At 32.4% G+C, this 101,501-nt stretch overlaps 7 protein-coding genes, 1 long non-coding RNA gene and 1 pseudogene across 25 annotated transcripts; 6 read left to right on the plus strand and 3 right to left on the minus strand.

Annotated features, from left to right (window-relative positions):
• The first annotated feature begins 7,313 nt into the window (after positions 1–7,313).
• LOC105198885 (serine protease filzig) lies at positions 7,314–28,715 on the plus strand. Of its 2 annotated transcripts, none has more exons than XM_011165731.3 (8): positions 7,314–7,883; positions 15,988–16,075; positions 21,602–23,967; positions 24,723–25,167; positions 25,384–25,573; positions 25,917–26,182; positions 26,457–26,611; positions 27,127–28,714. In XM_011165731.3, exons 1-8 carry the CDS (start codon positions 7,872–7,874, stop codon positions 27,286–27,288), a joined length of 3,684 nt encoding a protein of 1,227 aa, XP_011164033.2. In that variant the 5' UTR covers positions 7,314–7,871; the 3' UTR covers positions 27,289–28,714. The 2 variants fall into 2 exon arrangements, with proteins under 2 accessions (XP_011164033.2, XP_039309255.1); XM_039453321.1 differs by lacking the exon at positions 7,314–7,883 and adding an exon at positions 14,244–14,473 and having other exon boundaries at positions 27,127–28,715.
• A 3,489-nt stretch (positions 28,716–32,204) lies between these two features.
• On the plus strand, positions 32,205–42,284 carry LOC105198886 (ITG-like peptide). 4 transcript variants are annotated; one of them, XM_011165733.3, is made up of 6 exons: positions 32,205–32,367; positions 35,567–35,758; positions 37,504–37,636; positions 38,519–38,668; positions 39,290–39,378; positions 39,596–42,284. In XM_011165733.3, exons 2-6 carry the CDS (start codon positions 35,597–35,599, stop codon positions 39,737–39,739), a joined length of 678 nt encoding a protein of 225 aa, XP_011164035.1. In that variant the 5' UTR covers positions 32,205–32,367; positions 35,567–35,596; the 3' UTR covers positions 39,740–42,284. The 4 variants fall into 4 exon arrangements, with proteins under 4 accessions (XP_011164035.1, XP_025994676.1, XP_011164036.1 ...); XM_026138891.2 differs by having other exon boundaries at positions 38,522–38,668; XM_011165734.3 differs by having other exon boundaries at positions 37,507–37,636.
• On the minus strand, positions 34,374–47,989 carry LOC120358729. The gene is made up of 5 exons (XR_005575624.1): positions 46,812–47,989; positions 46,323–46,377; positions 45,113–45,150; positions 34,923–35,001; positions 34,374–34,653 (listed from the first exon to the last, which is right to left on the minus strand). It is a non-coding gene; the product is annotated as an uncharacterized LOC120358729 (long non-coding RNA).
• A 961-nt stretch (positions 47,990–48,950) lies between these two features.
• On the plus strand, positions 48,951–54,009 carry LOC105198887 (zinc finger protein 107). Its single transcript, XM_011165736.3, has 4 exons — positions 48,951–49,229; positions 50,493–51,624; positions 52,043–52,608; positions 52,966–54,009. The coding sequence occupies exons 1-4, from the start codon at positions 49,200–49,202 to the stop codon at positions 53,557–53,559; spliced, it is 2,322 nt and encodes a 773-aa protein (XP_011164038.1). The 5' UTR covers positions 48,951–49,199; the 3' UTR covers positions 53,560–54,009.
• A 377-nt stretch (positions 54,010–54,386) lies between these two features.
• LOC105198888 (peptidyl-prolyl cis-trans isomerase FKBP8) lies at positions 54,387–61,865 on the minus strand. 4 transcript variants are annotated; one of them, XM_039453960.1, is made up of 5 exons: positions 61,460–61,865; positions 58,411–58,740; positions 57,261–57,457; positions 56,260–56,561; positions 54,387–55,855 (listed from the first exon to the last, which is right to left on the minus strand). In XM_039453960.1, exons 2-5 carry the CDS (start codon positions 58,738–58,740, stop codon positions 55,545–55,547), a joined length of 1,140 nt encoding a protein of 379 aa, XP_039309894.1. In that variant the 5' UTR covers positions 61,460–61,865; the 3' UTR covers positions 54,387–55,544. The 4 variants fall into 4 exon arrangements, with proteins under 4 accessions (XP_039309894.1, XP_039309893.1, XP_039309891.1 ...); XM_039453959.1 differs by lacking the exon at positions 61,460–61,865 and adding an exon at positions 60,892–60,916; XM_039453957.1 differs by lacking the exon at positions 61,460–61,865 and adding an exon at positions 60,544–60,878.
• On the plus strand, positions 60,885–64,926 carry LOC105198890 (annotated as a pseudogene).
• Positions 64,927–66,399: 1,473 nt separating this feature from the next.
• Positions 66,400–69,484, plus strand: LOC105198891 (peptidyl-prolyl cis-trans isomerase B). Its single transcript, XM_011165741.2, has 4 exons — positions 66,400–66,651; positions 66,894–67,101; positions 67,181–67,365; positions 68,990–69,484. Exons 1-4 carry the CDS (start codon positions 66,580–66,582, stop codon positions 69,122–69,124), a joined length of 600 nt encoding a protein of 199 aa, XP_011164043.1. The 5' UTR covers positions 66,400–66,579; the 3' UTR covers positions 69,125–69,484.
• Positions 69,485–70,784: 1,300 nt separating this feature from the next.
• On the plus strand, positions 70,785–76,442 carry LOC105198892 (glutamyl-tRNA(Gln) amidotransferase subunit B, mitochondrial). Of its 3 annotated transcripts, XM_026138895.2 has the most exons (11): positions 70,785–70,987; positions 71,021–71,167; positions 71,525–71,672; positions 71,791–71,904; positions 71,975–72,147; positions 74,527–74,675; positions 74,758–74,990; positions 75,437–75,625; positions 75,698–75,834; positions 75,905–76,028; positions 76,120–76,442. In XM_026138895.2, exons 2-11 carry the CDS (start codon positions 71,052–71,054, stop codon positions 76,336–76,338), a joined length of 1,602 nt encoding a protein of 533 aa, XP_025994680.1. In that variant the 5' UTR covers positions 70,785–70,987; positions 71,021–71,051; the 3' UTR covers positions 76,339–76,442. The 3 variants fall into 3 exon arrangements, with proteins under 3 accessions (XP_025994680.1, XP_039309170.1, XP_025994681.1); XM_039453236.1 differs by having other exon boundaries at positions 70,980–71,167; XM_026138896.2 differs by lacking the exons at positions 70,785–70,987; positions 71,021–71,167 and having other exon boundaries at positions 71,774–71,904.
• Positions 76,443–76,670: 228 nt separating this feature from the next.
• On the minus strand, positions 76,671–101,227 carry LOC105198893 (protein phosphatase 1 regulatory subunit 12A). Of its 9 annotated transcripts, XM_011165744.3 has the most exons (22): positions 100,387–101,225; positions 95,655–95,785; positions 94,902–95,020; positions 94,107–94,266; positions 93,705–93,849; positions 93,102–93,235; positions 92,871–93,016; positions 92,457–92,588; positions 92,179–92,261; positions 91,983–92,109; positions 91,800–91,908; positions 91,360–91,494; positions 88,451–88,633; positions 87,794–87,925; positions 86,757–86,940; positions 86,247–86,399; positions 85,861–86,044; positions 85,223–85,332; positions 84,946–85,017; positions 81,083–81,406; positions 80,398–80,490; positions 76,671–78,008 (listed from the first exon to the last, which is right to left on the minus strand). In XM_011165744.3, the coding sequence occupies exons 1-21, from the start codon at positions 100,633–100,635 to the stop codon at positions 80,398–80,400; spliced, it is 3,105 nt and encodes a 1,034-aa protein (XP_011164046.1). In that variant the 5' UTR covers positions 100,636–101,225; the 3' UTR covers positions 76,671–78,008. The 9 variants fall into 9 exon arrangements, with proteins under 9 accessions (XP_011164046.1, XP_039309168.1, XP_011164049.1 ...); XM_039453234.1 differs by lacking the exon at positions 86,247–86,399 and having other exon boundaries at positions 100,387–101,227; XM_011165747.3 differs by lacking the exon at positions 92,457–92,588.
• Positions 101,228–101,501: the final 274 nt, after the last annotated feature.

Here is a 101,501-nt window from a genome sequence, read left to right on the forward strand (position 1 = left end):
TTCACTAGCCGACGGATCAACTGCACGCAAATTGCGTTAATAACTCGCGTTAGTACATTTAATGCGTAACGCTAAGCATCAAAGATTAATCGTGTGAGTCTGGGCAAACCCGGCTAACCTACGTAGTTAGGCTAATTAATGTATATTTACTATGTGCGTTAATACTAGCATCGACGGTCGAGGAAATGAAAAACCACACGCCCGATAATTTATCGTGTAGCTTACGCAGATAAAACATGCGGTAACGAGACGCTCGTATGGCGCACCTGTACCTGTGAAATAAATGAGATTCCATTCAGTGGTGGACGGCACCGTGCGCCAAAAGATACAGGTCCTGACCTACTTTGAACCAGTCACGTTCACGATCAAGGACTGAACCTCTCGTACTCTCTAAGAAGGCGTATTCTCAAGGCGGAAGCTGATTTCAACGATAATGATTATTCGTTTGGGATCTCCGCTCCGTGATGGTCTTCGAGATTAATTCCATATGCATGAAGAGGAACGCTAGATGAGATGTCATCTCTTTGGAATTCTCTCACAGTCGAAAGTTACCGAGTGAGACTAAAGTACCGTATGGACCTAGCACACACCCGGGAACGTTGCGTGTTCGTAAATGTATGTTCCCCGAATCGCTCCTTGATTGAAAAAAAATGTTGACCGTGCCGTCGCTCACACATGCGAAGTATTGTTATTTTCATAATCAAGATTAATCCTCTGTCCACACATTATTTTTAAGCATTTTATGCGTACACAACTGAGTCATTTGCGTTAGAATTAATTTACTTCTACAAGTATAAAAAAAATTTTTCAGCGATTTTTACAGAGACTGTAATGTCTCTGGAAAGTATTTATATGACTATTAATTTAAAAAAAAAATATATATATACATAAATATTATAACTAATTAGAGCCGACAAAATCAGATAAATGCACACTTTCATATAAAAATTTATAATTTTAAGACAAAAATAATTTAAGAAAAAATATTTTTATACCTTAAAATTGACATTTCAAACATAGTTAGGTGTAATCTTTACATTTCTTTAGCATACTAATTTTAACACGCACCTATTTTCAAAGACACTAATGTAATGCTCCTTCTATCACAATTAACGGGGCATCTGTACTCAATTGTACTTAGAGTAACAATGCAACTGCATGTATAGCGTACAGTATAATTATGAATATCTCTTCCCAGTAATATAACTTCAAATAATATTACAAATTCCTACTTAATAATATAATTGGTACGTATAACATATGTTATATTACAGTTACATTGTTGAGTATAATTATATAATTAAAGTACATCACTGTTAATTGATGTTTGCTAGATAGTTGCGTGCACTATAGTTTTAACAGTTTAGTGTACGCAACATTCGCGCAAGTACACAGTGATTGATAAGCTCATGGTCAGGGTATTCCATAATTTTGGTCGCTATCATCGCTTCACAAGACGCGTTAAAATTAGGGAAATTCTACTATATATTGCATTTACATGTTCAACAACGCATTTTATTATTAAAATACAAAACTTAAAATTAATTTCAAAAAATATCTGTTAATTAAAGTCGGGGAAAGTTGCGAGTTGGGGGAAAAAGCCACTTCAATTATAATTTTTCCATAAATTAGCGATTAACTAATTTGATCGTGCACTAGATTGTTGGAAAACTAGGAAGGGGCATTCCGATTCTAATAAAAAGCGGCAAAGATTTGTAAGAATAGTAAAAGAATTTGTGTAAAAAAGTAAGTCATAATATATGCTCTTTACATTAAATTTAATAACGCAATAACAAAGTTCTGTTCGATGTTTAAAACCAGGTAACTGTTACACAGTTTTGAGCCATATTTTATGACAGTCGTATGACTAGTATAAATTACACTTCAATCATTGTATGTGTACAAGCTGCCGTGACATCTAACACTCTGGGATAAAATGCCAGTTTATATAAAACATAATTATTCGAACTTGACACCTTTATTAAAATGATTTTATTAAAATTTTGAATGCTTTATATAATTTATAAACATTTTAAATTCCTGAAATGCTGTTTAAACCTGAGAAAATATATGGAGGCATAAGAACTGCCTGACAAATTACTCACTTGGGTTTTATTACTTATTTTTGTTTTTTTATAATTCAAACTTGATTGTCTATTGTAGATAAGCAAACTATGCAAGTTTAATTAATATTTAAATAATTGTTTGTTTATTTGTTTATAAAGAACATTATATATTTTTAAATTAATTATTTCAATAATTATTTTTAAATACGCAATTTTCTTCTTCCTTCTTTCCTGAACAATTTTATATTTCTGACTTGTGTCACTTTTCTCGCGAGGATGCAGTACGCACATATGTATAACATTTTACTCCTTTTAACCTTGTGCGATAAGGTCTTTGAACCGAATAAAAGCCCGGCATTAAACAAGACTCACTTTTAAATTTATCACTTAAAAACGTTTAAAGTAGATGCTTAGAAGATGTATCATAAGAAGTACGTAAAGAGAAAAATTAGAACTGATAGCAACGTGTCTGTTTAGTGCAACAAAAACTTGTAATGGAATGACTGTTTTTATAATAAACCGTTTTTATAAAAATTCACTGCAGTTTATTAAATATACATTATTTTATGGTTTATTATAACATATTGTAATATTATTCAACTTCCTAACTATAAAAAATTATATATATTTTTTAAATTGAATACATTTTTTCAGGAACAATATATTTATTAAATAAGTCTCATTTTAATAAATAGCGTTATTATTTATTTGGAATATATAGTATATATGGAAGATATATTTTATTTTGTGTGAGTATAATTGAAATAAAAATTTTAGTGTCTTATTCAGTATCCTCATAAAAAATTTTTTAAAAATAAAATCAATTAAGCGGGCCTTCAGCTCAAGTACCTTACATAATACACGTTTCCAAAATTTCAGTTATCTGCAAAGTTGTCTGAAAAATTATGAAGACATCAGAAATCACGACTCCCTTAGCATCGAACAAAAATAGGTTCCGAATAAACCGAACGACAATATTAGAAGTTAGGTTTCGCGATATTATTCGAATGCATGGTCGAGCATTAATACAAAACAGTACCTGAAGTGAAAGAGCTATGAGAACCGAGACCGTTATCAATTACGCATTCCTGCGTTGCAAGGCTACGTTTGAGAGAGCCATACATGGATTCTTCGAGACCCGTCATAATTTCACCATGATTATACGGGAAGCAAATGATTTCGTGGTTTCACCATCTCGTACGAATTACAGGATACAATCGTCAATTATTGATGCACATTCACGATGACGGCGCGTTGTCGTTGCTTTGGAACAAAATTGTTGATTTCTATGAATTATGTTTCCTGTAGTGAACCCTAATCAAATTCTATTAGCAACTAGCTATAACTATCATCTGATATCAGGACTGTAATGTTGATAACAGCGTTCAATTATATTAAAGATAAAGTCTTCGAAAAAAGTGTAAATGAATTTATAAATGTGATTATTGTTGTGGTAATATGTGTTTTTCACCTTAGATGTGTACTCATATTTCTATTACATTAACATTACTCTAAATAAAAATTCAGAATTCTTTTTACATTTTTTATACCTCTTTTATATAGGTTACAAAGTATTATAATAGCTGAATTACTAATTTAATGTAGACGAAATATTAAATGTTATTTTCAGCTATTAAAATTTTTATAATAAAAACTGTATTTGAATTAGCACTTCGGTGAAAATTCACAATAGCACTCCAGGACAAAAAAAATTATTAAAAATTTAGATATTAATTTTATTAAAATTTAGATATTAAATATTACAGTATCAGTGAATAACACACAAATATAATTTACACTCAATTATTAATAATTACTAAATCTTAAATGTTAAATATTAGCAGAATACTTTTCAAATAGCTATTCAATTTATTAATCATTATTGTAATTAATATTCTCACTCTGTCATTATCATAAATTATATAACTATATAAATAAATAATATAATCGTGAATATGTAAAAAAATTAGTTCCGACGTACGTATTAATCACGTAAAATCGACACGGTCACGATGATCTGATTCTGAAATGAAGTGAAATTCAACTACACCATGCTAATTAAAATTCCTGGTAGCGAATTGCTATCCGCGAAAGCTGTGGCGTACCTTGTCGAACGTTTCGTCTCGCTCCGATTACACAAATAGGATTACGAGTAACCTGTTTCCTTTGTGAACGGAATATTTCAATGAACAGCAGGACAATAATACGTACAATTAAAAATAATTTAAAAATTTTGAAAAATGGTCTCTGATACACGAGATAATTAATTAATTAATCCGATATAGAAATTTACCTATATAGAACTGTGTGTTAATTATCTATTCTTATGCATTAAAAGCACTGTTTGTTAGCGCTCTGAATGCTCGAAATAATTAATTAATACAATAGTAAGTTCCAAAATATCTGTAAATGTAATTTATATATATTATACATTGCAATATATGATGTAAAATTAATAGCCATTTTTCTGCAATACGTGCACATATGGAAGAGCTTAATACAAACAACAAATAACAAAATATAATATATATATATATATATATATATGAGATTTACGTAATAATAATATGTATTATTAAAATGGTAAAGTAAAAAGATATAATTAAAGGTTATTACAATATCTATTCTCTCTTCCTTCTCCGCCCTCCCAGGTTTACTCGATAAATATTTAATGACACAAAACACGGCTTTAGCAATGCAAATTTGCTGGCATTGTTATCTCAGCACATTATGTCGTCGGCTTTTCGCACACATGCGGTGTATGCGCACGTTGAAAGCTCGAAAGTAATCGGAATCAGGCAATATTGCAATTTCCGTGTGCAGCTCGCGGTATCATTATCACGATAACAAGGATATACGTGAGTTTCGTGCTCTTTTTCCTGTATTGCGCGTGTTATAAAAAGGCACTTCAGACTACTCTCTCGTGGTTAAATGAAGTCATATTTTCTCTCTTCTCCCCCCGCGTACTTGCAAAAGTTACTTTGATTAAAAACGCATATTAGAAATCATATGAGAAATATGATTTCTAATATGCGAGATAAATAATGCGTTAATTAATAATCATTTCAACCGCGATGAAATATGTACGTACGATGTACTATATGAACGAAAGTACGTGCATGCGTATTCACGATTTTCATCCAATAATCCGCATTCCGTTAAGTGTATGTCATTAACGGTAATGAGATAATATCATTAGTGGGACAAATCTTTATATCAAGCAGACGACAGACGTGCTATGCGAATTGTGTTTATCTCGTAATACGACTCGTTACAGCACTCTATTGTAATTATCCTCTTGTATCTGGAAGTAGAAACACTTACTAGCCAAGAGAAACCAAAGACGCGCAGACACCGGAAATTGGACGTTTATTATTAGCCACTGATGAGATCTCTGTGCGGACGCACAAAGAGAAAAATTACGGGGATATTATTAAATACTATTCGTTGCAAGAAGACTGAAAATTAATTGCTACACTTTCAAGATGAATTGTAGACGAAGAGTATACCAAAAGTTCATTTTTCTGCCAGAAACTTAAATTAAAAAATAGCTTTTTTTATTTAAATTTTTCTTACTTCAGAAATAATATTTTTTACGCAATTTAAAACACGATCATTAAAAATCGTAGTATACGATTTTTATAGATTCTTGAAATTGATTAAAGATAAAATATGCAATGGAAAGAACGGTTTAACTAAAGCATCTAAAAATTTAGCTGGATACAAATCTAAAAATAAGTTTATTAGACTATCAAAATAATTATGAAGAACGCTCAAACTGATTACTGAAATGTCAAAATTTTTTGCGGCACTGTTCATCATGATTGAATGTCTTTCATAATTATTTGGCGATCAAACAACATTATTTTCTAGATCTGCATCCGGCTAAATTTTTTTTATATTTTAGCAAAACCCTTTCTTCCGTGCATTAAAAGGATTTCGCGTTAACATGTAACAAAATAATATTTTTATAACTATTAATAATGTATTATAAATGCGTTCGATTACCTTACTATGTTAACTAGTCGAAACAGCTAGTAATATTGTGATACGCCAGAAAACTTGTGCTTATATTACTGGGCTTGCTTTTCCGCTCTATATCTTCTTAATAAAGAAAATTTATTAATTTCTGTAAGTTACGACGAACACGAAGTGCTCTGGAATTTTTTTTAACGTAATAAACGGAACCCATTCGACTCTTTCGGAACGCTCTCAAAGAGGCATCATTACTCCCTTTTTCTAATTAAGATAAGTGAAATCCCTTTTACCGATACATATTATTACAAAAATGTCAGACAGACAATTACTTATTATAAAAACTGTCGTTCATAATTTTCATTAAAAAGTAATTGGATGGAACGAGACACGGGAAGTCTGGAACATTTTGTATAAGCGACATCATCGTTTCGCAAGAGACAGGAATAAATGTTGCAACTGGAATTCTATCTCCGACATCGGAAATGTATTTTCTACAAAATGAAACTCTAAAGACATGAAACTTATTTAACTGTTTCCGCAAGCAAACACTCACTTGCGGAATAGATTTTCACGCACAATATCGAATCGAGCGATATTACGTAACTATCTTTGTAGTTATATTTATCAGTGATCTTCATTTAAAAACGGTAGTGTATCGACGTCAATCTAAATAGTTCAATTTGCAGCCTGTGTTATTAAATGTTATTTTTTTCAAGAGTCAAAGATAGTACAAATGTTAACGCGGCACAGAATCGCGCGGCTGATGAACTGCACAGCCTTTATCAGCTGACTTATATGCTGTCATCGCGCTTGTCGAGCGTTTCTTATTTGGCTTTTCCATCGGAGGTTTCCTTCTCTTCTCCGGGAAGAGTAGCGTCGAAGCAGGATCACATCTCATTTTCACGATGATATCGCGAAGCGCTTCCTGAATGGGCAGACAGAACCTGGAGCGGGCAAGAGCGGCCGGTGGATGAGTAGGACAGTGTGTCGCCGTCCTGCACGTTGGGCCCCGTTCTTCTCCACGTGACCTGGCCACTGACCCACTTTGGTTTCTCCTGGTTCCCTCTCTCTCTCTATCTTTCTCCCCGACGGTCCTCTCTCCCGACCCCCAACTCGCATTCGACGGCTTCTGTCCTCCGTGAAACGGTCCCCCCCCCCCTTCTTCAACGAACCGGGCTTCCGTCGAACGTTGCATTGCCACCACCATAAACGACTTCCACCATCGGGGACCGGCCACCACCACCACCGATCTGCGTCGAAGGCGCCGCTTATGACTTAGCCATGCGACTCCAGCAACACATGCCGTGGCACAAGGTACGACGGCCAGACAGGTACCATCCCGTTTGCTAGCCGGATGGACGATCGCGCGGTACAGATCGGTGCGAGCGCGTAAGAGAAGTCACAGGGAAGATTTCTAAGTGCGATCGGTTTCGGCAGCTAGTCCCGGCGAGGGCGAATCTTAGTATCGCTGATGCCGCCTATAGGCTGACGAGTGTAAAAACGCGCGCGACATAAAAGATCGAGGCACGTGAGGTCGGTGCACCGGTTCGAAATTCGATCTCGCGAGCGTAGCGCGCGATTCATGCCGGCGACTCGACTGACAAGACGAGAGCAAGTTCAGTGAAGAAGTGCGGAGGGGATCAGTGATCTCTCGAAGAGGAGAAGCCACGCGGAAGGAATCCAAGGGCAAGGTCGCGTTTCCTCTCTCTCTCTCTCTCTTTCTCTCTCACGCGGAAGCAGACCGGACGAACGGACCTGTCGTTTGTCGGAATCAAAACGACGTTATGAGACGCGCTTAACGTGCCCTCTCGGTTGCATCCAAGGTTAATGCGCTGCACGGTAAGTGGCCTCGGCCCTTAAGGGGTTGTTTGATCGATAGTGCGACTGGTGGAACGAGCGAGAGATAATTTCCCTTGTGTGCTAATTCGAGAAACTGCTCCATCTTCATGATGCATTACATTCTCATCTAGGGAGCTTTTAACGAATTTAGCAGAATGTGTGAATTGAGTATTTCTAATGAAAACACATAAATTAAAAAAAAAAAGAAGAGATATGAGTCTCTCAACTAAAGAAATAAACAAGTAAACAATCATCTTGGATTCTTTTCAAACATCTAAATCATTAAGTTTTTATAAATAAAATTTGAATTCATTAAATTTCTTGGCAGAATGATTTATATTTTCCTTTCGTATATCTACCGTGCAATAAATATGTAATGAACCTTTAGACTTTCTCAAATTATTTTTTGATTGTCACAATTCTTTTATTTAATTGTAACAAAATTTTTAACTGCATCATCTACATTGTAATATGTAGAATTCATTTAGATAAGTTTCTATATGATAATAATTGATTATTGCAAAACACAATCAGTTTTACCAAATAAAGAAATCTATTTTATTTAATATTGTTAACGATATAACAATTGGGGTGCTTCGTTAATAAACTAATTTATACTAAAATTTAAATGTAACATAAATGCGTCGCAAATTCAGCTATTTAAAAATTTAAATGCGACATAAATGTGTCGTAAAGTGTCACTCACAAAAATAAATCAATAGATTTCATTGAAATTTATAGAAACGGTATATATAGAAGAACCGTGATTCTACAGTTTGTGGTAAATTTGTTTTCGCGAGAGAAAGTTCAAGCGAGGTAATCGGCATAAAATTCGATATCGACGTCAGGGATCGAACTGTCTACGAAAATCAGGATTGAAACTTGGAAGTCAGCGTGGATAGCAATTTGACCGTGGAAACGGGAGAAAGCCACGACAGTTAAAACGCATTCCGATACACGGATAGAAAAGCAACCTTTCGGTGTGCCCCGTTGCACCTCCTGGTATTTCGATCTCTCGTTGCGTGGCATTTTTTCTCCCCTCGTATATCCCTCGTCCACGCGTCATTAAACGAGAGCGCGGTCGAGCGCGGTCGACCCGACGCGTCTGCCCGAGCTAGACGCCGAAAGTTGCCAGGAAGATCTGCGGCACACAAATCGATGACGCAAGTAACAGGTATCGGCGACCTGGCACGCCGCGCGCGCGGACCTGCCCTCGTTCGCCGGCAGACGAGACGCGTGGCGAGATGGATGCACCGACCGTGAAGCTCGCCGCGCACACCTGAGTCACGAGAAGTCGGCATCGCGCGAATTACGCTTCCAGTTTTACGCTGCCAGTTTTGTGCGTGCACGCAGCAGCAGTCACGCATAAAGCTGGCGAATCTTGAGCGTGGCGTAAATACAGTTATGCGGCAAATGTTATTAAGTCAATACGAAAATAAAGTAAAGGTCGTCGGCGCTCTTCCGCGCTAGTTTTTACTATTACTTTTTATTCTTCATTTTATCAAGGACTCCATTCGCGAAGAAGAGAGATCCTGAAGAAATTAAAGCTTAGCTTTTGTAAAATTAAATCGAGGTATTTTCACTTTTAAAGGGTTCTACGATTTCCTCGCGTACTCGACGAGATACTCTGAACGAGCGAAAGATCTCCCACATTGACCCCTAGCACCTCCTAACGCTCACATCCTTTACGCACGTGCACGTCCCATGTGTACCTAAGTCGGGTATGTGCTGGCGGGTCGTAACGGTTGTCGAGGCTTCGACAGTTCGTTGTCACTCTTTCCAATCATGTGAACTCATTCGCGCACTTAACGCTTCTGCGCCTTTAACGGGTTAATCCGCAAAAAAAGATTTGCATTTGTAACGCATGGCGTCTTTCAACGTTCATTTATACGTAAACAGAAATTCGTTTCGAAATAATCGACGGATTTCATGCGAAAAAAAAAAAAGAATTGGATTTTAACCGATCAAATTTTCTTTTAAATATATAAATCACAATTTTCTCGTCAATATATCAATATATCAATTTCTCTTCATAGCTTTCCTATACAAAATACTTTAAACTCTTTGATTTTAATAGACTTTTTAAATAACACAAAAATTAATGTTGTAGATCTGTTAAAAAAAAAAACTAAATTTGTAAAATTATACAAATAAACAAATGAACCAATTTTAATCTGTAAAATCATGGAAATTTGAATATATAACAATTCTGTGAAAAACCGGATTTCCGTGTTGGCTGAAAAGATCTCTTTGTAAGAAAATTGCACTGATAAACCGCAAATGATTACGCGGCTTTTCGTGCCGTCGACACTGGCACGTTAACGTGCAATACCGTGCTATCACTTTCGATACTTCGTACGAGGCGGTCAGATATTAAGTCTTCCGTGTTGAAACGAGCACAGGAGGAATCGATCGGTTTTGCACGAACGATCGCGCTCGAAATGTTCTTAAACGATCGAGTGAAAGCAGCGGCCGTCTGCATCTTCGTCCTAGGACTAGTTTCGCGCGGTCATTTCGCGGACTTCTGTGTTCCATTCGAATGGCACGGGTTCCCTACTTTCTCAGATTATTTCGCTAATCACCATCGTCTCGATAATTGACGCTCGTGCTTGCATTCGCGGAGAGAAAATGGAGGCCAAAGATATTCCGACCCTGTTGGATTAATTCAAATCGTGCTTCTCCGCGAAAAGCGAATCGCGGAAACGAGGCTGAATCGTGTGAAAATCTTTCTTCTTTGCACGTGAGAAAAAAAAGCCTTCCTTCACTCGTAAAATTATTTTCGAGGCAAGAATTCGAAAACGCTCTAACGGCATTATAAGAATCTCCAATTATATTAACAAAGCAATAACGGGCTGAAGTAAGGCTCGTTGGTCTCCGTCCGTAACCTGCAGCGTTAAATTAACGCTTCGATGGACATTCCGGCGTCATCAATCACCCACGCACATGTGATCGATTAACAGTAGCATCAATCGTTGAAGAGCTCTTCACGACAGGTTGTCGAGGACGAGGAAGCCCGCGTTGAGGCAATCGGGTCACCCAGATCCAATAATCAAGATCCAATCACGTCGAATTGAGCTTTCTCCGAGGTTCCGTACGTGTGTATAATGTGCCCGTCTGTGCGTTGCATGTGCATGTAGCGCCGTACGCACGCTTTGCATCTAGCTCGGCATTGACGGACGGCCAATGAATGCGGAAGAATTTTAGATTCTGTTGATTCGCGCCTCGCCGCCCGGAGGTCGAGGGCGGCGAAGGTTCCTCTCGACGGAGGGATCCCCCGTGTGACGTGTGCGTGCAGATCCTCGCGCGGCAAACGTGGGATCCCGCCGTGTTTTCCAGGGAGCATTTTTCTCGAAAGAGAGATCGCCGGCAGAATTCTCATACAACACCTTCTCTGTCGGCGGTAAGGCACGCCGAGGGAGAGAGGATTCGTTTACCATTGATCGCCGCGGCAGATAGCCCGGAAAGTAATGTTCGCGGGAATGCAATGCGGTTTTGCGCTGTCGACGATCAATAAGCGTAGCGACGAAAGCGCGAAGCGTATGTTGTAGACGAGACAAGAAATTGTATGTAAATAATTCAACGTAAATAATAAAAACATTCAACTAATCGCCATGTATAACTAATCGTAACTCACGGTATAAAAAAACAAAGGATTAAACGTGCTTAAAAGTGAAACGGAGGAAAATGGGGGTAAATACGTTGAATTCTCGAGTTGATTGGTATAATCGCCGACAACGAGCGGAAAATGTTACGCGAAAACGAAACACCTACAACGAAAGTGACTTCCGCGTATTCGCGGAGCCGTACGTAGGGCATAGGAAAGGATCGCACTCGTGTTAACAACGTAATATGCGGTATAACGTTCTCACGATGCAAGCCGCGTACAACTATTACGCGATACACCGGCGTTATCATAATTCAATCGACCCTGAATTGAATCAAGGTAGCTGTGCATAATGAAGTGTGTATGTTTAACCTTACGCTTAACATTATAGCTAAATGGAGTGTTTCATAATTATGGATTATATATTAATACAGCTGAGCACTTATATATTACGTACTTATTATAATCTACTACGATCATTTTTGCGTTGTAAAAGTTCTTGCAAAAGAACATAATCAAATGTATAGTTTTAAAAGCACGGAAAAACTTGTTTTTTTCAATTTTTCCATGGATTTTCTCAGATGTAGGTGAATTATTTCAAAAATTTATTAGACAAAATTGGAGCTTTTCAAATTTTTCGCGAGTTTTTTCGGCTCTCAAGAGAGGCAAAATTTACTGGAAAAATTCATCTCGTGGTCGAAAAAAAAAATTAAAAAACTCCAATTTTTTCTGAGCTTTTAAAACTATAATAAAATCAGATTTTAATTAACTTTTGACATTAAAATATAAACAAAAGTATGACACGTAAAATAAAACGTTAATAGGACACAATATTTTTTTTTATAAGCTTCTTCATACGTTATAAAAACTATATCGAAAAAATCGATTATTTTCTTTCAAAATACTAAAACAACAGATAAAAGTTTTTTTAAATCAAAATTAAATATTTTCAAAATTATTATTATAAAATACTTTTGAAACCATTCATTAACTTTGATTTAAACATTTCGTTTATCATTTATAATTTCAACGATGTTTACTCTGAAAGAAGATAAGAAATTTCTTTCAAAGGGGTATTTCACCTGCTTAACGTACGAGAAAGCACTTACAAAAAATAAGTGCCTCTTTCGTCTATAAACTTTAAGATAATTTATTAATTGATCAGAAAGGAACTTAGTTACGTTCTCTATTGGTACGTACGTAAAAATAAAATAAATTTATTAATATAAATATTCATTATCTTTCTTTAGTATATATAGATATTATTTATTATTTTTTATCGTTCACATAAATTTATTCTCGATTACTAAAACTATGAAATATTTCAATAAATATTTTTTAACGCAACAAATTGGTTCAAAATATTTATTTTAAAAAGGTATACTTTTACTGAAGCGAATAAAGCAAAATTTAAAATGCGAATGCGACTAGCATAATATAATTCCGGTACATTTAATGTTTAATGTAATTAACGTAATCATCCAGTGTTTAAGGAAATTAGCATAATCATGGTACATTTAATCGACATCGTAAATATCGACCGGATGTTGCGTAGTTTTTTAGGTTAACAGGCGAGAGTATTAATAGTCATATCAACTCTCATGTCTGTATCTGTGTGGAACAACAGTTCGCTTTAACGGATCGCATTAAAAATCAGAGCGGCACGAACGGGCCATATGTAAACGAAATCATTATCATAGCTCACGTCAAAATCATCATTTGGTAACCGAGCAATCGCTATGTACGTTTAAATTCCATAGCTATCCCAATCGTTATAATTTATCTCCACTGAGCTTAATAAAAATCGTTTTTGCTATCGTATCTTCTCGATCCATGAACTATTTTTTTATAAAGTTTGAAATATATCGTTTATTTCTTATAACAACAATTTGTTGCAATAAATTAAAGAAAAAACAAAGTTTTCCAAACAATAAATGTTAACGTCTTAAATCATTAAAACTTTAAATTACAATATAAAAATCATTAAATTATTTTTAAATATCACTTTTAAATACAATAGCGTAATATTTGATTGTAGAAGAATAAAAGTATCATTAGTTCATTATTTAGTGTACAAAGCGTTCTATCAATTAAAATAAATCTTTAAAGACAATCCTTCTACTATATTCCTGCTGCAAAATTTTCTTCTTTTATTTTTCTTTTCAACTTTAAAAGTTTAAATCGTATTAAGTGGAGAACTTTAGAAGTTCAGTTATGTTGCTCTATCAGCAATAAGAACTGCAAAGACCCGTTCTTTTCTCGCAAATAACTAAAAAAAGTGATCATTTTTTGTTATGTCATTATTGTATTATAGCAAATGAGAATATAAAATTTAAAAAATTCCAAAATATCACTCAGAATCTTGAAAGCAGACGCACATTTTCACTGTCAAGTTGATTCAAATAAATGACAATGTTAGCTCACATGGCACGGTGGACTTTATGGATTAATAAAGCCGCAGTGGGAATAAGACAGAACGTCGACAAATTGGTAACTGGGTCACCAGTGTCTTGATGAACCTGCTAAAGCAACCAGCAGCTTGCCCGACGTTCATTCTTGTATCCTTGCTTCTCATCGTCTCTCCGTCTCTTCTCCTCCTCGTCGCGCTCATCAAGGCTCTTATTCCACCGCCGAAGATCTCCGGCGACTTTATCTGCAGGTTTCTCCGATACCTCCATTCCCGTTCCTCCGCCTCGTCCGCGGCTATCGGACCTGTGTGACTGACTGTAACGGGATTCCGCGGATACACGCATGCAGCCCCGCCGTCCCGCACGTACGCGCGCGCCCGTATTTGCTTGTGTGAGCGTGAATCTCTCCGAGAGGAAGAAGAGATACATAGGTCCAAGGCGATGTTTGCTCCTCATACATTTTGACGATGCGCGTGTGAAAGGTGCGTGTAACCCATCTCATGAAATTTCGAGGGATCTCCGAATATGAACTTGGGCAAAAGCGAGGAAGCAAAGATACACTTCGTTCCAGCTTAACAGTACGATTTACCATTCTCTCTTAGTGTCGATTTAATTCTATTTTTATCTCCGTATTGTTCCTAGACTAAATTAGCTACGAATTTATATTTTTATAAACTATAATGACACTCGTAAATCTTTTTTGACCTTTTGCTCCTGGCAAAATTATTAATAGAGCTACTCACGGTTATACACTACTTGCGCTTTGTGTGTGTGTGTGTGTGTGTGTGTGTGTATGCGAGCATACACCTACGCGATATAGAGGAGCATTGATCCATGTTTATGAAATATTGGTTAACCCTTTGAATATTCATCCATTGTAAGCATTACATTATCAGCCATTGCATTCGCCTGTTCGAAGCAATAACTGTAATTTAATTCGAAATGGCATGCTATGTAAACCGAGCATAAACCCTTTTATCTTTCTCCATTTTATATTGCAATAAAAATATTTGTCAGAAAAATCGATGAATGAATATAAAATTAACTACGTGATATTTAAAATATTTTTTGATATATTCATTAAATGAAATTTAATATCATTCTAATTTAAAATTCCCTCTGATGTAATATCGCATACATCATTATCTTCATTTAATACCGTAATCAATATCAATTTTAGATGAGTGAACATTATCTACGCTATCTATATTATACCATTCAGCTTTTTAATTAATTTTTGGAAATAGATTACTATAGTTGGTCCAATTCAGTTTTAAGTAATAATAAATGTTACTTAATGCATATAAATTATAAAATTAACTATTTCGTGAGATAAAATTAATTCAGATTCAGCGAATACACGATGGGAATCGTTTTACGATTCCCAGTTTTTCTGGCATACGTGCGAAAGGTTGATACTCTTGTACCGTTACGAGGGACAAATATGTATACCGATATGTAGATCTGGCAATCAGATCTAAAAAATTGTCGCTGCTAAACTATTATGCAAAAGATGAACTAAAAAAAAAAAAAAACAGACGCGATCTCTATTCAGCGTCAATCAACACAGATGTTGTTTTCATAAATTGCTTACTTGAAAAGAGATACTTGAAAAGAGAGAAGTGATATAAATGATTAAATAAATATCTTCTAAAAATGCGAATGCTATCTCTCGCTTATTTTATACTTGAATTCATTTATGTCATTACATGAGAGTGGAGAAACTTTCTGGGTGAAACATAATGCACATTTAATGGATAGAATAAGCAAGTTTGTATCTGCAAGGAAAACTTATATCCACTTTTTCTCGTGGATACAAGCGCATATCTTTTGCGTCACATTTTATGTTTCAAAGTCAGGTTTAAAACTAAAGGGTACTTTAAGATCGTCGTTGAGCCGGTGCCAAGGGCCGTCTTTATAAATATATTAACGTTGACTTAAAGCAGAGCTACCTTTAAGTTTGATAAGAATTTTTTAATTTTTTTAATCTGCTTAATCTTTTAATGCAGCTAACATAATAAAACATTCAAAATAAATGTGCGCGTCCTTTCTTAATAAATATATTTTCTTAAAATATACTTTTTCATTACAGATGGTTACTGGGAAAGGTGTCTGTCTGCTGTTCATCTTCCTTACTCTGACGTGCGTCTTTTCTCACCCCTGGACGCCTCAAAATGAAGGTAATTACAACAGTCAATACCATCTGCGTTTCGTGTATTTATTTTAACAAACGTAGCTAAATATATCTAAACATTTTCTAACTCGTCAGATAAATATTATTAATGTTTTCTTATTTCTATCCATTTCCTATGTATTAAAAAAAAAACATTTAAAAAACTTGTTTAAGAATTCAAAGTTACTTGAAGCAAAAATAAGATAACCCATCCATTATCGAAACATCTTTTTCCGCATGGAAAATCTTCCTTCCTCGCCGCGTTAAAAGATAATGAATAACGCGGAAACGAGGCAAACTCGGATTTCTACTTTTACAAATTGTTCTCGCATATGCATTCTCATTAACATGCATGCCAGTGTCCGTGGCTCGTATACAAAATGATACGTTAAAGTCGGCGGTCATTACTGACACCAAATTCTACTTTCCGTCTTTCTTTGAGCAAAATCAACAACAAGAGAGGTGGAGCCGTGAAGGAAGCTTTTCGCCATATGCCATTTATTCCGGTCGCGCGTTGAGCGTACAGACGAGGTGAAATTCGATTTTCTGCCGAGCTGCGCGAATATCGATGTCTCACGTACGCCGCTTTCGGTCCCTTCCGGCGAGCGTGAGAGGAAGGTCAAGGGTCGCCGGAGAAAAGCCGCGCGTCAGTGTTTCAGCGTTTTAACACATCGCGTTTTTACAAATTTTTGACACGGCAAATATTGACACTGTATTCTACTTAGATTCTCACGCGTTCCCTCGAAAGTCTCAAGAAAGATGTTTTTGCGAGTCTGTGTAAAATATGTGAAAATTTTAAGAGATACGGTATTCAAGATGAAAGTGGCAAACATCGTCGGAGCAATATCGTTCCAGATATATAGACGCCATATTCGTATACTCAATTATACATGTTGACATATTTATGGGTAATAAACTTCAGAACGTGACAATCATTTTAACGACAATTATACCGAATTATTAAACGTAATTACATAATGTAATAGTCACTGCGTTAGTCAATAAACGAATAAGAAGTTAAGTCAGTCAATGAACAAACAACTTAATATAATTACATCCTCAAATAGAAAATGATATATTAATCAAATCTATATAAAAATAAGATATAAAAATCAATTAATTTACAATTTTAATATTTTTCTTAAATCATGCACTAATGATTGTTCAGCGAGTGATACAGGTGACTGATATGATAAACGATTTAAGCGATTTCAAACTCAAAGATACAAACAAATAACAATCTCCTTTAAATTAACGTAACTAAAATAATAAAAAAAAAAAAAATTAAAATTTAAAACAATTTTAATTAAAAATATCAGAAAGTAAATTATAATTTAAATATTAATATATTTAATGATAGGAATTAAAAAGTGACGATAATTCTATAAAAGGCTGCTGCAAAAAAAAGATTGATTTCAAATTTCTTTTAAACGCAGCTGAACGACAATTCTAGGACACTCTTCTTTATTGACAGCGAATTTTGGAATGTCATCTATCAAATACGTTTTCCACGTGAAGTTTTCAAAATTATTCTTATAAGCCTGTGCATATCAACGTGTAACTGCATTTTAATGCTCATTAGCATATGTGCGACAACTTTGCCCTATATATCAGAAATTCACCTTTCTCCACTTTCGCGCGTTGATTTGTGTCAAGAGAGTTTGTGGCTCGTGCGACATTCGCAATGACATTTACAGCTCTATGATAGTTTACGATGACACTTCTCACAGTGTGCAAAATTCTTTCTCGCGATACTTTCGATCTATTTGCTATATATAATCTATATGGAATCTATATGGAATCCATCGACCGCTTTCCTATTGAGCGTATACGTTAAATAAAGCTTGTAAAATTTTATAAGCAAAAATCAAGATGCTAATTTATAAGAATGATAAACTTAATGATAAATATAAAAACTGAAATAAAAATATAATAATAAGAATCTTCGTGAATTATTTATCGATAAATGTATAAAATGAACGTAGTACGGAAATACTAGATACCTATTTATTTATTTACAACATTTATAATAGATTATTAAACTATTTTGTCAATTATTGATAATTACTATCAGACTTTTCAGAGCATGATAAAAACTTTATGTGTAGGTTGAAAAAAAATGATACAAAATGTAAAATAACAAATCCTTTTAGTATCAACTTTTCTGTATTAATTATACCTCTATTATATGACTACTATTACCTTATCTGTTTCGAAATGCGTGTTGTACTCCGTCGACGTGGAAATACACGTGGCAAATGCATACGGGAGCGAAAAGTTTAACCGTAACAGGTTAATTACTACTACTATTTGTTCCCAACATATATTTTGTCCTCAACATATATTTTATCGTTGTAGTCTGCTATACGATAGAATAAATCTTCTACTTAGACGCATCTCACAGGAAATTGTGTATCATCATCTTTATTGCGATACTCGTTTAACACCTTAATAAGTATTTTCTAAGGTGCTCATTTTCTCGCGATCCGGTTATTGATTGAGATCAATAAACTACTGTGACTGTATCTCTTCTTCTCTCTATAGAAAATATATATGTAACGCGTAATCTATATAATCCATATAGATATAATCCATGTAAACCTACATAAAGCAGTATAGATCTCGAGAAACTTTCGAGCAACAACGTGATGCGTTCGATTTAATTCGTATAAATAATTCACAAAACTCGCTGAGAAATTTCTGGATATCGTGCATATTTAATGCAAAGTTCTCCCCTTTTAAGCACATTTCTATTATATATAATATCGATTCTATTATACATAATATCGACACAACAGACGTTTAATGCTAACCATCACATTACACATTTCGCGATGATTAACCAAGCGTGTTATGCTAATATAGAAAGTGTCCACTAACTAGCCACATACGCCAAACTGAGCATAATTTTGTTTCTGTAACTTATGTCAACCCATTTCTCGCAAAACTGTGTGCAATCCCGCGGACGATCTAAATTGCAAATTACTCTCTCTTCTTTTCCGTGTCGCATAGAAAAGAAAGTTGAGTGGCCCGCGACGCCACGGACACCGCAAAAAAAAAAAAAATATGCAAATTTTGCGTGAGAACATATTTGCGTACCATAGTCCTTAGCACATAGAAATAATGAATTCTTCAAGTTCCTAATCCATTAAAAACTCAAACTTTTATAAACTTCTACCGTACACATTACCGTACAAATACCGTTACACATTACTTTCGTCTACCTTGTTTAGCAATAAAGAGCTCAAAACGCAAATTTTTATTTCCCTGCAAAAAAATGTAATAAAATTTAATAAAAATTTAATATGAAATTAATATAATTTTTAACATACGTTTTATTAAAACGTATGTTAAACTTAATGAAGTACTAATATTTTAAAAAAGGTTTCTATTTTATTAAAGATTTAAATTAAACCCCATAAAGAATCAAATTAAGTATATAGTAATTAATAACTCATTAAATGTCTCTTATAGATTGAACCAAACATTCATATTGAATTATGTAATGAATAACTTTATAAGAAATTTTTTAAGTCTACTTATATTTAGTCTTAATAAGTTTTTATCTCAATGTGATCACATAACAAAATATTGTTTAAACAATGTATTAGAAAGTTTCGCATAAAAACTGTGACTTAATAAATAATTTTGTCATATCAGTATAACTTAATTACTTTTCTTTTTCCTGAATGTGTATGCAGGAAAATTTTTATCTAACCCTCATTAAGGAGCCTTATTAAGACTATATTAAATCTTCATCTCATATTAAAAATGTATTAAGATTTAATTAAATTATATAAAATGGGCTTAATAAATTTCAATAAAATCTGAACATGGATCTTATATAAATTTATAAGACTTTTATAAGCTCTTTATATTTATCATATTAATATTTATTTTATAAATTTTTCTTACAAAAAATGCATACTATAAATTACTTGATGAATGACTTAAATGAATAAATTACTACAACTACTTTGAATATATTTTGAATAAATTTAATGAATTTATGATTGCGTACGTATAAACTTATTAAATATTTAAAATAAATATTTATTTCCAACATTTAATAAATTCGTATATGTATACATTTTAAATTATAATAATTTATCACTTCAATGAAAAATATTAATTAATTCAAACTTCGATTTGCTTTTTAACGATTTTTCTTTAATAAAATTTTCTAAAATTTTTTGAAAGAGTATAAATTCTGTCTTTGAATACATGATAAAGAGTTTTTGTAAAGGAGTTGTAAAGAGTATATTTTTTTAAAAAAGATCAAGAGAAAATATTCTTTATAAAGATAAGTTACTTAAAAGAAAAAAGTAAATTGAGTGATCGCTTTTCGTAGCAATAGAATTGATATTTTACTGTGTATACGATAATACAAGAATCCGAAAAATGTTTAAAACATTCAAAAAATGTGGAACGTCTTTCAGACGACCTTACAGCGAGTTTTAAGCATTTGTGTACTCTGAGTACGTGCTATTTGAAAACGACGAGCGAATGCAGCATACCGAGACTGATAAACATGAGGTGGATCGGTAAGACGCGAGAGTTCGCGCATAGCAAAAATCTGGAACACTAGCCGCGAGTATCCAGACAAGCATCGCGGACGGATCGCGGAGTAGGTCATCATATATCGGCAGTGTGCAAGCGTGTAGAAGGCACGTGCGACGGAGCCTACATGCCTGCTCGTCTATGCTTTGGTCAGCTAAGCATAACCGGAAAAGATAACCACATATGTGCAAACACATAACATACGCGCAAGCAGGCGTGCATCTCGTAACCGACGTTTTCTCGCAGTATCCCGATATTAACTCAATATTGATGCTGATTCATATTTTCTCTCGCGTGCTCTGGAGAGAAACAAATAAGAGGAAAGATATTATCGTCTGAATCTATATACATCATGTGAATTAATGAAGGAGCGCAGACAATTTTTTAATGAAATAAACCTTCCTTTCGTTCTCCTTTCTTAAACGAATCAATGTCTACGAGATGTCTATTTATAATGTTCTTGCTTCGTTCGTTCTGTTGCAACATCGATGGCTAAAACGGAAACGTTACAAGATAAACGACGTATTCGTGTATTTTTGGCCCACGCGAAAACGGTTATTTAACATTTCTCCACTACATATCGCAATCAATAAATCCTCCGATCCGATATTCGATTTCTCTTCAAGGGTAAACCGAAATTTGGGGCAGTGTCTCGAGCTACGTGAACACAGTACTCTTCCACAACCCAAATACCAAACGGAGCGGACTTTGGATGCCTCCTCTTCAACCTCGATAATTTTATGGAAACCGCTTTTTTTACCGCTTCTTCAAAAATTGCGAAAATTCTCTAATATTATATACATGCACGCATGTAGAAATTAATTTACGGTTAAATATAAAAGTATCATGTAAGTTTCTTTTTACATGAATTACATTTTTCAATTTTCTTACAAATTTCAAATAACTTCTGTACGAAACAAAAAGGAAAATCGTGAATCCTAGGATTGATCTTTCACTTTATCTTATCTTTCAGGCAGAAAGTTGTTCGGCGGCTACACGATAGTGCCGAAGGCGTGCCGACCGTCATTACCGTCGCGCATCAAGTCGAGCGAGCCGCCGATATGCATGTTTAATTACGAATGCACACGGCGTAACGGCGAGGTCGTCGGCGCCTGCATGGATGGCTTCCTCTTCGGTGCCTGCTGCCAATTACCGCCGAAGAGCTCGATGAATGGAAACGACGATCCGCCCGGCACCGAGGAGATAGTTCACGGTATGCATCCGATCGACCATGTACCCGATATACCAATCCTGCTGAATCCAGACGGCACACCGGTCGGCATGTCAGTGTCACAGAGCGATGACACTACGGAGATGAACAAACCGAATGTCGCAAGCGGTGACGAGACGCTATATACGAAAATTTCTAGTTCGAATCAAGCCTCTTTGCCGACACTATCGCCATTCGATACGACAAACAATGCTGAAAAAACACAGTTGCCTCAACAACAGTTGCCTCAACAGGCGGACGTAAGTCACTTAGCCGACGATTTCCCGGTTCTTCTGGGTCAACAAGACATCATCGATGATCTAAGATTGCCAGGACTGTTGACGCATTCAGATAAAGATAACGACATTCAGAATCACCATGATTCGTCGGCGGCAAATCGTCCGATCACTACGTTGCTAAATGCCGATCAGATTCTGCAGATAGCGGACCCGGTCGATCAGCTTCCGGCATTGTTCTCGCATGGATTTGGCACGAATAATCACAGCGATCCAGAGACGATATTATTAAATGAAAATGGTACGATGCTCGAAGAGACCAACAATCCGGATGAGATCTTCCAACCTTCTACTGAAACGTCGATCGATAAGGTCACGCAAGCAGGAAGCACGTGGATCAAATTCTCGGAGCAGCCTGCATCTTCCACTATAGAATTAACGTCCACGTCGATAGCTCCTAAATCGACATCCATGATAACGAATATACCAGTGGCGACTCAAATGTACACCAACGTGCAAAAACTTACAAGCGATCTGCCTAGCACACCAATGACGACTACAACAAGCACGTTCGAAAAAATGAGCACAGTCGAGAAGAAGATATCTACGAAAATGACATCGGATTCAATAAAGATCGAAGCTACCACGCCCATGACTTCCTCTAGCATCAAGGATGACCTGGTGAAGGTACCGACCATTATATACGATTTGCCGTCGGGCAACAAGAAGAAAGATGACGTTCTCGACAAAGAGGAGATCGCCATTAATCACATTATCTCTATCCTAAATGACACCACGCCGAATTCGGACGTATCGGTGACTCTGCCGGTTCCCAATTCCTCGCCGGTTCAAGCCTGGGTGAGTATCGACGAGACCTCGAAACCCACCCACGTCAAAGTCGGCTCTTCGAATTACCCCACGACGCCAGCATCCTCGACTTTCCCGTATAGTTTCTACAAACCAGGTTCTCTACAACCTAAACCTTCCTCGGCGTACTACAACTACGAGCTCGTACCCACCCAGACTTACACGTCGCATTATCCGACCTCGAACGGGCCATACGGCTCACGGCCATCCACGCATACCTACTCCGGCGCCACCAGCAGCAGTTTCATCAACAACCGACCTACGACGAACCCTCCGGCGCCGACGGTGATAGTCCTTGGTCCGCTTGGAACAAGCTTTACCACGCAAACTACTCAGAAACCTGTCACAAGAAAGCCTTCCGGCACAACTATCAGGCCTGCTTCAGTTTCGATTAAAACAACTCCCGTTAGACCTATTACGTTAATCACCAAAAAGCCCGGAGTGACTACTACCATAACTCACAACATCAGCACCGTCATCTCCAACCTTGCCAATAACAACGTAGTCTCTACTAGCTACATCAGCGTCAATTTAAAAGACGGAACCACTGCGAGGCCGGTAGTCAGCACTCAGGCGATCGCGACGCAAACCACGAAGAATCGGCCGAGCACGAAAAAGCCCGTGATCTGGACCACAGTCTCTTCGTGGTCGGGCAAGCCGACATTCAATCTGAGACCGTCGACCGGCGACAACTGGTCAAGCAATTTAACGCCGGTTAATAATGTTATATTCAAAGATACGGTGAAGACCACCACCGCTGAACCTTGCGACGATGAGACTGCGGCACCGGACGATCTCATCAACTTCCCGCCAGTGCGAAATCCGAATCTCAACATCTCCATGCCGATTTCACAGCAGGAGAAGCCAACGATCGTCGAAACGTACAATAATACCGGCTATCCAGACATCGAGCTGATCAGCGAACACGATATCCCGACGCCCACGTTCGTTGAGGATGATGTGCTAACAAACAAAGTAGATGCTTTTGTTAACAAGCTCGTCGAGTCGCTGCAGGGTAACTTCCAGGTAACTAGATAATTTGTTCTTACCAACGAGAGTTTTACACTCTGACAAAGTTTTAAATTACTTGGAGTTTTGCGTAGACGTAGTCTACTTTCAGTACTTACGAGCGGATAAACACAGTTTACATTAACGTCTCATTACTTTTATAATCCACTAGAAACGTTGAAAGCTGGTTAGCTTTGAAAATGCTTTATATTTTCTCTCTTGATTTAAAAAATTTTTACACAATTGTTTTCTTACGCTCAAGTAAAATACAAAAAACAACAATTCAAAATAAATATCTTGTTATAAGCAAAATTTACAAATTAAATCAAAGATGAGACGAGCAAAATATGAATGAACTAATCATAAATAACGTTAATCGAATATTTAGCTTAAAAACGCAATTTACATGGACATGTTTGGAATTTACTTATCCTTCTTCAGCATGTCACAAAAGTCAATTAATCTACATGTGATGTCCGGATATACAATTAAAATAAACAGTCAAATTATGTATAAGCCATGTATCGTTTACTCTGCACTGATAGTCAAAGCGATGTGAATGAAAGTGTACGGATTTTAAAATCTTATCTTTTTTCAATGCTGAATGGGAAGGCACGCAACAATTATATAAACCCTTTCTTTAGAAATGTCTCTTGTCTCGATACTATTAACATTTTTCCGACCTAATTTGTAAATTTTGCTTTTGTTAAATGTTTCTAATAAGGAGCACTGAGGTTCGTGTAACGCGTCTTTCTTCCTGATCATTTATTTAGAATCTACAAGAAATAGTCTACACTCGAAATGGCACCGAAGAGACTTCAACAACATCTTCTACCGTAACGAGAAGACCGACCAGTGGAAGTACCACGACAAGAAAACCTACTCGAAAGCCCACAACTAAACCATCGTCGACATCGTCGGCGACGACGAAGAGGCCATCCGCGACAACGAAGAGGCCTACTCGTCCTACCCAGAGACCGTTGTCGTCCGAGAAACCGACGCGTCCTAAAGCAACTACTACTCCGAGACCTAAACCGAGCACATTACAGAACGTCACGACAAAAAGGCCCCAAGGGACGACGACAAAGCGTCCGAAACCGACGAAGAAAGTTACGACTACGCCATCCAGCAGCACGGAGGCGATTCTAGAAGACCAGAGTGTGAACACGACTGAAAGCAGCGTTGCAGAAACGGATGCCGAGCCAGACTTTCGGACTCGTAAGTGAGCAGTCGACAAGTTTGCAAAGTTTTTGTATAAAAAGTTCTATAAATAAAAGATGTCCGAAATCTAAATCGGAATCATGTTTTCTTTCTACTTTTTCACTAAACCTTATTGTAACTCTGTTTCAAATCCTTTTTATGAAAATGTGTTTTATTAATCGCAATCGTCACGACTGTTATTACGGTCAACATAATGACTTATTGCGATAACAGAATGCGGCGTGAGACCATTGGTCTCAAGATCGGGAAAAATAGTCGGCGGAAAGGGCGCGCAGTTCGGAGAATGGCCATGGCAGGTCTTGGTTCGCGAGGCGACCTGGCTCGGCTTATTTACGAAGAACAAATGCGGAGGTGTACTTATCACTGATAAATATGTGATAACGGCAGCCCATTGTCAACCAGGGTAAGTTATACAAATTTACTTTAAGCTTCAAAAATTGGTAATTAAACATAAATAATTTATCTATGTATATGTGTGTCAACCATATTATTAATTCTGTGTAAATTTCTCTCTTACTTTCTCTTTCTCTTTTTCTCTATCTAGAAAATAACAATTTTTAACTCCCATTATTATTTTGCTTCAAATCAAATATAAAAATATGAGGACTTAATATCTAAATTTATGACTTCAATTTTTATCACTCTGTTAACTGGAGCAGTAAAGAGTAACTAACAAAATTTTTTTCTGTATATACTAATGTCAAATAAAAAAAAATGCAAAAATCGCATTATTCTACTGTTTGCAGCTTTCTGGCTTCTTTGGTCGCGGTGTTCGGCGAATATGATATTTCGGGCGAGTTGGAGTCAAAGCGCAGTGTAACGAAAAACGTTCGCCGCGTCATCGTGAACCATGGCTACGATCCGGCGACATTCGAGAATGACTTGGCGCTTCTGGAGTTAGAGTCACCAGTGAAATTTGACGAACATATCGTGCCGATTTGCATGCCGGAGGACGGCATCGACTTCACCGGCCGATTCGCGACGGTCACGGGTTGGGGTCGACTTAAATACAGTGAGTATCGATTTTCGTTCACCTAATTTATAAATTGTGAGCGACTTCGTACACACGAACTCGTGCGGCAAATTTCCTGCAAGACTAGAAAGTATAAAATGGAACAGGTTACCGTGACGAGAGCAGAGTAACAACTTTCACGATGACTCTCCTCGATGACTCGTGTAGCCTCCTACGCACCCGAATTTTATTCGCGGTTCTATTGTAACTTATTTTTTTCGTGCGTCAATTCGCGCCGTCAAGGTTCCACTAACGGTATCGCTACATTCGACAGATGGTGGTGTGCCGTCGGTGCTGCAGGAGGTCCAGGTACCCATAATGGAGAATTCGGTTTGCCAGGAGATGTTCCAAACCGCCGATCATGTAAAAAGAATTGTGGATAGCTTTCTCTGCGCTGGATACGCTAATGGCCAGAAGGATTCTTGTGAGGTAATCAGACGAGTTCCTCCTCCCCGCCGTATTCCATTAGCTTTATTAACTGTTACAGCTGTTAGCGGTGGCTCTTTGATCTTATGGCAAATAATATGATTACTCTGTCGACAGCACGTGCGAAGTTTCATTATCATTCATAATCCATTTATTCGTGTACTACGGGTCTTATTTTTTATCCCGAAGAAACATGTCAAACGCATTTATTGTTAGCTTTTATCAGCATTACTTTTTCCTACGCTAAGTAACGCAATTAATCTAGCGATTATGCGGACAGAAAAGTCATATTTAACGTTTCTAATAATATTTATTATTTAAGTTTTATTTATTTTTGTAATAATTTTGTTTGTACGGAATATTACTTTTTCTTCAGATCTTCAGTATTTTGGCAATTAATTCTTGGCTCTTCAGCTTGTTTGCTACGGACGCTGCAATAAATAACTGTCTCGCGACGTTAACGCCGAAAATAGGTCTTGCACAAATAATTATAGACAATGGTTAACGATTTTCCTCAGGGTGACAGTGGTGGCCCGCTAGTAATGGAACGACCGGACGGCAGATGGTTCCTAGTCGGGACCGTTTCTCACGGCATTAAATGTGCGGCTCCGTATCTACCGGGTGTGTACATGAGGACGACTTTCTTCAAGCCCTGGCTCCACAGCATCACCGGTGTCTGAGAAGCTGGGCCACAATCGTCATCTCACGTTCTCGCGTAATTACACGCGAGCGGCACCGGATGCCATTCTGTATAAATGTACAAAGGAAGCCTAATTTATTTTCCCCCTCGAGATAGACCGTATGAAACTCAATTAAGTAACACAATCGCAGATATAACCGGACTTGAATGTCAGAGGGCTTTCTCGATTTCTGAATAATAACGAGACGTCCCGTTTTCTTACGCATCCGTTATTTCGTGTTTTCCATTAGTGCAACGGAAGTAACACTTGCATAAGCAGCAACTTATACCAAGCAAACTTTACTGTAAAAGCAGAGAAAGAGAAAGAAAGAAGAGAAAGAGGATAGAGAGACAAGTACGTCAACTTGGGTCTCAAGTTATTTAAATTTCGAAATAGAATTCTATGGAAATTCTTTGTCTGCGGCAAAATACTGCTTCTCGGCGCACAACCAGTGCCCGATGTTGCATTTATGCGTATCAATGTTTAAACTCGTCCTTATGCGTGTGTATACGTATTCGCAGAGTCATCATTGAAGTGGATTCAGAGTATCAGAAACTCTTGTTATTACTCCTGAACAACAAACTCCTATCGTTTCCTCCACACCATCTCACGATCGAAGAAACAGCAATGCAAATAATTCACAATTTACGTCACTGCTCTATATAAAGAGCTCCTTTTAGCTAATTTAAAATCGAATTTTTTTAACAAAATTCTTTAACGAAAGTTTTATTGTTAAAAGTAATTCATATTTTTAACAAATATTTTACATAACTTCGAAATAATTCAAACATAAATATGAGACGGCCTATATCGATCATAACGGATCTCAGTGCTAAATAATAATTTTTACAATCTCCGACTTATGCGATATGTGCCACATATTCGTCAGACTTGAAACACAGTTATCTTTAGAAATAATTGGCTCTTAAACAGTTTTATTAAAAAAAAGCCGACTCCAAATTAATGATATTTCGGCATTGATAACAATTTGATCAAAGGCACGTGAGCAAATTTTGAATTATTGCGCGTATGTGCGAGTGAATTTCGAAAACCGCAAATATTTTTCCTCACATTTTCTGTCTCTGCCTACTCCATGAATATTCGCGTCGGCTCTGCGATATACACAAAGTGCATAAAGACGAGCTATAAGCCCTATTTATTTATTTGTTAGATGTTATTTATTAAATACATTTTTATACGATAACAACATGTGGCTATTTTATTCACCACCTCCACGCACGGAAATATAATAAGACATCAACGACTTCATTTGACGTCACATCGCTGTGCATATTACGCGCTACAATCCTCGAGGTAATATTCCTATTAAAAATAGCGACAAATGTTCTCCAAATCGATCGAACTTTTAATATACTTATCATCATTACATATGAACAACGTCATCGCGCTTCATAACGTCGTTGCTTCCGGTGCTTCCCATCTTTCTCGTCGTTCGTTCGACACGTGTTTGAACTAAAAGGTCATGGTACCGATAAAAATCTTCGAACGTTAGCAGATAAACCAGAAGGCACTTGTCTATGGCACTAATTCTAATAATGTTCATATTCTTACGGTAAAAAACGGAAATCACTGCAAAGTTCAAATATCAATACGTTGCCAGCGGGTCTCAATAATTTTCCAGAGGACAAAACACCAATACTTACATTTCATTTGTTACACAGAAAGAATAATTTTATAAACTAAACTATCTAAAAGTATAACTGGATTCGGATATGAAAATAATTTTATTGGACCAGCGAATTAATTATGAGAAACGTTCAAAAACATGATGAGCAATGTTACAAAAAGTATTGACATTTTAGCAACCAGCTTGAAAGATCAACAAATTATTTTGATGGTCCAATAACATTATTTTTAATCTGAAATAAAATTATATCCAGTTAAACTTTCAGAGATACCTCAGCGAAATCGTTCTTACTGTATATAAATAAAATAAAATATCTAGAGCTATATCTATATAGCTCACTTATAATGAATTTCTAAAATGTATCTTTAGGTTAATCTTAGAACACCCCCCGCCCCCTTGCAATTTCATTACACTGTAATCATTAATTCTGTGCGTCTGTGTGATGGGGAGATAAAGCAAAGCGAGCAACTTGTGTAATAGGGGGAACAAAATGTCGTGCTCCCGATTAGGGTCTTCGTGAATATGCATTCTTTTGTTATATTAGTCACGTGTAAAGTACGTACGGTTATTCTATTCAGAATGGAAAACGGTTATAGGCCGGTATTCATAGTTGATTTTCATTTCAAGACTATCTTAGATGCTAATACGGCTCTCTGATTGGTTGATGACATCTTAAGATGGTACTTAAGATAGTCTTAAGTATAAGAATCGACTATGAATATCAGTCAGAGTTAATATTGCATTACAACTGATACTAGTCCTCCTCGGGAAATACGGTTATCATTATTAGTATTGCAACTTTAGTATTACAACTGATATTAGCTCGCCGCGGAAGTACGGTTATCGTTAGTAGTATTGCATTACAACTGATATTAGAGATTTCTCAAAAAATCTCGCGACATAAGAAATTACGAAATCACGCATGTCAATCGCAAAAATTAAACTGCGTTTCTTGATTGTGTATCAAAACATCACTACGCAAAACGCCAACATTAGATTCATGAATATTTCAATACAAGATAACATTTAAAATTAATAAGATTTAAAAAATAAAAAATAATAATTAACATTTACAATGTAAAAGTTTTTCAGATAGAAATTAATGTTAAATTACGTTTAAAAATATTGGAAATTAAATAAATAAAAGCAAAATTTATACGGATACAATATAAGGTCATTTGATGCGTGGAATTGGTTAAATCGCTTTTAAGCGAAAATTCTGTACATATGAAAATACGAATGGTCAGCGTTATGTTATTCAGTTTAATAGAGAAAAGGCATAGCAAAGGATCGTCGAATGGCCCATCGACTGACCTAAGCGCAAAATAAATGTCACGTAAGCGATTGGGCTCACCAAACGAGTATTCATCATACAAAGCCATCTATGCGCGTGCTCATATGACGCGAGACAATACGCATTTATATTCCGTCATGGTGAACACGAAGTTTCTCGGAAGTCTGGGGCCTGTTATCCGCGACACGCAAGGCCAAAGTAACGTTCGAAGTTACGCCGCGAAACGTCAAAGCGGAAAGAAGTGAGACGATTTAATGGTACGTACGTACCGTACGTATATATACACATATGCGGCGCGACCTGGTGCACTCGCGAGGCCCATGCACGCACCTCATACGCTCGCCTGCGTACTCTGGCATTTCGTTGCACAGGTGGTTGCATCGTAGACGGTACGGTAAGCGTATTTGCAACCTGTCGCTGGAAAGATTTACGCGCGTCTAACGACTCGTTCTCCTCCTCCGCGAAAATATTCACTGAGTGCCCTTTTCAGGAAAAAGGAAGAATAATGCCGCAATTAGAATTCAAGGTCAATCGTTACTAAGAAAGATTAAAGTTGAAGGAGTAGAGAATACTGTACAACTATTAAAGTTATTGATTATAAAGTTATAATTATTTTTAAATGACACAAGTTGAAAACTTATTTTATAAAATTTATAAGAACAATGGGTACACAATAAAATCATTGTAGTTACATTAACTAAATGAATGAACTTTCCTTAAATTCGTCAAAGTAAAAAAGAAAAAAAAAAACGTTATCAGTAAGAATTTTAAACAATAAAAATCACTTCAATTTTTTTAAACCCAATTAATTCTGAGAAAAAAAATCAGCAATCATACAAAAACAGCTCATGTGTGAAAAATTCAGATTTCTTGATAAGCTCTAAAGTATAGAACAATGGCGAGACTATCACGATTTCTGCTTCGTGACCATCCAGTATATGAAAGAGCAGGCGGGGATTCATGTGCGGGTATATGGAGCAGGAGCAACCGCCCGGCGGGCGCATCAGGACACCTTGGATCAATACGGCCAAGAGAGAACGAAACTAGTAGCGATGTAAGGAGTGCGAGGAAGAGTGAGCTAAAGTGAGCAAGCTAAATCCGCTGAACGGCGAAAACGTGTCCTGGCACATAAGGATGAAATACTCGATTGTCGTGATCGTCAGAGATACGGTTCGAGATAAAACCCAAGGAAGATGGAAAAGTCAAAATGTATATGTTAATTCAACGTCATATTGATTAAATTATGACCAAAAGGTAACGTAAATTTGACATCGAATTGGCATTATTTACACTTTCCCGTTCTCCTTGGGATATAACGGCGGACATTAAGAATCAGAAAAAATCCACGACGTACAAAGAACCTCCCCACACGAAGTCGGGTTCCCCCCCACGAACAGCGAGCGAGATTACTTCGTTATCTCTGACCTTTCGCAGAACGGAGCACCGCTCGTTCCTCCGGATGTTACAGATATCGCGATTCCTAAAACGTGTTTGCCGACGGCAACCAGTATCCCAAAGGATTCACGATTACATTTTGCAAAAGGAATAAATGTGCACGCGAGCTTGTTTATCGCGAGACTACAAAACAACGTAAAATTGTAAATTTTTTTTTCCTTTCGCACAAGCAGCAAAAAGGGTATGACATTAACTGGATTTTCCATCAAGTACCAGCAACAATTTGTTTTTAATAAAAAGTCAATGGTTCATTATACCATTGTCTCGCTCGACCACGTCATTGTTGTTGACGCTGCATGCGTCGTCTGTCAATACAAATATCCTCGAATTATTAATTTGTTCGAGTAGCTCCTTCGGCCAACTATCTCGCTCGATAGGAAGCAGAAGATCTGAATGAACAAAATGTCACATAGGTCGCGATAGGGTGGTCGCGAAAAGAAAAAAGAAGACGGATTGGCGACGGGTGGCGCATGCGTCACCGTGTATATGCGCCCGTGTGACGGTAACCGGAACGACGTAGAAGTATAGATTGCCGAAGCGAGCGCAGCACGGACTCAGTCCTCCAACAAACTCCACCGAGGACTTGTTGAGCTTGTGTGAATCTATCGAGGAGTAGCTAATCCTGCCCGGCCGAGGTGTGAAGGCGTTCCAGGCAACCTGAGCCAGGGCGCAAGAACGTTTCGTAAGTGAATCATGGCTTAAACTCGATAACAGAAGGAGTGCTTCAGATGTTCACAGTATCATGATGCTGTAGGCATCGTGGGTGTTTTAGAACGAGATACCAGAATATACTGCATGTTACATTTTTCGAAGCTTGTCCTTGAGACATTTTCACCGTGTCTTTTGTAGACAGCGGTTAACGTTAAAGTGTTAAAATGCAATCAAAATAAGAAACTAATTGATTTATGATTGATTTCATGTTAAAATAGAACAGAATTTAGATATTTTTCTGACCCAATTAGTTTGCTCGTTAAAATATAATTTGAGCTGAGGAAACCGAAATTAAATTTAATTGAAATTTATATTAAACTCATTAATTAACGTTTTCACAACTCATTTACATATAAATGCATGCTAAATATTGAAATAAATTTTACCGCAGATAAAAAGAAACAAGAAGAAGATTGATGAAATAAGAATTATTGATTATGTACTCGAGGTTATTGCTGGTTACCTAATGTAATTCATATTATATGCTAACGTAAATTGCTTTCAATCCTTGAGTAGAATATGAATGTAGCTACATTTTTCGATCTTTTATAAACAACTTGATGTTGACATATGTAATCTTTTATTACGATAAAACATAAAATAATTCTCTCTAAATGCCTACTCTATCATGATAATAATTTCGAATATACAAGTTAAATAAATATAAATTGATTCTAAGCCTCTTTCAATATTAATTGCTTAAGTAAGCTTTAATTAAAGCTATGACAGATTATCATGCAACATCTGAGCCGCAGCAAAACATATTAACAATAAGTAATAACAAATCTTACAGCAAATTTGGTTGGCTTTAATGAGCACACGCGCTAGTGTGCGCTGGTGTGCTCATTAAAGTCGTTGTACACAAATCCATGTGTGTTTAATGTAAATAAATAAACGGATTAAAACGTGAACTTTACAATGTTTAGTGTGCCGTTTGATAAAGTACACATTGGGCAATTTATCGTTCAAAATATTACCTTTAACTTTAACCAACACTCAAATAAAATCGGTATACAATGGTTTTAATATGCACTAGGTCGCACAAGTGTCTAACCGCACGGAAAGAACGGTTTTGTCAAAAAAAAACCTGAAAATTTAGTTGGATACAAATCTGAAAATAATTTTGTTAGACCATTAAAATAATTATGTATAATAGGATGCTCGAGTTGATTGCTGGAGTGTCAAAATTTTTTACAGTGCCCACCATGTTTGAAAATCCTACATAATTATTTTTATTGATCCAACAAATTTATTTTCAGCTCTGTAGCCAGCTAAATTTTTAGATATTTTAGATACTTCAACAAAATCATTCTTTCCGGGCGGATTCACTATTAGTGAGCTTTAGTAAACTTCACTAATGATAATGCGACGTAAGAAATAAAATTAAAGAAAGAAATAAGTAATAATGACATCGATGACTTGTGTGAAGAACTTTTACGCTCTTATTGCTTTTGCATTATGAAACTGTATTGGCATCTGTGAAAAGATCACTTTGAGAAAAATAGTAAAAGCATTACATCACCGGTATCTGATATGATAAGCCTTCGTGTAAAACGGGTTTGATGCTAACGGCTAACTGCGTCTTACGGATCGCTGCTTGCAACAAAAACAGTCAGGATAAACAACACGGAAATAAAATATACTCGCGAGAGATACGAGAGAGAAAAAATCGAGTGAAATTCATTCTAAACGGTAACACATTCCTCCCAAGTCCTGTTTTGCAATTTAAATTCTGTTTTCATCTTTATCTCCATGAACTGCATCGTAATTTACTTTTACATAGAGTTTTTTTAAACAAATCTAATTCTAATACATTACTGTCGACCATATTTCCGAAATAAAAGAATTAATAAAGAATTTAATATAAAAAAAATTAAATTAGACCTTTTAAATTTTGTAGCGAACAAAATTTCCGAGTGCTTAGAAATATTTTGTTAAACCGATCAAATAAATTCCATGCACTTGAAAAATGTCCTTTCTAAAAAAAAAGATATTTAAAGAATATATCCGAGTTATTGTTGTCGCTTTTCCGCGATGCCGATTGGTTCTTTCGCTGCTAACTTCGTAAGCGGCTATCATCACGGAGATAGCGTATTTTAATTATGTGTATTGAGGAGTTAATAGTAACAGTGTAATTTTTTTTAATCCTACGCAGATTATTTAGAAAGCATTAAAATACAATACAAAAATTAATTTCTAACTCACCGATCCGATGCGCAACGAGCGGAGTTAATCAGCCACGAAGCTACGGTGATTACTGTAACACACAAACACACAATTTAAAAATTAAAACAGCGCTCAAAATGATCAGTATTTCAAAAATTAATTCTAACAGACACATCAAACTTTTAAAATTTAACTTTCAATTAGATATTCAGTAATTTAATCATATCCAAAAAATACCTTCACAAAATTTAATTTTTATCCAGTTGTGTATGATTCCTCTTTTTTCAAGTATTTTTTTAATTTATTAAGAAAAAATCAAATAAAAAAAAATTTAATTTTATATAAATAAAAAATATTTACCCCAAGGTTGCTCCGCCGGGGCCAGATGCCTCTCCCAGGCCTCCTCCTCCTCTCAGATCTTGTAAATCTGCGAGTAAATCTGTAACATACAAGTGTAAGATAAGTTATAGTAGCGCTCAAAATGTTTAATATTTTGAAAAATAATTATGTGGCTTGTTGAATTTTTTTATTCATACTTTAAATAAATATTAATAAAATATAATTATAATTTTTTAAAATCTTTTTATACAAGTCTTTATTTAAATTCGATTGGACATTTAAAATCCTTTCTAATCCTTTTGCCGCGATGCTGATTGATTCTCTCGCTGCGCTAATTTCCTGAGCGACGGTCATCGCGGAGATCGTGTATTTCGACTATGCACATTGAGTGGTTAATAGTGTAATATTAAATTTGTAATTTGTAATATTAAAAGCTTTGTAGCGCGCGTCTGTTCTGTCTGCTATTTTAATAAATTCTCTTTAATAAATTCAGACTCTCCCGATTATTTTGGAATAACGCACGCCGTATTTGTACAAATATTTGCGCAATAATATGTAACAACGTTCACTTTTCAAGAATGTGCGGTTACGTGCCAAGCCTCTTCGAGAAATTTAAATCAATTTTAGCACGGTATGAAAATCCTTTCTCCCTCGGATGATTACAGAGCGCCGAAGATCAGTACATCTCCAGCGGCATGAAGGCGTGTGCGGTAATAACGCTGGTGCTTGTAGCAAACACGGCTTATATCGGTGTCGAGGCATGGGGTGGTCTCTTCAACCGCTTTAGTCCCGAAATGTTATCTAATCTCGGCTACGGCGGTCACGGAGGTTACATGAACCGTCCTGGATTACTACAGGTATTGAACAATGCAACCTTGTCCTTGAAAAAGTCACGTTTCTGTGTTCCCGCGATCATTATACTTTATCTTAAAAATGCTGCAAAGACGTGCAAAATACATTCCGAAACGTCCTTCACAAATATTTTAGACATCACAGAGAGAAGCTTTAATAAAAAAAATATCTTTCAAGGAATCTTTAAATTATCCTTGACATCCAGTTCATAAGTTCAAAAACTCTCTTAATCTTTTAGATATCCTTCAAACTTTTCTTGTGATTTGTGAGAGGACCAAACAAAAGTTCAAAAACTGCTTTACTCTTTTACAGTTGTCCACAATAATGTAATATATTTCAGATATAGATTGATGAAAGTTTATAGCATCCTCCATTTCGCTTAAATGCCCTTTTATGAGTTTTTATAGTCGCCGTTTGAACTTTTTATTATTTGATTTAATTAGAAACATCCCGTGTCGCAATACGGGTCACGCACGATCGATACTTCATTTTCGAGCTGCGTGCACTTGCACTTGCACTGCGAGAAGAATTCTCCGGTGATTTCTTTTATTTATTTCTCTTTTCTTCGGCCGCGAATTAACTACGAGATTGCGATCCGGAGACTGAGCAGAATCGTCCCTGCAGCGCGATATTTGCAAAGTTACAGCTACTATAGAAACTTTTATTGCGTTTTAACTGTAGGTGAGCTATAACCTCCGGGTTACTCAAACCCGATAATATCCTCGAACATTTCAATTTGCAATTCTATTTACTTCAGATTAAGTGCAGATAATTCTCTTCGTCACGTGTACAATTAAATCATGTGAAATTTCGTTTATTATCGTATAGAAAGCTAGACAGCAATATTTTCTTATTTGTACATGGAAAGAAATGGTTTTGTTAAAGCATCTAAAAATTTAGTTAGATACAAATCTCAAAATAACATTTGTGTTATACGTGCAGTTTATAAAAACATAAAATGTATTTACAATTTACATATAAAATAATATTAGGCTCCACGATCTAGCCTAGACAGTTGACGCTTCTTTGTTTATTTGTGTGATCACATTTAAGCGGTTTAATTCAAATAATTGTAATTTTTTTTGTAAAACCATAAAATAATTATGAACGGCACTCAAGCATAATAAGCAATGCTGCAAAAAGTTTTGATATTCTAATAACCAGCTTCAACGTCGCTAATTGTTTCATAATTTAACTTAAATTTAATTTAAATTATTTTCAAATCTGTATCTAACTGTAAATTTTTAGAAATTAGCATATTATCTTTTCGTATATACTTTTTTATATTACATATTTCTATAGTCGCATTATTTTTTTTTTGCTTATATTTATTTAAAATTGTAAAATAGTTCAAACAAAATTATATAAATAAACCTAATCTAACGAAAGGGCATCAAACGCATTATCATTCAACTCACACTTGATCTCTCTATGAAAAAAATCGCATCACGCGATACACTGATAACGTTGATTCAGCGAAATTACGGATGTGATTAAGATAGAAATCGATGAGAAATCGATGTAAATAAACTGAAATTAATAGAGAAAAAAATAGATCACTATTTCCTACAAATTATGAAGTAACAATTTTATTCTATTTAATTATTAATGAAAAGAAAACAGCAATTCTTTTTACAATCCCGTTTCCAATTTTTCCTTCCACATTATTTCGCGATTTCAAAATCCGTAGTTATATGTAAGTGATCCTAAATGATGTATTTAGGATCTTAATTGTATATTTTAAACAAAGCAGTCGGAACTTCAGGAAGGATATGGTGGTATGTATGAAGGAGTCGAATCGACAGAAGAACCTTGCTATGAGAGGAAATGCGTATACAATGACCACTGTTGCCCGGGTTCCATTTGTGTGAATCTCGATGGAGGTAAATAAAAAAAAGAAAAATATCTCAACTGAAAGCTTATTCTTATTAATTAAGGAGACTGAAAAATCAAAAATTGATTACTCGAAATTCTTTGATAATTGTTTTGCGACGAACTAAATAAATGTATGAAAGTAAATTCAGTTTTAAGGACATTCATACAATATGTAAAGAATAAAAAAATATATTTTTTATATTAACAAATATTTATATGAATAATATATAAATATCTGAAGTACTGTTTGTATTACGACGTCAGCATGATTTTTCAGTTCTCGGTAGTCTAGATCATGGCAATTTTTACCTAAAAATTTTTTAGAAAGTTTATAGCTATTGGAAGCACTTGATTAAAATGGATGGAAAAAAAATTAACAAAATGGCCATTATTAATAAAAAACCACAATTATTTTCATTAAAAAAATTAAGTTTAAAGCTGCCATTTTGTAAAATTTTATTCAATCTATTTTGTAGTTCACCCAATAATTGGAAACTTTTGAAAATTTCTAACGAAAAATCACCACAATCAAACTATCAAAAACTAAGATATTGTAAAAAAAAAATGGAGTTTCTTTAGCTATATGTATATCGCATATTTATAAGAGCATACTCTTTTTTATACTCTTTTATACGTTTTTATACTCTTAATTGTAAAAATAATTATTGTCTAATATCTTTCAAAATTCCAATTTCATGTATTTACGTAATTGGCTATAAAAACTGTCAAAAACAAATACGATTTTTCGAGCAATCTGATCTTTAAATTCCTTTAATTAACACCTTTCAATTAATGAAGATCTTCTATTTCTCATCCTTTTCGATTGAGAAACAGAAGACATTTAAAAGATCGATAAAAAAAAGCAATCGTACATGAATGTTATGTTACAGTAGTTGGAACATGCATTTTCGACTTTGGCATGAAGCAAGGCGAGCTTTGCAGGCGAGATAGCGATTGCGAAACTGGCTTAATGTGTGCCGAGATGCCTGGACGCGAAACAAAATCGTGTCAACCGCCAACCACTTCGAACAAGTTATACAGTGCGTATATTTTGGTTTCTTAAAATATAAAACACAAGAGCCATGTTCCAATATGTATGTACTATCAGTACTAAAAATCTATAGTTTATGTTACATATATTATAAATTTTCGGTACTGATAATATATATTGATATCATGGTTATATACACGGAAAATGATATTTTCGCTGCCATGGCTAATCATTTGCTAAAACTATATCTGCTATCGTAACTATAAATTTATAAACTACAGCAAAACAGTTTGCTGTAATTTATAAATTCTAATGCATAAATAAAATAGCAAAACATGCATATCTGTTAGGATCACATCGTGTAGCAACATAAAAGTAATTATCAAAACTGATATTATAATCAGATATATAGTCAGTCAATACACTTCGTTAATTAATGTAACTACCTTGAATACACTTTTAACTACATCGCTACATGATATATTTTGCATCAGGTAATTAAACTCTTTCACCTAAAGGTAAACTCTTTCAACTATAAGTAAAATATTAACTGTTCATATATTACAGCTGTAATTTAAGTTATCATACGCAGTTTTTAGCTACGGCAGCTACTTTTTTTCATATTATATGTTCTATAAGATCATATCATACAAATGTGACGTGTTTACAGATGAGGAGTGCACTATGTCAAGCGAGTGTGACATTAGCCGTGGTCTATGCTGCCAATTGCAAAGGCGACATCGGCAAACTCCCAGAAAGGTAACGATATGTATATATTATTAGAATTGTAAAGCGTAATTGCATCTAAATTCCTTAAAAAAGGTATTTAAAAAATTCTATTTCTCTGACGACGTGCATAAAAGAAATTTCTTAGCATCTTGATCCACAAACTCAAGTTCTTTTTTCTATGTTAAGTAGACTCGCTAAGTAGAACAATAGTTTAATAATTGTAATAATTATGGAAATATTTTGGCAGGTTTGCTCGTACTTCAAGGACCCCTTAGTTTGCATCGGACCGGTGGCAACGGATCAGATAAAGTCCGTGATCCAATATACTTCCGGCGAGAAACGAATCACCGGACAGGGCAACCGCCTGTTCAAGCGGATGCCGTACGCCTAAACGCTCGCTCGTCGTCACGACGAATGGGAAGTATACAGTATAAGATAAGCTACGAGAAAATCAAATCCTCCTTTAGTCGTTGTGAAGATACTTAGGTCTAAGTATGTCGATTTGACATTATCTCGATCTCCTTCCTAGTCCTAACTCTACTCTATGCCACGATACACCGGGAAGTATGATGCGTGCGATAAAACAGTTGAATTAAATGTTACTCGGAAAGATGTTACTCGGAAAGATGTTACTTCGAAGATGTTTCTTCTTCGAATATAGCGCGACTGAAAAACCTATAACACATATCATAGTAAGCCGTCTAATAGGTCTCTAGGATTAAGGGACATGCTAGTGTAGTCGTGATAAGGAAGAGTGCGCTGGTGATTTAAGAGCGCCGTTCGACAAAGATGTTTCTTAATGATATAGAGGTAAGAATGCTATGTGAGAGGAAATGCATGCACAATGACCACTGTTGCCCGGATTCCATTTGTACGAATCTCGATGGAAGCAAAGCAAAAGAGAAAACATATCCTAATTGAAAGTTTTATCCGTATTAATTAATTAAAACTCTTCAATTTATAAAAAGTAATAAAGATCACCTAAAGATCTCCTTTTCTTATAAACAATTATCAGTTTTGAAAGAAGGTTCATCTACCGATAGAGCTTTTCTTTCGAATAATAGAGATTAGTGGAGCAGTTAATTGCTCGCGATAAGTCATGGTTATAGAAATAAGATATAGTAAATGAGAGAGAGGCGTGCACAAAGAGAGAAATGGAGTCTTTCTTATCGTCGCAGTGTCAACATTGACAATTTTATCTTATTAATCAATTTTATCCTGTTAGTCTCGTCATGCTGATCTGTAAGATATTTCGATTGACAAAGTCTACCTTTTGAGAATTCCCGAAGCAATAGAACAATAAATCACGACTGCTGACATAACAATGTCGTCTCCCTTAACGACGCGAGAAATTTCAATGTCGATACCGTGAACGATTGTGTCATTCAAATTGCCGAAGATTGTGCTTTTCAGCTGCAATTTCATTGCGTATTATAAAGCGTCATAAAATTTATTTCAAAATTTCAAAATTAACATATAAAATGCAAGAGGTGCTTTTTTAAACATTAAAATAAGCATTGAAATAAAAACCAAATCAAGATCCAAAAGAATAGTCAAATAATTCTAAAAGAGACATCATAAATTTGAGATGTCTTTAAGGAATTCTTTCCTCAAAGTTTTCAAACTTTAAACTTCCATATCGTTTATGAAATATATATTTCGTAATTTTGACAAAATAACAAAATGAAGAAAGCGCAGCTGAAAGGAACAGAGTTATCGTCAATGCACTGACTTAAATGAGTCTGAGGGGATGCCAGCGGGACATGATGAAAAAAATCGTCTACAATGGCGGATTTAAGGCCCAAATAAAATAAGTGAAATAACATTTCTAACGCAGAGCCAAATGATATTTTCAATATTATGACGTTTTGCACTTTATTGCAAAAATGTGAACATTTTAAGCACAAACAGTCATAAATCAGCCAAACGCTTTGGGAAAGCTGTCAGTAATGGAGGCCCCTAATGGGGCTCCAAGAAACCGGTTATCCGTAAGTCCGCCATTGCACATCCCGTTGATTATTCAAACGCACAGATCGAAGTATTTATTTTTCTTTCTCACGCTTTATGAACGGTCGTTCGGCGGACGTCGCAAGAAATGCGAAGTGTCATTCAGACGGTTTTACTGGCAGAAAAGTATTTTCTACTGAGGGAAAAGGAGCTAAAAGAGGCACAAGTACCTTATAATCCGATCGATGTTTCGAGTTTACCCTTAGGAATCGTACACTTAGACGTTTAACTTCGACTCTAACGTCGAATACATTTATTCCTACCCTTCTCCAAAAAGAACTTTGCACACTGTCGGTGTGTATATTGTACTCGTAATGTAAGTCACATCGTGAAGTTGAAAAACGACACATTTTAGAATGTAGGAGGATTAATACGCTGTAAACGATACATATCAAAGAGGGAAAAGTTTTTCTCCGCTACCTTACATTCAAAGACATAGCGTTATATATAAATATACATATATACGATGAAAGACGACGGGAACAGAGGAGACACTTTAACTCTTAGTGGCAAATATAGATGTGCGTATTATTCGTTAAAAAAATAAAAAAAAAGTAAAATTTCAAGCAAGTACCAAGAAGAGGAAGTTATTAAAAAATCGCGGAAATCGCTCTGTAAAACATTAATCACAGAAATCTCTCTCTGTCGAGTAATAATATCGCGGAAATCGCTCTATTAGAAGTACTAACGCTAATGAAATCGTAATACTAAATACACGATGCATATTGTCTGTGGCTATTGTTATGTGAAATATTACTCTGTGGAAAAAATTCATTATGATATTAATCGTTACTGTCATCAAAGAAAGAATAATGTTAAGTAAAAATCGTTTGAGATCGATTGCACGATGTTTTAAGAGTAATCGTGGGAAGCGCAGTGTTAAGAGTTTTTCGAAACCGCGTTCGTATACAACAATACAGCAATTACAACAAGAAACAAAAATGACAAGAATGCTCTAATCTCAGTAGAATCTGTCCTTTGACTTATTATTAAAAAAAAACTCTCAGCGAACCGCTGCTTTCCACGCCACTGGTGCTACAATCGCCAAGAGAGTCCCCTGAAGACATCTTACCAATCCTCTACTATCAATATTTCCCAAAATGTTAATCTACCTGTGTAAGAAAACTCAAAACATATCATACAAAATGCCTAATGCATTTAAGAGGATTCTATAAAATATGAATGTGTATTACAAGATATATTATGCTATTGAAATTATATTTTTATCTTCAATTCGTATATATACCTAAGCTCTATATATTTACACAATATTCATATATTTTCTCTAGAGGCATATATATATATACCTATAAATAATATATATATATATGCACACATCACATAACACACACATACGCTACGCATATATGCACGCAAGCACATTCACATATCCACTCTGCTGTATCATACGTATGTAAAGATCTGAGGTTAAATTTGCAATGAGACTTTTTATTAATAATTTTAGACATACAATTTTTCCATTGTGTCTTAAATTGCAAATGTAAAATTATTCATTAATGCGAATCGATGGCTAGTCATATGAATTTACATGAATTTAATTACAATTTATAAATGATGTATTTAATTATATTCTGGACGATTTCCCCGACGAAAATATGAAAATTTACTATAAAATATTTTAAATCTCAAAAATGTTCAATTATGAACTTGTTTTTATCTAATCATGTGCGATGCCATCAGATTTTGCGCTGTATGAAATTAATTACAAATATTATAAGTATTTTAAATTAAAATTTTATTATTCCGCAAGCGTGTAGAACAAAATTTTCTTACTTTAATGTTGAACACGTAATGATTATTTACTTCATATGTTGTAGGATATATCTTATCTTTAGATATAAAACAATATTATATAATTGTCTGCGAATATTTTATATATTACAATCTACACATATATATATATAAAATACATAATTTCATAAAAGGCATATATATTATATATGTATGTGTGTGTGTGTGTGTGTGAGTGTGTGTGTGTGTGTGTGTATATATATATGTACACATATATGCGTGTGTGTAAATATATATACATACATTTTTTCAAAAGTCTTTGTTTTTGTCTGAAAATCTTTCTCTTACTAATCTAATTAGTCGGGCTAAGGAACTGGACTAAAAAGGCATTGTGAACTGCACACAAAAAAGATACATATCATAGCTTGTAAGAGTCTTTGCCTTGTAAGGAAGTTCAGACGCATGTTCACAAAGCACAGAATGTAAAGTGATGGCAAATACAAAGCCGAGCGGATCGAACTATCGCAAATTTTAAGAAAAATTCGGCCATCTGGCCTTGAGTCGAAAGTACCTCTGCCGAAAGAGTTAATCCCAGCATAAAACTTTATGTGTTTATGACGTATATGTAAATGTATCGTTCAAAATTACAATATTTAAAAAAAAAGCAGTTCTAATAGCTAAATGTGAAATACACGATGGTGCATATGAAATAAACCGAATATATTTCTGTCACTCCTGCTGGCTAAGTATTTTTTCCTCAAAAACATGTTCAAAAGTAATCGATACTGCTTTTTATTTATTTTTATTCATCCTTCAAAAAATTAGATACTTAATGAAAAAATTGCATAATCTCTTTTAAAATAAATTTCTTTTTAGATATAAACTTTTAAAACATCCAAGTTTAATAAATAAATCTCCGATTCTTTAGATCTAAAGAATTATAATACTTCGACATAATTAAGTAAAATATTGTGGATAAAATATTATATAAAATAATATATAATAATTTTATATATTCAATAAAATATTATATTTTATATGTACATCATAAATATTTTATAATAGTAAATGTTTCAAACGTCTCAAAGTAAAGTAAAACATTTTATATACTTTCATTATATTAATGATCTGAAGTTAAAATATAAAGGTAAAGTTGAAAGTAAAATGTATTGAATATTACAAAACAGTCTTCACCATCAGAGAAAATAATTAAATTTTATTCAGATTATAAATACAATATATTTTTAAAAATATCAATTTTATTGTACGCCTTTCAATGAACAGGTTAATGAGATAATATAATCGACTACGTTCAAGGGTTGAGTGTTTACGCGTAAAATATATATTTACATCATGTATAGAGTATAAACTGTCAACTATGTTGCATATCATTTATATAAACAATAATCGATGAATCATTTAGATTTTATCAAAAATAGTAAAAATAATATTTTATTTCTTATTTTTAATATCATATATTTTTATTTTATCAATACTAAAGTCAAATATATTAATAATTTTGTAACCCAGTGAACAAAGTGACGTCAAATGACGTTATTAATAACGTATTAATGACGTCTTCTCTAACGTCCACTTCTACATTTGATACACTATGCATGGATGTCTTCTTATTTTACAAGATTATTCTATCAAACGTTCGCGAAATTAGAAAACTGTAGTAGAATCTACAAGATAGTATAACACAGCAACAAATATCTACTAATATATAATAAATACTAAATAAAGCGTATGCATAAAAGGAAAATTATGCATCTTGTCAATGAAGAAGTCTTTTTATACATTTTTTCTATATATTTTAACGGCTTGGAAAATTGATAATTTTGTACTAAAAATAATAAAAATTAAGTTTTTTAAAAACTTATATATTATTATTTATGTGTTAACTAAATGCTAATATTTTTTTAAGATTAACTTCACATTCACTTCTATGAATATTAACTTCAGTTCATTATACTTAAATAAATTGCCTAAATTATTCACTTACCGGTTGTTGCTGCTGCTGCATTTCCTTTCCGCTCGATTCTGAAAATATCATAAATATAAATCATAAATATAAATAAAATATGTTATGTATTTGAGCTACCATATTAATTGAGCTACCATAGAAATGTATGAGATTGATAAAATATTTTTACATAATATAGACATATTCTTTTAATTTTGGAACACAATATAAAATATTGGGTTGGAACAAAAGCTTGAAGCATTTTTTATAAGAAAAATTCAAAGACAATGTCTGTAGATATTTATGCAAAAGATTGATGTAACCACATAAATAGGTACCATTGTCACAGTATCAAAGTTATGGCAAGAATGAAGAAATTATCAACATAATCAAGAAATTGGAATATTTCAGATGCGACATCCAGAAAAATACAATCTTCTCCACACCTCAATATGTAGAGCAAGATCAGAGTCACAGTGAACAAAGTGTTGCCAACATGATAACCTATGTACAATAATGTGTATGACACAGCAAGAAGATGTATCATCACTACAAATTGTTGTTCCAATCCAATACATTAAATAATATTTAAACCATCTTTTTAATTTTAAGAACGTATCAGATGCACTGTGTATGTATCGTGCTAAAAAAAGTGTGATAAATTTAAAATTATAAGCTCTGTTTTAATTATATAAAATTATATAAAAAAGAAAACTTAGTAAAATTTAATTTCATTGTAAAGCAGACATTTGTTGCCTGCTTTAATTTAATCGATTTTATACCCAATTAGTTAAGCAAAAAATTTTAACAATAATTTTACAAAATGTTACGTCTTGCATAGAATTCTTTGCTAACTTTAACTACGTTTTCATAATTATTAGTATATGATAGACTTATCAATGTAGTAAAGCAAAAGATTTCAATGATTTCAATGATAAATGAATATATAATAATCTATTAAATCATCTATAATTAAATAAAAATAAATTAAAATAAATAATAAATTATTCTTTGCTTTCAACACACAAATTCTTTGCTTTAAGAACACAAAAATTATAAAAAAAAATTTGTGTTTTTAAAGCAGAAAAATTGTATAATTTAAGCAGAGAAAATTTTATTCACACACGTGTTTCAATTTCGTACACTTTTTTGCATGCGCATATGACAAGAGAGCATAAACAAAAACAAAGATCTACTTTAATTAATTAGTTAATAGTATGTAAACAAATTGTTAAATTAAATTACTCACCGATTGTTGTTGCTATTACTGCACTGCTGCTGCTGCTGTATTCTTTTTCCGAATTCTAAAAATATAATAAATATAATAATTATAATAAACACAAACATAATATTCTTTATTTCACTATCATTTTAATTTATAAACGTTGTAGATTAATATATTTTTATATAAAATAAATGTATTGTAATCTCTCAGTTTTTGAACATAAAATATTCTTATTTTAAATTTTTTCTGAATTTAGAATGTATCAAAGCAATTATAACAATAGCAAAAATAAACATATTTAATGAGAGAATATTTTATATCACAAACACATGCTAATCCATATAACTATCATTTTATCATAATTTTTTTTACACATGAATATTACATGTTATATTTTGTACATTTTATCAAACGTTGAAATAAAAATTTATTTTTATTTATACATTCAAACTGTGAAAATACAAAATACAAAAAAACAGAGATATATCAATAAAATATAATATACTAGCTCACCAAGTTACACTTCATGGATGTCATCTCGCAAAAAGTCTGTTGACATCTCGTTTTACTGCTCACCTCGAAATGCACATTAATAACGATCGCCCGATACTTATTTATTTAACTCTCGATCCCGATTTCGCAGATAGTATACCCCACACGAACGTGAATACAACGTCCTAGCATTATTTCACGCTGTGATTCGCGTTAAGACGCTCGTCCGTTCTTACATTAGTCACTTTCGACATCTTACACTTGATCAGAGAAGTTCCTCTCTGACTTCCTCTCTGACCAAACGTGGAAAGTGCCCGAGAAGAAGCAAGCAACGACAAATGTGGCGAATCAAGGAACAAAGGTTCCGCGTCACATCAACCGAGGCAGCGGTGAGAGCCGTTCGAATAATGAATGCATGCGTAGATAAAATAGATAAAGATGAAACAACTTGCTCCCATTCGAAAATCTATCTAACGTGATCGCACGACACCAGTCGCGTACCATTTTCGCGATCTTGATGCGTCCTACTCGAGCACATAATGTCGAGCTTCATGAGCTAGCATGATCGTTTCCTCGTACGACACTGTTACGCACGTATAACAACATTCGGCACTTTCGCAAGCATACCTGCACACAATTCGAACTCGGTATCTACACGCGCGAAAAACAGAGCGTTCGACTACGCGAAACAAAAACAAACACGGAAATGGCAGCGGGCAGCACCGGCAACGGCGACGATAGCGCACTAACGCGGTAGCGGCCAAGGAGCAAAGAAAAACCTGAGAGCGGCCATCCTAGCCTTTTTCGTGGGACCGATTGAGTCCCCGTTCATTAGCGCCCCCAAACGTCCACTAGTATGTTATACACTCGAGATCCAAGATCCTGCTCACGACGATTGGTCTTGATTCGCATTTACCACGAACGCGCGACCTTTTGTTTACGGCACTCCTGGACGTCGAAAACTCGGGATACGAGGCAATGGAGAAAATGCAAAACACGATTGAACACGACACGACTTCGCATCATGCATCGTATTCGATTCTGACACGACGGATGTTAGTACGAACACCCGACACTCCACGGTACTTTCGAAACACTCGCTCGCCTCAAAAACTCGTATGGGACGATGAAGATGCGAGTTGAAATGCGCCGCGACGCGTAGCGACTGGTAGCGACGTCGCGCCGTCCTGCCTAACCTACCGCCGTTACCGTACTGCGTGGTACTGCGTAGCACTGTGTAGCAGCGCTGCGGCGCAGGCGCGGCTCACGCCGCCGCCGCCGCCGGCCGCCGCTACGCAGTATCACGCAGTACGATAACAGTTAGTAGGTCAAACAGAACAGCGCGACGTCGCTACGCGTCGCGACGCATTTCAACTCACATCTTCGTTGTCCCGTACGAGTTTTTGACACGAGCGAGTGTTTCAAAAGTATCATGGAGTGTCAGGCGTTCGTATCAACATCCGTCATATCGGATATATGATACATGGTGCGAAGTCGTGTCGTGTTTAATTGTGTTTCGCATCTTTTTCGTTGTCTCGTATTTGAGTTTCAGACACGCGTGAGTACCAGGAGTGTTTCGAGAGTGCCAAAAACGAAGGATCGCGCGTTCGTGCCAAGTATGAATAAAGACAAAATCGAGCTGAATCGTCGAGAATCATCACGAGGATCTTGGATCCTCTATGATCTTCAGACTGTAACGGTTACAATTAGTCGGGACGTCGCGTCGCGCATTTGCGTCTTCTCCGTTGCACCGTATCTCAAATTTTCGGGCGTAAGTACGCGGGAATGTTGAAAACCAAGTACCGCGCGTTTGTGCCAAGTGTGAATCAAGAGGATCTTCGTGAGGATAAAAATCTTGGATCAAAAGAATGTTCGATAGTGTCGCAAAATGGATGTAATTTTAGTTGATATTCCAGCATAAATGGATGTGCGTCGTTAGTGCGCCGGGAATTTTAGCGTTATAAAAAAAAGGCCGCCGTAGCACCTCTCAGGTTTCTCTCTGGTCCTACGAAAAAAGCCAGAATGACCACTATCGGACAACATGTGTATCTACAGTACATACATGAACACTGCTTGTCATTGATTCGACGAGTTATAGTAGACAACTGACTTACCGACGCTGCCCTCTAGCATATAATTTTATATGTAGACTATGGCTTCGGTAAGTTAACCATCTACTATAACTCGTTGAATCAATGACGGGCAGAGAACAATTTCAGCTTTTTGGGCATAGCACTTTTTAGGTTATATGTCGTACGAGATCTTCGTACAAATGTTTCGAAAAATACGCATAACTTTATGGATATTCAACATAATCCTTCTAACTAATTAAATGTAGCGTCTTTTATTTCATGTAACAATCACTCTTGTGTAAATATCAGATCAATTATTAAGGCTCAATAATTCGGAATGATGACGCTACGTTTGTTTGACAATCAGGTGAGTCGCTTACAGATGTTACTTCTCTGAATAATGTAATCAGACATCCTATTTTCGGCAAGACATTCTCATTTTTTCCACATAATTATTTCACTATCTTGTCAAAAACATCTCGATTTTAAGTATTATCTTGATGAAAAAATTAATTTTGATTAAAAATGTTAAGAAGCCTATTACACTTCTCAAGATTTCATCTTCCATTATTGATCCTGAAATGCTATTCATATTATTCTTATAATAACACTATTTTTGGTCAAAATTCATTTAAAATTAAGAACTTTTTTTATACTTTTCTATTTTAGGTTGCAAGGTATTAGAATAACTTCATTATTTTAATACTAACAAAATCTTATTAAATGCCATTTTAAGCTATCAAAATTTTAAAACAAAAATTGTTCTAACTTTGAATTAATACTTGGATGAAAATTTACTTATAAAGTTAAAAAATTTATTTACACTTGAAAATATTTTACTTTTTTTGTACTTTATAGATTACAGCATGTTAGAATAACTGAACAAACACTGTTTTAATGTTACAAAATCTTGTTACAAATTAAATGTTATTGTAAGGTACCAAAATTTGAACAAATTTTAAATTATCAAAATTTTTATGAAAATTGTACTAATCTTGAATTAGCAGAGAAGAAAATTTATAAAAGAAATTATTTATTAAGAAATTCTATAAATTTTTTCTATTGTATAGAATGCAAGATATTACAATTCAATTAAAATAATTGAATTAAAACAATTTTAATATAAGCGAAATTTTATTAAATATTATTTTAAGTTATCAAAATTTTAATAAGCTTTGGAAATTGTACTAAACTTAAATTAGTATGTAAAAAACCATAATTGGCAAGCTGCTCTCTGGTAATACTCTAGCGACTATCCATAGCAGTACACTAGGATTAAAGCAAATGAGAATACTAAATATATATGAATAATTATATTATTTTTTGAAAATAAAATAAAAAATAAAAATAATATTATTCTTGTGTTTATCTTTGCATCTTTATACCTATATTTCCATTAGTATAAAGTTGTGCTTTGAGTTAGAAAATATCTGGTCACATTATTTCTAAAACATATTGATACAATTTGCATGTATCAAGCTGACATTACTTATCATCATTTTAATGTTAAAATAACATCTTTGATGACATTTGACATCAAAATGATCATAAATATCATCAACTTGCTACTTGAGTTGTCATGTTAAATGTAATTTAGCAACTTTAGTATTACACATTATCTATATTTCAGAATTATTCAATTCTGGATACCATGCCAAATATGCACAAAAAAAATGGCGAGATAGGAAGCTACAATTATCTGAGAGACTGTATCGGCAGTCTTGAGAATAAAAACTCTGAAGTTGTTTTAACGGCCACATCCACAAGTTCCCAAGGCACTGATTTGCAAGGGCACAGCTTGGATGTTAATTTGAATAGCATTGATCTCAATTTGATGAAATTTGATAGTTTATTGCTGCATAATGCCGAGGAGTCTGCAAAGAGCAAAGAGGAAAAAACAAGAAAAGACAGACCAACAGATATTAATATTTCACATTCAAATCAATATTTTAACGCTACAAATCTGAGCTTTTCGAATTTTACAAATGATTCAAGCAAAGGATCAGATGAGGTAACGACAACTGTTAATAATAATGAATCTTGTGTATTCAATAAAGATCAATGCTTAGAAAGAAAGAAAATAGAAAGCTACAATTGTCCTACCAAACCTGATACAGAAAATAATATAAATACAGTTTCTCATATTAATCAAGACAACAGTTGTATAAATCAAAATGTCACATCCAAGTTGAAACGTGAAATAAAAATTGATAATCTGGAGTTATTGGACGACGAACAGATTCAGAAATGCGAGCAATGCCTAATGACGTTCAGATATAAAAGACACTTGGATCGTCATTTGGAGGGTCATCAGAAAAATAATTGTCCTCATTGTAATGAAAAATTCGCCAGGCGAAAGCATCTGGACGTTCATCTGTTTCGCGCACATGGAGAACGGGTGGTTAGACATTCGCATTTATGCGACGTGTGTCCAAAAAGTTTTCCTAAACGTGCCCTACTAAACTGTCATAGAGCAAAACACAGTTATCAAAACGGTAAAGTGTGTTCGGATTGTGGAGATATGATAAATATGGATACGGACGAGAAGGAGCACAAGGAGAAGCACTGTAAGAAGAGGCAATTCAAGTGCCAGCGATGTTGGCAAACGTTCAGTATCGAGCAAACGTATCTATCTCACATTCAGAATCACGATAACTATAAATGCCCAAGCTGTGAAATTACTTTTGCGTCGAAGAAGAAGGCGCATGAACACTTTAGGGCGGTTCATGTATCAAAATTAAGCGAGCAAAAATCGACAAACAGTGAATATTAAAATATATTATAAATTGGAGGATTTCTTACAAAAATCTACAAACAAGTTTAAAAAGGAATTTTTTTCAGAAAAACTTTTTATGTTTAAGCTGTTCATTATGTAAATATGATCATTTTTCTTTGGATAATAGATATAAGAACAATATTTTGAGGATCCATTTAAAAAAAAAAGATAAATCTTTAGATTTGTTTAATTCTTGCAGGAATTTTAATTTTATACTACCTATTTAGATTTATATTGCTTGATTCTTGTCAATACAAAATATTTCAAGGTGTGATAGAGTATTTGGAAAACAATTGATTTAAAAAAAAAATGGATTTGTTAGTTTTTGTAGCAAAATCCTTCAATTATTTTGTATTAATGGGTCAATTCTTCTTTCATTATTTATCATTTAATAACATTTATAGGTTCATATTTTTGTGCCGATTGCAGACACACATTTATAAAAAAAGACGATTATTTTCGACATTTGGAATCCGCGTTACATCTTAATAAAGTCAATAGAGATATACCTATAAAAGCAATATTTTCTTGTGCGATCTGTTCGAAAAAGTTAATTACGCAAAGAGCCCTGGATCAACATGTTAGACGCATTCACAAGGGCGCAAAGCGATTTGCTTGCAATATGTATGGGTGTACGTTTCAGTGTGCCAGAAGGACTGATCTGGATAGGCACAAACAGTTGCACATAGAAGAGCGAAATATCGTTTGTGAACATTGTGGCAAAATGTTTACTAGCGTCGGCATATTAAAGGATCATGTACTTTACATTCACAGTAAGGAGCGACAATTTATCTGCGAGGAATGTGGCAAGGCATTTAAGAGAAACAGCTTATTGAAAAGACATAAGTTGTCACATGAGCAGCATCGGCCATTTGCTTGTACACAATGTAGCACTGCGTTCAAACGTTCACATCATCTTACTCGTCACATGGAAACCTGTCACAAAATTACACTGGAAAAAAAGAAAAAGGTAAAGAAGAATTCTTGATAATTTTCTTTACACTTAAGATGTATACTATGCATATACAGGGTGTTTCGTAAACAAGACAAATGGAAGAAATTTAAGGAGTGATTCTAGATGATAAAATAAGATCACAAATAACGAAATTGCAATTAAGATTTCATTTTTCTTTTATTATAAATGCTTAAATTTTTAAGTATATGTATAGTGCCTAAAGCACATAAATTTTTAGACGTAATTTTAAAAAACAATTAATTAATTGCAATCATTATTTTTTGTTTTTGTCTTTATTCAGAATCACTCCTTAAATTTTCTGCCATTAGTTTTGAATACCCTATAATACATATATGTTATTATAATTTTAAGGTGGTAAAGCTCATGAAAACAAAAGACGGAAATCTTGTGCCAGTGCCAGATAAACCAAATAGACTGGAAACTAATAGATCCAAAATTGGAAGAAGACGCGAATCAATTACAAAGAATAAAGAGAGAGACTATTCAATTACAAATGTAGAAAAACAAACTGTAAATGTTAATTCACAACTGCAAACACAACCATTGTTAAATCCGGAGGAAACTTCTGAATGTCCAAACTTGTCATTGGAACTTACAAATTTATCTGTTGTCGATTCTATTCCACAAGTTCTTTCATTAGTAGATGTAAACACGGGACAAGTACTTACTGTAGAAATCACCAACAACTCAGAATTGTTACCTGCTAGTGAACTTGATCAATTTGGAACAAATTGTAATGAAATATTGAATTTACCAGATTATCAAGATATAGAATTTCAAAGTAGTCTTCTGAATACTGATCAAATGTATTATGACAATACAAGTTATTCGGAGATATCGCTGGAAAATATTGAAAGCTCGTTTCCACTTGTAAGTAATAATAATAAGATGGAAACGATAGAAAGCTATTTAACTCATGAATTTCCAGCATTTCTTAATATTTGAACATTTACACAACATATATGTTTATTGTTCAAAATGCAATATCATAGTTGCTTAAAATTTAAAATATGCCACTATATTATTATATTTTACTAAAATATGAAATTTATTTATTTTGTTAATGAAGAATGTTAAGTTTTATAAAATATATTTTTTTATACTACAGAATGTAATCTAACATTTTATTTTAATTTTGGAAATAAATAAATATACATTTTTTCAAAATAGATAAATTTTATTACCTCATACAATAACAAACATTTTAATATTTTTAGAGCTATATTATATAAGTGTTATTGAGATGCAAACGTAAAATTTTATTAAAATATAAGACTGCATACACTAAGTTAATATGTATTTAAAACTTACTTGATAATGATAAGAGTGTATTATTAATAGCATTATTCTATATTTAGTTTAATTTTAAAATATAAAAAGCATAATATCTCAGCATAAAATTAAATTCTTTATATTTCCTTTGTACAAATGTAAAAAATCTCTTATATACAATATATATATATATATATATATATATATATATATAAACTTCTTAAATTTTAGCAAAAGTTAACAAAACTTTTGTATTTTCCTATTACTTCCTTTATTTGATGTATATATATAAAATAAAAATAATAGTAAAACATGAGCATACATATATACAATATTTTCATTTTGCACATGTATTATTTGTGTAAACTGTAGAAAAAATCGAAAATTTATTCGATTTCCATTTGTGCATTAAGATTAAAAGAATTTAATGTATTGCGTTTATATATTTAATTGACCATATGTATTCTAAAAAGAGTTTATGGAAATAAAAAAAAATTTACTTAATTTTTAATAATATATTATAAAAAAAATAATACGTATATGTTTGAATCGTAAGATAGTCATTTTATATAATTATTGTTTGTAACAAACAATAAATTCTTTGATAAATTCTATGTATGGTGTATATACACACGCATATATACTATATATACATATATAGGATGTCTCATAAAAAATAACAAAGCGGTCATATGCAGGTAAAGCGGATTTAACCAAGTCGAAAAGTCTTATACCATTTTGATTTTCATACTAGTTAACGAATTATTAATTTATAAATACAGCCGAATTTACCTACCGCCAATGTAAACACGCAAAAAGACATGAGAAAACAGTTATGAAGTGAAAAGAGTGGCAATGAGTATTAACATCGATACATTTCAATTTCAAACTCAAACCTACCTACAAATTCTTCACAGCACCTACATATGTTATGGCTCGTACTCAGAACGCGCTTATATTAGCGCGCGCGTTTTGTCCCCTCCACTCCATTCTTGTTTTCTGCCGATAAAGATAGAATGATATAATAACTAATTTTATGACAAGCATGTTCTGAATACAACCCTAAAACCGGTATTCACAATCGGACCTTATTTTAAAACTGTTTCGAACAATGTCCTAAGATGCTAATACGGCTATTATTGGTTGATGACGTATTAAAATGATACTTAAAGCGGTCTTAAATATAAGAATCGACTATGAAACCTAAATAATATTATTTATATCATATATACAGGATCAAAAATATTAGACACCTTATATTTTTTAAAATATTTTTAAACGAAAAGATTTAAACAGAAATTAAAATATAAATTTTATTTTTCAAAAATCCTTTAAACTTATATAAATAATGTTGTATAACGTCAGTTAATTGAAAGGAAATAACATAAACAAAAGAGATTCCAGTTAAATGAAGAAAATACAGATGTCTAATACTTTTGGCAAAGGCTGTATATACACGCGTATATACAAGCAGAAAAGAATATTTTCTGTATTTATGCCTACCGTTTATTGGCTCATTAAATATGTTTATATTAAATAATTATAAGAATTTATAATACTCAACTATATATTTCTGTTACTAATATAAATTTATTTTGCACCTCATTAACTTAGTTCGTTTTTGTTTTTATCTTAGCTTTATACTCTTTTTCCCGTTTTCACGAAACAAATCTGTGTACGAGTATACCGCCGATGACAGCAGCAGACGCTCCAAGCAGAGTCCATAGAATTCCTTTAGCAATTTTCCTTTTATCTTCTATGTTTGTGTTGTTTGATAGTTTATCAGTATCTTTATTCACACCTAGCATTCTAGCATATAAATATTTTTCCTTCTTATTTTCTTTTGAAATTTTTCCTTTTAAACTTATCAATTCTGCTCGTATCGATTTTATGTCTGGTTCCAACTTATTTGCTTCAACGAACGCCATATAAGCCTTTGCATATTCTCCTTTGATTTTTAATATTTTTCCTATAAAACATATTAATGATATATACATACAAACATATATATATATATATATATATATATATGTATATGCATGCACGCACACACACACACACATATATATACTTGTATTGCGTATAAATTAAGAATAACAATTCCCATATAATAAAGCATTGCCATAAATTATTATGGCAACATAACGGCAACACAAATTTTGATGATGATTTCAAAGTTGTATCGTTGAAAACATAAATTCATCAACAAATGCAAATTTAATTGCTATAATTCTGATAGAAACACATGGTGTTATCAGAACTGATATGATTGGCAAGCAGCATGGCAGTAACAATACAGATATGCTGCTGTCTAGGTAAAAGAAAGTTGACTTGTTTAAACAAAAATAATTAAGCAAGATTCTTTTTTATTACCTTTTCTAAATAAGGCTTTCGTATTTGTTGGTTGATACTTCAGAACTAGATCTACATATTCTAAAGCTTGATGGTAGGATTCGGTTTCAATTAATGCAGCTGCCAAATTGTTGTACACCTTTATACTATCATCCAACAAAGCCTGTAGTTCTTTATCAGTAACCGGATGCGTTTCTTCGTTGCTATTCCAATTTGTATTATTATCTAGCTGTAGATATTGTAATGCTCTTCGATAACACTGTATCGCAAAACTGAGGTCTTTGCGAATAAACCACCAATTTCCACGCTCGCGTTTCCTATTGCTGTAATCAGGGTTAGGTAAGTTAATATTTTTTAAAAGCTAAATTGTGTTAAAATTAATAGTTTATCAAATTAATTTAGTTAAAATTGGCATTAACATTAAATTAAAACTATAATTAATCTTGAAAAATATTATTTATATTAAATTAAAATGCTGTAATTCTTACAAATTATATTGTGTGGACACACGTTTGTCTATGTAAAAGAAAACATACATTTCTACACATACACGCGCGCGAATGTATTTTTTTCTTTTATATAAATAAATTTTTAACTTGAAAAAAAAATTAATAAGTTAAAATTATTTATGTGTTTAAAAATAACTGATTAAAGTTAAAAATTATTAATCTGTTAATTTTAATAAGTTGGATATTAGATCAATATGTGAATGATGCAAGAGATAAGAAGTGCTATTTTTCAAAGTGAATATTAATACTTAAAATATTCATATTAATTATTAAATACATTTGTCAGTTCTTTATAAGCAACATGATGATAAACTTATTTTGTCAGTTCTTTATAAGCAACATGATGATAAAATTATTGTGAAATTCAGAAGGATATATAAGCTATATCATCTAATAGAAGACAATTTCTAGTTTGTATTTTTGTTTCTAAAATTTTATTTTTAGTTTCTGCTTAAAAAATGTATTTAAAAAAATGAGTGATTTTTCTCTATGATTCGTAAATAAAACTATTACCCAATTTTTTTCCTTTGCTCAATACTTAAAGTTTCCATCTCAGGTTCATCTTCTATCATTTTCAATTCAACTGTGTATGTAATATTGGCGTTAGGTGGTATAGATTCTTTTCCCTGTGAGCCATAAGCAAATCTGGGATGAACTAGAATTTGAGTAATTTCGTCCAATTCCATCAATATAATAGTTAGGTCTAATCCCTGCAATTTGAACTTTTATATTGGACAAGATACTAATAGTTGTAATTAAAAATAATTAAAGAGTTTCCAAAAACCAAACAAGTTTTTTTTTTATAATTTGAATCATGGCGACAAATTATTCTCTATCAGTAGTGTCATATCACAATTTTGTTTCAGCAAGAATCAAACAGAAAACGGGCAAATAAATATAAAAGCAATAATCCAATAAAACTACAGATTTTTTATTTTTTTAGCAAGTTCTCAAAGTATTAAACAAAGTTTAAAACTTTCTTCTTATACAATAAATGTCCGGAAAAAAAATTACTATTTATACAACGAGAAATAAAAGAATGTTTTTATTATGAGTAACTTGCAAAATAAAAAGTAAAAAGTTATTGCTTTATACTTTAAACAATATTTTTCTTATTTTTTTATCATTATTAATATTATAAAATATAAATGTGTAAAATAAGTATGATCATGACAAAAGAGTTGTATATCTGTCTTTTGTGCCAAAGATCCAAGATCAAATCTATCCAGATCAAATTTTTGATTGCATTACCATCTCTCATGGAAGGCAATGGCAAACCACTGAGAATATTTTTGCCAAAACAGTCACAATTATGCATGAGCGTACGTCAAATATAAACCACAATTTTTAGTTATAAAAGACCGAATTAAGAGAGAAATAATATTAAGTATAATGGAATAAATTAGTAGTAAATATAAAATTTCCGTAAGAACTAAATAAGTCCAACAGTTAAAAAAAATTTTTTTTTTATTTTTAAATGAGTCCGCAAAATATTTATTAAAACATAAACTTTGTTTTTATATCTCCTTTTTTATGTATCCAGAAAAAAGTTACCATATTTGAACAATAAACAGTTTGAAGATAAGAAGTTCTTTATTTTCTGAAAATTCAATTTGTTTGGTTTTTGTAAGAAACCTTTCAATTATAATAACAATTATAATACCTGTACTACTTCCAGATCTCCTATCTGTATTGTTAAATTATCGTAGTCTTCTACAACTGTATTATCATCGAGCACACCCGACATTTTTATCGTACATATATCGCCTTTGTGTGGCTTAACATTTTCTTTACCCTTCTGTATAACTTTTTTCTTCAACTGACCGTTGCCAAGAATATCTAACCATCCATCATCATCATTATGTTCAGGATCCTTCTCTGGAGAGGATTGTTGAGGACTCATTGCAGAATCCTCGGAGTTGTTATCGGATTTAGATATCTTGTGAGGACCATCAGCCTGAAGTTCTTTCTCTGTTGTCTTACTTTCATCCATCTTAATAAGATAAAAATTACTTCTATTACAATCAATAAAATAATGCTGTAAAGTATTTTTTTACAAGCATAATCTCGCACAAAGACTTTGCAAAAATAAAGTAATAAGCTACCCATAAAATACTAAAATTTTTCAAAGATCTAAAAAATATTTCAAAAAATGAAACATTTTATAAAGGGTATAAAATATATTTCTATATATGCAACATTTCTAAGATGTCTCTGAGAGTAAAATGTTTGTGATTCTTATACTTGAAATCTTGCATAAAAATTACTGAAAACTTTTTTAATAAATTTTCAATTTTTTGAAATATTGCCAAAAATTATTGAAATCTTTCTGAAATTACTGATTGTAATCACCTGATTATAATAAATTTAAATATTATTATATTATGAGGATGCAAGTATTAAAAAGTTACAGTAAAAAATTATATAAATATAATTAGTGTTTTCATTCTACATTTTTAATTATTTGCATATGATTAATAAATGATTTCTGAAATATTTAATAAAAAGCATAGTATAAAAGACAATAATATTTTATTTACATAACATTCTTGTCCACTTCTACTATAGGTGAATTTTTTAATTCATCAATTGATCAATCGCATTATGCACAAATGCAACTTTGTTCTGTAAATGCTGCATTTGTACATAATACAATTGATCAATTGATAAATTAAAAAACTTGCCTAATATAAACTTAACACATGTCACAAGCAAATTCAGAAAATTTTTGCTCGTCCAGTTAACGAAAGCAACAAAGCAAATTTTCTCTTTGGGTATGTTATTGAGCAGAAAATTTGCTCAATTTGGAAATTTATTGCACATAATAAATTTTAAAAATATTTTAACATATCATGTCACAAAATTTTAGAAACATTTCTGTTGCAAAATTTCATGACATTTTGCAGATAAAATGTGAAAAGTTGAAATTTTTCTGAAATCTCTGCAATAATTGGTGCTGTATAAGTATGCATCACATTTCTTATGACAAGATGTAATTTTATTGGATATAATTTATTGGTTAATGTTTAACATTTAACCCTCTGTGCAAATGATTTGACAAATGATCCAACACATTTATTTTCTTTGGAAAATTAATAGCATTGTACTTAGATTTATAACATTTATATATAATTTTTTTAACATCCTGTGTTCACATTGTTCTTTGACACTTTATCTATAAACACTAGGTTATGACACTTGTGGATTTATATTACTTTAATAAGTATAACAAATTTTACAATGGTTCTAATGTATACTTTAACATCTATAGAAAGTATATTTGTATAATTGTTTATTTAAAAAGAAATTGTATGTAAATGTTATTACAGTACTTAGTTTTTTCAAAGAAATTTGCAGGACAAAATTGTCAAGACAATAGTACTAATCAAACATACAAATACTTTCTAGAAATGCTAGAGTATATACGTGTATGTGTAGATTACTGAAAAATTTTTATACTTGAAAAAGTAACTCCGAATTATATCGCAAACCAGCCTATATAAAGATGATAAAAAAATGTGTGAACAGGGTTAACCATGAAAATTTCCCGTGACAATCTTTTACAAAATCTTTTCGAAATTTCAGACACAGAATATTTTTTTCAATGCTTACTTTAAACTGAAAATAAATTTTGTAAGAAGAACCTTGTACTCTCGTCGAGCGGTGCTTAACGCGATGATAATGAGAATGAATAAGCAAAATGAGATACTTGTTTGTTTCGTGATAAAACCAGGAAACCAGAGCAATTGCTACAATCAAAATAATAATTTTATATTTTTCCGTTCCCTTTTTTTACCTTGGAGGTGTGTAACGTAATAGTCATTATTTAGAAGTCAACAAGGGAAGAAACAATTTTTCGTGTCACGTAGTCTGCTGGAAGTCACTGACAGACGCTACGACTAACGACAATATAACAGGTATCGCACGTGTATCGTGTGTCCGCTCGAGATTCGAAATCGAAATAATTCATCGGATCGATAATCGAATTATTTAAATCGCAGCTACTAAAGATTCGCAGATATATTCGTAAAGTTGTGAGTTGTGTCAAACTCTATGTGACAAACAAAAAAAAAACTTAAAGGCAAAGGAATGCTGGCATTGTCAGTTTTATCGCGATGAACTCGATTACACGTTACATACGTACGATTTATAAAATATCAATACATCCCTGCATACTACCACATCGAGATCTCACGTCACGTATGTATGTACAAACATACATACCGTGGTAGGAGTAAAAATAGGCTATTCAGTAGAAAAAGCAGCTTTGCAACTGTGTAAAATTCTTTAATATGATTAGTTTGTGCACCTAGATCCGGCAGGAACCAAGAGTAAGAACCAATCAAATCCAAGACTTTTACAATAGTTGCAAAGCTCGTTGGCGTTGTTACACTCGCATGCAGAGGTTATGTCCTTCTCATGAGTCTTGCAACTGCGATTTGTCTTTATTTCTGTGAATTAACTGAACATTTTCGAGATGAACGCGAAGGAGAATTCTATAACGTCGACGACGAAGAGTACGAACGCGGCGAATGCACTAAACGCGAAACCCTACGGTAAGATCATGTTGACGTTGCAAAACTATCTCCTGCCCGAGGAAAAGCTCAACTGCACCCCGTCGTATTTGGATGGTCTTAATATGGAAACCGAAACGGATTTGCGGATATTGGGATGTGAATTTATACAGACGGCCGGTATATTGCTCAAGTTACCGTAGGTAGGTTTTTATATGTCAATATGTGATGGAACCCAACCCTAACCTCTAACTTAAATCTTCCTAACTTCAATGTCTCTACACTCTGAATTAATCATTCTAATTTTATCCATTTAATTTAACTCGATAACTACGATTATCATATTAATTCTTTCAATTCATATTGCAAAATGCAAATGTAATTTATGGTTTACATATATAAATTTACATATGAAATTTTGGTAAAATAAAACTTTACAAAACTTGATGATTGAAATGATATGCTCATCGGGAGGGTCCCAGATGCGCACAGACCCGATCGAACACCACCAATCACGTAATCTAATATAATCCAACCAACGGAAATACTCTAGGCATCGACCGCTATAATTGGTGCTGTCCAATTAGGTCTGTGCGTAACTGGGACCTTCCCTGCTCGTCTAATATTAAAAAAGATATTTAAATTGTAGATCTTATTAAATTTGGTAAAAAATCTAGTATTTTTATTTATTTATAAAGTATTTTCTTGATAAGGCATTTAAGCATTAAATTAATTTTATCTAAAAGTGTAATCTTTTTTATTTGTATTACTGTACTTTGATTTTTGATGTAAAAAGTCGTTTGCGATTGTTGTATATTGTTACTGTAACCTTACTTTAATTCTTTGTGGGTAGAACTTTGTGGGTACAACTGTGGTTATGTTCTGAAAAGTATTGAAAAACTATAGTATACGTAAAAAAGTGAACTATAGATTTTTAGTACTGGAAATTTATATCAGAACACAGCTTATATATTGTTCACTTAGTATACAGAGTGTTTGATAATGGTTGTATCCATGTTTTACCATAAGAGTGTGCCTTAATCATGACTTACGGACTGTACTCCATGTAATTTCTATATGGAGTGAAGAAGTAAATCATCTCTTATGGTAAAATGTGGATACAACCATTATCGAACACTCTGTAAACAGCTCACAAAAACAAGACAACTGACAAAAATAGCTCAAGGTGTATGTACTTTCCAGAATCCTGATTTCCCAAGTGGCCAATGTATACAAATGATGATGGCAATGATATACCCTGGATCTTAGTCAGTATGTGTCACACAGCAAAATCGAAGTGTGAAAATATCACTGCTTGTGTCCCTAAAGGGTTAAACGTTGCTCAAAAATCAAATCAACATCAAAATTATGTTACAGAACAGTGCAATCTATCATATTTTTCTTTATTTGCGTAGGTGTCAATGGCTACCGGGCAAATACTATTCCAACAATTTTATTATAGCAAATCTTTAGTTAGACACAACATGGAAATAACTGCAATGAGTTGCATTTGTTTAGCCAGCAAAATCAAGGAGGCATATTAGGCTAGGCGTATCAGAGACATGATCAACGTTTTTAATCACATAAAGCAGATATCCAGCCAAAGGTAAGTTGCTTTATTACTTTCATTTTATAATACAAATAATTAAAAATATAAAATATGAAAAAGAAGGAATTAAAAACATCCATCTTTATTATTATATATTTATTTTAGGTTAATCCAACCTGTGATTCTTGATCAGAATTATATAGGTCTAAAGAATCAGGTGATTAAATCAGAGAGAAGAGTGTTGAAGGAATTGGGTTTTTGCGTTCATGTAAAGAATCCTCACAAAATCTTAATCATGTTTTTACTAGCGTTGGGTTTCGAGAAGAATCGCACGCTGATGCAGCAAAGCTGGAATTATATGAACGACTCGTATCGCTTCGACGTATTCTTGCGTTATCAACCAGAAACAGTGGCATGTGCGTGCATTTATCTGGCCGCTCGTCAATTACAGCTACCTCTATCAAGCCCGCTTAGTTCTCGCTATTCAGAATCAGCGAATCGGCAATCAGAGACGTGTGTTGACGTATACTGCGTCTTTACTCGCGATTGCGCGTGAGATCCGAGCAGTTAGAAAAACGGGTCGAGGAATTGCGACGTCAGTACGAGAAAGCTAGAACCAAAGCTCGTGGCGGAGACGTCGATGGACATACGCCGAGTCCATCATTGCCGAAACATTACAATGCTTGGGATGGATTAATCAGTCGCAGCGGCATGCATGCAGTTTCCGAAAGAACGAAATCACCCAGGTATGTAATAACATCTTTACGCAAGTACAATCGCAAATGAGAATGGCCACGCGCACTATTACATATAAAGATAATGCTGTATAATTGTGTTTAATTAAAAATAAAGAGTGCTAGAATAATTATGTCGATATTCATATTTAATAGTGTACTTATTTCATATAATATATAGATTGCAATAAGAGTTTTGGACATATTTTTTTTATTTGATTTACAAAAATCAATGAGCAATCAATTAGCATTCGTATAATTTTATATTGAACTCTACAGTATAGAAGCTTATGAATAAGGAAAACTTTCTCGTTAATACATATATTCTTAAATGTCACTTGATGTATTTCAGACATTCAAAATCTCCAAACATTTTGCCATCACGAGGAGAAGAAACAAAGTATTCTGGTAAGCGGAAAAGACATAACAGAAGTAGATCCCGAAGTCACAGTCATAGTAAATCCAGCAAATCCAAAAAGACGATCGGATAGTCATAAATCGTCACGAAGATCGTGTAGTTACAGATCACGAAGTCGATCTCGGGACAGAGATTTGGAGAAATCGAGCAAACATCATAATAAGCGTAGTAGAGGGCTACATTAAATACTGATGTATCTAGAACTGTTTTTTATGTTGCAAAAATATCATGAATAAAATGATTATAATTAATTTGTAACACAACAAACGGAGCGAGACTTTACACATAATTCATCTTTATTTCGAAATTAATACTCGAGTTTTTGAGATTGTCTTGATGAATTTCACACAGTTACTACCAATAATACAACATTGCATTCTCACAATATTGTAGCGTTTTCATTGTTTACAAATTTATTATATTTAAAGGTGTAATTTTTATATTAAAAGTTATGAAACAGACGAATATTGTAATTTTTAAAAATACTAAATTAAACTGAATATAAAGTGATTTTATGTGATTTCATAGAAATTTATCTGAAAAAAGGACAAAACATACCTAATTCTAGATGTGTAACATTATAAACTTTTATAATTCTGACAATTTATAAAAAAATGTTTAATTAGAGCGAAGATACATTTATCTAGAAGCTGCATTTATTAAGCAGTACATAACACCAGTACAGTATTAATAATTTTACTTATAAAAATTACAAGTATCTTCGTTATTAATTGTCTATCATTTAATATAAGATTAAATTTCAATAATCAAATGTGTGTCGTTCTTAGACATCTAAGAATATTATTTTGATAGACAATTACGTTTTGTAAAGCCAACCTCGAGTAACAAGTAATATAGTATAATATTAAAAGGAAGGTGTGCGTACGCGGAAATATAAGCATTAAGGAAAGTTGTATATCAAAAGAAGCATGCAACAATATAAGAATAAAATTTTGTATCCCAAGTTGTATTGTCTTAAAAACTCCTTCGGGCAGTGCTTTTTTCTTTTCAGCGGCAATCACTGGCAAAAAATCCAAAACGAGTAATTGTGGGAGAATATGTACGATGTAACTCCTGTAGCAAGAAACGTCTTCAATCGGATTACCGTGTAACGTCAGCAATTTCATAGATTGTAATTATAATATAATTAATTTTCAATATTGCTCGATCTAAGAATTGCACGATGAAAGGAATATCTGAGCGATGAAAGAAAAATCTTTCCCATTGGCAAGTTGATATTTAAATTTACCGTATCGTAACCTATTTATGAGTAAATGTACTTCGTGATACCTGTGAACTTTCGCGCGAGTTAGATCTTGCAACACTTCACGTTGTTTCGCGTTTGCCAGTGGCGTAACACGATCGACCGAAATCCACGTCTTTGCGTTTGAATCATTTTGAAAGAAACTGAAATCTATGCTCTTCTTTGTAAAAAATTCCATTTGTTTTAAGTATCAAGTAAAGTTTGACGAAAATTCAAAGAAACATTTAATCACATATACCGGAGTTACTTTATATCTTATACAATAAGATTACATCTAGCCCAGGAAACAAATATAAATTCAAATTAATTGAAAATTGCAATTTATTTTAAATTTATCCAAGTTCGCGCTTTAGAGCCTCCGAAGAGGCTCTATTTTTAGATTCAAATGGAATCAAATGAATTGAAATACGAAATTCGCTAATATTTATCCTTTTGAATTTGGATGATTTGACTCTTTCGTTCCCGTTATATATTATATTGTAGTTTTGGGTTTAAATGAATTGAAAATACGAAAAAGCTTTGAATTTGCATGTATTCATATTATATTATTTTTGGATTTTAATGGATTCGAAAATATCAAAATAAATTCGTTTGCTAGCATGTTTTATTCAATATTTGCTGGGACATGATATAAGATATTAAATAGAATTATGAATATTAACCAAAAGTTCTTTCAATTAATAATCTTGGAAAATTGTTAGTTCAATTGAAAAGAACCACTAGATTGTAAATTGTCAGTTTATTGCACGTATCTATGTCCTCTGGCATTCAAGTGAAGTTATATGGCCGCATGATGGTCTCACCAACTCCGATTAGCTTGATTGGCCGATTAAATTGGCTAAAGAATAGCTAACTACAAAACCTAAAATTGATCGTATTATTTTGTTTTTCTTGTTTATTTTCTGTAAATTATAATTTATTTATGTAAAATATAATATCAAATTAATAATCAAGTATAATTTTCATTAAAATAATTAAAAAATTAGGTTAGGGATGATCAGTTTTTAATTTTGCAGTTGGCAATTTATAAATTTAATAGGCCGATTAGGTTAATCAGAATTGGTGAAACTAGCTTATAGTTATTGTCTATTATCAAATTGGTTCAACCAAATCTTGTTCATTTATCCTCATGTTCGCGGGCCCCAGCGGCGGGGCTCTCTTGCTACGTCACCGCCAGGGAAACAGGCCAATTGGACGCTCCCACATTTCTAAGCGTACACACGCGTATTCAAGACTCGAGGCACCGTTGCATCCGGTAGCGGTCCACTCTGACAGACTGCCGCAGAGGCGCAGACTGCCGCGGGATCAGACGGTTGTTGGACGGGTTGTGATATCTTCGTTGTCCGTAGCACCATGAGGCTGCTATTGTTCCTGAGCTTGGCCGCTGTTTCCTGTGCGACCAACGGACCAAAAGTCACTGATAAGGTATACGGTTCTATACGAGATACATATCGGAGAATACAATCTGTGAAACATAAGCAGATGATGAATCGTGAATACGTGGCACTATCCTATCGTCGATGCAAGATATTTCTGTTGCACGTATGGAAAAATCCATGCGTCACTTGTGAACGAACAATGCCTTTGTCTCTTACTAGTATAGCGCATATTCGCTAAGCGTTTTTTTTACTTAACATCAGTTAATAAATAATCAACCGAATTTTTAGGTATGGTTTGATATCAAGATCGGCGACGATGACGCGGGCAGAGTAGAAATCGGTCTGTTCGGTAAAACCGTTCCGAAGACCGTCAAGAATTTTGTGGAGCTTGCCAAGCTGCCGGAAGGTGAAGGATACAAAGGCAGCAAATTCCATAGAGTGATTAAAGACTTCATGATCCAAGGAGGAGATTTCACAAAGGGGGATGGCACTGGAGGTCTCTATCTTTAATGTTTAATGTATCAGGTATATGCATCAGATTCTGATAGCTGATCTTTATTCTATTTATTTATCAGGTCATAGCATCTATGGGGATCGCTTCGCCGATGAAAACTTCAAGCTGAAGCACTATGGTGCTGGATGGCTGTCCATGGCCAATGCTGGCAAGGATACTAATGGATCTCAATTCTTCATCACAGTGAAACAAACGCCATGGCTTGATGGTAGACACGTCGTCTTTGGAAAAATTATTAAAGGAATGGTAAGACTAATTTGTATTACAATGATTTACATAAGGATATTAATTTTTTACTCTTACAAAACACTAATAGGACTATAAGAGTAAAAAATTGAATGCAGTGATTGGTGAATTCTTAAATGTAAGGTTGTCTTTAATTAAAATTCATAAATATAATTGTAAAACAAACATTTTTATTCTATTTTGAGCTATCTTCAGTGTAGAAAAATGATTATTTCAAGCTCTTAGGAATATTAGAATGAGTCATTCACTGTCAATTCCAAAAGTTTCTTTTTACATTTTGTATACATAATTTGACAGTTTTGGTCAGCCAAGTTTTTTCTTTGAAAACTTAAGAGCATAGTAATTATTTATATATATAAATTTTAATAAATCATACTAACTGTACAAATATTTTCTAAAAATGTGAAAGTGCATTTAAAGTCATTGAAGAATTTTGATATATATTTATATATGTAACTATGGTTAATTATATGTATATACATATATAGTAATTCTGTATTGAAGGTGGTTTAAAGCAGAGAATAGAAATGTTCATAAGTGTATTTATGAATTTTAATTAAAGACAGTCTTATATTTATCTCTTTGCATTATGTGGAATGTTCAGCATTCCACTTTTTTCTACTTACTTTTTAATTATTTTGATGAATTTTATGACGTTAAGTATCAGTTTTTTTTTGTTGTAAAATCTGTAGAATATGAATAAGTGTTTAAAAAAATAGGCAACCATAAATTTTTATTTGCATAATTACTATAAATAAGTAGTACAAATTTGTGCTTTTTTGAAAAAAAATGTGTTCTTTACTAAACTTTCTATTATCTAGTATCAAAATGGCAATTTAGGTATTCTTTTAGGATGTCCTAAAGTATTTTTCAGAATTTTGTCAGATTTTTTGCAACGTTTTTTTTATAAATTGATAATCTTTGAAAAATATGAAAAACATAAATATTTTTTTCTGTAAATCCAAATAAATAATTTGAATATCTGTTATTATGGTGTACTATAGAGATCACTGAATTCTAATCTGAAGTCAGAATTATTAAATTTGAAAATTCAAAGTGGCAAAATGATTTTTGAATTATTAGTTTGTCATATTAGATCGGTTGTTTTGAATTTTAAAATTTTGATTTCTAATTGATAGCGTAATCACTTTTTACCCAAACAAATCTAGGTACAAAATTTAAAAAAGAAAGGTCTAATATAGAAATATTGTAACACATGATTAAGAATATACACACTAACTGTGTTCTGCCTTACTATTACTGTTTTGCACAGTTATTTTAAATATAACAAACTTAACTTTTCACCTGTAATACGTTTTTTCAGCCTGTACATGTGGGTCTGTCACATAGACTTTATTTTCCCTACCTTAAAAGTATTTAATTTATTTAAAAATATCTGAAAAAAATCATAAAACATCTGTCAGCATAGTAGTTAAAGATTTCATAGTTATTTTGATGAGGATTGTCTATTAATTTTTTTTAAATTTAAGTGAATTAAGGAAAAAGCTAGAAGTTATTTTATGTGTAAAATGTTTCAGATCCACATTTACAAGTGGATAGTTAATAATCATCAATTTATCGTCTGTTTACTTTTATTAATAGCATAATTATCCTTCTATTACAGGATATAGTGCGCAAAATTGAACAAACGAGCACTGACTCGCGTGACAAGCCACGGAAGGACGTGGTTATTGCCGACTGTGGTGCAGAGACTGTAACAGAACCATTTAGCGTATCTAAGGATGATGCCACTGATTAAATTTCAGCATTCGCCAATAGCCTCATTATTCTTTATGATCTCTTTATTTTATACAAAACTCTTTTGGAAACTGCATGCTTTTAACAACCTTGTTGGTTTCTACGAATGGACGAATGACACCAACAATCATTTTAGTATCATAATTGACTGTTTAATAGCATTCTAGCGGAAAAAACGATGTAGCAGTGATATCAACGAAACGACGTTTTGTAGAGTCATAAAGCGTTGAAGCAACAATCAATAAGTAATGAAACAACAGTTTCTATTCTAATTGTTAAAAACTATGTCTAACTTGCACGATAAATTTTGTATGTAAGCAGATTTTCTACATTCACGAATAAATGTAAGTTGTTTAAAGTATGCAAGTTAAGCAATTTATTTTTCTTCCTACATAAACAAAATCGAGTCATATGTGCATCGAACTGATCCTAAATAAAAAGAAAAACTCAACGCTAAATATTTCCATATAGTGTAACAACTATAGGTATAGATATGAAAAAATATAATTCTCCCCAATAGAAAAATGTTAATATATGGAATTTTGATAAATTTGACGTTTCAACTCAATTTGAATAAAATTTCAATGAATATGCAACGTTTTAATGCAACTATATTTTGCTAAAAAGGTTTTCTACATTAAATGAAAAACATGACATTTTAATGAAAATGTAATGAAATTTTAACATAAATTATTATTAATATTTATTGAAAAAGTAAGAAAAATATTTTATAATGAAAAATTACAGATATTTTGTAATGACCAAAGTTTGGATCTTGCTACCGTTTTACTTGCTCTGAAAGTCGCCCGCCGCGAGAAAAAGAGCTGACTACGCGGTGCTGCGGTCTAGCGGTCTAGCGTAGTGAATGAAGTGAAGCAAATAAAAATTATTATTTCTTATTAGATTTGTTACCATGTGTAATAAAATCGTGTGGAGTAAAAAAATTAATATTAGATTTGTTACAAGGTGTAACAAAATATTGCGATAGATTGTTGAATTTAAAATTTTGGCGTCTGTTTATCTGTTAATGTATTGATCAATAAATTCATTTTGACATTTTCGAATTCGCGTTATTTTTACAATCAAATAAATTCGAAAAATTTCTAATTTTTCGAATTTATTTGATTGTAAAAATAATATAATTTGGACATGGGCTACTCATCATTTTGAATTCGGATGGATTCATATCTCTATTATATTATTTTTGGATTCAAATAAATTGAAATACAAAATGAGCTATTCATCAATGAATTGATAAATAAATATTTCAATGAATATTTCAATTTATTTGAATCCAAAAATAATATAATAGAGATATGAATCCATCCGAATTCAAAATGATGAGTAGCCCATTTTGTATTTCAATCTATTTGAGTTAAAAAATACTCCAGGACTATAAAGCACAAACTTGGATAAATTAAAATAAATTGTAATTTTCAATTAAATTAATTTTTGTTTGTTAAAAATGTAATTTTTTTGAAAATTGCATACAATTAATAATTAAATTAATAATAATTTTACTTGCATTTCGGCGATGAAACAATTAGAAAAATCCGAGATAGCTTTATTTAATTATCTTTGTATCTTTTTAGAAATGGGAAAACAGTACTGAGATTTTGGGAATGACATTTTATTGAAACTAATGAATTTTTGATGAAATCACTAAATGTTCTAAGATAAACATAAAATTCAACAAGATATTAAAATATTATTAGGGCTGACAGAATTAAAAATAGTGGTATCGAGCCATCGAGGCCCAATTCAATTTATCACATATTCAAAACTTCCTGTAGCAATTGGTATTGTTGATTGTTGGTTTCTTCTATGAATGGAGATCTTCAGACCAGAGATCTCGCAGTTTTCATCTGCGCTCACAGATATCTTATAGATATCTGTGTCTGCGCTTTATGTCAGAAAATCGATAAAAAATGTTGTCAAGGAGACAATTTTGTCTCATTTTAGCAAATAAATGGATTCGGAAGCGAGACAAGAATATTTCGTGGCAGTTTTTCTCATCACAGATTCAAACAGATGCAAAAATACGGTGAGTAATTAGGTTATGATCAGTTTTGTGAGGTTATAAATATTTATAATAAACATAATAAAAAATTAATGTATTATAATTTAATACAATTTCCCAAAAATATTATAGATCTTTATTTTCTCCTAAATATTTCTTCAAACGTTATCTTTCCAAAAAAAACTTGATAACAAAACTTAAGTTTGGAAAAAAATTTCTTAATCTGGCAATTCTGGTTCTGATAAATGTTTACGCATTCGTGAATGTAAACAATTTTTGTTATGTTGCTTCCAAGACATATCATAGTTGATTATTAAATATAATCATGGTACTCCAGAAAGTCACAATTGAATCATTGTACTATCACTTTTTGATGATTAGGAATAGGTGGAAGTCCACCGTGGGATTGGAGGTCCATGCTCAGATTGCTACAGAATCAAAATTATTCTCTAGCGCGTCCACGGATTTTGCCAGCCCTGTTAACTCGTGTGTCTCAGTCTTCGATTGCGCTACACCAGGAACACTACCTGTAAGTTATAAATAATTTGTTAGTTCACAGACACTTTCTCTTTTGGCAAAATAAATTTAATTAAATGTAAACTGTTAAATAATTATTTGTTATTGTTGTAGATATGAATGTATTACAGGTACTGAACAGAAAATGCGTGGAGTCCGCGGTGATGACTGCCCTGGCGTTGTCCTGCCAATTAAACGAGATTTCCTTGTTTGAAAGGAAGCATTACTTCTATGCAGATCTGCCTGTGAGTGATAAGGCTATTACAAAATAGTTGCTTTACGTTATTTTATTAGTTGTAAATTATTTAATTATAGGCAGGATTTCAAATCACCCAGCAAAGGCAACCTATTGCAGTCAATGGTGAAATTAAGTTTCATGTGTTCACTCCAGGGGTGCACAAGTCTCCATATGTGAAATGTTCTAAAATTAAGCAGATCCAATTAGAGCAAGACAGTGGCAAGAGTTTGCATGATGAAAATACAGGAAGGTATTATTAATCAAACTGATTGCTACTTACAATTAGTAAAAAAAGTCTCCAACTCAAAAATTCGAAAAATTATGAAACTGACAATACATAGAGTATATATTGATATGTAAACTTGTGTTTTTGTTGCACAAATTTATGGCAAAGGTAAAATCAAAATTGACTCATTTTTCATTTTTCTTAAAATTACTAAACAATCATATTTTTATAATTTTTCAATCATGGATAAATGTTATTAAAAGAAATAAATTTTTTCTATAAATTTTTTTTCTATTTTCTTTTGTTGGTAAAAAATAAAATAAATATAAAAAATTCTTCAATTTTCAGGATTTGATTTTATCCTTCAGGGTGTAATATAAGACAAAAAAAAAGTTTATATTACCTTTACATATTATCAGTTTTATAATTTTTTGAATTTCCACATTGGAGAGTTTTACTTGTTATTTCTATTTGAAAGACAGTATTCCGATCAAAATTTAGTATTTTATATAAAACTAATAAATTTAATGGTTTCAAAGTTAAAAATAACTCAAAGTGATTTGCCAATGCGAGCCTACGCCGTTGTTGGTGCGAATATAATAAAGTCACTATATAAGATTTGTTTTCATCAGTAATAACAAATATAATTTTCCATATTATAAAATTTATGGTGCACAATTGTTACAATGCCATATCGTTCAGACATTTTGACGTATGGATCCACCTCAATGAAATGTTGAACAAGAATCGGAACAAATTTAATGACTTTGAGTTCTCCTTTTTTATAACTTGTTTACATTAAAAACTTATATTAGTCCAAAGTTAAAAAAATTTTTGTCCATAATTGAATCTACTAATAATAATGTGAAGATTTTTCCACTAATATAAGTCAAGAATTAAAATAATGCAAGTAATTTGTTTCGGGAAGAAAGATCAAGTTTGATGTGTACGTATTATGTGTTTACAGAGATACTAATGATTTGTCAAGAAAAGTGTGTTTGTATGTATGTATCTCCTTTCTCTCTCTCTCTCTCTTTCTCTCTCTCTCTCTCTGTCATTCTCCCCTACTAATACAGTATTAGCGTTTACAAATTGGAATCACCGAGTTAGATCATTATATTAGATCGAGAAGCTCTGTATCATTTTGTAAAAACTCTTTTTTTTGTTTTTTTTTTATGTATATAATTTCGTCAAATCTTAAATAGAGTACAGAATTTAATTTTTCTATCCTTTACCAATATAAATGTAAATTGCATTATAATAAAATACGTTTTATTTTTCTTCTGTTTTTAATAATCAATATAAAAATATAGAATTATTATATAGCATATAAAAATGTTTAATATGAATGTTTAAATAATTAATTTTATTCATAATTTTTTTGTCTACATAAAGATAGTTATTTGTAAAGCGACTAAACATGTAATATAGTAAATTAATATTGATCACAATGGCAAAAAATTTACATTAACATTTCGAAAGGCAATATCTACTTTTCCAGTCTTCAATATTTCGAAATATTTGTACATGCAGCTCGAATCGTATATTGCTGATTGAGAGTCAAATGCACATGACCCAAAATGCATGAATTTGTGCAGTCTTGCAATTTTGTAATTTCGAAAACACTATGGCGTAATTGTTGCTGTGTCAACTATATAAATTTACTGTTGCAGCTTTATTATAAATGTGGCTGTATACGATCATCTTTGTATACAATTGAAAATGCGAACATGTAAATCTTTATTTTAAGAAACAAGCTTTCGTCGAATCTTAAATACTCTATTGATAGAGTATTTAATATTCGACGAAAGCGCATTCCTCAAAATAAAGATTTACGTGTTCACACTTTTAATTTAATTGTGACTATGATTACTTTGGTACACCCCGCTGAAGGTATGGAATCTAAATTGAATATATCATAATTTCACGATTTATTCTCAATTGTGACCTATAATGCTTAGAAAAAATAGTGACAATTTATAAATAAAATAAAATATGGTATGCATGTATTTTAAAAAATTGCTTTTAAAATATATAATGCATCTATACTAACATTTACCAAATAGACAACAATTTGTTTAATTTTGGACTAATATAAATTTTGGACGTAAGTTACGAAGGAAGAGAGCTCACAGCTGTTAAATTTGTGTTCCGATTCTTGTTCGTTTCAACATTTCACTAAAGAAAATTCACACTATAGATCAAAATTTCTGAACATTATATAACATTGTAACAACTATGCAGCATTGATTTTATAATATAGAAAATTATATTTGTTATTACATACTGATAAAGGAAAATCTTATACAGTAACTTTATTATATTTGCATCAATAACAGCGTAGGCTCGCATTGGCAAATCACTTTGAATTATTTTTAGTATTTTAGTTTCATATTTTTATAGAAGTCTGATTGATCTCAATCGTGCTGGAATACCCTTAATGGAATTCGTGTTTGAGCCAGATTTGGTTGATGGCGAGGAAGCGGCCGCGCTTGTGAAAGAGCTTGTATTTACATTGCAATTATTGGGTGTCTGTAGCGGCAAAATGGAAGGTTGTTTACAGAAATTATTTTCAATTTATTATTTTTGCACAACAAATGTTTGACATATTAATATATTATTTTTAAATTATAGAAGGAGCACTTCGTGTGGATGCCAATGTTTCTGTAAGCAACCGAGACTGTTTAGGCGTTCGAACGGAAATAAAAAATATTGGTAGCGTGCGTGCTGTCGCTGCGGCTATTCAATATGAAATAAAGAGACATATTTCTATTCTCGAGGCTGGTGACGAGATGTTCAATGAAACTCGTGCGTGGGATGCGGTGAACAAGAAAACTATTCCTATGCGTGAAAAAGAAGATAAAGAAGTAAGCATGATAATACACTATCATATTAGATCTTTACGTGAATATATAATTTAAATTGAAAAGTTACACAACGTTTAAATTGAATCTTAGAGTTTAAAATTTCTTATGTAATGTTTATATACATTATTTAATTTTCTAATCTGCGCGCCGAAATATTTTCTGTCTCGAAGTACATTATAAATATAACTAAAATAGTAATATCATAATATTAAATTAATAATTAATTTGATAGTGATGCTAATAAGTATTTATTATGGTAGTAATGCCAATAAATTTCTCTTTCGCAGTTCAAAAAATTAGGTAATACATATAAATTCACACAAGAAACATTAAGTACTGAGATTCAGTTCTCTCAACTGGTTGTATTTTCTTAATTTAAATAACTTGTTTTAATTTTATATTACTACTTTCTTAATTGAATTTGTTGTGAATACTTCACTTTTCAGGATTATCGATTTATGCCTGAAACAAACTTGCCACCTTTATGCATACATGTTAGAGAAGATTTATTGAATGACAACAATTTGGTTGATGCCATAGTACTAAGAAAACAACTATCGGAGTTACCAGAACAAATACGTCAGAGACTAAAAGACATTCTTAAGATATCTCCTCAAATTATTATAGCTTTAATGGTAAATTTCGGTATGCCTTAATTAAATACCAATATACAATGATTGCTCTTAATATTTTATATTTTTTGATAGAGTGATTTCGCATTATTACAATTATTTAATGGAATAATAAATAAAAATAAGAATCGTGATCCGCAATTGGTGGCCAAATTTCTCGTCATGGAGCTGTTGACTTTTCTCTATAAAAATAAACTGACAATTGAATTTTGGTAAACCTTTTCTTTTTTTATTAAATGAGATGTCTATAAATTAAAAAATGCTCATTTAACAAATTTTTAGTGTACCACATGAAGATTATATTGGTCAATTGATTGATTTATTACAAGACAAATCAATTAATTTAATAATAGCAAAGAAGATTTTGAATGAATTCATAGCTGATTCAAATAAATTACCAAAAGAGGTAAAAATTTCGCTCCTTTATAAAAAAATGTATTTATATCTATTTTAATAACTTTTTTAATTCTTATATAAATTACCTTTGTTTATTATAGATCATTGAAGAGCACAACTGGTTTCTAATATCAGATGAGAGACAATTAGAACAACTGTGCTTAGAAATTATAGAGAAAAATCCAAAACTTGTATTAGGATATAAAAGTGGCAAGAAAAAATTATTTAATGCATTAATGGGAGAAATGGTAAAAGTTACAGAACAACGGGCGGATATGGCTGTTGTTGCAAAAATTATGGAACGATTATTGAAATCGTGAATGAAGATCGTAGAAACAATCTCTACTAATTAATTAGTATTGTGATATATTGTGAATAAAATACGATAATTTAAATAAAACGTTTATATAAAAAATAAGAATAAGAATAGGTTTATTAATTACTTACCTTTCATTGTTGTGTTGTGTGATGGATCATATTATACTATTTGAGGGTCTTTAAAAATATTTTTCGAAAAATATGTTACAATATGTGTATAAACTTATAAACATACATAAAGGAATTTCACTGATACGCACGCGCGTGACTTAAGTTTATAAAATAAAAATAAAGGTTCACATATAAGCCTATGTATTAAATATTTACACAAATATTATTTTCTAATAAACTTCATTACGAAATAACTACATTGAGTCATCCTTTTTTACAATTGTTTACAATAATATCATTAAAAAACATGCCAACTGTCAATTACACATTCCACATTATCCAATATTTATAAATTCGTCTTTATCCAGAGCATGTATTGGACAATCATTTATTGATGTTGCTATAAGAAAATAATAGGTAACAGCATTTTATATCGGACAGGTAATTAAAAATAATAACACAGATTCTACGTCAACAGTTCGAACTGAAGTTACCACAGCTCTAATACATACAATAATTTTAGCACTTTAAGGAGATGAAAAATCCTGATGTGTCTAAAGTATATTTTACATATCTGTGACATTATATAAGAAAAATGTATTATATATTACAGAGTAATTAAAAACATTTACTCCCGTATATATGCATCAAATTTCCGCCTATACTGCAAACATGGCAATGATGGAAGGATTTACAAATTGCAGTCTTCAGAGAAAGGCCACTTGAGTAGCAAGGTCATGTTTTTTGACTCCTTCTTTACCACCTGCGTAATTTAGTCAAAAGTAACAGATATATCGCTTATTGCTTCAATGCAAACAGACTCATTTACTTGATATATTATAGATTAGCTTAGATGCAGTCAGAATTTCGAAAACATACTCCACGGGTAAAAATTCTTTCAAATTGCTAAAATGTGTGTGCCACATCACCATTGTCTATTTATCCGTATTTACAAAATGTCCTTATAAAGAATCAACATCGATAACGTGATTTGTTAAAAAAGAAAACTGTCCATAAAGATCAACAGTTCTTTTTTCTTCTTCCTAATAGTCAAATAAAATAAACTTGACTTTTTTTTACTATAAAGCATTAAATTGATTTTATATATTGGATTATAAAATTCATCCTTCTGTGACGTTAAAAATTAATTCCACAAAGTAAAATTTCTCTAAGTCTTTTTTACGATCAAGTATTCACAGTCTAAGAATAGGAGTAACATTTCTTTTCGCTTTTGGCACAGCCATGCGATTAATTGATCTCATTATTGATATACATATGTATCTCATAATTGGAATAAGTTAAATTACTACAAAGAAAATCATCGATATAAGAAATAAATTTATCGATAGCATGATGCACATTTGTAAGAATACTAGCGATAATGATGATGCTGCTGTAGTTAAAGCAATTCATTCAATTATAGTTGTAATACAACGTAAAATTTCATTACGATGTGCAGTTGAGACTACAAGATTTATTTGGACAATTTGCTGATTACTCTGATCAAGGCACCATTTTCATCTTTTAGCCTCTGATTTTCGCATTTTAGTTGGTCCATCACCTAGAAAAAAAAATGCCACGCTAATTCTTATGCACTAATCAGCAACGTAACATTATATAAAGGAGAATACAGAGAAATAATGCCATTATGGACGGAATAATTTCAGTGCTCACAAAACATCAGGAGGATAAACGGAAAGAGGCACTCTCACAAATATTACTGCAACCAAAAGTCATTAAAGTATTCGGGTAGTGTATACTAGCAGAAATTATTAAATGTTCAGATAAATATTGACACAGATAAAAGAACTGAGAAATGATCATAAATATGCAAAAGTGTTTCATCAATTTATAATCTTTGATTACATACAATACCACAGAATCACAAACTTTATTTCTTTCTCAAGTATTATTGCATTTGTACACTTTTTTCAATAGTTTACATCTAATCAAATATTTAATTGATTCAAATAAATAACTCGAACTAACTATTTAAATATAAATTCAATACTTGATTAGATTATTTCTTGATACTATAATCATATGTACAAATATTTTACAATAAAATTTGTGTATATATTGTTTAGAAGAAAATTTATCCTCGGACTTATACAATCTAAGCGAGATACAATTAGTGAGTAATTAAGTTGGTAGTTTAGGCGACGTACAATCTTAATTAACGACAATTTGACTTCAAGTTTCGGGGGCATTTCATACGTAAATGCAAGAAATAATTTTGTGTTATGGTTGCAATTGACTGTAAGATTGTAATCATTTGTCACATTCTTTGTTGTTGAGCACTTTTAAAACACTACAAAAAGTAGAAAATAATATTGTCGATACGAAAGCCTTTCTACTGCATACCAGAATAATGATAAGTATGCAATATTATACGTAAAAGTTAAAGAGGGATTAATGTCAACTTCGTAGATTGATCTTTTTTTTAAGTCTATAAAGTGCAATAAAAGTGCAACAATGTAACATTTAACATGCTTCCTTAAAGAGAAAGACAGAAAAGAGACAGAGAGGTGAAAAAAATCTAAGTTAATAGAGTGTAACTAGTGTTGATTTGAACAGATCGAATATATTTCGGGAATTGAATGACTTTCACACAGTTATGATTAAGATGAATAAACTGAAAAGAATAATCAACTGCAGAGTCATAGCTTTGTCTTTCATGTGAAACACGTGCTAAGAATGATTATCAATGCTTGGTGATTGGCATTCGGTTTATTGATGTTATTCTGCATGTTGGATGATGGTTTTACATGGAGGAAAGTTTCCTAAAGTTAAAACTGTGATATCTATATTCATTCCTATGCATTTTATAAATGACAGACTGCGTTCTTTCTTATCTTTTGTTAAAACTTTTGTTCCTTTTTTTTTAGTAAACGTATTATTAAATAATTCATTTGTAACATGCATCACACAATCAGCTGGGATAATTTCTAACCATTGTCACGTTTGGAATTTTATAATAATCTTGAAAAATTGTATACGTATAATTACGAAACTAATTGTTCAGACATAAGAAGTTTATTTTATGTTACAAATTCATCAAATGTTTTAATTTTTTTAATGGAAAACTCGATTGAAAGTGAAAACCCTTGTCGGTGATGCATTGTCAGTATTTTGATTTGTAGTATAAAATAAACTTCCAATAGCCTGTGTGTTCGGACAGTTAGTGTATACCATGACTATAAGATTATCTTGTTTATTTAATACTATTTCGCCAAAATTTTACTATCTTTTACACACATTTTCAAACTTAAAAATAAATTTAAAATAAAAATAGATAAAGATAGAGATAAAGTAGAATCAATGCTTTATTGGAATTTTATTTAAATATATTTTTCAATCAGATTTTGTCAATAATAGGCCAGTGACATTTTTTTAAAACAAATTTCCTTTTGATGGCAATGTATTAGGGGCAAGAGTTTTTACTTCCAATCAAGTTCTCCCTAAAAAATTATGATATTTGATGAATTTGTAGCATAAAAAAATTCCCAGTATTCTGTGTCCGATCAATTAGTTTCATGTCTATAATTTTATAAATGTAATTATATGAGTAAGAAAATTTTCTCAATATACATTGCAAAAATAAAGGTACTATTAGTATCACACAATTAAGACGATACAGGATTGTGTAAATATCAATATTCGGAATGAGACACATGTATTATAATAAGCCTGTGAAGTCTTTCTTTTGTAAAAGTAAATTTGTCTTTAATTAATAATTAATCAACGATCGCGTTATATGTTGGAATGCGCTTTGCAAAACTGATTTGTACGATAAGTATGATGAGTAGTATCGTTTCTGTTTTAATATTGGCGATCAGAACACAAAAATTATAATTAATCATTCGATTAAAAGAGTAATTAATCAATTAATGCTGTACGTGAGATACGATGTCTATCGTTAACGCAGATGCTGTCATTGTGTCCTTTACCTATTTAGTATTGGTGAGTTTGGATACGACGCGGGTAAGTGCCCGATTTTCGGCTTTCAATCTCTCATTTTCAGCTTTGAGCTTTTGCAATTGCTGTAAACAGTTAAACGATTAGCCTAAAACCCCGCCACTGCTTTTGCTACTCCCAAAAATAACCAAAAAAACAAATAACTAATTCGCGTTCCGTTAATAAACGAGTAAAACCGCGTGCAATTCCCCGCTAAACTACGTTACTAGAAGTTCTGAGAAGCGGAACTCAGGGGAAAATGTAAAATAAGGCTACTGAAAAAATTGCTATTTTACCCGTGAAAAAAAGGAAACGAGTATCAATAAAAAATAGAGAATAAGAGAGTAAAGCGTCAATTTGCGTAAAACTGCCAGGTAAGGAAAAGCATATAACCGAAGCGAGATCGGGTCTTCGTACAAAAATAATTATTGCTGTTTTTGCTTGTCGCTTGCAATGAAGTCACAGCAACACAAGAAAAAAGAGATGACGGTGTATAACTAAAAAAAATCTAATATTGTAAATATACTGATACGTATATTCGTACACATAAAATCACAGACAATCATGTCCAGTCTCTTCATATTCTTCAATTAAATGTATGAAAGTACTTCTTTCATTCGCTTTCGCATACAATAACAGATTCATAATCAAAATAGTACATCAAATCTGCGAACTTACCTTCAATTCTTCTTCCATCTCTGAAAGCTTCCTTTCCATGGCTCGCCTTTCCCTTTTCTCCGCCTCAGAGAGAATTACTTTGTTTTGGTTGATTTGCGTTTTTTCCAGTAAATGCCTGACTTCCTTTAATTGCTCATCGGAGCGTTTCAGTTTCTCCTTTAACCTTTCGTTTTCGACCTGAGATTCCTCGTATAATTTCTTATAATCTAATTCGCCATTTTCGGAACTATTGGATTTTAATCTGATTGGTGTTGACGAGGCCTCTGATGATAGCGAAGATATCGAACCTAATCTAGTGGTTCTCCCAGAACGATCGTTTCCACTCTAAAACAGATACAATATTAAACATTTATTCATTTTCATTAAGATGGCATTATAAATTCTTATCAATTTTTAGAAAAAATTTAATTTCATATATAGAATGGTTTTATATTAAAAAAAAAAGGTTTAAAGATGCATTACATGTATAATCCCTGCAAAGTAAATTGAAAATGTTAATATTTATACGTAAAAAGAATAAAAAAAAAATGTGTGTGCGTGTGCGTGTGTGTGCGTAAGTAAACGTGCGCGCACGTGTGTGTTTGTATGTAAATATCATATTTTTATCTAATATTTTTATAGTTTATTTATTTTATTTGTTATTAAAAATTAAATTAATTTAAAACATAATGACCAACTTTAAAACAAATAAACATAAGGTTTTATTTAAATAAAATTTAGTAACAAATGTTAATCTGAGTAAAGTAAGAATTTTAAAGTAAGAATTTTATATAATAATTTAATAATATTCACATATTTTAATAAGAAATATATAACGATAAATGATCCTGATTAGGCTATTTCATAAGAGAGTGTTCGTTGCATTTCGTAAAATGTTTTAAATTTTATTATTTCATCGATATTGACTTTATTTATTTGATTGTCACTGAAGAAGACTGTTATAAGATCAAAACTAATCGTTATTATAAGGTTTGTTGTTGTATATTTCTTATTAAAATATGTAAATATTAAATCATTGTTATATAAAATTTACGGCAATAATACCTAAACCAGCTCTAAAGTCCAAATTAATATTGATTATTGAATAATGATAAAAATCTCAATTCTTTATATATTATTTGATATATTAAGTACTTTAAAAAAATATTTAAGATGATTCATGCAAAGTTTTATTACGATTCTGAACTTAATTGTTTTATAAATAAATAAACAAATAAATTTATTTACAAAACAATTAATCCCTGCATTACAATGAAACTTTATATAAATCGTCTAAATACTTAAAGCACTTACATTAAAACAATTCAAATTTTTGTCATGCTTCTTAATTATATTTCCATTAAAGCACATTTCTACTTTTTATTGAAATAATTTTTAATTAAAGTATAAAATTACTGTCAAATTTTTTGTATTACCCAACTTTCAAATGCAATATAAAACATTATATAATTTTTTCATAGTTTTGAAAATATATATGTCACATTAATAAAATATTCATTTAAAAATATTCTAAAAAATTCTGGTAGCTTTATAAATATTTCAGTATAGGTTTAGGATACAAAAATCAAGGGAATGCTTACAGCGTATCCCTCAGAACTAGTTAAACTTTGTAGACTGGAACTTCTCGATCCGACACTGGGACTTGGTTTTATTTTGGATCTGCTAAAACTCTCGGTCTTTTGCACATGTGGCCGGGCGTTTACGTTTAAATAATTGTAACTGGGAGACGGACTTAGATTCAACGGACTAACGGCCGTGTGAGAGGGTAACGTTACACCACCATATCCCGTTGACGTTCCACCATACGTCGTTGACGTTCCACCGTACGTCGTTGACGGTCCACCGTACGTCGTTGACGTTCCACCGTACCGATTCTGATAATTCGGACTGTTTGTGGACTTCGTATACGGATTCGCTCGGAACAGGTCGCTTTTTGTATTTTTATTCAAAAAACTAGATCCAGAATATAGATTTGGGGACTTTACGCCCAGCAATCCCGTGTTATACGTCAAATTATTCTGATTCAACGAGAGCAAATTACCGATCCGTGACCTATTTCCAAAAATTGATTGCCCATTTGTTGACGCTTGAGCTCGTAAGCCCGCAGCTGTTGTTGGCTTAGTCTGTGCTCCCTTTCTGCTGTACGAAGACATGGTTTGCGTCACGTGCGAAGTTATTACGAGACACTATAGAATCGGTAGCTTTTTCTGCGAGATCCGTCATACATGTACACACACGTTACTCACATAAATGATTTACGACAAGTTTTGCTACAGCCTGTGATATTTTAAACGCAAACGTTTTTCGATTCTTTTTTAAAGCAGAGTCGCGTGTACGCAATGCCGCGGATAGCAAATGATAGACTGACGGAGATTGGGCAGGGGAACCCAAGACATCAGGCAGTTCGTTTCAAAGCATCACTACTATGTGCTATTTTTGGAATGCACGCGGAGATATACACAAGTATCAAGGTTGTATGTTTCGGAGAATAAATGCAGCTTGTGCCACGGTTTAAATAGTTTTTTTTAAACACACAACAGCTTAAATATAGACGTTTATAAATAAATATAATATATTTCCATTTTATGATAGAAGTATGAATCACAAATCTTGTAATATTAGACAATAGCTTTCGCATATATAAGATTTATATAGAACACATTAACGATCTGTCTGTCATCGATATATAAAAGACTAAAACGTTTTAGTGATGTTCATGAACGCTAAATAAACGGTACGCGTACGATTCTAAATGTCAAATTCTATTCGTCAGAATGTATTCCAAACGCGTTGAGTAGAATACTTTTAGACACGGTCAAGCCATTTCAACGCGATTATCACTTTTTATTTCCCTTGTAAATTAAGTTCTTATATATAATTTAAAGCTTTGATGACTTTATAATTATAGAATAGTACAGATATTTATGTCAAGATTAAGTAAAGTTATACTTTGATGATCAAGCCATGTCATTAACGATTATCTCTTTTTGTTTCAATTATAAATTAAGTTTCCATATATAATTTAAGCTTTTTGTCAAGATTAATTTGAACAGTTTATATTTAGAATATTAAACATATCGAGATTAAGCAAAGTTATATATTGATGTCAATCACGATCATTTTTCTGTGTATTTTCGTATGTCGCATTTTCTGAACGTGAGTGGCAGAATAAACGAATGCTGGACTATTTTTATCGAGAATAGAGGCTATTCTTTCAAGAAGCTAAAAATAACATGAAGCTCCGGAGTAGTCTATAAAAAAACCCATTATACCCAATGAATAAAAAAATTGAACTGGAAAGTATGAACGAGTTTCAGAAATAATAAAAAAAGTAATTTGTGAATATTAAGAAAACGTTTTCTTCCATGTGACTCTTTTTATACATAGAATAATCGTTCGACAATCGGAACATTGCGAGACAAAAAGCTGTCAGTATCGCGTTTAAAATGATATAACGTCTTATATCCTATACTCTCTCCGATTTATGAGTGTTGTGTTTCCCTCTGCGTCATTTAACTGCGCGTTATCCAATTTTGGATTTTTGGCACGTGTCTGGTAAATCCGTAGCAAGAAGCACGTAAGTCGAAATTCAGACGCTTTTGACGAGTCAGAAGAGTTTTTGTAAATCGAAGGCCAGTAAGAGAATATTTCTCTTACTGATATTTTAAATCAACGATACATTAATATTTATTGCAGAAATTAATTTATCATTTATGCATTGTTTCAAATCAAGTAATCTGAATTGGCAGTACTGTTTGTAATGGTAAAGAGGCAATTACTGGAATAATTAAATGCAGCTTGGAGAGAGTTGGCATAACACTATGTAACAGTTATATTTTACATTAAAAAAATAGATTACTTACTTCGTTGTGATTGACCTTGGAATCATCGCAATCACCACCAGCAGTGAGATCTTGCTTTTCTGGGTCAATTTCCTATAAAAAATAAAATGTAATATTTTAGAATTGTTCAAACATATTTTTTATTTTTATCATATAACTTTTGTTAAGTTTAACTTTTTGTTCAATTCTCTTCTGATTAAAACTTTTAAAATTTATTTTCAATTCTATCTCATTTTCTTATAATATTAATTTTTTTGGTGAAAAAAATATAACCCTATTATATAAAATTGTTACTAACATCCATATCCACATGGACTACGCCTGTTGATCTTCTCTTAGGCCGACGTCGCCTTTGAATAACAGCTTGTGTAGCTTGTGCATTCCTACTATCATTTTCCTTATCTTGTTCTGTAATACGTAAAAAAATTCCGTCTCTCTATAATCATATACATATACTACACAAATTAATGTTTTTTTTTTATTTATATGTGATAGAAAATTTCTATTATAACGGGTTGTATTCCTTATATCGTTAAGACGATATTCTTGCTTTTAGTATTTTCTGTATCCTTTTGTAAACAATTTTTTTGAAAATACTATAAAAACTATAAACTCGAAATCTAGTACAGTTATTTCTTGTCATTTAAATGTTTACAATTTTTTCAAATATTAGAAGATATTTTTGGCAATTACTCTCAAATATAAGCAAGTAAAAAAAAAAAAAAATTCTTGTGAAAATATCTTTTGAAAAATGTTTCGAAAAAATGCATTAAAAATTTTACAAATAATTTATATGTTAATAAAAACTTTGTGAATTTCTTTAATCTGTTCTTTTTCTAACTATTAAGAAATACCTCCTACTTAAAAAAAATTTTTTTCTGAAATTCAAAAGAAAAAAATAATAAAAATATAGTTGATTATTTTGTAAATTTTTACCTTTGTCGTCAGGTTGTTTTAACGATCTTCTAAGGGGTAAAGTTACTGTGGTTTCTGTGCTACTGGTGGCAATAGTTTCCACTGGCGCTGATGAGGGTCTAGGTACACCGGTTCCACCAGACGGTCTTCTCATGTAGGCCGTTGTGTTATCAATAGGTTTATTATTAGCATCCTCTAACTGAAACTATATAATAAAATATATTATAAATCTTATTATAAATGTAAATTTGTATAAAACATTTTTGATACATTGTTGGCTAAATTCTCCTGCATTACATCTTTAAACGCATTGTAGCGTAGCACCATACCGGCGACCATACAGGCAACCGTGAGAATTTGCGGATTAATCACAGATAAATAATGATTTTGTAAGCGCACACACACACCTTGCTTCCATTGTCTACCCTTAATCTCCAAGATGGTCGTCTCTCGGGCAAATTAGATTCTTCAGAAACTTTATTTGCAGTAGTCACAGTAGTGGAGGTTGCGGTTGTTATCGTAGCTGTGATCGAAGCTGTATTGCTGACAGTAGTAGTAGGCTGAATTATTTAAAAAAAAAAACATGAATAAATCATAATGTCAATTTCAATCGTGGGTTTTGTACGAATATAATAGAAAATAAAATATTATATACTCTTGATTTCAAGCAACACAAGTACTTCATTGAAATTGTCTAATATTCAATTAGATATTAGATTCTCATAAAATTTATTACGTCCAAACGTTAATGCCGCAAGAGGTTTTAATATTCACTATCAATGTTCTCACACTAGACGAGTCTTCCTTGATATTATTGCACATCACTTAGCAATTATTTCTTTCGAACATATCGATACAGATAGTTAGTCACTTTTATAATCACTCGATAAGACGATAATAACTGATATGATCTTTACCTGCGTAGACGGTGTTGATGTCGGCGATTCGTTGTTCTGTTGCTTTTTTTTCACTAATTGCTCCGCACTCTTAATCTCGTCCAACGTCACACCTTGCGTAGACCTTCTAGTTTCCCTTACTCTCTTTGCATGAGCCTTCCTTTGAGTTTCGCTTTCTTCATCGCGTACCGGCGGAACAAATGATCTGTACATATACATACAATGACACATAAGATATCAGCTTACAAGTTGTAACAAAAGATACATAATATTGTCAGACTGTTTCATCTGTGCAATAAAAAACAAACTCTTAGTAAGCATATGTAACACAATTTGTAAGCAATATCAAAAGATTTCACATAAAATAACAAAAGTATACTCCTGTAAAAAAACAGTTAAAATATCTCTTTTGTTTCAGATGTACCTTTACCATTAAAATGTTACATAATTTCAATGTCTTCGTATAGTAGTATATTAATTTTGAAATTGATTAGAAAAAGAGAATAGAACTGTAATGCTCAATATCATTGATAAAGAATTATTCTGGTCAATAATTTTTATAAAGAATTGTCAACTTTTGTTGCAATAGATTGAACCATATTAAAAATATCACAAAATTACATATTTAAATTGGTTATTTGAAAAATAAAGTACTTCAATTTTTGTCGAAATTAAGATATCAGAAAAGATAGATATAGAATTTCCCTCAAATATCTCAATTTTGACAAAAATTGACTTGTTTTACAAATAACTGATTCATTTAGTTATAAATCAAATGGTGCATTTGTGTGGCAGTGTGTTTTATTTGCCAACTACAATCAGGTAGTATTTAGGCAAATTTGATGAATTTACAGATGTGTAGTGGATGAGGTGACTATCCATATATAAAAGGAATCCAAATATATAGGACAAATAATGTGAAAATAAAAAGAATAATCACACTGCAAAAGCAAATTCCCATGCTACTGCCAGCAAATTAATACGTAATTAATACGTAAATATTTGACAATATGCAAAAATCATATTTTGGGAGGATCTTCCGAGCAGTGAGTACCCACTTGAAGAAATTCTTGAAGATATTTCCTGGACTTAGCTTGCTCCCTCCTGGTGTAGTGGGAGTTCCAGGAGGAGTTGATATTGCATTATTTGTATTCGATACAACTGTAGATGCAGCTTCCACTGGTTGAGCACTATCCAGCCACATTAATATTATAACGCACAATACAAAATGTAAATACAAAGATGTCATTTGTGTGCACATGTAATAATGTATTTTAATGTTATAAATAAAAGAATGTTCAAGAATGTTCAAGATTAGAAAAACTGGTTTTAAAAAATCCAAATATCTAGATAGTTAATTATGCAGCAAGTAAAAATATGCGAGTTAAAATTTTTATGTATAGTTTTATGTAAAGTAGATAAAATTTAGAATTTTTAATTAGTGTAGGAAGAAACCAAATAATTTGTAGCGTAAAAATATTATGTATAAGGATTCGATTTTAACGAAATTTAGAGATATAGTAGAAAGATAATGAGAAAGAAGATAATTAGAAATTTTACAGCTAGTATCTTTTTTACATTTTGTAAAACAGTGAAATACTGCAATCCACTTATAATTTTATGTAAAATATATTAAAAAATGTCATTTTATAACATTTAGATAATATTTAAAATATATTTAATAGGTGTTGATCTTAGTATAAAAATCTATTTACCTGCGAATTTGATTGACTGGAATAGGACTTGTTGTTGTTGTTGTTGTTGTTGTGGCAGTGGTAGTTGTTGTAATGGATGACAAAAGACTTGATGCCAATGTTTTAGATGCAGATGTTGGTGAAAGTGTATTGCTTCCTTGTGGCAGTCTTGATAATTCCAAATTTAATTTCACGTCTTTTTTTCTAGAGTAACAATAAAATAAATAATTAAAAAAAAGAAATAATATATAAAGTAATAAACTATCAAAGGCATATACTTAAATATTTTCGTATTTATTAATATTTCCATAACTAAAATAAATTTTCTATTTAAAATAAAATGTTTCTTGTACCAACAGTCAAATGAAAACAAGACAGACTGTATAACACAGTATATACAGTCTCGTTTTCATTTGACTGCTCCTTATAGAATTTTTCTCAAATGCTTTAATTATATTTAAAATTTATTTTTTAAAAAGATGTAAGTGTAAGATTATAAATTTCTTTAAATTTTATTTATTTGTTATCTCAGTAATGTCACTAATTTAAGAAAAAATATAACATTTAAAAAAACAAGTACTTTAAGTATTGAGTGAGTGAAAAAGTTCGTACTCCGATTTATTATTAAAACTCAAGCACAGTTAGTAATTTGGCATGTTGAAAATTTTGGTAACGTTCTGGTATTAGTACATGGATGCTTCGATAAAATGACTTCAGTTTTGCATTGAATATGAAGAAATAAAATGGGTTTTGACAACCTAAAGACGCAAATATTTTCCCATTCAAATCGTTTTGTAATAATCGAAACAAACGATAATCAAATGATGCATTATTAGAACACGTGTCATGGAATTCGGAATAAATTCTAATCGGAATTATTCCGTTTCTCCTAGAAAATAGAAATGTAAGAAATAATTGACTAATTCTAATCGGAATTCATTCCAAATAATTTCATAATATATGCCCAGAAAAAATAAATCGTAGATGTGATGATTTCTTATTTTAGTTATACTAAAATTTCTTTAGTTTGCACAAGATTTATTTTGTATTGTGTAGTTTTAGCGTTGTAGAAAAACGATTCCCTTATAATTGGTCAGAATTGAACACTTCCAAATTATTATTTTTAAATTGTCTAATTGTTGACAAACTGTCAGAATTAATCGCTTGACCAATGGGAGCAGCTCAAAACAAGTTATTCCTTTGTAATCCTATCAAACAAAAAGCATCACCTTCTCAGAATACAAATTAACTTCTGCCTTGAATTCTGCACACTTATCTGCTTGTCTCAAAGTGTTTGCGTCGAACATATATATATATATATATATATATACACATACACACACACTATACGACGTACAAGATTTATTATTCATTGCCAAACACAAGTCAATCCAAAAACAATTCTGTATTTAATCAATCAAGCAAAGAAACAGCTGTAAAAACTCGATTTAATTAATCAAATGATCATATATCGAGCTTGAAAGTAAACCTAATCTCTTTTAAATACCAAAATTCGATCAATCTGTTAATGTTGAGTTTCTCAGCAATCTTTTCTGTTGAAATTCGTGATTTATTTGGCACTAAATTGTGCGAAACATACAATGTCATTATCTGTGCCAGAGCTGATCGTACAGATAAAAATCACCACATCTAAATTTCACAAATGATTTTTTAACAGTTTAAATTATTAAAACACGATTAAAAAGATAGACATCTTGATTGTGTTTTTATGGATATTCCAACTATTACCCTTTCAAAACTCATAAATCATAATATGTAGAAAAATACAATTTTTCTTTGCTCATTTTCAAAAGTTTTTTTTCACAGCATAAATTCAATCATAAAACGTCTTTCGTTCAAATGACATTTAAATACATCACTCTTCCACAAATATGTACACATAACAATCAATGGCGTTATAATACAATTTTCCTAAAGATTTTATTGAAATCGGGTATGAATTTTTGTGCTCACCCAATATATGTAAATTTTCATGAGTAATTCAGAATTCATTAAAAGTTAATATTTTAATCTGTGTTTAGCACTATTATTTGATTTAATTTAAAGCTTTTTGAGGTTGCAAACTGGATAATAAATAGCAAGCGACATTAAAAGCTTATTAGTAAAGAATGTACAAAAAAAAACACTAATCACTTTGTTACATTCTCATACTTTTCAATAATACAAATAGTATAATATTATTGCAACAGTATATACATTATACAGTACAATCATGTTGGACAAGGATAAAATTAACAAATTAATATGAATATGATTACAGTGAGATATTTACCCAAATTTTATAAAAAAAAAAAAAATATCTTGAAAATTTTCGGATTTTTTAAGAATTATATTCAAAATTCCAGGTAAGATTGAAGAATTTTATAATGCAACTTTGAAATAAATTTATTTTATTATACCTTTTAATGGTCCTTAATCATGCAGTCACAAAAAAATCACTCAAGTTTTATTAATTTTGAGAAAATAATAAAAAAATAACATGAACTAAATTACATATATATTATATGTAACATTTAGCAATAATACACAGATCTAATTCACCGGAATTTTAAAATTCGAAAAATGATTAAATATACAACATCAATTTAAAAAGATACTGTTTTCTATTATTACCAATTTTTTAAATAAAAACTCGCGAGTTACATGAGAATATACATAGATATGTACGCCATATTTATTGTTAATTTATTGTTATACATTAAAAAATAATCAAAAAATTGTATAAGAAAGAAAAAATTAAAATTCAAAAGTAAAATTGCAAAAATTTTCCTGAATATCAATACAATTTCACAAAAATTCATAATTGTATTCCTTGAAAATTCCAAGTTTTCTCAGTAGTAAACATCTTGTTACAGTTTGTATTGTTCAAATAAAAGCTATAACACTGATTAGAGGCATGCGGCATATACCTGTGTGTTTCGCGTAGAGATGCAGAGCGAGTTGTAGCATTGGTGTGAGTAGGAGTAGCTGCATTGCAGCGATGGAGGGTAGGGCACGAGAACGCCTTGATGCGGGCACGTAATGCCAAATACTGCTCATAAAACCTGCATCACATGCATCACCGTGCCATGCATATATCTCTACACTAATTATCATTAATAGTATAGGGACATACGCTACCAATACAAAACGCTAAGATTTATAATTAATGCGAACACATAGAGAGTATGCATATTACAATATCTTTGAAACGTAGCACCGCTGTTAATAGCATTAAAGAATTGCCGATATCATTAGCAAATAAAAAAAAAAACATGATACTGCTACAAATATAAAGCTGCGAATTTATAATATTAAAAAAAAAAAAAGAATGACATGACGCATAAAGCAGGGACTTGATTAAACTTACTTTTCATCTGTCTCGAAACTATGTGTTCTTCTCAATACCACATCGGGTTCTCCACTAACTTTGTTTGGTGTTGTTGGTATCTTAATATTGTTATCCTTATCTTCGAGTTCTGTGAAATTATACGCAAGTTTATTGAGAGCTTAACTTAGAAGTTTATATAATCGTAACAATCAATGAACGCACTTGTAGATGCAGAATTAGTAGTTTCAGTACTTTGCATTCTATTTCGAAAGGAACCTGAACGTCTCCAAGATGGTACAACACCGTCCTCATTATTATCAGTCTGTTGTTTTGGAGGCAATATTGGAGCCTTAAAAAAAAGCAAATAAATATAAAATTGTTCGAATATAAAAAAAGGATTCGTTATTAAATGTTTTACCTGATTAGGAACTTTATTAGTTTCGACTGGAGATATTGGACTATGGGGTGCATTTTCATCTTTGTTTACTCTATTTTTCTTTTCTGCAAAATAATTAATCGAAAATTTTACTTTTTTATGAATAAAAACGTATTTAAAGTCCAACTCTTTAAAACAATAACCAATCTAGTAAGTTTCATTTATAAGACACTGTGTTATAAAACTTTTATATAATACATGCAGTAATAAATAATTCGTATAAAAAAAAAGAGTAAAACAGTCTTACAGATCAAACTTACCGTCATCTGTAAGACATGTCGCGTGGTTAGACTTATCAGATTGATTGGAGAAAGTGGAAGAGTGTGATTCTGAGCTAGTCTCAGATTCACCTTCACCATCACTCTCTTCCATGTGTGTTTCACGTGTTGCTTCTGTCCATGCAGCAATGTTATAAGAAATACAGATTACAGTTAACAGTACATAAATTAGAATCGCAAAAACTGGACAATAGGATCAAGATTTGTGAGAAAATAGTTTGTAAAAACATATAAATTATATTCTTTCCTCATTCTTCACATAAAAAATAAACATGGAAGTTGCAGAGAGTAGATAGTTATTTTGTATTAATATAATCTCTTGAAAAAAAAAGAAAAAAAATATAAACGTGCGGATTAGATTATATGTTGGTAGGTATAGTACAAACATAATCTTACCAACGTCGCTGTTTGTACTAGTGCTGGAATCTTCTTTATCAGATTGAATCTCTAATTCAACCTTCTTAACTTTATTTGGCGTTTCTTCTTCAAAGATTTCTGTAATTTCTTGTGTTGCTACTGCACTATCAGCACTCGTTGAGACACTGTAATATTTAGAAATATATTGTTTTACAGAAAAGAAAAAAAATTATTGTTTTACATTCCGTTATTGAGAATTATACTGCTAACCGTTTCTTTGGTATAGACGATTGCTTTTTATTATTTGTTTGTGGATTTTCTTTTACAATAAGTGCTTGTTGCTCTCTTAAATTTTCAAGAGATTTGAGGATATCTGCATCAGCAACATCAAAAGCAGTTTGATCCTAAAAGCAAGGTACTGATAAGAAAAGAAGTAGAAAAGAATAATATTAAAATAATTACATTTCTTAGGTAAAAATTCAAAACTAAAGATGTACAATTTTATCATTAATTATGATTTTGCAATATCATTACTGCGGTTGCTTTCTTTAATTGATACACAGTTGGATTTTTAATTACAAAATTGTATACAATTTCAAATACAACTTAAGTACAACTTAAAATAGCTCTTATAATGCAGTACTCACTCATTAAATATTTATAAAAGTAAAAGAATTTCATAAATAATTTTTATCTGTTTTTTATGTTTATTTCTTTTTAAAGTAAAAAATTTATTTTGATTTTTTTGAATCACATAAAATTTAAAATTACAGGTAATTCAAAATTCTATTTATGATATAAAATAGCGAATAATAAACGATTTAAAATTCCATTTACAGAGTTTACAATTATTACAAATGTTTATTTTCTTACGGCGTAATTTTTCATATCCATATCACAGCCGTTCTCAACAAGAAGTTTGCAAGCTTCTAGTTGTCCCCAATGTGCTGCACCATGCAAAGGCGTCCATCCATCAAAGTCTTGTGCATCAACATTGCATCGAGCTTGTAGTAATATGCTGCACAGAAGCATTAAAAGAATTCATTAAAATGAATTAACTCCAAATCTGTATTTAAAATATCAGAAAAACTATTTTTAAAATAATTTTTAAAATTTTTAAATTTTTAAAATAATTTTTAATATTTTGATACATATTTCATGTTATATATGCAATACAAAAGATTCGTAACTTCTTCTAATATTCATTAAGTAAATAACGTCGGATAAATAACATTGGATAATTTTTATTTTTAATTAAGATGTGTAACATCTTACTGCATGACTTTGATGTAGCCTTTGGCAGCGGCGACATGGAGTGCAGTGGCTCCTGATCTTGGATGCATGGAATCTTTGCCTGATGCACCTGACCGCCAAGCTTTTGCATCATTTAGCATTGACCGTTCTTCTTCGCTTCTGGCCTGATCACAATCGATGCCTGTACATAAAATATTTGTTATAAAAAAATTAATTTATTTCGCATATTCGACAATTAATTAATTTCTTTTTAGCAAGTAATCTGTATTTCGCAGATGTCTAATTTTTATTAGCGAATTTATTATTTTGGAGAAAAACATTTAAGAAAAACACTTTCGATATCAATATCTTAAAATATTTCTATACGAATATTTATACGCATGCAAAGTGTGAATGATGCATGGTATTGCTTAAGAAAATATTTCAGCACATTGTACGTAAAATTAAATCTACATTACGAAAAGGGGTCAATGAAAGAGGATGTCTTTGCCAACGTATGATTTGCAGTGTCTGAGCGTGCAAGCTTTTAGCCGGATGTTGAGCTTTGGGTGCTTAATGTTTTATACGTCAAACGTTTATACTTTATACAGTTTCATATATAACATCTAACAGTTTTATAAATAGCTTAGACAAAGAAATGATGAAAAACGGTGGCTAATTGCCGCTTACGCAGTTAAATTGCTTGTAAAATTATTGCAGCAGAGATATTTCAGTACTAAGATTTCCAGCTCCGATTTTCCTCGGAAGTCTATAATTAAAAGTTTTACGCAATAGAGAGGCCTCAGACATCCTGCAGGTATACATATAAATACAAACCTGCTTTATTTATATGCTGTTGGAGCATGTCTTCCATTTCGTCGCTTTCTGCGATATCCAGCGCCAGTTCACCATCATTGTTCACTGCTGCCAGATTACATCCTTGTTCTATTAAGTATCTATAAAATAAATAATTTTTTATTTATTACAATAAACGTGATTAGTACATTTATAAATAAAAGATTTCCTGCAAAAACTAAACAAGTCCATTTTTAATTAAGATTGTGGTGCCAAATCATTGTATAATAGTATTGCTCCAGTAAGAATCAAACAAATCTATAGATTTTTTCATGTTTTTCTTTTAAATCGGTCCTTAAAATATTAATCAAAATCTAAACTTTGTTCTTATACCTATTATACATATATTTAAAGAAAAATTACCATATTTATATAAACAAAAATATGAAAGAAAAATTTTTGTTAAAAACTATTTGTAAAATTTTGTAAATAAAAAGTGAAAAGCGTATTATTTTATACTTTAAATAATATTTCCTTCTTTATCTTTATCATTATTAATGTTTTAAAAAAAGATAAAATATTACAAGATCAATAAGTATTAAATATAAAATTTTCATGTCTAGAAAAAAATTATATTTACACAATAAATAGTTTAAAGATAAAAAGTTTTGTTTTCTAAAAATATAACATTTTAGATTTATTTAATTTTCATAAAAAAAAATTCTACAAGTAAAATATAAATATAAAAAAATATAGAATGGTATCTTTCTACAGTTGTTCAAAAACTTTACTAACTTGGCAATAGATATAAATCCGCAAGATGCTGTGGCATGTAAGGGTGTCCAACCTTCATTATCTCCACGATTGATATCCGCTCCTTGTTCCACCAAAAACTCCACCATATCCAGATCATCATCAATGCAAGCCTGTTGTAATAACATAATGCGGATATATGAATACATCATACGCCGATTACATCAATATGCGTGAGTACGAATTGACTACAGGGTATGATGAGGTAGGTCCAATTCAATATAATCCACCTTAAAAACCAACTCAATAAAATTGTTTCTTTTTATTTTTTAGAGAATTAAAAAAATTGTTTAATTTATTTTTGTTTTAATTTCATCCTTCTCCAAATTATAATTAAAAACATCATTTTTTTAAAGCAAATTTACAAAAAAATGTAATATATGTAATATTTTAAGATTTCATGCAATAGGGAATTATTTTTTGTCAAAAAATAAATTGAATAAAAAATGATCAGGTTCAAAGATTAATAGAAAATGTCCTTTATACAAGTATATGTTTATCTATTAATTGTCTATTATCTATTAATTAAAACGTATATTAGGTATATTAATAAATAAATAAAATAAAATTAATTAAAATTAATTCATAAAGAATTGAATAGCAAATTTTGTCAATCGTCCGTTAGTGAACAGTAACAAATAAAAATGTATAAAATCTAAAAAAATTTAATAAAACCCAATAAAGTTCATACAAATTCACTGATCTTTTAAAAAAAAAATCCGGGTTTTTTCAAACCTTGTTAAACAAGAAATGAAAAGCGTGCTCAATTGGCAAGATGTATTTCGAGGTCTCGACATCGAGACCGCTGATTTTGCTCGGTCTAGTCAGGTCTGGTCGCAATCCAAGGCTCAAATCGACGTTACGTTATAAATGTGCTGTTAAATTTTTGACTGTTTCTTATTACTTTTAAGCAGGGTTAAATAAGTAACTAGTTAAAAACTTACAAATTTATCAAAGTTAAAAGATATAACTTTTAACTTAATTAATTTTAAATGAATTAATTTTTAACTTCAACTATAAGTTATTTTTTTAAAACAAATTTCAACTTATTAACTTTCTTCTAAGTTAAAAATTCATATATGTAAAAGAAGGAAATTATAAAAGAAAAAAGTATAAAATATTTTCATACAAAAAAATATTATTTTTTTGTTACTTCATGTAAACTTAATTTACAAACAAAATATTAATATATTTATCAAGGCATATTGTAATTATTTGTTATTTACAATAACTTAATTTTTAAAAACAAGTTTACATTCTGATTTAATATAAATAATGTTTTTCAAAATTAACTTTTAATTTTAGTTGATTTAATCTTAATAAAACTTTGAACTTTTAATGAAACTCATAATAAAACGTAACTAAATTAATCTTATAAGCTATTAACTTTAACGATTCGATTTACAAAGAATTTACAAAGAAACTTTTAAAAATAATTAATCCAATCTTGCTTCTAAAACACCTTAAATGGAAACACTATTTCTAAGATAATAATCGAATATTCTATCAATATATGTATAGTAAAATTATATCACAAAATTTATAAGATTCCTTTCGGAAAAATTAATTTTTAATTTTACATTTTTGTGTACATTTTAACCGAATTGTGGAATAAAATAAAAATAAAACATAATTATCATTTAATCGTTATCTTCATAGATGCTAAACGCTCTATAATCTTTTCATGTAACATTAAACGTACGGTAGAAGTATGAATTATTTTTCACATCATTTAACATGTGCAAATAATTCCCGCGACTTCGACCAAAGTGAAAAAAAGTTAGGTACATATTACAATATTGCTAGACACAGAGAATTTAAACTGAACACAGATGCTGCAGCCTGTGACTTCTAACAGAGAGCTATAAATAGCATTTGATGCCTGATGTATTTTCACATTCTATTTTCGCAAATCCATGAAATGCCTTAACTTCCTTCCTTCTCGCTTAAATAACAGTCATAAATATTGATTCACATTATAGAAAATATTATTCCGTTTAATAAGACTTGGATAAGACTCTCTATGACTGTTACTACCTAGAATACATGAGTATCTCCTTACGCTTGCATAATTATATTGAACCACATTTACATAGCTTTTTCGCTCTATTTCGAAATCGTTATGGTTGTTAATTAAATTTAATTGGCAAGTATATATCAAGAAATACATTATTCAAAAAATGTAAAGCAAAATTAATACATATTGCATTAAATATTATTTTTAATAAATTTAATTTTTTTTTTAATATCGTGTGTTATGATTTTACATAATTTATGGTTCGTCAGAGATTCGTTTACTTAAATAATTACTTCTTTTGACCAGGATATAATTATTTCTTTCCTCGCTATCAGAAATTCTTACACGCTAACCGGCCTTCTTCTCGTTAATGTACCCTCATTAATTACTTAGTACTGTAATAACCGTTATGGTATATATGTATCTACAAGGTGTCCCGGATTACCCAGTTGCGTCCGCTTTCGGAAACACCCAGAAATAGATGCTCCGTAAAAGCTGGCCACTTGCAAAAAAAAATCATTGCCAGTATGATAAGAAAATTGCTCTATAATTTCGAAGTGACATTATAGTTAGACATCTTTTAAAAATTAGCACATAGAATCAGTTTCAGTTTCATAACAAAGTCTTAATCTCCTAATTTCTCGAGCAAGTAATTAACTCGAAATACGGCAATTTTTGAGAAGCCATTACAAAATAATAAAAGTATTAAAAATATTGAAATAATGTTCTAAATTATTAGATATATAAAAGACGATCATGCAATAACTCAAAACAGACTGAATCGAATATATTGTAATATAATTATATACATTTAGTTAATAAGAATATTATAATATGTATGTTGGACTCAGTAAACATTTTATATATTCCCCAACATTCTAGACATATAAATTAAAAATTGTATAGATATGCATTACACAACGTAAAAATATAAATTTTATTCGTCAGCATGCTTTATAAAAAAGAACTTCATCATACCTTATGAAATAAACAATATACTTTAATAAACAAGAATAAATAATAGAATATTTTAATAGAAGAATAGACTAAAATTAACAATAAATCATTATGCTATTCATCATTATTCCTTAACTTTTTAAAGGTTTAAAAAACTATAGCTGTCTTGTCAAATAAAAAAACTTGTAGAAAATTAAATATTTTTTTGAGAAATCAAACCATTTCTCATAATTATAAATTTTTTAGAGAATAAATATTTCTAAGGAAGCTTTATTGCATATTTAGAATATATATTTTATCAGAATTGAGTAGTAACGAGTTAAGAGGTTAAAAGTTAAATAATAAAGTTAAAAAGTTAATAACTTTTAACTTAGTTTACTTAACTTTAAATGATTTAATTTTCATCTTTAACTAATTATTTTTAAAACATAACAATATAAACTGTAATTTACTAACTTTTTTTAAATTAAAAATTTAACTATGTAAAAGAAAAAAATTCTAAAATAAAAAATACATTCTCCCATAAATATACAATATTTCTGTTATTTCATTTAAACTTAATTTACAAATAAAACATTAGATTTGTTTTATGATTCATATTATAATTGTTTTGAGTAATCTAACTTTAAAAACTTGTGAATTTCTAATTTAATATAAATAATGCTTTGCAAAATTAACTTTTAATTTAACTTAAGTTGATTTAATCTTAATAAAATTTTGACTAGTTAGTTTTTTGTTCATGTAACTTTTAACTAAATTATTTTTATGAGTCTTTAACTTTAACTTAAAAATCTATTATAAATATATTAAAAATATACATTGACTTATTCTGCATTATATGAGTATGTATAAAGTTTTATCATTTCTTTCTAATTATTGCATTGAATACTTTTTGCAATGCCTGTATTTATGCATAATGTGGATTTTAAGATCTGACAAAAATTGATATGATGAAAGTTTAGTATGACTTTACGTACATTTTATATGTTTCCACTTTGAGGGAAATGAATACATTGAAATTCTGACGAGCATCAAATAAAATAAGTGAGGAACAATCGTGCAGCAAGTTATAATGTTGCATTTTGGAGTAAAACACATATTAATTGCAAAATGCAAGTAATAATAGCAAAGGATCTGGTGGAAGAAGAAAAAGGATCATGATAGCTCCACGTTTTACTCCGATCGCGTGGCTACGTTCGAGTCACGGCAGCTAACGCGATACGTCAAAACATCTTGCAATAAAATTAGCATTTCGGTTACACAAGCGAAGTATTACCGCCTAAAGTAGCCTCCTCACTAATACATGTAACGCAATAATTAACGGTTGAGAGCAGACGTTTGTGATCAGCGTGGTGGTCTCTTGACGGGATTCCAAGAGATAGATAGAGATAGAGAGAGAGAAAGAGAAGAGGGGAAAAGAGAAAGAGAGAGACCTGTTCCCTTTGACACCGGCGTCTCGAACCGAACAGCGAGAACGGCGCGTCGCGTTTACGTATTCTCCCTCTCGTCGGCAATCTCTCGTCAATCACCCCCGCGAATAATGCCCGAATTAGACAGCTGGAGCTCGTAGTGGCCATCTTGCAGAATTACGTTTGCGGGAGAAGGAGGGAGAGGAAAAAGAAAGAAGCTAGCAAACGTCGAGAGGAACGTTAGCAGGACGCGTTCTGCGGGGAGGGGAGTTCTGTCAAAAGCTGTCAAAATCAGCGGGACGTCAGCGGATTGCTCGCTATCCTCTTTTACCTGGTGCAGCGCGGTGAGGCCATCGACGTTCCCAGTGTTTATGTCTGCCCCCTTCTGCAGCAGACGCACGACCTCCTCCTTGTCGCTGGCCGCGCACGCCGCCAGGAACACGATGTCGGCGGAGAACTTGATTTTGCGCGCAACCTGACGCGGCTGCGTGGGCTCGCGATTAGTCTCGGACTGTTCCCAGCGCTTGAGCTGTTCGGCTCGCTTGAACAGGGCCGAGCTCGAACGTGTCTCGAGAGACATTGCCCCGACGACGACGGCGACGGCGGCGGCGGCGGTAACGACGGCGGCGGCAGTGGCGGCGGCGGTTAGGCGGTGGCGGCGGCGGTGGCGGTGGCGGCAGGCGGCGGCGGCAACGCAGCGGCAGCGACGGCGACGACAAGCAGCAAAGAGAGAGAGAAAAAAAAAAGCACGACGCGCTCGCTCGCACGCTCTCGCGCGTTCCTCTTCTCAAGGAGGCAAGGCAGAGAAACGGCAGCAGGCTACTTCTATAATCGCTCCTCTTGTCGCGCGCACGGGCTTCGCTCCTTCTTCTCTCGCTTGGCACACGCGCGTGGCCGTGCGCTACACATACAAGCCGACGCACGCGCGCACACGGTCACTCACTCACTCATTCACTCGCTCTCTCGGACCGTCGCTCCCGTTCCCTCGCAGTCTATCTTATCCGTCTTGCTCCCTCTCTTCCTTGCCCTTCCAGTGTCTTCCACTTTGCTCCGTTCGTGCGCGTCGGCGGCGGCAGCGGCGACGACGACGACGACGGCGACGACGGCGACGACGGCGACGACGGCGACGACGGCGACGACGGCGACGACGGCGACGACGGCGACGACGACGACGACGACGACGACGACGACGACGACGACGGCGGCGGCGGCGACGGCGACGACGGCGACGACGACGACGACGACGACGACGACGACGACGACGACGGCGGCGGCGGCGACGGCGGCGGCGGCGACGACGACGACGACGACGACGACGACGACGACGACGACGACGACGACGACGACGACGACGGCGGCGGCGGCGACGACGACGACGACGACGACGACGACGACGGCAGCGGCGGTGACTGAGCTACGTGAACGAACACGCACACACTCGCGCTT

The sequence above is a fragment of the Solenopsis invicta genome, chromosome 9 (assembly GCF_016802725.1).
Source record: "Solenopsis invicta isolate M01_SB chromosome 9, UNIL_Sinv_3.0, whole genome shotgun sequence".
Classification (NCBI taxonomy): domain Eukaryota; kingdom Metazoa; phylum Arthropoda; class Insecta; order Hymenoptera; family Formicidae; genus Solenopsis; species Solenopsis invicta.

Coding starts and splice junctions, on each gene's coding strand:
- LOC105198892 (XM_026138895.2), top strand. CDS start 71,052: ATGTTGTCAAGGAGACAATTTTGTCTCATTTTAGCAAATAAATGGATT. Junction 71,168..71,524: donor CAAACAGATGCAAAAATACG/GTGAGTAATTAG, acceptor TTTGATGATTAG/GAATAGGTGGAAGTCCACCG. Junction 75,835..75,904: donor AAACTGACAATTGAATTTTG/GTAAACCTTTTC, acceptor ACAAATTTTTAG/TGTACCACATGAAGATTATA.
- LOC105198893 (XM_011165744.3), bottom strand. CDS start 100,635: ATGTCTCTCGAGACACGTTCGAGCTCGGCCCTGTTCAAGCGAGCCGAA. Junction 95,021..95,654: donor GGATTTATATCTATTGCCAA/GTTAGTAAAGTT, acceptor TTTATTTTATAG/ATACTTAATAGAACAAGGAT. Junction 93,236..93,704: donor TGGATATGAAAAATTACGCC/GTAAGAAAATAA, acceptor CCTTGCTTTTAG/GATCAAACTGCTTTTGATGT.
- LOC105198891 (XM_011165741.2), top strand. CDS start 66,580: ATGAGGCTGCTATTGTTCCTGAGCTTGGCCGCTGTTTCCTGTGCGACC. Junction 66,652..66,893: donor GACCAAAAGTCACTGATAAG/GTATACGGTTCT, acceptor CCGAATTTTTAG/GTATGGTTTGATATCAAGAT. Junction 67,366..68,989: donor GAAAAATTATTAAAGGAATG/GTAAGACTAATT, acceptor CTTCTATTACAG/GATATAGTGCGCAAAATTGA.
- LOC105198887 (XM_011165736.3), top strand. CDS start 49,200: ATGATGACGCTACGTTTGTTTGACAATCAG. Junction 51,625..52,042: donor CGAGCAAAAATCGACAAACA/GTGAATATTAAA, acceptor TAACATTTATAG/GTTCATATTTTTGTGCCGAT. Junction 52,609..52,965: donor CACTGGAAAAAAAGAAAAAG/GTAAAGAAGAAT, acceptor TATAATTTTAAG/GTGGTAAAGCTCATGAAAAC.
- LOC105198888 (XM_039453957.1), bottom strand. CDS start 60,570: ATGACTATTACGTTACACACCTCCAAG. Junction 57,458..58,410: donor GAGATCTGGAAGTAGTACAG/GTATTATAATTG, acceptor TTCAAATTGCAG/GGATTAGACCTAACTATTAT. Junction 56,562..57,260: donor GAGCAAAGGAAAAAAATTGG/GTAATAGTTTTA, acceptor CCCTGATTACAG/CAATAGGAAACGCGAGCGTG.
- LOC105198886 (XM_011165733.3), top strand. CDS start 35,597: ATGAAGGCGTGTGCGGTAATAACGCTGGTGCTTGTAGCAAACACGGCT. Junction 37,637..38,518: donor TTGTGTGAATCTCGATGGAG/GTAAATAAAAAA, acceptor GTTATGTTACAG/TAGTTGGAACATGCATTTTC. Junction 39,379..39,595: donor ATCGGCAAACTCCCAGAAAG/GTAACGATATGT, acceptor ATATTTTGGCAG/GTTTGCTCGTACTTCAAGGA.
- LOC105198885 (XM_039453321.1), top strand. CDS start 14,396: ATGAAATTTCGAGGGATCTCCGAATATGAACTTGGGCAAAAGCGAGGA. Junction 14,474..15,987: donor CACTTCGTTCCAGCTTAACA/GTACGATTTACC, acceptor TTTTCATTACAG/ATGGTTACTGGGAAAGGTGT. Junction 25,168..25,383: donor CGAGCCAGACTTTCGGACTC/GTAAGTGAGCAG, acceptor TTGCGATAACAG/AATGCGGCGTGAGACCATTG.